The sequence below is a fragment of the Argentina silus genome (assembly GCF_951799395.1).
Source record: "Argentina silus genome assembly, chromosome: 20".
NCBI lineage: Eukaryota > Metazoa > Chordata > Actinopteri > Argentiniformes > Argentinidae > Argentina > Argentina silus.
In genome coordinates, this window is record NC_139674.1 from 7,208,395 (window position 1) to 7,347,242 (window position 138,848).

General features: G+C 46.6%; 12 protein-coding genes across 33 annotated transcripts; 5 read left to right on the forward strand and 7 right to left on the reverse strand.

Moving 5' to 3' along the window:
* Positions 1-4,554: 4,554 nt before the first annotated feature.
* Positions 4,555-7,936, reverse strand: usp18 (ubiquitin specific peptidase 18). 2 transcript variants are annotated; one of them, XM_083692458.1, is made up of 11 exons: positions 7,872-7,936; positions 7,492-7,616; positions 7,165-7,261; positions 6,875-7,017; positions 6,540-6,619; positions 6,272-6,406; positions 5,935-6,030; positions 5,380-5,553; positions 5,114-5,245; positions 4,970-5,013; positions 4,555-4,697 (listed from the first exon to the last, which is right to left on the reverse strand). In XM_083692458.1, exons 2-11 carry the CDS (start codon positions 7,547-7,549, stop codon positions 4,628-4,630), a joined length of 1,029 nt encoding a protein of 342 aa, XP_083548584.1. In that variant the 5' UTR covers positions 7,550-7,616; positions 7,872-7,936; the 3' UTR covers positions 4,555-4,627. The 2 variants fall into 2 exon arrangements, with proteins under 2 accessions (XP_083548584.1, XP_083548583.1); XM_083692457.1 differs by having other exon boundaries at positions 6,540-6,622.
* Positions 7,937-8,013: 77 nt separating this feature from the next.
* On the reverse strand, positions 8,014-10,372 carry pex26 (peroxisomal biogenesis factor 26). The gene is made up of 5 exons (XM_083692459.1): positions 9,986-10,372; positions 9,686-9,826; positions 9,235-9,551; positions 8,755-8,895; positions 8,014-8,569 (listed from the first exon to the last, which is right to left on the reverse strand). The coding sequence occupies exons 1-5, from the start codon at positions 10,198-10,200 to the stop codon at positions 8,457-8,459; spliced, it is 927 nt and encodes a 308-aa protein (XP_083548585.1). The 5' UTR covers positions 10,201-10,372; the 3' UTR covers positions 8,014-8,456.
* A 105-nt stretch (positions 10,373-10,477) lies between these two features.
* On the forward strand, positions 10,478-12,208 carry llph (LLP homolog, long-term synaptic facilitation factor). Its single transcript, XM_083692502.1, has 3 exons — positions 10,478-10,545; positions 11,069-11,287; positions 11,505-12,208. The coding sequence occupies exons 2-3, from the start codon at positions 11,080-11,082 to the stop codon at positions 11,669-11,671; spliced, it is 375 nt and encodes a 124-aa protein (XP_083548628.1). The 5' UTR covers positions 10,478-10,545; positions 11,069-11,079; the 3' UTR covers positions 11,672-12,208.
* A 236-nt stretch (positions 12,209-12,444) lies between these two features.
* Positions 12,445-18,220, reverse strand: hcls1 (hematopoietic cell-specific Lyn substrate 1). Of its 3 annotated transcripts, XM_083692501.1 has the most exons (16): positions 18,093-18,220; positions 17,111-17,194; positions 16,791-16,864; positions 16,309-16,438; positions 15,861-15,971; positions 15,687-15,741; positions 15,318-15,428; positions 15,069-15,179; positions 14,820-14,930; positions 14,692-14,747; positions 14,278-14,347; positions 14,021-14,169; positions 13,751-13,942; positions 13,447-13,609; positions 13,282-13,350; positions 12,445-12,871 (listed from the first exon to the last, which is right to left on the reverse strand). In XM_083692501.1, the coding sequence occupies exons 2-16, from the start codon at positions 17,192-17,194 to the stop codon at positions 12,738-12,740; spliced, it is 1,620 nt and encodes a 539-aa protein (XP_083548627.1). In that variant the 5' UTR covers positions 18,093-18,220; the 3' UTR covers positions 12,445-12,737. The 3 variants fall into 3 exon arrangements, with proteins under 3 accessions (XP_083548627.1, XP_083548626.1, XP_083548625.1); XM_083692500.1 differs by having other exon boundaries at positions 14,820-15,179; XM_083692499.1 differs by having other exon boundaries at positions 15,069-15,428.
* A 669-nt stretch (positions 18,221-18,889) lies between these two features.
* Positions 18,890-35,559, reverse strand: golgb1 (golgin B1). 2 transcript variants are annotated; one of them, XM_083692485.1, is made up of 22 exons: positions 35,252-35,559; positions 33,982-34,069; positions 33,600-33,770; positions 33,263-33,385; positions 32,864-33,028; positions 32,614-32,736; positions 32,392-32,505; positions 31,498-32,206; positions 31,285-31,361; positions 30,099-30,168; positions 24,555-29,733; positions 24,055-24,478; positions 23,596-23,829; positions 22,637-23,461; positions 22,314-22,486; positions 21,969-22,128; positions 21,609-21,731; positions 21,178-21,312; positions 20,873-20,973; positions 20,684-20,755; positions 20,396-20,486; positions 18,890-20,232 (listed from the first exon to the last, which is right to left on the reverse strand). In XM_083692485.1, exons 2-22 carry the CDS (start codon positions 34,057-34,059, stop codon positions 20,095-20,097), a joined length of 9,285 nt encoding a protein of 3,094 aa, XP_083548611.1. In that variant the 5' UTR covers positions 34,060-34,069; positions 35,252-35,559; the 3' UTR covers positions 18,890-20,094. The 2 variants fall into 2 exon arrangements, with proteins under 2 accessions (XP_083548611.1, XP_083548610.1); XM_083692484.1 differs by having other exon boundaries at positions 21,178-21,348.
* Positions 35,560-38,147: 2,588 nt separating this feature from the next.
* Positions 38,148-40,743, forward strand: guca1aa (guanylate cyclase activator 1Aa; the record flags this gene model as incomplete). The annotated part of the gene is made up of 4 exons (XM_083692486.1): positions 38,148-38,345; positions 39,839-39,988; positions 40,089-40,182; positions 40,565-40,743. 4 exons carry the CDS (start codon positions 38,148-38,150, stop codon positions 40,690-40,692), a joined length of 570 nt encoding a protein of 189 aa, XP_083548612.1. The 3' UTR covers positions 40,693-40,743.
* A 2,182-nt stretch (positions 40,744-42,925) lies between these two features.
* Positions 42,926-49,835, reverse strand: orc5 (origin recognition complex, subunit 5). The gene is made up of 15 exons (XM_083692180.1): positions 49,750-49,835; positions 49,344-49,502; positions 48,929-49,021; positions 48,567-48,752; positions 48,331-48,405; positions 46,948-47,059; positions 45,978-46,108; positions 45,774-45,822; positions 45,468-45,558; positions 45,181-45,242; positions 44,605-44,717; positions 44,389-44,436; positions 44,173-44,283; positions 43,719-43,831; positions 42,926-43,573 (listed from the first exon to the last, which is right to left on the reverse strand). The coding sequence occupies exons 2-15, from the start codon at positions 49,455-49,457 to the stop codon at positions 43,528-43,530; spliced, it is 1,344 nt and encodes a 447-aa protein (XP_083548306.1). The 5' UTR covers positions 49,458-49,502; positions 49,750-49,835; the 3' UTR covers positions 42,926-43,527.
* A 1,695-nt stretch (positions 49,836-51,530) lies between these two features.
* Positions 51,531-70,988, forward strand: lhfpl3 (LHFPL tetraspan subfamily member 3; the record flags this gene model as incomplete). Its single annotated transcript, XM_083691871.1, has 2 exons — positions 51,531-51,960; positions 70,708-70,988. The coding sequence occupies 2 exons, from the start codon at positions 51,531-51,533 to the stop codon at positions 70,986-70,988; spliced, it is 711 nt and encodes a 236-aa protein (XP_083547997.1).
* A 4,279-nt stretch (positions 70,989-75,267) lies between these two features.
* On the reverse strand, positions 75,268-104,612 carry kmt2e (lysine (K)-specific methyltransferase 2E). Of its 16 annotated transcripts, none has more exons than XM_083691777.1 (25): positions 104,144-104,610; positions 94,105-94,289; positions 89,695-89,806; positions 89,039-89,265; positions 88,684-88,823; positions 88,031-88,212; positions 87,790-87,828; positions 87,447-87,647; positions 87,167-87,297; positions 86,792-86,909; positions 86,523-86,632; positions 86,099-86,348; positions 84,710-84,808; positions 82,609-82,680; positions 81,733-81,915; positions 81,217-81,561; positions 80,716-81,015; positions 80,418-80,568; positions 80,064-80,290; positions 79,847-79,903; positions 79,222-79,752; positions 78,816-79,078; positions 78,437-78,525; positions 77,990-78,069; positions 75,268-77,574 (listed from the first exon to the last, which is right to left on the reverse strand). In XM_083691777.1, exons 2-25 carry the CDS (start codon positions 94,173-94,175, stop codon positions 76,564-76,566), a joined length of 4,989 nt encoding a protein of 1,662 aa, XP_083547903.1. In that variant the 5' UTR covers positions 94,176-94,289; positions 104,144-104,610; the 3' UTR covers positions 75,268-76,563. The 16 variants fall into 16 exon arrangements, with proteins under 16 accessions (XP_083547903.1, XP_083547911.1, XP_083547906.1 ...); XM_083691785.1 differs by having other exon boundaries at positions 80,406-80,568; XM_083691780.1 differs by having other exon boundaries at positions 80,406-80,568; positions 88,031-88,230; positions 88,675-88,823.
* Positions 104,613-107,522: 2,910 nt separating this feature from the next.
* Positions 107,523-110,351, forward strand: ndufb2 (NADH:ubiquinone oxidoreductase subunit B2). The gene is made up of 4 exons (XM_083691688.1): positions 107,523-107,875; positions 108,287-108,431; positions 109,339-109,448; positions 110,213-110,351. Exons 1-3 carry the CDS (start codon positions 107,790-107,792, stop codon positions 109,408-109,410), a joined length of 303 nt encoding a protein of 100 aa, XP_083547814.1. The 5' UTR covers positions 107,523-107,789; the 3' UTR covers positions 109,411-109,448; positions 110,213-110,351.
* Positions 110,352-110,361: 10 nt separating this feature from the next.
* Positions 110,362-129,114, reverse strand: kdm7aa (lysine (K)-specific demethylase 7Aa). Of its 2 annotated transcripts, none has more exons than XM_083691686.1 (18): positions 128,978-129,114; positions 122,289-122,374; positions 121,568-121,685; positions 121,296-121,456; positions 119,728-119,869; positions 119,371-119,557; positions 118,801-118,963; positions 117,397-117,484; positions 117,177-117,283; positions 116,937-117,028; positions 116,608-116,694; positions 116,078-116,302; positions 115,540-115,676; positions 115,065-115,237; positions 114,620-114,714; positions 114,252-114,391; positions 113,592-113,959; positions 110,362-113,443 (listed from the first exon to the last, which is right to left on the reverse strand). In XM_083691686.1, exons 1-18 carry the CDS (start codon positions 129,073-129,075, stop codon positions 113,355-113,357), a joined length of 2,556 nt encoding a protein of 851 aa, XP_083547812.1. In that variant the 5' UTR covers positions 129,076-129,114; the 3' UTR covers positions 110,362-113,354. The 2 variants fall into 2 exon arrangements, with proteins under 2 accessions (XP_083547812.1, XP_083547811.1); XM_083691685.1 differs by lacking the exon at positions 128,978-129,114 and adding an exon at positions 128,840-128,875.
* A 1,919-nt stretch (positions 129,115-131,033) lies between these two features.
* Positions 131,034-136,844, forward strand: LOC310820572 (endoplasmic reticulum-Golgi intermediate compartment protein 2-like). 2 transcript variants are annotated; one of them, XM_083692275.1, is made up of 14 exons: positions 131,034-131,175; positions 131,610-131,799; positions 131,885-131,993; positions 132,105-132,151; positions 132,286-132,353; positions 132,466-132,506; positions 132,809-132,910; positions 133,141-133,236; positions 133,651-133,706; positions 133,918-134,016; positions 134,697-134,794; positions 135,306-135,468; positions 135,794-135,873; positions 135,996-136,844. In XM_083692275.1, exons 2-14 carry the CDS (start codon positions 131,694-131,696, stop codon positions 136,062-136,064), a joined length of 1,134 nt encoding a protein of 377 aa, XP_083548401.1. In that variant the 5' UTR covers positions 131,034-131,175; positions 131,610-131,693; the 3' UTR covers positions 136,065-136,844. The 2 variants fall into 2 exon arrangements, with proteins under 2 accessions (XP_083548401.1, XP_083548400.1); XM_083692274.1 differs by having other exon boundaries at positions 131,654-131,799.
* The last annotated feature ends 2,004 nt before the right edge of the window (positions 136,845-138,848 follow it).

The following is a 138,848-nucleotide window of genomic DNA, read 5'->3' on the forward strand; positions in this document are numbered from 1 at the left end:
AACCACATTCTATAAACATCGGCACACAAATGAGTCATTCCTTTGACAACAAACAAGGAATCTGAAAGCATACAAAAGAGGAACCTAAAACTTTCCTTCGTCTAACGTGAGACCAAAAGAATCTACTATAAGCGTAGGAGCCAGCCGTTCTACATGTTAGAGCAAGAGCATACAGAGGCTTTGCAATAGCATGCACAGGCAAAGCCGGCTAGCAAGGCCGTCAGTAAAGCCATTTGAGATGGCCTATTTATGGGACTGGGGCTGGTCTATCCTGGTCTGAATCCCTTGACTGATAAGGACCTGAGATATGGTGCTCACTCCCAAACGTTTTTGTCTTACGACCCCAAATGGCATCAATCATTTCCTGTGACCCCCAACAACTTGATTGCGGGTTATGCCAACAAAAAAATGACATCCAAGTGTATTCTAATCGCCTAAATTTTAAGCGCAAAACACTGACATTCAACACTTCATACAAAATAAAAATGCTATGAACTGTTATGCTAACTGATGACAGAGCTAGCAGGGCGAGCTAAAATACAGGAGGGACGTCAGATCATGTATCTTAGATGACGACGATGCTGATGGGATCCGAGCTTATGTCCTTGGAGTTCAGGAACCCGCCTTTGCCAGCGCTCCAACACACAAAGCGAATCAAATCTAAACCATACTTTTCCTCCAGTCTTTAGTTATGGTGGTCAGATGTACTGTACAGCATCCGTTTTCCTAGAAAACACAGCAGATGTGCGCTTTATCACCCTCAAGCTGACAAGATTCCTAGGGAGTAAAACTGACCGAGTGGAGAGGTAAACTTCCTGAAGTCCAGACTGCCTCTCTCTCTCAAGGGAAGATATTTCATGAACTCAGTAGGGAGAGCTGAAGTATCTCTCCCTACAACAGAACAGCCCATGAGACCAAAGTACAGATTCCACTGAATTTTCAGTCAGTTAAGCACGTACTGTATCTTAGACAAGTGTACTTGTTATGGACTGAAAGTATAATTTACCCTGAGTTTCATAGGAATACAAGCCAGCATTCACAATCAGTGCTGGCATGAATATGAGTCAAGTGTCACCATCTTGGGAGCAAAGGTGAAATGTCACAGGCCACCTATCAAAGTACATCAAAGGGCGCCTTAACTATATACCACCAGATGGCTGTTACATCTGACTACACAGCAATTTGAAGGGAATCACAGAGGAATTAGGTCAAAGCCCTATAAATTGAATGGCTACATAGGCGAACACCCACCACTAGACCACATACAGTTCAGGCTTTTGATCAGTGGAGGCTGGTGGAGGTTGAAATCGGAAGACGGGCTCATTGTAATCCATGGAATGGCATTCCTCATTCCGTTCCATGCATTACAATGAGGCCGTCCTCGGATTTCTACCTCCACCAGTCTCCCCTGCTGTAAATACATTTGTTTTGGCATATCAAAACCTTTTTTTTTTTTTAAGAGAAAACAAGTGGATGGTTTTCAGTGCTGCATTCCATTACATGATTTTCCAATAAGATCAATGGAAAAATGCAAGTCATGCAACAGACATTTGCCTTCAGTTCTTGTTTGCTATTTACAAACCAGACTTCACCATGGTCACCGGCTTGCACACTCAACATGGAGAGTGAAACACAATCATTTCCTTTTCGAAAAACCATGACGTAACCACAGGGCAGGCATATGAGCTCGCTTGCCACCCCAGAAGGGGTCCAGAGATTTCATGCTGCAGGTTGACTAGCATTAAAGTAGATTAAGAGCAGTCGTGACAGGCCCTGTGGGTGTGAGATCCCAGAGGTGAAGTGGTTTCCACTGGGTATTGAGGAACATGGACTCGTCTTCACTGATTTCATAAGTGTGTGGGTGAGCTGAGCATTCAGCTGTGTATACAATGCAGTGGAGGCTGGTGGAGGCAGAAATCGGAGGACGGGCTCATTGTAATGCATGCAATGGAATGAGGAATGGTATCAAACCTCCACTGAACTCCAAAGACAACATCGTTAAATTTGAACACAAGTCATTGTCCTCTGAGAAATAGCTGCAAGAGACTACCGCAGAAAAATCTAAATCTTTCACTGTTACTTTGTGGATGGATATGGAGAGCGATGTCGGTAGCCATTTTATTCTGATACTGCCATCATTGGCAAGGGAACTGGAATACGGATTGGGTGGGGATATGTCACAAAGATTCACTCGTATACTCAGACAGAGCACTGATCTGAGCTCCTGAGCTTCTGAAACCCACCACACTGAAGTGGGAAAATTTAAGAGAGTGGTTCTTAAATAGGCCAAATCCCATTTCATCCAAGAAGCATCATCGCCATATATACCCACCTAGTAACTTGCAAACACACATAAACAAAGCCCTAAAAGAATTAGTGAACCCCAAACCTTCTCCAAACAAAACATGAGGATCACTAGGATGGTGCCACACTGAAAAGTCTGTAGAATATCATCAACTAGTTGCTGCTACTATGGTCAGTCAACTCTACTAGAACTGCACAGACTTTCTCTCCGCCAGCTCGCTCTTGGCATGCCAATCACTGTCACTATTTGAGCAAGGCCATAAATCCCAACCAAGTCCATGTGGTATAGATCATTAACTCACTGAAAGGTAACTAAATACCCTCAAGATGCTATGTAAAGCTGTCAAATACAATAACGCTCCATTCTGGGTTGCCTTTTAACTAACCCCCCCCCACACACACACACACAATTGTTTTCTTCCATAAGGTGTCCTGAGATAATCACAGTACCAGACAACAGGCTGGACGCCTCAACAATAGAGGTGCAGACACTAAGCGTGTGCCATGCATACATGAAAAGAAACTAATATGCACTGTTAGTGTGCTTGAAGCGTCACCTGAAGCCATTTATCATCTTGTTTTTGTGCCGTGTGTGTTTGTAACTGGGGAAATGTGTGGTGTGCCCAGGCAGGTGTTCTTCAGAATGAATGGTGGCATACGCCAGCCATCCCTTGGTCAGAGGATATTCACGCAACATCTGGTTGATGTTTGTCTCATTGTAACAGGACATGAATAATTAATTTATAATCTACAATGGGAGAAACAGGTCTTTTCAAAAGAGGGGCACTATCGTGTTACGGATAGACATGTGTCTATGCATACACACCAGACACACCAGACACACACACATGCATACACACCAGACATGTCCAACGCACAAACGAATGGGCATAATCTGGAAGTTGATGGCAAATTATATTATACAATGATTTAATAACTACTGTTGCGTAGACTCTCAAATGTCACCTACACACCAGCTTCACTGTCACATGCATTAACACTGTACATCAGGGGAGGCTGGTGGAGGTAGAAATCGGAGGACAGGCTCATTGTAATGCATGGAATGGAATGAAGAACAGTAACCAACACACATGATTCTGACTGCAGGTGGGAGATGCATGCCGCTATACTGAAGGCTGTGCTTGTGCTAAATGGTACAAGGATGACTAAGCATGTGGCACTGTGCAGACATGTTCCATTCTGTCAGTGCAAGCCCACAGGCACCATTTCAAAAGGTCCTCAGTCTCCTGGCTAGGCCAGTGGGAACAGTCTGGATTAACTGTGTGTGACATTCACCAGATGACCTTTCCAACATCTAGTTGTACCTGTATGTGGAGTAGAAATTAGATAGATAATAGATTCTCTGTGTCCCTTATTCTCCCACAGGTAGACTTGAATCAAAGGTCATTGGAAAACACATTTGAGAAGTAGGATTTAAGAGTGTTGAGAAAGACAGTATAGCATAAAGTGGGTGTGGCCTTGGCTTGCAGAGATCACATTGCTATTATCATCAGGTTCTATAAAATGCAGTGTCAGGTCATAGCTCGGAAAAGTACTTTTATTATTCATTTGACAGCACAACACCAGTTGTGAAACTAAAACAGAACAAACCACATTGAATAATAGTCCTGAAACAATGTGAGTCACGCATTTCCTGTCAATGTCAGGCAAATATTATTGCCATTGAGTCAATGGCCTTTCGCAGGTTTTTCCCCCCCAAGACACTGAATCTCTCAACTCAGCAGTCTCTTCAAACCAACATTGTCTTATTGAGCGGTTTCAGAGTGTGTGGTCTCAAAGTATGACTGTAGGTATCACAGTGTGATGAGTATTTGCTTCCACCTAGTGGTAATCAATAGTGTAAAATTTAATAATCCCCAAATCACTGGGAATTAAAAAAACATGTAAATTATTTGACTGAAAGTTAATTACAACATACTACTGTCAAACGAAAGCTACTTGATTACTTAGACAGTATACCACAAATGAACTAAAATAAATTAATACATTTAATTGCATATAAGGAACAACATATTATCAAAATGGCCATCACCAAGATACTACCAGCACCAGATTAAGTCTTTAAACCCCCATTAAATAAAGGTACAATACAGGGACGTGCACAACAATCTTGCTCCTTTGACCTGCCACTGACAAAGTGACCTCCTGGATGGTGTTTTTCTGCATCGCTCCCTTTGCTCGCACCCCCCCCCCAACCCCCCCCAACCCCCCCCAACCCCCGCCGCCCAATAGGTCACCCTGCAGAGCATCTTCTGTTGAGTCCCTGTCTTCTATGCTCTCCAGGTCTCCACCAGGCCTCTCGTCATCCTGAGCACTCCTGGAGCTTCTCTTCTGTATTTCTTCTATACAGTAGCATGTATGCAGTGCCATCTCTGTTAGCATAGGATGATACACAGAAGGTCAACTGGGCCCAGTATTTCAAAACTTTTAATCTAGATCAGAATGATCCCGATTCTTTTTTGCAATCTAGGATCTGATCTATCTGGCTCAATCTGATCCTGTATCGCAAAAAATTATCTGGATCATTCTGATATAGATTAAAAGTTTTGAACTGGGCCCTGATGTGATTCTTTAAATTCATGCTGCATATTACTGGGAACAATCGCCATTCAAAAGAGACTATTATTTTGTGTTGAATCCTTACCTTTGATATCCTCCATACGTGCGCTGAATGTCTTTCCAGCTAACCTGTGTGTGACAATAACACAGTGTGAAGTAAATAACAAGACAAGTAAATAAAAGTACAAATTTGCTGACTCGTAACATTCGAGTACTCATCTGGACTCACCCGCTGAACATAACTATCATCTGCATGGAACCAGCTCTGGTCCCCCTTGTGGCGAACAAAGGCAGTGTAGTGTCCAAACATGGCGTCGCCAATGTGCACTATAACTGCACACAAACTGTACCTGCAGTCATTCTGGAGAATTAAATCAGCCAAAAAAGCTACAAAAAATCAGTTTCATGCAACTATTAACTTTTCAGGTGTCATTATTCATCGTGTTTTTCTTTAGTATCTCAACATGCAAATATCAAAAATCATCCTTGACGTACCTTTACATAACTTTCTGAGAAACTCTCTGCTGTAAGGATCTGTGAAAAGTCAAGGGTTTCGGGGAAGGTGACTTTGCAGTTCAGCTTTCTGGTGTAACCACGGGAACTACGGGAACTACGAAACCTCTTCAGGTGCAGACACACAACAGGAGGCAGGCTGATGAGCTTGAAGCCCTACATAAGAGAGACAGAGGAATTAACTACACAGGCCACTCACAGCAGAGGAGGCATAATGGCAGGGTTGCTACGCATTTTCCTTTTCAAATTTCCTGAAATTTCCTGAAATCTGGCTCTGAAGAAATATTGAATTAAATTCTGAACTCTTCTGGTATGAATATGGCATAGGTCTGAAATCACAGATATTTGTCCAGACTATGTCAACAGATTTTTTGTTTTTATGTTTTCCATAATTTTCCAGGTCTGGAAATGGTCAATATTGTATTCCATACTTTTCCAGACTTTCCAGACCTGAGGAACCCTGCAATAATAATAATTGGAAGAAAAAAAAACTAAAAAAAAAAAACGATGTTGTTTTGTTATTCGTAAGGCAAGTACCTGTTTCGTTGGCTTCTTCTGTCCACACCGTTCACAGTAGCACATCTCACTGCCCCTTAGCTCCTGAATCTCAAAGAAAGACCTGATACAGTCTTCCTGGACAAAAGAAAAGAAAGGCACAAAGACTGAAATATCATAAAATCATTGGCTTGTTTTGTTCAAAATAGCCCACATTCACCTTTGAATCACGTATTTGATACCATCCCTCATTCCATTTCATGCATTTACAATGAGCCCGTCCTCTGATTTCGACCTCCACCAGCCTCCCCTGGTTCTGGTCCATCAACTTTGAACATAATCCATATGAGTGGACAATACATGTACAAGTAACCCTCACCAAAGAGTTGTTGTCCTCATTTATGGGCAGGGGTAGGCTGAGCAGGAAAGTGGTCCCAGAGTCGATGTATGTGCATTCTATACACTGAAGGTGTGTTTCCATTGTCATCTTATATAGACACTGGATCTCCTGAGCCTGGGGGATGAACAAACAGAGAAACTACCCATCTCTTCTAATCCTAAAAACATAATGAGCAAAAGCATAATGCTGCTGTTATTTGCAACAAACATATTATGTATTTGTATGTATTTGACGACAGAGCACCTACCAAAGCATCGTTGTTCATCTGCTTTTGGATGAGGTTCAGAATGGAGAGGAACACCTCATCTGCATCCTGCTGTACACCAACTGCTGTACACATGTTTGTCAATGCTTAGTTTGGACAGAAATGCATTTCATGATCTAAGATCGGTGCCATTGAACCATGACATCTCTCTCTTCAGTAATGATGACATCCAAGTCATCCATAGTACACCAGTGGAGGTAGTAAGCGGGGGGCAGGCCCATTGTAATGCATGAAATGGAATGAGGACCATTCTATGTATTAGAATAAGCACGTCCTCTGCTTTCTACTTCCACCAGCCTCCTCTGTGGCACACATACGGCGGATGTAGTTTCTGTCCAGGCAGTGCAGGAAGTCATGATGAGGTGCAGGCTGGGACTGGTCACTCTGCATGGCTTTTAGCACGCCCCTCAGCTGCAGAGGGACATTGCTGTTCTTTCTTTCCACATCAACCGGTCTCCACCTAACAACAAAACATTCTCAGAACTCAATGTATTTTCATTTAATTAATTAGATGGCTAATACGCTCAACCTTCAATTTTCTACAATCCACCTGTTTAAGTGTTAAATGCTTCAGTGTTACATGTTGGTTTTAATAACTCAGGCTTACTTGTCAAGCACGTCCATCAGTTCCCAGGTAGCAGAGAAGGACTGCAGCAGAGCATTCACACAGCAGGACAGGCCGTAGTTCATGAGGCCTCTCATGCCTATAGCCAGACATCAACACGTTCAGATCAACAGATAGCTGTATAACAGTAGCTTCATGCTTGAACTTTATTTAGGGTCGAGGAGGTAGTGTCCTTGTCATTTCATGTCTTTTTCATGTCATTTCATGCCTTTAATATCAATAAATGGATAGTACAGTAAATAGCTTCATGTAGAAACAAAAAACGATATACTTTCCACCATTTGCATCATATCGTACTCCAAGTCCTACCTGGTGCCCAATTGGCATATGAGGAATAGCTGAGTCTGGAGAAACTGCTTCCTGCCATTATACTCTGAAAGAGTTCCGTTCTGGACTGCTGCTGTTCAATTGGGCAATCCAGGGGGTTTCTGTTCCTTGTGTTGTAGTGTAGAAATTAAGTTGATCATTATAATAGTCAAGAAATGTATATCCAAACTTTTCCCTTAGCATCCTATTCGAGAGATTCTATTGTTCACTTCAACACCCGCGTTCAAACATAAAACGCAATTGTAAACAAATGATTTGTCTTACCAACACTGTTTGGAATATACGTTGCAAACTACTACATTAAATTAACCGATCACTAGGATCGCATACTAACCGATCACTAGGATCGGATTGATACTCACCGAGCAATCCCTTCCACAGCCTTGAGATGCAATGTTATACCTGGATGCGATAACGAGTGCTTACAGTAGCGAGCAGCATCACTTTCACTTTCGATACGCCACAGCTTCAGCGAAAAACGAAACTTAGGACGCACCTTGAACGGATTTTATTTTTCTACATGAAAACATGTTTCAAGCAAACGTGAACGTGTTTTATTATTATCCTTGTAATTAAATAATAACTCGCTAATAAAGCTCATCTTGGAACATTTTTCATAAAAGGCTAATCATATCAACCATTTCTCTCTAAGTTCTTAATCATCTGACATCACTCTCTCACTCTCTCTCTCTCTGTCACACACACACACACACACACACACACACACACACACACACACACACGATTTTGAAACAGCGTAAACATTTCTGATTAATTTTCATCTTCACATTCTGCCTTGATAGTTATTCAAGTAGCCTATTGCTGGCAACATACATTTTCAACAACTTGTATGTTTTCTCAATGATTACAGGGTCAATGATGAGTAATGTACTTCAAGTGTCAGCCAGTTCATACTATAATGCCCCCAGCACCAGGGGAATATGGTTTTACAGTCCTCTGCTCTGAGTGCTGGTCCGATAGTAAGGTGCAAACATGGCATCCCACATCTGCCTCAGCATTTGCAGCAGTGTTGATATCCAGGGGAAAGAAGAAGGCAGAGCTGTGGAGATATCACATCGAAGAGCTACACATCATAACATTTCAGTTCTTAAATACCAATCTTTAGTTAGTTTTCACTAAGTTGGTTGTCACGCAAACAGGAATATTCTCTTGATATATAGGGTACTTGAAAATTGATGTATAGTGATCCACCCACATTGTCTGAGTAATACAACCACTGTTTACCTGGATCCATCCGTACAAAAAGCATGTAGAGAAGGAGCACAGCCAGAAAGATTTTTCGAAGGGGGAATGCCCCTGCGCTGGCCACTGAGAGTCCTCTGTAGAAAAGCCTTAGCATGGCCTCAAGCTTCTGAATCAGCGTAGCTTCAAGACACAAAACACAAACATAAACACAAAGTCAGTCCATCTATCAGTCCAAACCTAAAAAATTAGGGTCCAGAGCTTTTCATGGCGACGCCATGAAATTACAGTTTAAAATGAGATCATAAATCATTTATAATGTGAGAATTTTTATCATAACAACCTAACTTGTTTTTCTTCTTTCTCTAGCACTGTGACTGTCGATGGCACTTATCAAAGGTTTTACTTACGATGACTGATGTATAGTTGACTCACTTACTGAGACAAATATACTTATGGTAAGTCGCTTTGGATAAAAGCATCTGCTAAATGACTTAAATGTGAGTGTTCATTTAATTGCACCTCGAGGTGTAGCAAGTCCAGTGGTCACCACAGGGCTGGGGCTTGGAGGTTGTCCTTGACTGAGCAGGCTTTCGTTATTCTCCACAATATCCAGTGCTGCTTGTCTCTGGTCCTCAGTGAATGCAACACTTCCCACCTCACCAAAAACCAACTCCCGTGCCTCTACCATTTGACCTAGAGGCACAAGGATATGTAACAGGTACAGCTCTGCTACCGTCCTATACCCAGCCAACCTCCCATTCGATTGGCTGTGTAGCCAAATACTGCCTGCCTCCTGCATCATTGCTTGCTGGCCCACTTTGGTGTAGAGGAGTATGCTGCCAAAAAGAGAATGACATTACTTATTTCATGTCAAGAATATTAAACAACAATCGCTATCTGCAGTATGTGGCATATCACTGTTGGGTCAGAGCAATGAGAACCTGATAATATTTGTGAACCAAGCACTCACCACATCTGCATTATTTTGGCAGGCATTTTCTCAGGGCACACATAATGCTGGAGAATCCATGCCAAAACGCCACGCCACTGGTTGAGTTCTGCCAATGCTTGAATCCCCAAAACGCATAGTGCTGCCTTAAACTCTCCATACCTGCAATATAAAAGGAAAACGGTTTAGTAGAATGGGCTAGTCAGTTGTACGGCAATGAATACAATTCAATGAGAAGTTAACATGGCATGTCACATCACTGCACAACAATCAATTAGCTGTGCCTAGAGCCATACACTGATAGCCTCTCTATCCACCAACCTGATGTCCTCTTGTTCCACGTTGTTGCAAAGACTCTCCAAACCTTTCTCACATGTGTCGAAAGCTGCTCGGAAATCTTTCTGAACCATTAATTGTTCAGCAGATGAGTCCAACAAGCTAAGTGTCACTGCTAAATTTGAACTCAGCGGGGGGCTCTGACGGACCGACCCAAAGCTGCGAGCGTGGGCCAGAGAGGCTGATGAGTTACTCCTCATTACTTCTTTCTTTGGTTGCTTGGATTAACAATTTCCAAGCTACACCACCGACTGTTAACCCGGATTTAGTAATTTCCTTACCAATTTGCAATTAAATGTGTCGTCAAGCGCTCAAGCAAGTGAAAAACGGGTGCAAATGGAGAAAAAACTGTAGCCATGTTTACATTTTCAGTGTTCGATGCATTTCCTGTCATCTGCAATGGGAACCAATCATATGCAACGTTTCTAAGGAACTTCCAAGGCAGCCAATCACCTGCGTTCTTATTCACATGTGAATAGTTTAGGTCCAGTTCACAACACGTGTGTACACGAAACTAGGTGCTCGAACGGAAGATTTACATTTATGTAAGTTGACAGCTTCATATTTCATTAAATTAAGTATTGACTTTAATTTAAAGTGTTTATTACAGTTAATCAAGTAAACAAGAGTTTGTGACGCATTTAGATGTTATGTCAGATAGTTAGTTGATGATTAGCTTACTAGTTGTAGTTGGCTAGCTATAGCCACGTCAAAGCTAGTGCTAGCGAGCTAAACTAAACTAAACTAAAATCACAGGATTTGGTGAACCTCAGTTAACCTCTGCTTGTACTGTACTATGAACTGATAAAACAATGTATATGATTCTATGTATGAATAATAGCTAAGGACATAATCGTTATGATTATCGATTAGTAAGGCTACCGCGTTTGAACATCTAGACATTGCATTGGGGTTGGTGTAGTTGTTGGGCTCCGTAACCTAACGCTATCTATAGCGATTGTTTACAATACAGGTCGATGACCAAGAGCTAAATTTCATCTGGTAAACATTATTCAAGCAACAGATCTGTATTAAATCATAATCCTTACACTTGTTTATGTTTTTCAGAAATACTCAAAATGGCAAAAAGTCTGCGAAGTAAATGGAAGAGGAAGATGCGCGCAGAGAAAAGAAAGAAGAATGCCCCCAAGGAACTTGCTCGGCTGAAGAAAGCTTTGGGACATGATGGCAAAGGAGAGATCAACATGACTGACATGCAGGAGATCGCCACGGTGGTGCCAGTTGAAAAGATGAAGGAGAAGCAAGTGGATATGGATGGAGCTGATGGTGAGAGCAGTATACACATGCACAACGTTACATAACATTAAGCGGTAGTGCTTGTCTTTCACATTGTGGTTTTTGATGTATATAGATGCAGTAACTCCTTACGGTAGATCCAGTGTTTTTGATGTATATACATGCAGTCACTCCTTCCGGTAGAAACAGTGTTTTATTGTTTCATGTCTTTCTTTTATTCTGACATCCTTTTGTTTTTGTTCCTCAGATGGGAAGATGGAAATGGACAGCAAGCGATGTAAGAAAACTCAATTGGACGAACATGGACAATATCCAACATGGATGAGCCAACGGCAAGCCAAGAAACTGAAAGGCAAACGCCTGACAAAGACAAAGGGAGGAGGAGGAAAGACCAAGAAGGGCCTGGCCTGGTAAGGGGAGACAATGGATGTCTGCTTGGACTTTAGAACCCCGTGAAACACAGGAGCCTGGAATCATGCACATGAACATGATAATTGTGGACTCCTTTTCATATGCCTTGTGTTGGAGTTGAATGGTAAAAATGTTGAAATAACGGCAAAGAGTAATTTATAATTCTACAGTACCAATTGCCTAAACAGTCATTCATTGCATGAGAAGATGCATGAAAGGGAGATAGCGGTGTTGTTTTTTCCAGGTTTATATGTTGATTATCATCCTCATCATTGATGCCAGGTGTACCATTCAGATGTTTAAGATTATTAACTTACGGGAAGTCTTATGAAGCAATATGACTTCAAAGATGACAGCACAGCATCACTAAACATAATTCACTGATGGCGCAGGTGTATACAGAAAATAAGATTCATGTTTAAGTGTTGTTACCTATCAGTCGCTCCATACCGGTATGATTTGCTATCCTTTTTTTCTCTATGGTCTTACCTAGCCACCACTAAAACGACAAATAAATAATTGGTACATGTTATAACTGTCTGTAATCTCCAAGCTGTCACACTTTCTTTTATTTTTGTTACACCTTTTTCTTTTAAACGTGGTGTGTTAAAGTGTTTTTATTGATTACATACAGTTGATTCAAGAAATAACCTGCTATTTTTAAACTGCAATACACTTGCACCAACATTTGAAAAAGTCAATTATGGTATACAATTGTAATATTCAGAATACTTCTGTGTATTTTATTTTTGTGACAATTAATAGCATATTACATGTCAATTACTTGCATAATCCATTGAGATGCAAGTGAATCAAGAAATATCACTGGACCAGTCAGCAATCATGTTTTGTAAAGGAAGCACAGCTTCTCTCCCTGACGTATGCATACCCATAACTGCACTGACTGGATTTTAATCAAATTATCAGAAAACCATTGCTGCAAATCAAACTATATCTGTTAGATTTTATCAATGTGCTTTTGTTCCTAACCCATGTAAAGACAAGGCTCAAGGGACCTAGATATGTATTGTGGGTGTGTTACAGACAGCATATTCATGTTCAACAGTGCTCACTCTATCTGCACAAAGGAAGAGGGGAAAAGACCGTAGCGTCCGTGACACTGTCCCTTCCACCAACCCTCATCCACCATTTCAATGTTTGTGATGACATCATTGGGATTGAAGGAGATCTCATCATCTGCCTCTACATGTGTAAAAAAAATAAGATCAATCATTTTCTCTCCAGAAGTTGTTGAGTTATTGACGGCCATATTGTGTTACAGTGGAGGATACTGCAGTACGTCAAAATAATCAATGTTTTACCCTAAATTGTGAGTGAAGTGAAAGAAATAGACGAGAACTGCGATATTAACCTTTTCTCAATTATTAAGGAACACGACTCCTTGAGTCCTCTCCTCTGTCCTCTCCTCTGTCCTCTACTCGCTTCCACCTCAAAATGCATTGGAGGAGGATATGTAAGGGGAGGAACCTAGCTCTTCTCCTCCAATGTGTTTTCAGTAGGAGGCGAGTGGAGAACGAGGGAGAGCACGTGAGGAGTCGTGTTCCTGACAATTAATAATTAGCCATTGTAATACAACACACAGTGCTACATACCTCCCTGGTAGTCATAAATGGCGACTGCAGTCTGACCATGCGTCAGGTCTTCATAGTCACTATCCACAGCTGTACAGAGGGGAACACAGGTACTGTATGTCAGTCTGGTATGAGACAATTATGCATTACACAACTCCTCTATCCCACAGCATGTGGTACACAGACCTGGGTATGGGTCTGGTACTTGTAGGCTTGCAATGTCTTCATAATCCCCTTCATCCTCCTGCTTCAACTCTGGTTCTGGGTCGTGGGGAGACACCACCAATAAATCCTCTGCACGCGGGGGCAGAGACGGGGGCTCGTCATAAACTGGCTCCATCTCTTCCTCCTGAGACCATGGTAAAAAAAATAAAAATAGGCTGTGAATTTCATGACTGGACCATAGTGGTGAAGGAGGAATGACCGTTATTAACACAAAGATTTATAAAGTCATCAGTGATTCATGTTGAACTTTATTGGTGGAATTTACCTGCATTTCTGGCTCAGGTTCATCTCTTGGTATCTCAGGCAATGCCCTGTGTGTTTCAGGCAACTCCCTGGGTGTCTCAGGCATTGCCCTTGGCAGCTGTGGTAGGGTCCTCTTGGTCTCTGGGACAGGTGGAGGGCCTTGCTCTTCCTCCCCCCTGCTATTCTGTTCTTGTTCCTCCCTGTTATTTTGTTCCTGTTCGCAAAGAGGGATATAAACCACTGTGTTCAGTGTGTGTGTGTATGTGTGATATTAGTGTTTATGTGTGATTACCTGCTGTCTGCGTCGGGCCTCCTCCTGCTCCCTTTTCTCCCTGGCCTGTCTCCTGGCCCTCTCCTCCTCAGCTCGCTTCTTGTTCTCCTCATCTGACTCTCGGGCCAAGTTCTCAAAGCGTGCCTTCAGGTTCCCTGCACCTGCACTTGCTGCACAGACAAGCAGGTTAAACAAGAACAGTACTGCAATTCCCTATTTCAACTTTGGCTAAAGGTTTGGCAAGCAAACTTTTAAGAGGAAATATAAGGGGAACTTACAGGCCTCCAATGGCTGTGTCTTCTCATAGGCTGAGGTAGGGGATTCCATGTCTGTGAAGTCCATTGCACTCTATCCATTTGCAAAGGCAATGAATGTATATTATGGTAAACATTATAGCCTAAGAGTGTTTATAGAGATCAGTATCATAATAGGTCAGGGACAGTGGAGGCTAGTGGAGGCAGAAATCGTGTTTGTTACCATTCCTCATTCCATTCCATGCATTACAATGAGCCCGTCCTCCGATTTCTGCCTCCACCAGCCTCCCCCGTCCATACTTATTTGATACCATTCCTCATTCCATTCCATGCATTACAATGAGCCTGTCCTCTGATTTCTATCTCCATCAGCCTCCCCAGGTCAGGGAATATAATACTGTTACCATGTATTTATAAATATTATTTGTAGGAACTCACCTTATCCCTGCGGTCAGCCTGGACTCCATACTGCCCCCCAAAGCCCTTGGCATAATCTGAGCGTAAAGGCCAAAGGGTCATTTTCATTGTTTAAGAGGTTAACTGGGATTACAATTTGAGTAACTCACCTTTCTGAGACTGGTGCTTCTCTGTCTCTCCCTTATAGTCATAGCCCAAGGCAGCCTTGTCTACTTTCTCCTTCTCCACCCCAAACTTCCCCCCGAATCCCTTTGAATAGTCTGGTAAGGGAGGGATGAAACATGACAAAGAGATTGATGTCTTCCATGCTAAGTACAGTAACACTTCAAAACAAGTCTGCACCACAGCAGTTAATTCAAAAAGGGAAAATACACACAACGAAAATGAACTTGTCTCACCTTTCTGAGACTGGTGCTTCTCTGTCTCTCCCTTATAGTCATAACCCAAGGCAGCCTTGTCTACTTTCTCCTTCTCCACCCCGTACTTCCCCCCGAATCCCTTTGAATAGTCTGGTAAGGGAGGGATGAAACATGACAAAGAGATTGATGTCTTCCATGCTAAGTACAGTAACACTTCAAAACAAGTCTGCACCACAGCAGTTAATTCAAAAAGGGAAAATACACACAAGGAAAATGAACTAGTCTCACCTTTCTGAGACTGGTGCTTCTCTGTCTCTCCCTTATAGTCATAACCCAAGGCAACCTTGTCTACTTTCTCCTTCTCCACCCCGTACTTCCCACCAAATCCCTTGGAGTAATCTGAAAGACATGAGCAGGGTGTAACAGATGTCTGGAGTAGAGCAGGGGAGGCCGGCGGAGGTAGAAGTCGGGGGACAGGCTCATTGTATTTCATGGTTTTGGAGGTTTTAGAAAGGAATGTGTTTGATACCATTCCTCATTCCATTCCATGCATTACAATGAGCCTATCCTCCGATTTCTACCTCCACCAGCCTGGAGTAGAGGTATAGGAGAGGATGTGCAGAAAGTGGATGGGGCTTCCCTGTCTGAGAGCAATACCTTTCTGAGATGTATGTTGTTCCACCTGCCCTTTGTATTCAAAGCCCATGGCAGACTGCAGGAAGAAATAGGGAATACATCATCTCAGGACTACAAACTCACCCTTTTCATGATGCATCATTTTCCTTTGTATTTGTTTTTCCGTAACTTGACAGAAAAATGTTCGAGTCTCACCTTATCCACACGGTCTTTCTGTACGCCAAATTTCCCCCCGAACCCCTGTGCTCCATCTTTCTGAGAGGAGTGCTGCTCCACCTGCGCCACATAGCCATGCCCCACTGCCCCCTGGGGAATAACAGATACAAACACAGTACATGAACACTCGAAATAATGAAACACCAACCCTGGTCTATGAGAGCTGCAGGGTGTACAGACTTTTCTTACAGGCTTTTGTTCCCGCCAAGCCCTAACACACCTGATTAAACTTATCAAGGTCCCGATGAACAGGGAATAAGAATCAGGTGTTTAAGTGATAGACTTGAACTAATGCCTGCACATACTGTGATTTTGGTTTGGCAACTGCTATGAATGATAAGCTTTGTTGAAGTGTTACAGTAGGTGAAAGAGGAACATCGCATTATCACCAGTAATAAAGTTTACTTGATTTGTGTTGGAACCCAACCTTGTCCATTCTGTCTTTCTCAACCCCAAACTTCCCTCCATAACCATAGGAGGCCTTGGGCGCCTGCTCCAGCTCCTTCTTCTTGATCCCCGCATGCTCCTGAGACACCTTCTGTCTGAGCTCTGCTACACTGGAGAGGGGATGCAAGGATCACACACACACACACACACACACACACACACACACACACACACACACACACACACACACACACACACAAACACACACACACACACACACACACACACACACACACACACACACATACACACACACGCACACATTTATTCACAGTCACCAGCCCATATTAGGTAAGACTCACAGCATGACAGCCTGTACTCTGTTTTCACTTCCTTTTCCTGTTTCTACAGAGCTCCAGCCCCATACTCTGCATTTTCATTACCGGTTGGGCTGCCTAAATGTTTCCTGGTTCTCAGACAAGTCACACACAGAGTACACATTGTTTCTCATTGATTGGTTACCTGATGTGTTCTTTACGACCTGAGCCCTCAATGGTCTTGGAACCCCATCTCTGTTCCTCCTCTGACACATCGTTCTGAAACAAAGAGCCAGGTCCCTCTCATCCCTCAATACACACTTTAAAGACCAATGTGTCATTGGAAACAAAGAAAAGCAGGAATGCTGCCTACTGTAGTTATGGCAAGCATACAGTAAACAAAACATTCAATCCACAGGGAGGAAATATTGATTCGAACAGTGATTTAGTCAACAGGAAAGTGTTCCTCAATGGATAGCTCCATAAGGTGCCCCTCCCTCGCTTCCTCTGTCCCCAGCAGCTCACCTCGAAGTCAGGGTCAGTCTCCCAGTCATCACCCTCCACAGCCACCTTCATGTTCACATTGTGTCCCACAACTGACTTCCACATCTGGCAGAAGGGAGAGAAACAAATGCAGTATCAATCTAGACAGAGTTGGCCAAAGCCTAATGGGCTGCCAATTCTACTTTGACATTCATATGCATCTCATCTACAAGTGTATATCACACCTCTTTACCTGAAAATATAAATATGTGCTTTACAGTATTATTATTTTCCTTTTCTACTTTTTTTGTCACAGTGGAAAACCTGACTTCTGACTTCCACAAGTCTAATTTTACTGCTGTCACAAAAGAAGGAAGTCGAAATTTAGCAAAATGTAGCAATGACATATTGTCTTCTCATCATACTAGGCCTACACAATAATTATAAATGAACAGTTTAAACACAGAGTATCCTCAGGGAGTTGATGGCATACTGTACAGCTGACATGGGCAGAAACATTTCCTTTCCTTACAGTGTACAGTAATTGATCTTTAAAACCCTCTTGAGAATATCACTGCATTTTAATGTCTGACTTTCTTTTCTGTGCAATATATAGGCCTTAGCTAATACAAGGAAGAGGAATAATACGATTATTAGTAGTAATTACATTAGCATGGAAGTAGGCTACTGGAAGATAACGGTAATGGATTGTGGTGTGCCTGTGTTGTTCATTTGATTCACTTTATGTTACTCTACTGTTTCTGGGCACAGTAAGTCACCCATAATCATTTGACTTATACAGGTTCCGTTAAAAAAAAGCAATATATTTCCCCGTTATAAAATGTAACATGCCAGGTAGCTAATCATGGCACATAATAAAAGAGTAAGTAAACCACCAAGTTGCAAGCAAGTCAGCGACTTCCTGAGTCGCAGAGGATAAGTTCTGATGTTCCTCCTTCCCCATACTAAGTTACTACTGTAAAAAATAAATAAGCACGCATCGTTTAGCGGTGATTACACTTACCCTTTAGTTGTCAAACTATTTGTCCGTACTTTAGTTAGTATGTTACAAATGTAATGTGTCCTTTCGGTGAGACTCTGTAGCAGCTCGAGGATGGAGACGCGCAAGTTATGATTGAGGAAATACTGCGCGTGTCCTGAAACAGGCATCTCCGCGAAGTACATACTCTGTATCAAACCTCCAAATGATGCATCAAAACTTTTAAAATTAATTTTTCATTCACTTTAATAATCAAACACCGACGGCTATTAATTTTCGGATAAATATATTTTATTTAAAAAATAGCCCAAGAGAACAACCAACTGCAGTGTATTCTGTGCATTTCACACGTATTATCATTACGAGATTCAACACCTGCTCGGCGTTTGCACTTGTTATTATAAGGGAATTCATTACAAAACAAGGCTAAACAAGGATACTGTGCTCAATTACATTTAATATTAATTTCTCATTTAATCAATTCACATTTATTCACCTTTTTTTTTTTTTTTTTTTTTTACTTCTTTGACTTCATTCTGAAACAGGCAGGTGCAAACTGTCTGTTCCTAGTCCCTCAAGTGGGCTGTGCTTAAAAATGCCCATCACCAGAATCATCCTCAATCATCACAATTCATACCACACAGCCCTTATACAAGGTAATTTACAGTAACGTCAATAACAGTGGAGGAAAACTTAGTAACAAGATGTGAAGTGAGACAATAATATAAAAAGGACAAGTTCTAGAGTAGTCAATAGTTTTACCAGCAGTAAGTGATGTTTTTACCATACAGTGTAGATAGAGATGGATCTGTAACTGCATATAAGGAAAAGTTTACCGCTTTAATGCATAATCAATAATCAATAAATAATGCTATATAGTACAGGAATAAAGATCTGATGGACATGATGCATAGTGTTACACTCAAACATATTTTCAGCTGGAATGGACCTTCTCATGGATAACACTGCACCTGAATGGCAAATTAGTCTGCCATAAAACCAATCGAAAAAACCCACACATCTGTGCAACAATGGGAAACTCAATTGGATACACAAGAGAAACTCTGATCCATTACACACACACACACACATAAAACATACACGCCTACATACAGTACAGTCATACATGAGTAAAATATGCCAATGCCAATGCATCTCTTTAATGAAGGTATAAAGAGGGAAATAAGAGAAATATGGTCATGGTCAGCCGGAATGTATTGGATCATAGCGAGTTGCACACAGTTCAGTTTGTGTCCATCAGGGGAGGCTGGTGATGCCAGAAATTGTTGAAATGCATGGAATGGAATGTGAAATGGTATCAAACTGCCCTCGTTCCGTTCCATGCATCACAATGAGGCCATACTTCGATTTCCGCCTGCACCAGCCTCCCCTGTTGTCCATGTGAACACAGAGTGAGAGAGGAAGAGATTAGGAACATTTCCACAAGACCTGAACCGCACACCATCCAGCTATAAAGTGATCCTTTTTAATCAAATCTAAATGTACCTAAAACACCACTAATGCTATTTGCTTGAAACACTAAACTGTGAGAATCTATGTCATATGTGTGTATATTATAGGCTTTATGGGTTCTAACCCAAATACATTAAAATCTGCATACCCATATCCCTCTATAGCAATCAAATAAATTATGCTTTTGAGGTAGGGCAGTACTGCTTCTCTTTTCCTCTGGCATAAAATCTGACCAGCTGGCCTGCGGTTTTGAACAACAAACATAAATTGTATATCCTTAACATAACATATTATATGTTCAACTTGAATAAAATCAATCATGGCATTGGGTGTTTTTGACAACAGGTTTATAGAACTATTCACTTTGGGCTAAAAGGCTAAGACACATTTATGTTGTGGTTTTGTATCAAAAGTGCATGTGTATGTGTGTTGAGTGATGAGTTGTCCTCTATAACAAAGGTATTGAATGTAACATTATATTATAAGCATCTTGGAGGCGTGGGTCAGTCTGTGTCACATGTCCTTTGTCTCTCCTTCTCTCAGGGAGGGGCTCTCAGAGGTAGCCCCCCAGGCAGAGCAGCAGGAGGACGTGCACAGCGAGCAGGTAGAGGGAGACCAGTAGGGGGGTACGCTGGCGAGAGCAGAAGGCCCCACGCAACATCCGCATCACACCTCGGCCACTGCTCCGGGTCTGGAACAGAGAGAGGAAGGGGGGAGAAGTGTGGAGTGAGTTACAGGAGTCAATACAAGACCTAAATCTAAATCATTATAATACAACACTGGCATAGTGAGGTTGAGGCTTTATGAATGTACACTATTCTGTCAGTCAATACAAGAGGTCAGCTGGTGCTTACTCGAGTGATGCCACTCCCTGGTGGCTCAATGAGAACAGCGGTCTCGGAGAATTGCCCTTCGTTTGGGGAATGCCATTCACCCTGTGTGTACCTAGATGAGTGAGATGAGAGATGCTGAATATACTACCAAGACGTACAGGACAGCACTCTGAGAAATACACAGCAATGCAATAACAAACGTTCCCTGATACTATTCCCTGAAACAAACAAATTTGAATGATATTTCTATGCTCTGCCCTGACAGGTTTCTGATATTATAAACTGAAGCGGTGATAATGAGACACATACTGTTTGAGTCGATCGTGGGCGCTCATCAACTGCTCCTCGAGATGCACCCTCTGCTCCTGCTCCTCATCAAGTCTAATAGAATTAGAAAGCACACTGAAAAGTTTGCTTGTGTTTGTTGTTGGGTGTGAGAATACAGTATGTGTATGTTTCTGAGGGTGGTATGGTGGTGACAGTAGTAGGTGCTGATACCTGCGCTGCAACTCTTTGCACTCAGCCCTGAAGCCCTCGCTCTGAGAGGGACCACTGCGCTCCTGGGGAGCCCCGGGGGCACTGTCCACTTCCCCAGTACCCTGGAGGTCCCAAGCAGAGTCTTAGAAACATTTGCATCAAATCTAACATCTGGGAATTCTTGAACCCCTTCAATACAAGAGTAAATGTAGTTCCTCTTTACCATTTAGACCACAAACTACTTTTTAAAATATATTTTCAGCGTATATATAAAGGAGAGAAAGTGAAAGAAGCCAAGCACAGCAGCAATCCAATTGCATCCTGACCTTGCTCTTGTCTTCATGCAGTTCCTGGAGCTGCCTCTGGAGGTCAGTGCAGCGGCTCTCTGCCTCATCCAGCCTTTGGGAGCTGCCTCTGAGCTGGAACGATAGAGAGCTCTTCTCCTCGGATACCTGGGAGAGCTGAGAGGAGGGAGGGAGAGGCAGGGGCTGAGCAGACTGTTCACACACATGGATATGCCCACACACACACACGCATGCATGCATGCACGCACGCACGCACACATGAACAGATGAAAACAAAAGAGGAGAAAAAGAGAGTACATGCAAAAAAGCACAGGGAGAAACAGATGAAGTACGTTCCATGCAATTTAGTATTAAAAGTTAGAATGTTGTGATAATTGAGATAGTATGGTAGTGTGGATACCATAGGGTTGTAACACAATGGGGGGGGAACAGGGGAACATTCTGGTCTCTACCTTGTTACTGAGCTCTGTAATCTTCTCCTCTCGCAGGTCAAGATCTGTCTGTGGGTCATGCAGCGGACCACTCTCTGATTGAGGGACCTCAACGTCAGTGGACATGTCTGTTCCGAGAAGTGGCTGAGGACAAACAAGAAATAAATATCCAAAGAGAAGAGATGACAGAGGTAGCCCTGGAGAGGAGGACCTTCGGAAAAACTCATTGCTGAGGTAAGGGACATGACCCACTGCTAGCATGGTGGCAGAAAGCTTAAAGGGAACGAGAATATGGACGCTAAACCTGCAGGATTTTTATGTTTCATCTATTCAGGCTCACCACAGTAAACCATAAGATCATAAGGTGGTGGCAATCCTGACCTCTCTCTGGTAGTGCTCCTCCAGTAGGTTGGTCCTGGGCATGCGAGCCTCCTCCAGCATGGCACTGAGCTGGCGTACCTGCTGGTCTCGGTCCGAGAGCGTGGCGAGGGTCTGCTGCTTCAGGAGCTCTGCCTGGGCCTGCCAGTCTACACTCTCCAGCCTAGAGAGAGCATGCGCACATGTGCACAGACACACAGACACACACATAGAGTAAGCCACAGACTGAAAGAAATAAGGTTCGAAGCCAAGACACAGACGCATGTAAACCTGCTCCTGCACAAGTTTGAAGATAACCCTAACTGGACATGACGGTATGTAGCTCTTTGTGTGACTGGAATGACTCACCGGAGTATTTCAAGTTCCTGCTTCTCCCTCTGCCTCTGTTCATCTTCTTCCCTCATCCTAGCCAGCATCTCCTCAGCCCTCCTCCTCTCCTCTTCCAGCTCCTGAATGACTTTAGCCAGATCGCCTGCTCCCAGTCGAATGAGCTGTGAATGCTGAAATTGCAGCTGTTCCAACTAAAAGAGAGGGAAAAAACCCCCCCAACATGTTTTAGATATATTGGTAAATAAAAAAAGAAGCTATGGTGCCAATGTGGTTGTGTTAGTAGTGCTTTTGTGGCATTTGGCGATATTTCTACAATAACTCAAACATAACTGGGTGTTTACCAGTCTCTCCCTATCGTTCTGCAGGGCTGACAGTGCATTCTTCAGTCCCCACACTTCCCCTGTGGAGCCTCCAGGGCCTGCGGGCGGTTGTTGGCCCCCTGCCCTGCTCATCTCCTCCACTCGGAGGCTCAGCTGGTCTCTGCTGTTCTGCAGGGACGCCATAGCCTGCCCAAAAGACTGGTTCTGGGCCCGGAGCTGGGCAGACGCCTCCCTCTCCTCCAGCAGTATCTGCTCCAGTGTCAATATGTCCCGTGCCAGCTCGGCCACCCTCTCCTGGGCCGTCTCCGACTCTGTGCGCATCACCCCTCCCTCCCAGCGGAGCTCCGCCAGCTCCTTGCCGTGGGTCGTCTGTTCCTCCTTCTCCAGGCGCAGGCTCTCTTCCAGGTCCTCCACCTGCCCCCTGGACGCCTGCAGCTGCTCCCTCAGCTTCTCTACCTCTGCCCCGGGAGCGTCTCTGCCCCCCTGCCTGCCTCTACTGCTGTCCCCAGCCTGGCTCAGGGTCTCCCTCTCCACCCTGTCTGCCAAAACTTCTCCCTCCACCTCTCTGCCTCTCTCCAGGATCCTCAGCTTGGCATCCAGCTCCTCTCGGTCCCTCTCCAGGGATGCAATGCGCTCCAGCTGGCCAGCCAGGAGCTGCTTGTGTTGGGAGTCCTTCATGCTGAGGACCTGGTTCAGGTCGTCCCTGTAGCCATGTAGTTGGGCTGACAGCTTGGCCTTCTCTGCATGGAGGTCGTCCCTCTGGACCAGCAGGGAGCGCAGCTCCTCCTTCAGGCTGTTGTTCTCCCCAGCGGCCTCCTGGATCAGCCCATCCTTCTCCATCATGACCTAAGTCACACACACCTGTTACCTCCCCATCTATATTTGAATTTTACATACACCTTTATACTCTTTGAGAATTTGCTGTCGAAATAAAAACTGCTGTAAACACTGCTGTAAATAACATGTTATCATGATTTTACCTTCAGATGTTTCTCCTCCAGCTGCTTGTACATGCTGAGGACACGGTCTCTGTCATCCTGCAGAGAGCCCATGGCTTTGGTGAAAGCGTCCAGCCTGGCTTTGCTGTGGCTGCTCTCCTCCTCTGCCTTCCGCAGCCTGTCCTCCAGACCCCGCACTTCCTCTCTCCTATCCTCCAGCTCCTTCTCTGCCTCAAGGGCTCTGCTGTCAGCCTCCTTCCTGGCTTCCTCAGCAGCCTGGGGGGGGGGGGAGCATTTGAAGAGAAACAATGAAGAGGATGTAAGACGAGGTTTGAACTTTCAAGTTGGTAATACAACTCTAAATACTACCACCAAACACCACAAATATTAAGTAAATCATTTTTAGCACCCTACTTTGATTATAGAGTAACAACTAACAGCTTTTCATGACAAACATAACACATAACATAGTGCAGAAAGATAAGAACAATTAATGCATACCTGTGTTACAGCTTGCTCCTTCTCCCCCAACAGTTCCACCTCTCTCTTTTCCTTCTCACTCAGCTCTGTCTGCAAGATCTCTGTCAGGGTCTTGGAGGAGTGCAGGTCTGTCTCCAGCTGCTCGACACTCAGGCCCAGCCTCCTCTCCTCGGTCTCCCTCTCCCTCAGCTCTGCCCTGGCCTTATTGACATCACCCTGCAACTTCCCCACAGCTTCATCCAAGGCCTGAGCCCTGTGACGGAGCCCCTCAGCCTCATTCTCCAAGGAGGCAAGCTGGGCACGAGCCTCAGCCAGGGAGCTCTCTGCCTGGGCCAGTGCCCGCTGCAGCTCCCCCCTCTCCTGTTCTAGGGCAGCCTGGCTCTCCCGGAGTCTCTTCTCCTCCTCCTCCCACTTCAGTTGCAACTGCTCATCAGCTTTCTGTAGTCTGGAAGAAAGACCATACAGTCTATAAATAATGCAAAAACAACAACATCAATGCAATCAGAAAAGGCTATGCTTACCTGTCCACTGCAAGCTGTAGCTCTTCTCTCAGAGTGGTCTCTCTCTGCAGCTGTTCAGCCAGATTGCGGGCCCTTGTCTCTGCCTCCCTCACCTCGGCTTCCTTGCCCTGGAGGGTGCCATTGAAGCGGCTCTCCCACTGCCGGGCCTCATCCAGCACGCGGTCCCGGTCATTCTGCAGGGAGGACATGCAGCCCGACAAGGCAGCCAGGCGTGCCAGATTCTCATCTGAGCGGGCCTGCACCTCCTGGGCCCGTCTCTCAGCGCCCTCAGCCAGCTGCCTGATCTCCCGGGTGGCCTCCTCCTGTCTCTCATTCTCCCTGTAGGCATCCTCCAGCCTAAGCTCAGTTTGCTTAAGCTCGGCTCCCAGCCTGAACCTCACAGAGTCCAAAGTCTGCTCTGCCTCTGCTTTCATCTCAGCCTCCCTCTGCAGAGCTGTTTGCTCACAGGCTGTCTTCTCAGCCATGGCCTGGCTGGCCTCTCTCTGTGCTTCACCTAGCTGGGCTTTGCAGCTACTCAGCTCGGCCTCTGTCTCCTTCATTTTCTCCACTGCCTTGGCGGTCTCCAGACGGGCTTTCTCCAGTTCACTGTGGAGCTCATCGTAACCAAGCTGCATAGCCTTGGCATCCCTGCCTAGCTCGCTGATCCTCTCCTGGTACTCGATGCAGTCCTTCTGCATCTGACGCACCTCCAGCTGCTTCTCCCTCAGTAGCTCTTCCAGCTGGCGAACCCGGCTCTGGCTGCCCTCTTTGATCCTCTGGGCAGATTTCAGCTTCTGCTCAAGCTCCCTCTGCTTCCCTGCCTCAGCTTCGGCTTCCCCCCTCTCTCTCTGGGCCTGCCGCTTGTCCTCCTCCAGCCTGGCTGCCCGGTCACTCTCACTGTCAGCCAGAGCCTCTAGCTCTGCCCGCTCCCTCTCCAGCATCTCCACTTCCCGTTGCAGCTCTGCCAGACGCTCCCGGCTGTCTGACGCTTCCTGCTGGTAGCCAGCGATGCTGCCGTTAAGCTGGGCCAGCTGGTTCATCAGACGCTCCTCCAGGTCGTCTTTCTCAGCCTCAAGACTGCTGAGGAGCTCTTTAAGCTGGGCTTCCCTTTTAGAACTCTCCTTACTCATACTCAGTTCCCTCTCTTCACTCTCCTGAAGGCGCTGCTCTAGAGAGGCCAGTTCTGCATTAAGTTCAGCCTCTCGCTCTTGCCTGAGTTCCTTCTCTGTCTGTAGGGTTGTCTCCATTTCCCTCAAATTTTCCTCTAACAGAGCATGTGCACTTTCAGACATTTCCATCTTCACTGTCTCCTCAATGGAGTGCGTTTCTGGTGCAGCGACCTCTGACTCGATGGCCTGACTCTGTTGCTCGATGTCCTGTGGCTGACTCTCAACAGGTTCTTGGGTAACTTCAGCCATAACTGCAATTGACTGCTGGGCAACAATAGCCTCCTCCACCACAGCATCAGAGCCTGGAGTTGTAACAAGAGTTACATTGGTCTCTTTCTCTAGCTCTTGGGCCAGCTGTTCCCTTAACTCAACAGCCTGCTGTTCTAAGGTGTCTCTCTGTGCGGTAGTGGCAACTAAATCAGCTTTCAGAGCCTCCAACTCCTCTTTTAGTCTTTCAATCTCCATCTTGAGCCCCTTGTCCTCTCTTGTTATTCCTTTCTTCTCATCCAACTCCCTAAGCCTCTCATTCTCCTCCTCTAAGTCCATTATTTTCTGTTGCTTGGTCTTGGCAAACTTCCTCATCTTATCTTTGTAAGAGTCTACCTCTTTCTGGGCCTCCTCTTTTAGCCTCTCTGCCTCTAGCCTGGCTGCGTCATGGGTCCTGACCCTGGCTGCTAGTTCCTGCCTCTCCTGCCTGGCAGCTTCCAGCACACGTCTCACACGCTCTGCCTCATCACTCACATTCTCATAAGACTTAAGCAGAGTTTCATACTCATCCTTCATCCCCTCCACCTTCTCCTCCCATTCCTTGCATGCTCGGGTAGCTTCCTCTTTGGCAGACTCAGCTTCTTTTTTACAGGCGTCTTTCTCTGTGAGCATACCCTCCATGGCCAGCTTAAGGCTCTCGCAGGATGCCTCTAGACTCTGGTTCTCCACCAGGGTCCTGTCCACCTCTTCTATCAGCTTCTCTTTCTCTGCTCTCAGCTTCTCCAGCTCAGATCCCTTAGCCTCTATCTTCTGCTGCAGCTCTGCTATGACTCTTTCAGTAGAGGCCAGCTCCTCTTTCTTGTTCTTGTTCTCTTTGAGAGCATCTTTGCGGGAGATGAGGGCAGCCTGGAGCTTCCGCTGAAGCTGCTGAATCTTGGCTCCGCTGTCCTTCTCCTCCTCCTGTCTCTGGGGGACCTCAGCCTCCAGCCTCTGGCTCTTCTCCTGCTCGGCTCTCAGGCTCTCCTGCAGGGAGGATATCAGCTGGTCCTTCTCAGACACAGTCTCCTGCATGGATCGGAGGAAGGAGTTCTGCTCGCCCAGCTGCTGGCTCAGCTCCATAATCTCCTCATTCTTGCTGTTCAGGAACTGTTTGAGCTTCTCCACCTCAGTCTGCACAATGGAGATGGGGGACTGAAAGTCTGTGGCATAGCCCTGGGTCGCAGCCTTCACCTCTGTTCTCAGGGTTTCTGCATGGTCCTCAGCCTGAAGACACTTCTCCCTGAGTGTATCCATCTCATCAGACACAGAGAGACTCATCTCTCTCAGAGCCTCTAGCTCTTTACCCAGCTGGAGGAGCTCACTCTCCTTGAGTAACAGGCTGGTCTGGGTCTCCTGCAGCTGCCCCTCCAACCCTGTACGGGCAATCTGCTCAGTCTGAACCTCCTCTCTCAGAGCTTGCAAAGTGGCCTCTTTCTCTGCTAAGTGTAGCTGAGAGTGATATTCATCACTGGTACTTGGCTGATCCCATTGTTGTTGTGCTTCAGTCTCAGGTGCAGCAAAGTCCACCCAGTCTTCCTGGACCCAGTCTCCTGGCACTGGCTTCTTCAACTTCTCTGCTTCCGCCTTTGTCTTCTGCTCTGCATGGACCTCCTCCTCTGTGTTTTCCTCCCTCTGTGGCTGCTGTTCCTCAATCTCTCCTAGTCTAGTCAGCAGCCTCTCTCCCTGCTCCTCAAAACGCTCTAAAAGCTCATTGTAGTCATCTTTCTGCTGCTTTAGCTGCTCACGGTGGTGTCTATCCTTTTCTTTAGCCTTGCGAATGGTGTCCTTGCGAGCGTCCTGGGCCTCCTGGAGTTTCTTCTGAAGTGATTCACACTCTGACTCCAGGGATGTCACCTGGGATTGCAGCCCAATCATTACAGCTCCAGTGTCGGCAAGCCGAGTCTGCTCAGCTTCCTCACTCAACTTGCGGTTGAGAGCAATGGTCTCTGCCAAAACTTGGTCCTGCTGGCTGATTCTCCGTTCCAGAGTCTCAACTTCCTCTTCTTTGGATCTCAAGGCTTGTCGGACCTCGCCAAATACATCTATATCTTTCTCTATATCTGGTTCACTTGCAGGAGCCTCCTTTGTTGCTTTCGCTTCTTGCTCTTTCCTTTTTTCTGCTTCCTTCTCATACTCCCCAACTCTTCTCATCAACTCTTTACGCTGCACCAGAGCTGCCTGAAATTTCTTTTTAAGAGTGGCCATTTGGGTTGTCAGCTCTATATTATGCTTTTGTAAACAAGCAAATTCATCATCTACCTTAACAGTGCTCTCCCCTCTCACTTCCTGCTGCTCATTTCCAGCTCTCTCCAGCTGGAGTATCTGCTCCTTCAGCTTCTTGATTTCACTGCTAGTCAGGAACTTCTCCTCTCCTGCCTGGAGCAGTTTGGCAGACATATTATCACTCAGCTCCATCATTTCCTGTTCTTTCTGACTGAGGCACATCTGCAGTTCGCTTATCTCAGTGTCCTTCTCAGATAATGAAGCATTGGCCATGTCCTTTGTCTGGCAGAACTCCAGCAGGCTGGCCTCCATGTCTTGGAGCTTCTGCTCCAGCTCAGATGAGGTGAGCTCCCTGTCGTCCAGGTGGGCATTCAGTGCCATCATTTCTTGTTCTTTCTGAGTAAGGCGCAGCTGCAGTTCACTTATCTCAGTGTCCTTCTCAGATAATGACGCATTGGCCATGTCCTTTGTCTGAGAGAACTCCAGCAGGCTGGCCTCCATGTCTTGGAGCTTCTGCTCCAGCTCAGATGAGATGAGCTCCCTGTCCTCCAGCTGGGCACTCAGCATCCTGGCCTGGCCCTCTTGCTCAGAGAGAAAGTGCTGAGCTTTGTCCAGGTCTGCCTGCAAGGCCTGGATCTTCTGCTCATTGGAGCATGCTTCAGTCTTTAGGCTGGCCAGCTTCTCTTCCAAGAGTTGCATCTCAGTACTCTCCCTTTCCACCTCAGAACCATTGTGCTGGGTCAGTTTGTCTATCTCTGTCCTTGCTGACTTCAGCTCTTCCTCATAACTTTGGGCTCGCGACTCAACCTCATCCTTGGCAGATGCTAGTGACTTAATCTCATCCTCCAGAGCCTGGTTTCTCTCCTGTGAGGCTGTATCTGCCTCTCTCAGTCTCTGGAGCTCAGCCAGGAGCTCACTGTATCTCTTCTGGAGCTCCACTGCTAGGGTCTGGGCAAACACCTGGCCAGGGTTCGAGTCGGAATCAAAAAGAGATGCCCCTTGCTGGCTGAGATTTACCTGGACTGTCTCACGGATGACAATTGATGAGGACTTCACCTGAACTGTGGAGGGTTCCTGCTCAGTGCTGGTCTCCTCCCAGGACTGCAACTGAAGCTGCCCAAAGTCCTGCAGTATGGAGGGCCACTCCTGGCCTCCATCTTGGTTCACAGCTTCCAGGAGGGTCCAGCTGCTATGGGCCACCTCTGAGTCACTACTGGTGACCATTTCATCCGAGGAGGCCCCCTTAGATTCTCCCGGGGACTCGGACTGCGGTCCAATGAGCTCAGGGCTGCTCTCAGTATCAGCAGAGACTGAGAGGACTGAGCTATCCTCCGCCACCAGTGTGGTCTCGTCCTCTGGGGTGTCCTCCAGGAGGTCTGGTAGCATTGTAGGGCTGTCATCAAAGGCCCTGAAAGTATCATGGTTCTGGTCTGGAATCTGTTCAGTGCTACCTTCTGACGCATCCCTGGAGTTCTGCTCTTCAGCCTGCGCAAGACGGTCTCGCAGGGCAGCCAACTCATTGCCTTTTTCCAGAAGCTGCCGCTCCAAAGTCAAGATTTGAGCTGAGGTGTCAAAAGAGAAGAAAAATAATAATGGTCAGTCAGGTCAATGGTCTTAGAATACATGATTAAATCATTAATGATTAATCTCCAAATACAATATTTTTCATGTTGTCAGAGTGAAAACTTTACTGACGCTAATGTCTATTGAAACACACCACACAGTCTTTCAGGATTAACCACAGCCTGTGTGAGATGGTTTACGGATACGCCTAACCTAGCTGTCAGCGAGGCCTTTGACAAGTACACTGTGTCTAGGTCAGAGCAAATACATCAATAGAGGGTGTGTGCTAACAGGATGCCTAACTGATCAAAGTCCTTTTTCACTGTCAATGAATAAAACAAACACTAGACAAAAAAAACCTCACCCTTTTCAGCATTAGACAGATCCTGCACAGATGGGTCAATCACATGCTGGACCAATGATTCAGCAGAAACCTGGGAGGGAAAGACAAAGGCCTCAGTTATTTCCGAGCACATAAACAGGAGGTTAACTTTATGACATTATAATACATTAATCCCAAATCGAAGTCTGACTGTTCTGCAAATAGAAGCGAGTCAACAACTTTGTACGGTTGCATTGTTGTTACACTGTAGTTACACAGCATGTCAGCCAGCCCAGGTGTGAAGGTCAGCTGAGGCTGCAGTCATAATAGAGGATCAGTGGAGAAGGGATTAACATTTCCCTGACCCAAATGGCGGGAGGACATTCTCCGTCAGCATTGACCCCAACCATTGTATCTGTCCGTGTCTGCCCACTCTGAGACAGATAGGCAGAGGAAGGCCTGACCCTGGCCCACGTGTTAGGGGAGTTGCCAGTTGGGCTGGCCCTCAAGAGAAAGCATGGCTGACACTCTTGACTGTGCAATCCTCAGAGTAAAGGAAAATGAGAGTTCAGATAACATTGTGTACACATAGGACCCAGGCAAAATGAGGAGAGTTTATATCTATTCAGCACAGTCAACAACTCTATTTAGAAATGAAAATTGTTCTTGTGCAAACACTCTGGCAGAAAAGGGTGTTATTTCAACAGCATTCTCGGTTCACTTGAGGCTTGGCTGACTGCAGCAAAAATAAAACTCTCTTACGAGTTGTTTCATCATTGCAAATATTGTGGGACCTTGTAAGACCCATCTCCCGTTTACACTGACTACACTGAGGCTAGGGCACTGCAGGTTAATCTGATGATTTAAAAACCCTGTCACTGTGAATAAATCCTCTATTTGGTAAAATCCCACGAATAGAAGTGCCTAATCTGAAATTTGTGTTTGAAGTAAAGGTGTCTTATATCAATATAGTTAGTATGATAGTAGCCTAATGGTGCCCAAATAATGTTTCTCTTTAGTCAGAGAAGGTGATTCTGTGCGCAACAGGGACACAGTGCTGTAAAACAGAGACAACCAGAGTGTCATAGTAAAAAGTTTATGAATAAACATCTTGCTTCATTTGCAGGCTTTTACATTACTCTCCTTTTATAGAGGGGCGCTGCATCATTCGTGGGGGACAACATGTTTACAATACACTTGTTTTTGAGTTTGATTGATCACGACTCACCACTCCAATTTGCTGCTCCAGCTGTTGTATCCTGGCAAATCCCTCTTTCCCTTCGGCAGTGCTCCTATCGAGTTGTTCTGAAGGAGAAAAAAACAACTTATTAATACTTGATGTTAATGCTGCACGCAAACAAGCTGCAGGGTGTCATGAATGCTTTAGATACTCCAACCAACATTTTGGTTTAAATAACAATTCAAAACCCTGTTCCCTTACCACGCAGGTTCTCCATAGTTTCGGTGACCTGCGCACAGAGCTCATTGCTCTCCCTCTGCTCTTCCCCCAGCCTCCAGAGTCGGGCCTCCACGGCCTGTAGTGTACCCAGGAACAGGGCTGGGTCCGTAGGGACTGGGCTCTCCTCCTCTGCCCCCTCCACATCTCCTCCAGACAGGGAGCTTAGGCCCCTCCACAGCTCAGCCAGGACCTCTCCAGCCCTCTGGCCCCCTTCCAGCTCCTCTCTGAGGGCAGCCAGCTCCCTCTCTAGCCGGGCCAGTTCTCCTCCCTCTCTGGTTGCCCCCTCCTCCGACTCTCTCTCAACCAACTCCAGTTTCCCCCTTAGCTCCTCGAGTTGCGCAGCACTGCTCTCTGCTTCCAACTTCACTTTATTCACCGCCTCCTCTCTCTCCTGGTCTGAGTTCTCCAGTCTCTCTCTCAAGGCAGCAAGTTCACTCTCCACAAGGACCATGGCCTCCTTGCCTTTGCCCATTTCTTCATGGCTGGCCCTCTGTGAGGATTCCAGTTTTGCAATCAGTTCTTCCAGCTGGGCTGCTCGGTCTCTCTCTGACGCCTCTAGGGTAGCCCTGAGGACTCCCAACTCTGCCTCAGCCCTGCTGGTCTGCTGGGCCCAATGCTGCCTCTCCTCCTCCCTCTGCCTGTCAGCTTCAGCCAGCTCCTGCTCCATCTCACGGAACTGAGCAGTGAGAATCTGCAGAGAGAGAGAGAGAGAGAGATAAGAGACAGAGATAAGAGAGAGAGATGTGAGAGAGAGAGTTCTCAAAAACTTAGCAAGGTGGTGGTAAAACAATTATAATAAAAATAAGTTTCAGGGTCACTCTCCTAAAACATGCTGATTTGGCCAAAGTGTCAGGCAGCGAGACAGCATCTCTGTACCCGTTTCTGCTGATCAGCATTGTTGAGCTCCTGCTGCAGCATCTCCAGGACCTGGGAGCGTGAGCGCATGGCCTCCTCCTGTTCCTCGCAGCGGCGCTGGGCTGCACGCAGAGCCTAGAGAGGTAAAGACACGCACGTAAAGGGGTTTAGATCTTGACTAAAAGGAGTGTATAGGACCAGGCTGACGTGAGAGAGCGTACTACAAAGAGTCAAAGGAGGTACCTGCTGTAGCTCAGTGGCATCCTGACTCTTCCTTGTGACCGTCAGCAGCTCTTCCTCATGTTTCTGGATCTGCTCCTGGAAGCGAACGTCCTTCTCGCAGACTACAGTCTGCAGCACTCGCAGCTACAGGAATGACACAGAACTCAGTAAGCACCTCAGCAGACACTTTTTTAAAAACAGAACTTTTTCAATGATTAAAACGTTTTGTTTTCAGTGATTTCAATGTTACAACAACACTAAGTAAGTGCACCTGTTCAGTGTGGGCTTCCTCTTTCTCACGACAGAGCTGCTCGGATGTCTCGAGCCGCTCCAGCAGGGCCCTAAATGAAGACTGTTCCTCAGACAGCTTCAGCCTCAGCTCTTGAAGCTCTTCCTCTACTGCAGTTGGAATGGTGGTGAAGGAGCTGTCAGGACTCTGTTGTAAACAGAGGGAAGGATCACACACAAAAAATCATGTGAAATGTTTTGGATTTGAGACTGTGAGATCATCCCTACGCTGTAAACCAGAGGGGATGTCAGATGTAGTATGTATTGACTGTTGTGTGTTACACAAATAAATGTTATAAATATTTTACTGTATATTTTTCTACAAGCCCATTATAGGCTACATCACAATATACATTCTGGCAATGAACTCTGCATCACCTACCTGAGTAATATTTGATCCTTCCTGCCCCTTCAGCTCAGCAATCTGTTTGCTAAGGGAGGCCATCTTGGCTTTAGCCTGCAACTTCAGTTTGGTGAAGCGGGCGTCTGCTGTCTCTCTTTCACTCTGTAAACACACACCAACAAACACAGCATTCAAACTCATATTACAGAAACATCATCATATAAGTGTATTTACTTACCACACTAATTATGTCATATGAAACAATGCATTTTTTATGAAGCCATAAGGGCCAAAAATAGGCTATACATAATGCACATGATCCATATGTTATAACAGTACACACATACACACACACACGCACACGCACAGCCCTCACCTTCAGCTGTGAGTCAGTGGTGGCCAGCTGGCTGTCCTTCTCCCTAATCAGGTCTTTCAACTGGACAACAAGCTGCTCCAGTTGGGCCAGTCTCTCCAGGGTCTCCTCTGATTCCAGAGGCTCCTCTGAGCCTGAAGCCTCAACAGGCATGGTCTGGGGGACCAACACATCCTGCACCACAGGGCCACAGGGAGAGACGAGTGAATAAGACGTTGGGTGGCCAAAGAGTTTATCCACAATTCCCAGTCCCAGTCCCACAATAACCCTAACCCTACTTACAGTGCATACATTTTTTGTATATATGGTCCCACGGGAATCAAACCCACAACCTTAGTATTGCTAGCACCAATGCTCCACCAATAGTTAAGTGACATCCTCTCACCTGGGGGTCCCCATCTGGGCTCTCTTCTCCAGAGAACTCCAACAGGGAGTTCACTCCCTTGGCCAGCCGGTTGAACATGTGGCCTATACTGTTGGTACACAAGCAAAAATGTTAGGCTTGGGCTGAAGGTCCATCCCTCCCATACATGATGCACTATTAGAGGTATTTCTAGAGCATATTTCAACTGACTGTATTGGTTGACATGTGCTGTATGCAATATCATATTCAAAAAGGTTTACCAAAGGTTTCTAAATGGCTCCATGCCCTAGTGTCATATAGGATCCATAATCAAATCAAACTGACAGCACAAAATTGCTGCTTCACATGAGTACGAGTCTGCAGAATGAGACATAATTTTGAAAGCTCCCAAGATTCTAGAATTAGTTTGACTACATCACAATAGCTGTGGCAAAGGCCTGCAATTGTTGCCTCACAATGCTTGATGGTGATTACATTTTGAAAGCTCCCAAGATTCTAGAATTAGTTTGACTACATCACAATAGCTGTGGCAAAGGCCTGAAATTGTTGCCTCACAATGCTTGATGGTGATTACATTTCAGTGTATAGACTGGATTCTTATAAGTGAGGTGAGACATATATTTCCATTGGTTAATAATTTAGGGGTGATGACGATCAGAAGAACAAGAACAATACATGTTAATCCAACTGGTTAATCCAAGTTTCACCCACTCAAAGTCAATAATTGCATGCATGAGCAGTTTTATAATGACTAATGATAGATCTTCTGTTGCCCAAGGTCCCAAAAAGTGTGAGACTTGGGTTCGAGTGCGATGAGTTGCTCGAGTGCTACCGGACAGAACCGAGTGCTACCGGACAGAACCGAATACTACTGAACAATACGGACATTCGACTGCGGCTGCGTCACTTCGTTTTGTTCACTAAAGCTCTGTAGAGCAAATACTGTTGGAGAGATGGATGGATTACTTTCAGGACATTTGACAGTGATGTCTCTAATCATCATTCATAGTAAGAGTATCTAAAGATGCTTCATGATCGTGTTACGATTAATTACGGTAATATTGCTTGGGCTTTCGTAAAGATGTAACATCTGACAAACTGATAGAGCAAGCTAACAACCACATAGCTTTTCAGTGCACGTACTGTATTGTCTCGTAAACAAGCAGCTAACATTCCAAGGAGAGCAATCAAAAACATCGCCCTGCCTTGAATTTTTTCCAGCTCATGGCAGCTTCTCTGAAGTGCAATTTTGGAAATGGTTGGCTGTTTGTTGAAAGAGCAAGGGACTAACCTGTATGAGTGCTTCTCAGATACGTGTTTCTGCCTTTATTTGATATATTTCCTCCGTTGGTTTTCTGAGCATAGCCACATCATCAAACATCCCGGAAACAAAACTTACCCTGCCCAGCACTGATTGGGTAGTCGGATCTGCGCAACAGCAAGGGGGTGTCTACAAATTCTTCAACTGTTTACAACTGTGTTTTTCGGAGTCTGTTTTAGGGACATGGACATTTACAAAACGCAAAATGTGCACATGAACCAAAACATGTAGATTTTTGTCAGATTGTGCTTGCTTTGTTCTATTCATACTCCGCTTTACCTGATCCATCCTAATTTATAATAGGATGTCTGGTGGACATGACCTAAGGGTCAATCTGAACCATGGCAGACAACTGGGAAGGAGCCTCCTCTTGCTTGCTCACTACATCACAGTGTTTGTGGTCTTTGTTGCTCGATCTGTGAGCTGGGTGATTGCAGTGATAGAGTGGACCACAATGTTTGCAAGACACACTGCATCTGTGTTTGACTCCATCTACAGACACCTGCACTGGTGGCGTAAAAGTGGCAATGGGATTACCAAAGAGATCTGCCCTGGCCCAGACACAGAATCAAAGTGACCAGAATGTATTTAGTCTCTAACCCAAGGAAAGGAATAAATAGTACTTAAATAGTACTTACTGGAACGCCTGGGCAACAGCCAAGACAGTGTCCTGTAAATGGGTCCCAAAAGGAACTGAAGAAGCAAGTTCACACTGATCTATTGAGAACATTCACTATATGGGAGAGAGAGTGGGCAGAGTTTGAGGATGGGAGGTGCACACTGACATCATTTATTTTATTTTTTTAACTATTGTCTTTTTAAAGGGAAATAGGCCTATGTATTCTATGGCCATGTAAATACCTGTATGCAAGTTACATGTTTGAAAATCTTTGCTAAATACATATCATATGTTGCTAGAATGACAAGGTGTACATTCAGTTACAGGAAAGCTTTTCTAAAAACACTAACTGAAGGAAATAATGAAAGAAAGGCTCAGTCATAAGATACACATCTCTGGTATTTAGGTGAAGCATCCCTGAGGTGAAGCATGCACTACCTGCAATATCTGTCGATATAAATCAGGGGAGGCTGGTGGAAGCAGAAATCGAAGGATGGGCTCATTGTAATGCATGGAATGGAACCACTCCTTGTCCCGTCCTTCGATTTCTACCTCCACCAGCCTCCGCTGATATAGATAGTGCAGGGAATGTGAAGTATAAAGTATGTATGGGTCTTTTCTCATATTTGAATTACACTGTGTATCAGTCATTTGAACCAACATTCTGGTAACATAATTTGTAACAAAGTTGCTCATATAACATTTGTAGAAAACATATTTTTTTATATAAACATCTTTAATTTAGAAATGTGTTGAAACTGAAAGGCATTCAACATTGTCAATAATAATCACTTAAGGATCTCTAACCACTCATATATACAAAAAGCACTTAAGAACCACTAACCATTGTTCCTCTACATTTCTGTGAGTTTCAGTACTACAGACATACTGTACTACTGTAGTATATTACTTACTTACTTAGTATATAAGTAAGAACCTATAATTATAGCTGACAAGTTGAATGATGTGCCAATGTTTTACTTAGGACCACAGTTGAATGATTGCTGTATTGTGCATTGTGCTAAACCTGCTACATTGTGCTAAACCTGCTACTGAGATTTATAAAAAATAAAAATGTTTGGCATTGTGATGCAAATACTGTATGTTCTTGCAGAAAGCAATCACTGTATTGGTCATGATATACTAATTAATAACTCAGGCCTACTTGGTGTATGAATTTAAAGGTACACTCACCGAGCCCTTTATTAAGAACACCTGTACACCTTCTCATGGTGGAGGTGGTGTAATGGTGTGGGGAACGTTTTCTTGGCACACTTTGGGCCCGTTAATACCCATCAATCATCGATTGAATGCCACAGCCTATTTGAGTATTGTTACTGACCATGTGCATCCCTTCATGGCCACAATGTACCCATCTTCTAATGGCTACTTCCAGCATGATAATGCACCATGTCACAAAGCAAAAGTCATCTCAAACTAATGGGTTCAGTGTTCTTCAGTGGCCTTCCCAGTCACCGGATCTGAATCCAATAGAACACCTTTGGGATGTGGCAGAACGGGAGATTCACAGCTTGAAAGTGCACCTGAAAAATCTGCAGGAATTGCGTGATGCAATCATGTCATGATGAAATCTCAAAGGAATGAAACATTCCTTTGAGATTCTGGTCCATGATAACATTACATTTACATTCATGGCATTTAGCAGACGCTTTGGATAAAGGCGTCTGCTAAATACCGTAAATGTAAATGTAATGTCATCATGGACCAGAATCTTAAAGGAATGTTTCCAACATCTTGTGGAATCAATGCCACGATGAATTGAGGCTGTTTTGAGAGCAAATTAGTATAGTGTATCTCAATAAACATATTCACTTGTGCTCTGTGAAATCATTTGTATTGAACATTTCAGGGTTGTCCCCAATACAAACATTAGGGAGATGTATATAATAACGTTATGTATAATGCCCCTGTTCCATGGCCATCAGTAGACAGTCTTCCTTTCAGCCAATGGAGAACCTTAAGCCCTTTATCTGCTGCTGCACCTGGATTATAGCCAGTGATTAGAGACAGGAACACTGAGGGCGTGGCCCATCCTAGCCTGGTACAATAGCCCCTGTCTAGCACCCACGTCCTCCCAAAGTCCCACTATTGTGTGACTGTGAAGGGCGATACACTCCGCTTCACAGTAGACCAATCGGGCTCCAAGGGCGAGTGTACAGTAACTACCTCAGGTCAAGACTCCTTCTGGCTCCAGCTGTCTCACATACACAACATCAACCTATTGACATGGGAAACTCTACTGGGTCCACCGTGGACGACCTGCAGGCTGTGGAGATGCACCTCTGGTATAAGAAGTTCATGACCGAGTGCCCCTCAGGTCAGCTCACTCTGCACGAGTTCAAGCAGTTCTTTGGGCTCCGAGGGCTTGACCCTGAGGCCAATGCCTACATCGAGCAGATGTTCAGAACGTTTGACATGAACAAGGTAAGCAGATGCTACATTAAAACTATTAAGGTTGGGTTGCTGCATGATGAAACTATGCATGAAAGTTAACTAATAGAAGTTAGGTACAGTGGGAGGGTTTATTTAAAAAAAGGGGGGGGGGGGGGTACGTCTTGTTAACAGAGGTGTGTAAGAAAATGATTGTCTGAGTTGTAAATGCAGTAAATGCACAGACTAGGGTGTGCGTGTACCTCCATATTACCGACAATGCTGACAGCAAAACAACAAAGCTACTGAGGGGGTAAGGGGGTCCACTATTTTTCTCTATTTCTAAAGACACAGGTTTCCACAAAACCAAACCAAACTTAGCATATCATAAGTTGTGTGCCGGGGAAACATATATTAACAATGTCAAAAGTACAGAATCCCTTCAATCCAAAGGGTTTATAATGGTTAGAACGAGACAGAGTTGTCAAGCTGCTGTCTGGCTCAATATTTACACTGCTATAATTAGTTACCCTGTCAGCTTCAATCATAAAACCCAGTGATTTGATTTAGCGTTGGGATTATCCCTCAGAGAGAATACCTTGTGGTGTGATTGCTATTCTGTCACTCCAGCAGGCAGCACCAAGAGGGCCAACTGGTACCTCAATTATTTAATTTAATCTTTATATTATTAGAGGCCGAAGCGTGTCCATAGTGGATAATTATGCATTAAACCTTCATTTATTTTTCTACTTTGTGCCAGAAACAGCAGCTATAAGCATTTAAGTTTTTCCATTTGTATCAACAGCACTGAGCAGTTTTATAGGTGCACCTGTATTAGAGGTTGCCAATCAGAATGTCCACTGGGTGACTCCTCGCTAGGGACAGCACTGGGTGACTCCTCGCTAGGGACAGCGCTGGGTGACTCCTCCCTAGGGACAGCGCTGGGTGACTCCTCCCTAGGGACAGCGCTGGGTGACTCCTCCCTAGGGACAGCGCTGGGTGACTCCTCGCTAGGGACAGCGCTGGGTGACTGGCTGCTATTAAACTTTAAGATATTGTGGACGGTGAAGTGTACAACACTGCCTGGTCATTCTAGCATAATTACAGACAGAGTAAAAAAATCAAATCAAACCGTATTGGTCATGTACATTGCATAAGTGAAATGACATCAGTGACATAGTGAAATGCTTTTATGAATCTAGCTCTAAGTCAATGAATCAACAATACAATATAATAAGGTAGTGATGAAGCAATAAGTAATAATAAAGCAATGACAGTGGTAGTGCAAAAGTAGTGCAAAAGGGCGCGGGGTGTAGTAGCACTGACTGAGTATGATCTAATGTAGTGTACATGGTGATACCGTATGACACTCTTAAATTAGGGACCTGGATTGTGGAGTCTGTGGAGAAAGGGTATCAAGGTAAAGCTGAGGGGGGCATGCCTAACCAATTCAGGTGTTTTAACTAATGCTTTCAGTCCTCTTGATTTTAGCATGACATTACAGATTCACCTACCTCTAGCTGACAGACTTTTACTGGCTTCTACAGGACGGCTACATCGACTTCATGGAGTATGTGGCTGCTCTGAGTCTGGTGATGCGGGGTAAACTGGAGCACAAGCTACGCTGGTACTTCAAGCTGTACGATGTGGACGGCAATGGCTGCATTGATCGACATGAGCTGCTCAACATCATAAAGGTATATACTGTAATCAGATAGCCAGTGCTGTGCAACGTAGGCTATTTTATGTTGACCAAACAAAGGCAGGCTAACTTTCTGGCTTTTTTCCCCTCTTCAGGCCATACGTGCAATCAATGGGAGCGAATCCCAGGATGTAAGTGCAGAGGACTTCACCAACCGCGTGTTTGACAAGATTGACGTCAACGGAGATGGTGAGTGTCTTTTAGAGCTGCATGTTTTGGTTCATTTCAGCTCAGCTGAATTTCAGGTCAAACATTCCTTGATCTACCAACAGCCTACATCTTAATTAAAACAACACCTTGCTGAGATCAGCTGTAATAAATCAGCTAATAAGCCTGGCACTCAAAGTGCTGTTGCATTCATCAGGTCTGTTACTTTTTAAAATCAGTAAATCCATTTACCTAGAAGCAAGAAATCAACACTCTAACCATGTCATAACCAGAATGACCAATGATCCTAATCCTATCCTCACTCTGAGAACTCTGATACTATAGAATGGCTGGTGGCAGAACCCATTATTTACTGTGCTACAACGCTGATTTTGCTCATCTAATTGTGGCCTTACGTTTGCAGGGGAGCTCTCCTTGGAGGAGTTTGTGGGTGGGGCTCGCACTGACGAAGACTTCATGGAGGTGATGATGAAGAGCTTGGACCTCACCCACATAGTGGCCATGATCCACAACCGAAGGCACAGTGTTTAGGGTCTCCGCTCAGACTCCCCCATCTCCACCCCTGAGCTAAACTTGAACTCACACTTGCAATGGGTCACCTATGAACTGAGCTATGGAGCCCTCTGAGCGGGCTGAACAGTTTGTTCCGGCTATCAGCAATCCCCTACGTCGGTTGGTAATGCTACAGGGGCCATGCTTTGAATGCATCACGTGTCACTTGAATCCACAAGGGTTTACATGAGGATGAGGTGATAATGCACTAAACTTGCATAGATGACTTGTCCTTGTACATGATCCCACATGATGAGGGATGATCTCTCAGACTATCAACTGACCCTGAGACAAGTAGGTCATAACTAAATAAGCTAGGGGATAACAGAGATGGTGGTGGTGACTACCTGTACATTCCTAAAATATTTTTACTTGATTAAATCCCCCAGTCACAAATTCAGAGAGGACTATACTCATATCTATATCATTTGAACACGAGACATGTCTCATTGGCATCCATCCATCTACAATTGTGCTCACTTAAAGTAGGTTCCACCCAGACACACAGTCACAGAGCTGTATCCAGAGCTGACTGAGTTGTCACAGCTCAAATGAGTAGAGATCCTGTCCATTCTGTGCCATGGCTGAAAAGACAGTTCCTCATAAGAGGACAAGTACTTCTTATGAACGTCTTCTCGGTAGGGATGTCCTTACCTTTATTATACAAGATGCACTTTTGGCCAAAAAACAAGACATCAGATCAGCCCCAGTTGCTATAGGAGATTAAAGTAGCAGTTATAAGCGCTTTCTAGGACCCAGATCAAGCCTACTGTACCCCTGGGTTAAAACACCATGTTCAATGGAGAATCTCCACCATAGACGCTTTTTAGTTCAGGGGAAGGCTTCATCTGAGTCCACAAAAACAGCTTAAAGAAAAAAAGAAGAAATTAATATTAATTAATATAAATATTAACTCTTGAGGTAGTAAATCATTGATTAGAAAGTATATTTTAATATGTTCTGCTAACTTCAAATATGCTGCCTGTAAATCTGCAAGTCTTTGAGAAAACATGTGTGCCTGTGAAAGTGTGTGTTAGATGCTATGCTTAAAAGGTGCTCTCAATGGATATTGATCTTTAGGATGATCTTTATACAAAACCGTAGCCTGCTAAACTTGTGCCTTCTGTAGGAAGACAGCAGCAATTGTTTAAGAAAACAGCTCTTGCTTACATTTGTACAATAAAGATTTAAAAGATGTTGAAATCTGAGGTTATTTTGTGTCATCTAAACAGCTTTGAAGGAAAACTAATTGCCTGTTATTGGTTTTGCAATAAAACACATTACAGTCTCTGAGGCGAGGGAGACAGGATGATGAGTCATACTGTGCCTCCTGGTTGCCATGACAATCATCATTTCCATGGTAACACCCAAATCTGAAAAAGGCACTACAAAAGGTTACACTGAAATGCATCTGAATGATTTGGGAGAGACCGGGACCAGGACAAATAGTCTCAAAAACAGCAAAAAAACACATGAAGATGTAAACATGAATACATGTTTGTCTGAAGAAGGAGGGGAATAGAGGTCAGTCAAAGTTAAGACCTAAACCACCAAAAAGCCATTTGATTACCTATAGCTCTGCAGACAGCCTACACTGGGCTGCCCTGCACGGCTGACAGCGTGAAACTGATTACAGTCAGGTTTTAATCCATCTTAATCACCTCAAACACAGCCGCAGACAGATCCTGAAGCTAAAGAGGGCATTGTCATCAGTAAGGGGATTCACTGGAACACAAGGTGCTGGATATTGACAGGTAAACTGCAACCCAGCCAACACAATAATCCCTGCTACTCGAGGTCTTGAGATCTGTCATACACTACAATGTACTGTTTCCACTGATATGGATAACAATACACTATTATTTAAATCTCTCAGCCAAATTCTGCAGCTGCACCTCATGCCTACAACCACATCACAGCCGGTATGATATTCACGATATTGCACACCCTCTCATGTGTTCTTGCTTAAGGATACCAGAGACAACAGAGGCTATTTCCCTTACATGGTCACATCCAGTTTCCATGGCACCGTTGCTATGAGAGAGGGCAGTCAAATGTCATGAAGAGGTGTTCAATGAGCCAGTTATCTGATCCCACTCACATTAGTCTTTATGTGAATCTGAGAGACCGCCCCCAAAAAAGCAGTTGGGGAAATGATTAATCTTATATTATGCATTATGAAATCATGTACATTAAAAGGGGCAATCTGGGATATTACATATTCTTCAAGAATCAAATGGCCATATATCATAAATAAAAATAAAATTGATGGGCAATCTGGGATTGGTACCTTTAAAAGCTGGGCTTCGGTAAATCCTCAATTCTACCACGTTCTCTTTGTGTGTTGTGCTGTAGATGTCTGACTATAAAACAAACACAATTCTGTCAAAATTCTGAAACTAAGAGTTGGTGGTGTATCTACAATGAAGTATTTTATTATTGAAATAAAACTATTGAAAGATAATATTTAAGTTGAAACAAGGTAATCTGAGGTCTCCCATGATTGAGGTACAGTCCAGTAGGTCCATATTTGGCTGTGCTTGAAGATGGTTAATAGCACAAGACTCCAGCAGGTTGTGAGATTCAATAGGGATATACAGAAGAATCATCCAGAAAGACAGTGCTTCCGGACAGACACCAGGGGGCAGTAAAGCATAAATCACTCCATAATTCTCTGACGTTGCACACAGAGTGAGAGGAGTTCACACAGCTCCTGGCATCTCCCACCACTATGTCAATGCTTGTCCATCAGTGTGTTCCTGCCAAAGTCATCCCTCTCTCAGAATGGAATCTCTCTCTCTTGTAGAAGTCAGCTCACAGGAAGTCATAAAGGTACTTTACAATGTCGAAGCTCACTGTCCTGTAGAGAAAAGAAGAGGGCAAAACAGTCAGCACATAAATGCTGGAAGTGGACCAATATACCAGTGCAGCAATGAAGATCTATGGCGAACAGGCACACACACACACACACACACACACACACACACACACAGACACTAACACACCTGGATATGGCACGGATGAAGTCCAGAGACACAGCACATTTGTACTTAGGGGCATCCAGCTGGTCATCGTGGCCCACCTGACTCAACAGCTGCAGGGTCACCAGAGAGGAGATCTGGGGGCGGGGGCAAAGTAGAGCTATTCATTACTTTACACAACTAAACAATCAAGTGACATACATATGTAAAGTCAGTAAAATTACATAATCCCTCCATATATCTAAACTACCATTCCATGTAAAATCTGGAGACTTGCGAGTAATCACCTCACCCTATTCAATCATCTTCATAACCTATCACACGTCATAAAATACCTAAAATCACTCACTACTAAAACCAAACGACATGGCTACTGTACATACTGGTCTCCCAGGATCTCACTCGATTCAGATTCCTGTGTGAGTGCGGCCTTTCATTTGAAAGTCATTGCAGCCAGCCTAAGAGTGTCCCAGCTCACCTGGGAGAAGATGCTAGCGGTCGGGGCCACTCTGCTGTCCACCACACTGTAGAAGATGGCCAGCAGGCGGTCCAGAGGGAAGGGCTTGGGCCCCAGCAGGTGGTTACTGGTCTGGATGGAAGACAGAAAGAGAGAGGTGGATTCACACACAGCAATATGATCAACTCATGGACTGAACCAAAAGGAAAACAATATGAAACCTTTACTTATAGATACCTTTTCGTGTTTCTTCAAGAAGTTAGTCTTCTTTATTTTACCATGGTGCTGTTGGGGCGAGGAAAGACCTCACATAATCACACGCTGGCAACAAGATTATCATGAGATGATAAATGTGACAACTGATTGCATTCACAGTAATGAGCAGTTAATTGGTCTGGCTACTGAGACTGTCAGTGTGATAAATGGGGCAGGGTCTGAAGTGAGAATGGAAACCTTGAGGAAGAAGCGTTTGTCCGTGCGGGAGGGGTTGTAGGATGCCAGGTATGCAGCAATCAACAGGAACTTGGAGTAGTAGGGGAGCTCCACATGGGCGTGAGCAGACAACCCTGGGAGAGGGACAGAAACTTACTGGAAATAGTTGTCAATCATTGTTTATACACCTGGTTTACAGGTGCTGCAGTAACCTTGTTGTGAGGGACAAGGTCAACCAACCTTAGATCGGCGATTTGGATCTCCATTTAATAAAACCTGTACACATTCAATAATGTACATTACAGCGCCATCTAAAGGGCAAATGATGGCACGTGGGAAGGAAGTGAGGTATCTACAAATTAGCCATGATCCTCCCATGAAGGTAGAAACAGAGAGGATTCTGATCTCTCGTTTCCCTGATCCAGACTCAGATTGGGGCCTGGCAGCACCACACACAGGAGCAGATGGCAGGGGGACTCTTTGAACAGGTCCTGGACACTAGGGTATAACTGGGTTAATCAGCCCAGTCTTGTTCCAATTGTGTGTGTGTGTGTGTGTGTGTGTGTGTGATACCTCTGTATGTCTCTCTTTGAATACCTCTCACAGCTTCTGCCTCCTTCTCTTCCTCCATCTGCCGTTGTTGCTTCTCCCACTGAACACTGAGGGGACAATAGAGAGTAAACAGTGTCGGTGGAAATCAGTCCAATAACACAGCCAACAGCACTGTGAGCAGAGTGTCTAGTCGAGAGTCTGGCCAATGAAATCAAAGGCTGTCATCAAAGAGAGAATGAGGCTGGTCGCTAGAGCAAAACCCTGTTGTGACTTGTTGTTGTTGTCATTTTTGCCTGAAGAAGATGTGTGCGCGCGTGCACACACACACAGACCTGGACACTTCCCGGAGGTACACTGTCTGCATGGCTCTTTTAAGGTGAGGCTCGATGTTTCTCCACAGCTTGTGATAGTCGCTCTCTTTGACTGAGGACAAAGACATGTAGCAGTGGAATGAGGGGAGAGAGAGAGAGAGAGAGAGAGAGAGAGACGGTTGATCTGGGCTGACAATCTGGGACATGTACTGTACAGTCTAGACAGCAACTCAAAGTCAGCGACATGAAAGGGATCCCTCTTCAGATGAAAATACAGAGACGACAGCAAAGCAATTGAAATATTGATATAGTATACCAGTGTCTTACCACTGCCTTGCTCCAAAGGCTCACAGAACTTGGAGAAATTGAGGGCAGCCTGTTTGAAAAGAAAATGAATGTGTATGAGGAGGTAAACAACACTTAAACAAGGTGGAGACGAAGACATCAGACCTGTCTGTCTGTCTGTGTGCGTGTGATGACTGCGTTAGCAGCTGTGTGAGTGTGTTAGAGTTGTGTGCAAGTCATCCTGACCAGGTGGCGGAGCTCCCGCAGGTCTCTGCAGACAGAGTAGAAGACCCCCAGCAGGATGTTGATGAAGGCAGAGTAGAGTTCCGGGGAGTAGGAAGGATGGCTGTCCTGGGCCAGGATCAGCTGGAGCTCCGCTGGACAGAGGCACAGAGGCAACAAACACACAGTCAACCGCTGTGTGGGGTCATGACACACACAAGCCTTTTTCTCAACTGTTAAGAACACGACTCCTCGCGTCCTCTCCTCCGTCCTCTCCACTCACTTCGTGCTCAAAAAGCATTGGAGGAGGATATGTAAGGGGAGGAACCTAGATCTTCTCCTCCAATGCATTGTCAGTAGGATAGGGAGTTGTGTTCCTAACAACTGAGAAATGGACACACAGTCCTGTGATTGTCCTTCACATATTGAAAATGTTGATTCTAATTAAATCATAATCCCATTGGAAACTCAAGTGAGAGTTCACTCTGTTTCATGTATACGCTCTGCCTCAGCCACAGCCACCCGCAAGTGTTAGGAGAAAATCACAGGTACAATGAGAGTTCTCACATGAACACAAGAGTTTCTAATCCTTATTCAGTGCTGATGGGGGGGCATATACGTGAGATTTAACTCACTAACTGCCAACTCACTACCTAGAGTGGCAAGTGTTTTATGTGGTATTGACCTAGCAACAATACTTTGATCAGCTACAAAATTAAGCATCATAATTGAAGTATTTTTGGTGAATAAAGTCACCTTTGGCACTCTAGAATGTTGACAATTTGGGCGACCTTATTCACCCTCCGCACTAAATTAGTTTAAGGAGAAGTCTCATGCCGACCTGTGATGACGAATCTCGTCAAAAGATATATTTTGAATAAAGACTGTTTAGGTGGAATGTTACCACTCTCCGCTGCTCAATTTGTGTAGATATATATATATATCATGCAATCTACTCTATAATTAAGTGGCAACCGTCTATCGACAGCCCTACCTTTACTGTAGTCAGGGAAGTGGAGCAGGAGCGGTTCAAAGCAGCCAGTGTTGGGACGGAACTTGTCCCATACAATCTCACTGAGCAGGACCACTGTCACATTGTCCTCAACCTGCCAGAGAAGCAGTGGGTCAGTGACAAAGTACAGGTGTGAGACATATGATCTACCGATCAGGTCAGTTAGTTGGTCTAAAACCATGTGTCCAAAACCAAGTTATCATTTCCCCATTTTAAAGATCACCTAAAAAAAACAACGCAATACCAATTGATTTATGTCAAATATAAATTCACAAATAACCTCAATCATCCTAAAACTAAGTAGAAAATGCACAAATCACACTGCACACATTGAAATGTTCAGTGTCTCATTTTAGGATTGTACTAAAAAAAAGAAAAACAGTGTTGACGCAATGGTTGATGTCATGCAGGCTACTTCAAATAATTTAAATTGCAGATGAGTTGTTGAGATTTCAAGAACATAGCCTCCTGTTATGAAGTGTAGCTGAAATCATTTTCAGATAGCTTCTCTTTATGAGATATCGCCTATTTTGTCATCAGATCAACGTTTGTGGCAGCGCATCTCGTCTCGCTCTTGGTGTAGCACCCTGAAAGCTGTGTTAACGGAGCTATGACAGTACGCTCTTGGTGTAGCACCCTGAAAGCTGTGTTAACGGAGCTATGACAGTACGCTCTTGGTGTAGCACCCTGAAAGCTGTGTTAACGCAGCTATGACAGTACGCTCTTGGTGTAGCACCCTGAAAGCTGTTTTAACGGAGCTATGACAGTACGCCCTCGTCTCAGTGTTGGTGTAGTTTCGCCGTACCGCACATGAAAACTTTCTAGAAGCCATAAGAAAAACTAGTCCTCACAACCCCCCCCCCCCCCCATCCCCCCCCACCCACACACACACTAACAAGACAGGCAGGCTGTTAGTATTCAGCTTCAAAACAAATACATAAATAAAACATTCTGCCAGCCTCCACACTACCTCTGATGTTCATAATTAATATGCAAAAAATGATTGCACTTACGCAAGTACCTCCTCAACACACTCAACTCAAGGTCAGGTATCATAAAGGGACCTCTCCTAGTTCTATTTCATCATCTACTCATCACTCACTGCAAAATAATGAAGTAGCATACTCTACAGGAGAGACATCAGCCTTTTCTCAACCGTTCGGAGCACGACTCCTCGCGTCCTCTCCTCTGTCCTCTATTCGTGTCCTACAGAAAACGCATTGGAGGAGAAGATCTACAAACATATTCTCCTCCGATGCTTTGTTTTTGAGGATGAAGCCAGTGGAGGACAGAGGAGAGGACGTGAGGAGTTGTGTACCTAACAACTGAGAAGAAGCCATTTTTTCGGGCACAGCAGATTCTTACCAATTCCTGAAGACGCAAGAATGCAGGGAGGAGATTGGCCTCCATGTCTCTCAGGAGTTCTGCTCGGTCCAGAACCTGTTAGTAGACAGCACAGCTCACTCTAACCACATTTCTTTCCTCTGTAACATATAACAATGCAATACTTTAAAAGTATAACTAACTAACTGAGGAACTAAGCGAGGATAAAACAGCAACTCAAATGCAGGAATACGACGGTGGGAGTCCTCTGTACTTACAATGTATCGTGTCTGCTTGGCTGGGGCCTGGGCACATAGTTGCCTGTAGATGCGCACAAAGTCAGACATGGAGGGACTGCGGGGTAGTAAGGGAGTGGAGTCTGAGCCGAACAGAGAGAGCAGCACCTGCTCAAACATCAGTCCCAGAGAGACACATTCCACACAGCTCACTGTGGCATGAGGAAGCTGGAGAGAGAGAATTATCAGTCAATGAAAAACAAAAGTGACTTGAGTGTTTGAGTGGTCTCAAAGTAATTAATTATACCCCTGTATTTATATGAAGCAATAGAGATGGTTGTTGTTATAACAGTAAGTCTTTATGATGCTTAAGACCGGGAGCCAAGTGCTTGTGCCACACTCACCTCCAGTTCCTTCAGCAAAGTGAGGGTCACATGACTTTTCCCTGAGGCTCGATGACCATAGATGAAGATGGCAGGGTAGCTGTATTGGTCTGGCTGTGGGCAGAACATGTATCCAATTAATAAAATGCTCCAAAAACATACTCTGGAAAACAATAGATTAATATTAACAAGTGAAATCTTCATCTATACCTAGACCTGATATGGCCTGTCTCCCACTGCAATGGGTTTGTACACTGTTAGTGTGTCACTTGCAACATTGTTGTTGCAAGTGACAATTATGATTATTATTACCACTTATGGTATTATTACCACTTGTAACAACTATCGAGTAAATCAATAATGATTACTTTGAACAATTATCTTGAGGCAACTATTTTGATGTGCCAAAGTAACAAATGAAGTGAAAGACGACAACCTCTCCCATCAGCGCAAGCAGCATGCCTGCCTGAACATCTCTGCACGGCAGCCTCTCGGAAACCCGCAGCAGCTTGTCATCAGCATACCCTGGATGTTGAAGTTGCGCTGGCATTCTGTGGCAACTTGTCGACACACCGTATACTGGTTTAAAATTGGTCTATGGCATATAAAACACAAAAATACATCTGAAAAGATGCTATTATGATTTTGACAACTAAACAGTGCACGCGCTGGCTGGTTTGACAACCAATGTCTTCGCTAGCAGCTTGAATGACACTGAAAGCGAGCTAGCTTGCTGCACAAAATATGACAGGGTAGTACTAGAGTATTGTTAAATGTAGCTAGCTATAGTCTAATTGATGCAAGCCCATATCTCGCTGCTGTAGAGTTGTATAACGCGTTACCTGGAGCAATTCAGGCAGTTAAAATAGCCACAGCACGTCCAACATGCTTTTACTAGCACAGAAGTTTCGCGCGCCGCCGAGCAGAGGGGCCACGTCACAAGTTTGTCTCACTATACGAGCCAATCACCGCTAAGTCAAGCCATTTGTCAGGCTCTGGGAGATGTAGTCTAAATCAATTGTAAGCCCAAATGTCTGCACAAATTATCCATCACATGCAAGTTTGCTACATAGTTTTATTTGGAGTTGTAGAGTGTATTGAAGACATTTCGTATATATATATTTTTTCAAAGATAAGATATTGTCCGATAAAATATGCTATAGTATTTCGTTTAGGTTGTCATATGGGTTTAGGCAGAGCATCCTCTTGTACACTTATAGCTACCTACCATGCCTGCAGCCTCTGTGTCAGAAGTTGTGCTGGTTTCAAAATAGTTATAACCTCCATTTCTAAACAATTTACATACAATTATTTAATGTCCGAGAGATAACATGGCTTTTCTTGACGATGATATAGCCTGTGCCAAAGGCAGAATGGATTGGACCACATGCTGTTTTGAGTAGGCTAATCCTTATCGACACTCTTAATGAGAATAGCCTTTACACACTGAGGACGGACAGCGTACGAAGATCAGAACAATTGCGTCCCCCAGCCATAATTGCGCACGGTGCGTTTTCCGCAACCAGAGGTGATCTACACATCTTTTTTAAAAGAGTTGACAGACTTTTGACTGACAAAATGCAACTAGTGCTGAGATGAAAACCTGTTGATGCGATATGGTGTAATAATTGGCTAAAACTAAGATTTAAAATAATAATCTAGGCCTATAGAATAAACGCTATTCGTCAATACATTGGCATTCACAAGCGCTGTGCGTTGAATATTCTGAGCAGCGCGTGCCGCGCGTTGTATTGTGCACCTGGAGCGACCCCATTCTGGTGGTGGATGTGGACACACGCTCTGAACAGTGAGCAATGGGACTATACATCAAATCAACGTGTTGCCTTTTGGATTTACGCAGTAGCCTAAATGACAACAGTATAGCCTATTCCAGGTTGCCTAATTTCTCGCATTGACACAGTCGAATATTTTGTCATTCGGCACGCGAGAGAGTGGGATTAGAGGATGTCTGTTGTTGCTGTGTTAGTACAATGATGTAGTGCTGCCCGCCAGTAGCCGTCATATCCAGTGGCTTTCATACATGCTGTTTCTCTATTGTAGTAGCCTAGGCAACTGAGAGAACGCATAGCACAGAGCAGGTAGGCTATCAACACTCGCGACTTCAGACTCTCTCTTCTGCAGCTCCATCTCTGGATAATCTCTCAGTGGAAACGGTTGCAGCCTATCATCTCTATAATGCATATGCATGGCCATGTAAAATGCATACCCCGTGATTGCATGTCGTGATTACCGTGATCATTCACAAGAACCCCCTTCAATGACATTCTTGTGAGGTCTCTGAGGGAACCAGTGAAGACGATATCGGCGGTAGAGTGTGGTGATGCTGCAAGGCAGATATCTCAGACGGGAGAAGGAAATCAACCACACGATTTGTACGCTGCACCGCTCTCATAGTCAACACAGCCGCTCAGACAGGAGCTGTTTCCCGGGGTGACACAGGCAGCCGCGCACCTAATAGGCTATCGGAGGTGCGGTTCTTCAGAGAAATCACAGTGGATGCACTAAATGAATGTGCACTGAGGAGATTCAGTGAGTAGACATTGATTTAATAGTTGTAGGCTAATATTGTCACGGCTCAATATTTGGGCAACAATCTGTAGAGATGATGGTGCCTGGGACCCCTACGGCGATGCTCCCCGCCTCCGAGGCTGCTAAAATCTACCAGACCAACTACGTGAGGAACTCCCGCGCCATCGGAGTTCTTTGGGCAATCTTCACCATCCTCTTCGCTATTGTCAACGTGGTGTGCTTCATCCAGCCCTACTGGATAGGAGACGGCGTGGACACGCCGCAGGCCGGCTACTTCGGGCTCTTCCACTACTGCATCGGGAACGGACTGTCCCGAGACCTGACATGTCAGGGCAGCTTCACTGAGTTCAGCACCATCCCCTCGGGCGCGTTCAAGGCCGCGTCTTTCTTCATCGGGATGTCCATGGTGCTGGTCATCACATGCATTGGCTGCTTCTCACTCTTCTTCTTCTGCAGCACCGGCACGGTCTACAAAATCTGCGGCTGGATGCAGCTGGCGGCTGGTGAGTGCTCCAGTTGTTTACGTTGTTGTTGCTTGCAGGTTGAAGGAGTAGTTCATACTTCAGCAGTCTGCTCCGGTGATCAAAAGCATTTTCTGAACCAGGTAGGGAATCCTATAGGCTATTTAGTGTGCATGATTAGTCAGCGCTTTTACAACAATTGTTTTAATCCATTTCAGGGACTTTGAATAACAAATGGCCTACATTTGGCATCTAATGATCAAAAGCTCCCCTGATCATGGTTATTTATTCTGTTAAACTCACCAAGCACTGTCACACTATCTAAACACACACCAACAAATATTAGGTGTAGGAGATCAAAGATATCCACACAGGCAGCACTGTCTAAATTGTATAAAAGTCTTATACATTTTAATGATATTCAGCTGAAGGTTTCTGCTGGTAAGTAAGCATAATGGTGAAAGACATTTTTGCAGACGGATTGTCCTCGGAAAGCAATATTGTCCAAAATATAGACAATGCCTAAGTCACCTGCTATTAATGCCCCATAGGCCTATGTCAGATTGTGAAACCTATAAGCTATTACAGCAGGGTACTGTAATAGCAGACTTTAAATGCTCACATATCTAACTATATTTATGTCTGGAGTACTGTATCTGGTTGATTGGACACACAGTATCAATTCCAACCTGAACTTAAATACTTAACTACACAAGTAACCTTTTGCCCTTTCACTCACTGTTCCCTTTCATTGTCGCTCAACAACACAACGGTCAAGGATGACAGACCTCGTCTGTAAAGCTGCACTTTAACTGGCCATCAATTACTGTATGCCATAATGTACAACCAGTGATCCATCAAACAATCTGGTCAGTTTAATTCTATGTAAACTTATTATCCCTTAACTTGCAGGGACTAAAAGTAAAATTGCACAGCGGCCCCACCTTCACAGGTTATGGTTATGCCAGGTTATGGTTATGCTGTTTGCCAGATATTGGTCTATTTTGAATTTAACTGCAAGCTGTGAACTCATGCTTAACATAAACACCAGCAGTAGCCTACTGAGATGATCCGGAGGAGATACACAGCACCAATGCGTCATCTCGGGTTGAAATAAAGCATAAGCTTGTCTAATGAGCACAGCTTGGGTGTCTGTGTCTTTGCATTTTTTTTCTCCTGATGAAAGCCACTTTCTAGCCCTGTGAGTCACTGTAGCGCGTTTCCTTCTCTGAAGGGGAACAGATCTAATAATTTGCGAAATATGCAGGTGAAAATATGATTAATGCATACAACAGTTCATACAGTCCATGTTCTCTATGAAGAAACATCGTATGTCAGCGCTCAGAACTCTGTGTAATGGCTGCTCTGAGAGCTGGGCTTTATAGAGTCCTGTGATGGGAGTCAATATTGGTGTTGACAGTGGGGGCTCTGGGTCTGTTGGCCGCTCATTGTTTTTTGTCTTTGATTGATCTATCACAGGGCTTGGCTCCCGGGCATTACACAGTCAGCATGCACCACGCAACCTCTCCCTCATTCAACTTACTCACTGTAGACTATCTGTCTCCCTCCATCACTCCCTCTTTCCCTCTCATTCTTTCAAAAACATGTCATGTGGCTATTGTGGAATTGGCTATTAGGAGGTTTCAGGGGGACTATAATTGGCAATATGGAGGATTTTCTCTTTTCTGTGCATCCAGAAATCCCTGTGTGATTGGCAAAATCTCTCCGGGGCTTTGTGTAGTCTTACGTTGTTTCAGAGGGAACTGACCGATATGATAGTCTGTCAGAGACTGCATATAGCTCAGAGGCACCTCTCCTTAGAAGTACAGCGGAGGCTGAATGTTTGATGAGACAAAACCGCCAGCTGGCGGATCTGTTTCTGTGCAGGTGGGCATCAGGGAAGGCTGGTGGAGGTAGAAATCGGAGGACGGGCTTATTGTAATGCTGGAATGGACTGAGGAATTCCATGCCATGCATTACAATGAGCTCATCCTCTGGTTACTACCTCCACCAGGCTCCCCTGGTGCACTTAGATGGCCACTTCACTCACAGTGCACATAACTGTCCAGCCCAGCCCAGTCGCTGCCTGCAAACTGGAGCAACTGGACTGTCTTTCCTTCACCTCCCTCTCTCCCTGGCACTGCCTCGACCACCCCTCTCTGTGCATCCATTAACTCCCAAACCTAGGCGGATAGGCAGCCCACCTCATTGGCAACAAGATTGCAAGGTCAATGATAACCCTCCCAAATGGTGAAGCTCTTCTCTGTCGTGTGTCCGGGTGAGGTGAGGTGAGCTTGGTGCTCCACAATCTGGTTTTAATTCAGAACTCTGATGGCCGGCCGCAACACAGACAAAAAAGATGATGATCATCATTCATGTGTTCAGCAAGGGCACCTTGCCTTCCCCAGCAAACAAAGAGACCAGGCAGGCGCTTGATTGTGTTGTGGAGATATTTCAACGATTCATTTCCCCGGTCATATTTGAGCACCAGGCTGCTCATGCGGGTAAGTGGCCTGCACAGTGCTGCACTCAGTACTGGCTCAATGGGTCTCCTGAGACGAAAACTGGCATTGGTAGCTAACAATAAAGGGCCCATTTTGTTTGCTATTGGATTATCGATCCAGGAGTTTCTCTCCTGAACACCACAGATCTCAACTAATGGGAGACACAATGGGAGACCGCTGTCACCACCTGGCTTCTCTACAGGCAGTGCTGTTTGTTTATTCCTGTGTGTGTGTGTGTGTGTGTGTGTGTGTGTGTGTGTGTGTGTGTGTGTGTGTGCATGTGCATGTGTGCTGCTCAACAATGTATGTCTGTCTCCATGTATAATGATTGGTTCTGCATCAATCACTCCCTTGAAGGTAGACTCTGGGATATGGCGCCATAGCAAAACGAGTGGGGTGACGCTGCCAGAGAGTTGAATGCAATTGGCACATACACTCTGCTATCTTATGTCGCCGGGCAGTGAAACGAGAGGACGCTCTCGTTCACAACAATATCTTTGATATCTTTCTGTTTTCACGGGCGCAACGTCATATCCTGGAGTCGACCGTTAAATCTGCTAACTTGTGCCCATGCGCATAAACGTGTGATATGTAATTGGTTGATGCGGCATATAAACACAACGTTATGTTCAGTACTCACATAATGTGTGTGCTTGTTGTGACTAGGTAATTGTATGTGAGTGCACAGTGTGGCTTTTCATTTCACACGTCTTCAAAATGGAGGCAGGTGGCACTGGGAGACATGGTGTAATTACACTGTGTATTGTTGGAACGAAAGAGAAGAGGGGGAGGACAAGAGAATGATGAAAAGTGAGGGAGGGGATGAAGACGAACAAAAATATGGCAGCAGAAAATTAGGGCCTTAAGGAAGTACAAAGCAAAGGGCTGTCGGGGAGAAGTTAAAATATTGATGCTGAAAAGTATCGGGACATTGGAGATGAAGAAAGCAGTAAGGTCGTTAGGACTCTGGTGTGGATATTTCCCCTACGCCTTTTTGAGCTGATTATGCGTACGACATAGTTAGAGCATAGTTAACCTCACTGTCCATTCACAACCTAATGGGGCTTTGCACCAAGCCAGAGTCGGCCGGTGGTTGTGTGTCATTCAGACACGGCTCCCACTAAAGCCAGTAGCTAATGACAACCCGCTCTTATCCTGTCAGACAGGCGGAGTCTGAGAGGATTAGGGAGATGTAACATGGCTAAACAGGAGCCCCAGTTAGACACACACACACACACACACACACACACACACACACACATACACACATACACAGTTCAGTCAGGACGTCACTTTAATAATTTATTGCATAAAAATGGTAATACATTTAGAGCTCTTTAGAGGGAGCCCATAACTTAACAGACCTCCTGTAGGTAGGCCACATAAAGAGCGGCCTATCATGTGGAGGCTGGGGTGGAACGATGAAACTAGCTCTCATAGTCAGTACAGTACCACGTCACAACTGTTGAATGCTATGGAGAAACTATGGAGAAACTTTAACTTGGATGCTTTTAAGCCTCTGTCCCTTGAACATGTGACTGTGTTTGTGCATCTGTGTGAGCCAGCTGTTCCGTCACCTGATTGACCTAATGCCCTGCCTGAACTAACGTTAGCTTCATACACACACACACACACACAGACACAATAAGGCAATTAGCCGGAGACATGAAGGACAGCAGAAATAGCGAGGCAGCCATCAGGAGGAGTGTGAATGGGCTAGATGAAAAGCCAGATCACTCCCCAGCATTCTGTCTCCTACTGACCTTCTACTGACCTCAGAGAGAGAGAGAGAGAGAGAGAGAGAAAATGCCCCCAGCTCTGTTCCTCCTCTCTCTCTCTCTCTCTCTCTCTCTCTCTCATATCTCTGCCTCTCCATTCAACAAAGCATCCTGTGATGTACAACTGCCCCCAGGGTCACAGCAACATCGCTGGCTGCCTGCCCTACAGGTGAGGAAAGGAGAGAGGAAAACACAGAATAGGAATGACTGAGAGGTTCTGAGACTAGGTTTTAGTTGATGGCAGTGTGGTTTTACATGGAGTAAAACCCCAGTGGAGTTAAACACAGGATCGGAAACCACTGTTCAGAAGCATTATCAGAAGACTGCAGGCCAGAGGCGAGGACATTCAGCGGGTCTCGTTAAGTGAAAGTCACATGAAAGCCGAATCAAATTCCATGGAGGCTCATTCAGATGCCTCTGTTAGTTTATGCCCCTTCCCATGACTAAGCAAAGAGCTGTGTGTATCACAGTCACAGACATGACAACACCAGATAGAGATGTCATTATGTCCCAAAGAACAGCAATTATAGGATTTTCCAACCATAACCGCGATGCACAGAGAATAGACTCCAAAGCCATACCGTGTACCAGCCAGGCATGAAATGTATACTCCCACATGATCAACATGCCACTTAATAGAGCTGTCACCCTGTGAATATATCAGGAACAGCACACATACTGTACGCGCATGTCAGGGGGTGTAAATGTGTCAGAAAGTGAGGTGTTTTATGTGTGCGTTCCTGTGGAATAGAGGTGGGAGATGGTGGCAGATTCATCAGCACCAGGTTCAGGATGTCATGGTCACACCAGTGAGATGAGGAGAGATGAGGTGGTGTTCTGTACCTGCTGATGGACCACGTGCAGGGGATTGGCTGAGAGAGGTGTTCCATGGGAATGCATGGAAAACACGGTTAAAGCCATTACTGCCAGATCTGCTTCTGTAACGAGTGAAATTGACGTTGTTAGACCTTGTGGGATGGACGTTCTTGTTGTTTCGTGTTTATAAATTGTGTTTGAGGAGCTTTGACCTTTGCCTATCGGTGTGCCCAGGTACATATGTATCATCTGATTAATCTGTTTCCTGGTGTCTTTAGTTGATTAATGGCTAGTTAGCCATGAGGGTTGTCCATTTTTCATGAGCTCATATGGGCCTTTTAAATAAAGCATGATTGACAGCTGTGATGGAGAACTGGCTATGCCTGTCTGGACTAAAGTGAGAGTGGCATATCTGATTGAAGAGTCGTGAGGTCTCTTTGGACCTAATGGTGACTGACAGTTATGATTGGTGAGTGGTTAAGAGGGTGAGTGAAGAGAGAGATGGAAGAGCGGAAGAGACGTGAGTGAAAGAGATGCTCAACAGAACCCCCAATCATATCTGGCAATGACAAAAAAAAAACACATTACAGAAGAACAATTCTCCTATCAGTCCTCTCTGAGAGTAGGAACACCTAACTCATAATGTATTAATGCAATAATCTACCATTTACCATAAGGTAAATTGCTTTCCAATCAAACGATCTAATCTAATATGGGAACATTCTGAGGAAGGCCTACGTTTCAAGATGCACTCTTCAGGAATGAGGTCAAACCCAAGCTTCTCTGACTCTGACTCTACCCCATCAATAAACCAATGCACAATAAATAGGCTCATTTAAATGCTGTGTAGGAGTTATTAAAATCAGTTCCTGAGAGTCAGCGGATTTCCATTGAAGACTTTAGTTTCATACATGTTTCATGAGGTGGATGAGCTTGGCTTACTTGTATAGGGTGGGGGTGGGGGTGGGGGTGGGGGTACCTGTGCCGTGGCCCTCGGCTAGCGTTTTCCTTGCTGTTGGTCTTAAAATTGGGGAGAAATTATGGGATTGGGCCTGGTCGACTGACTGAGTCCCACAGAGCAGCTGACAGAAGGGATAACAAGGTCCTTCCTGGAGTCCCTACAGGATGCAAATGTGCTGTACATTAGGGGAGGCTGGTGCTGGAGGCAGAAATCTGAGGATGGGCTCATTGTAATGCATTGCGTGGAATGAGGAATGGTATCAAGCATGTGTGTCTGATACCTTTCCTCATTCCATTCCATGCATTACAATGAGCCCATCCTCCGATTTCTACCTCCACCAGCCTCCCCTGCGGTACATGTATGTGATGTTCATAGAGCATAGAGTGTGGGACTCAACACATGGAGGGAGGTGATGATGAGCAAGGGACAACGTCTGGGAATAAACTGAGAAGATTGACTCCTAGTTAGACACTGACAGCATGGGGTAAAACTGAGGTGACCATAGGGCTTTGCGTGTGTGTGTGTGTGTGTGTGTGTGTGTGTGTGTGTGTGTGTGTGTGTGTGTCTGTGTATGAAATCCTGGGTAGAATTAGCACCATCAAACCACACTGTCTTTTGAGGTGATGTTATCCTCAGCAATAGGAATCTTGCTCAGTCTACTGCCTGGTATTATCCATCCCTTAGGGAGCATCACTAAATAGCTTGGCTGCTCCCCACTGCACAAGGGATCAGTGACAAATCCCCCAGCAGGGGAAAGTGTTAATCTCAAGAAGCATAAGCTTGTCCCAAAAGAGAACCAACTACCGTCTCTCTCTCTGTCTCTGACTTCTCTTCTCCCCATGGACTCTTAAATACAACTCTAACTCTACTATCCCTGATCATAGTAAAAGAAACAGACTAAATTCAAATCAGGTGGGTTGAGTTTCACTGAGTGAAACTCTTCTTGTTAAATGTCAATTGTTGATCGTCATCTTGTTGTATTAACCTTGAGTTAACCTTATTTGACTCATTATCTGTAGTGTAATGAGTAGCCTGACCTTAACGTCCCTCCATCTACAGCATTAGCATGTTCCCAAACGATAGAGAATTGGAATACCTAACGTAAAATATATTCTAATCATTTTGTTTATATTGTATTTATTGTTAGTGTTCCTATTGTGAAGCACTTAGAGACACTCGTCAATGTAAAAAGCGCTAAACAAATCAATTTGATTGATTTATTGACTGATTGATTGGTGGCTCGCCACCGTCGGTGGGTGTTTGAATGAATTTTGAAGTGGTGCTCGTTCAGTTCATGCCAGGCGGTCCGGCTGACGGTTTCCATGGCTCATTAAGCATTGATTACCATGTCTCTCCGGAGGTAATGTCATTAGCGCTGCCACGGCAGAGGAGCAGGTTGTGATTGCAGCTCTGCCCCTGCGTAGTCCGAGCCGTAGCGTCAGCTCATCCCCGGCGCTTAGAGACCTAAATATTAACAACTTAATCCTCTGCAGGAAACTCCCTGTCGTCAGCCAACAACCCTGTCGCTCGTTGTGAGGTTGTGTGTGTGTGTGTGTGGGGGAGGTTCATGCATCACAATGTGTGGGGTTCCATGCATTACAATGAGCCTGTCCTCTTTCTGCATCCACTAGCCTCCACTGAACACACACACACACACACACACACACACACACACACACACACACACACACACACACACACACACACAACCTCAAACAACTAGCTATAGGAACACCTACAGCAGAAGATTAGACTGGATATCAGGGAATTGAGTTTCACAGTTGCTCAGCAGATATATAGATTCTTAAAGGATGTGTTTGTTGAATAGAAGGAACATGAGTCCATATCAGAACTTGGGGTCACAAATGACTGAGGAAAGTTTAATTCAGTGACTTTGTCCAAGCTTCATTTCCCTCAGGTCTTTGAGCCTGAGCCTTCACAGTGGAGACCCCACTTTTGTTGTTGTTTACTCTCATTTAGTTTACTCCCATTTTACTCCCATGTAATGAAAATGAATGTGACCTTGTAGATAAAAGCTTTTGTTGAAGTATCTTTGAGAATCCCTTGCAAACTTTTTGATATGCGTTATACATATCTCTATGACTGTGTAACGCTGGTTTTATGAATAATTGATTGCTCTCTCAAACATGAATGAATGTCTTTGAAGGTGTTTCAAGTCTCTCTCTGGGGGCCATTTTAGATTAAATGCAATCATACACCTTGCTTATAAAACAAATACCCTCATTTTGGCTCTTACCAGGGGATAGTTAGCACACTGCAAAATAACTGTGAACAATACCGTGACACTCCCTAACTGAAATGAACTCTGTTGCTCTTTAGAGTCACATGAAGTCAAGCACAATGCTGCAGACCGCAAGCCCATTCCAGCAAACCATAGCTATGTGCTCCACTGCAGTGAAGGTTGAGACAGTCCATAGAGACCCAACTCCCTCGCTCTACCTCTTTATCTCTCTCTTTCCCTCCCTCCCCCCCCCCCCCCTCTCTCTCTCTCTCTCTCTCTCAGCTTGTTTGTTTTAATCCCATTCCTGAACAAGCACGTTCACAAATTGAATGCAATTTAATTAGGACTAGAAGGCAAAAGGGTAGCATTCAAACACACACTTACTCTCGCAGCGATGAGAGGGTGTTGTTGAGATAATTATCAACAACTTAGACCGCACTTGTGCCAACAAACCAAACAGTGGCATACATCTGATACAAGATTATACATCCTAAAGTGGGGTGGGAGATCACCAAGGGTCTTCTCTCCATTGGGGTTGCATGGACCCCAACCCTAACCCTAACCCTTTATGGCCAAGGATGATAAGTACCTAGTCTGTTAAAAAACATAGTGTCCAGCTGGCATCAGATAGACCAGACCCCTATGTGATCCATCAGAACAAACATTGTTGATTTTGCCTCAAAGATTGTTGACTAGCTGTTGTCCCCACTCCTCCTCCAGCCTCCCCGCCTCCCAACCTCCCAGAGTCTGGCTTTATAGATTTCCCATCTGTGTTTATCTCCTGGATCATCAGGCCAAAGCGAAGGAGACAGACAGTTGATTTATCCCCTTCTCCCTCAGAGAAGGAGGAGGAGACAAGGGCACGGTGACCCATTAGAAAGCATTGAGGCTGCAGTGGGTGTGAGAGGAGGTTTGTGTGTGTGTGTGTGATTGTGTGTGTCAGTGTGACTGTGTGACTGTGTGTGTGTGTGTGTGTGTGTGTGATGTTGTTGTCTCTGTTTGTGTGAGTTAAGAGACTGACACACATTTCCTTGTTTTGCCATCTATCAGTCTCTCCAGCATGCCAGGTATGACACTTGGCTGTCAGTATTAAGGGATGATGAATAATGCTGTCTGCTTGTTGAGTGATTTATGGTGAATGGGCTTTACTATAGGTAGCACAGCCTGGCCCAATTTTCCAATGTTCAGAAAACAACCAATCTCAAAGACTTGAAAACTTCTGAAGTCCTAGTGACAACTGAGAGACACTTTTGAGACTTTTGACTGAGTGTCCACCCACCCTTCCACGACTGCAACAGACGCCATTACGCCCCCCCCCCCCTCCTTCAAGTTTCCACAGAAATCAAAGGAGAACATGGTGCAGTTGCTTTGATGTCTGCGACCCCGGCTGCCAACCGCTCTGAATGAGCGTGGAGATGAGACATGCATGCAAGCAAGAAGCTCAACCTGTGATCAAAGCTCTTTCTCTCTCTCTCTCTCATTCTCTCTCTTCTGATTTACAACTTATCAATGAGTCGCTGGTCTAAACCGCCACAGAGGGTCTGCTATTCCCACAACGCACCAGGGGTGAGGCGAACCAAGACCAAAGCCCAAAGACACTGTCATAGAGGACAAACTCCTTGTTCGTCCCGCATGGTCTCATGAGCGAGCTGACGCAACGCCCTTCATCTCAATCCTCTCGTCAATCAATATATAAAGAATGGTGTTGGATGGTCTGGCTGGCGGGCCATTAACATATCATATCGCTACGCCGCCAGAATATATTACCCCGGAGGCTGTCTCTCTGGCTTTGAAAAGAGCGTGTGAAGATATAAGTGCCTCGCTGACCCCAGAGCAAAGGGAAACATGACAGCCATAATTCAGAGAAAGGCCTCATAAATGGCCAACAGTGATGGTTTCCTGAAGACGGCTGTAAGGAAAGCATTGCTGGCCTCTTAGAATTGTCATCTAATATTGATGATAGTAAATCTGGTCCAGTGGAGGAATGTGAATGTGAGCTTGTCATGAAAATGTGAAGGGCTTTGGTACCTTCCAAGCCAAGATAAACAAGGTAATTGGTATTGAGCTACTTTTGAGAAACAGTGCACTGTGTGGCGTGGAAAACATAACTAATGATGTTGACAGAAGGCTTCTATCAAAGAAAGCTTTGCTAAGACTGTGGGCTGAAATAGCATACAAATGAGGTCTGAGCTGGGAGTTACATCAAACGGCTCTCCAAGCTGCTGCTCCCGTGGGGTCCGAGTACCATTGTCCCTTCATAGTGTTGAAGCCAATGTTGTTGTGGCTTAGCAGTCTGGTACTGTAGCACTGTGAGTGGTGTTGACATCTGTGGCCCCCCAAATTGTGTTTACATACACCTGTTTATGGGGGGCTACGCACCTCAGAGGACAGAGGTCCTGTTTCAATGTTGTTGTTTGCCACTGCCGCCACCAGCTCTGCAGTCAATATTCTTCACTCACTCACTCACTCACTCGCTCACTCCCTCCCTCACTGGGGGTTGCCATGGAGATGCCACCCCGCTCATGTCCTCCTAGCGTCTCGCTGCTGTTCGAACGGCAGGAGCTCTTGGACATGACATTTCGGCGCCGGGATCGGTTTGTGGCGCGGCAGAGAACTTCTGCTCGGAGGGAGTTGTTAAAAAAAAAAAGGTGCGTTACCATGGCAACCTGCCGGACACCAAGGGCCATTTTAGATATCCCTGGATGCCCTCATCCCATCTTAGCTGTCCCTCTAATACCGTGGCACCACGGCTGAATACTGAGTGGATCAGCTTGGACTTAAAGCAGAGCTAGCGAGAAACTATGCCACAGTCCCCTATGCCAAGACACGTTCTGGCCCTACACCCAACCGCTCTCATCCCTCACTCTGAAAGGCGTTGTAAGTAACCACTAATTGAAGTCGTTCACTATCAGTTCATTATCACCGTGTCACCTTATACACTGTATACCCATTTCGTGTCAGGCGTAGTTACTTTGTGTGATTCGTATAAAACAGTGATAGGTACCTGGCACTGCACCTAAAAAACTGATTTTAATCTATCCATATAGTCAGGGATTCAGTTTAAACCTCAAAATCAGTGGAGAGGGAGAGAGATCCAGCTGCCAGCCCAGATCAGAGGAATATATATTTTAAAAAATCCTGTCACCCAACTTCAAAGAAGAGCTGAAAAAAAGAAAAGATGACATCTGTAAAACATTGAGAGCAACTGGCGAAGTCGTCTGCCACTTCAAGAGCACTGTCACCACATCTGAGGAATCTGAGGAAGAAAAGAAGGAGAATTTCGATGAACCTCTAATTCAGCTGCAGAGTAGATAAGTACCGGGGCCTATGCAGTCTCTGTCGAACTGAAAACTCAGGAAATGGGTTTCTTTTGGCCATCAAACACCTACTGGGTTGATTGGTGCAATGAACAAAAAAAAAAACTAGCCCTAAACGTTTCATTATCTCTGAGGCTTCTTGGTATCCAGCAGAGAAGATGAAATAGCTACAGTATCTCTTTTCACACAGCACAGTCTCTCTAATGCCGTTTTCTAGGAGCCATCCAAATAGGCTGCCTATGACACCATTCAGCTAATCTCTCACGGAAGTCAATGAAAAACATGATTAGGGGGATTTTTCCGCTAAACTCACTGTGAGTACACAGAATTCAACACGTTCCTTTTCTCTGTGAGACTGCTTTGCCCGTCACAGTGGATCCTCCTTGGCAGAGACTTGTTACACTCCGCAGGTCTGCTTTCAGCAGCCAGTAATTAATAGGAACACCTGTTCTCAATCACCTCTTCTGTTCCTCCGCCCTAGAGGTTCATGGGAAATGGTGTCCTCGGTGTGCCGTGTGTGGGGGCCTGTGTAACTGTCTACAGCCTCTTGTGAGAATGATGAGAGGGTTGTATTCCTATCTAAAAGAGTGAGGCTGAGTGTGAGCGTCCTGCTGAGTGTCTTGGGGGTCGGGAGATATGGCAGGGGCTTGCTCATACAGTGCGATTGGGGAGAGTTAGAGAGAGAATTAGAGAGAGAAAGAGAGAGGGAGAGAGAGAGAGAGATGGAGAGAGAGAGAGAGATGGAGAGCATTAGAGATGGAGGGCATTAAAGAGAGAGAGAGAGAGAGAGATGGAGAGAGATGGAGAGCATTAGAGAGAGAGAGAGTGTTTTGTGACTCATGTCCGTTGAGCCAGAGTGTCAGGGAGGCTGGTGCGTGTCACACACTTGCCTGCCCATAGGTTGGAGATACCAGGCGCTGTGGTCACCCACATGAACATCACTCACGGCAACACATCACAGGACCAACAGCAGGCAGCCAGTCACCATGACAATGCTTCGTCTGCCTCCGCCACCAATGGGAGGAACTGCAACACCAAGATCCCAACATCGCAGGGACTGATTTGAGAATTGACTTGATTACTTACGGACTTGTGGAATGCTTTGAAATGCTCAAAGAAGAAGGTTGGTCCTCACCAGAGATCTAGGGTCAGATTACCCTACCACCAGCACTAACCTTCAACCATTAGAGGAATGAAAGCAGATCTGACCTTGAATCAGAGATTAGGGTCATCCTATCTCCCTTTCAACCCCTCTCTGTCCAACTAGTACACAGCAGGGGGTTATGTGCTTTCATAGAGGGATTTAAAGCAGGAAAACAATACGTCCTCTGTTTAGGATAATCGTAATTATTCATGCAGATCTACAGCAGTCTATGTGATGAAAGAGCCAAACAAAAAGCCTTTGGTTATCTGGCAATGGCTTGAATGGGTCATTGTTATCGTCTTAAAATAAGATATATTAGGTTGCACATGGTAATGTAGCTACAGTAGCTAAAAGTATGTGCTGAAACCAGGTCGTCAAACAATGTTCCTGTTTTACGTTTAAGTCACGAATGTAACTATAGAAATTAATATAATCTTACCCTTTATTTATGATGAACACACTTCTCGTACATTTCCTGGGAAAGAGTGATGACAACGTCTCTGCACATTTGGTTGGAATAAGCCGTGCATGACCTTGTGCTGAGGTCGGCTGTTTCCTCTTTTTCTCTACGGAGGTGATGAAGAGCTACGTTAATAACACTATCACTCCTCAGATCCCCCCCACCCTGAGCTCCATAGAGACCTAGGCTGCTTGTGCCTGCTTCGGCAGGGAATGATTGGGTTATAAATGCTTGGGTTATAATGATTGGGTTATAAATGCAAATACAAAGAACTGATATGCTCTGCCCGTATGAGTTACTGAATAATTAAAAGATATCCTTTGGGTTGTAAAACCACCACCTTTGCACAACTAAGAACAGGATTAACTAACCAAATCTCTATCTGAGTCCTGTGGTTTTTGAAGTGTAGCTGGAAAGTGTGCTGTGCTGTGATGCTACAGAGCCTTCTGTCTACAGTAGTGCTGCATATCTTAACAATTCCTTTCTTCTCCGTGCGAGTGTCAGTGTGAGGGTGAGGAGGATTGGAATTCTAACTTTGTAACCCTCCTTTCCTGCTGACATTCAACACCCCCTCGCTCTCCTCCTCCTCCTCCTCCTCCTCCTCCTCCTTCTCCTCCTCTCCATCCTTCCTTCCTTTATTACAATCCCCACCTTTCTCTCTCCTAGGAACGCGCCACACGCCTCATCTAATTGTGTCCTGACACTCATCTGGTGCGCTCATAATGCTTGTTCCTGACATAATGCTCTTTCCCGGCCAAAGACAGATTCCCTGGCGACTGTGCGGCTGTCTTCTTCCCAGCTCACATGAACAGCAGACAAACACAGGCTACAATTCATGTCATACTGAGCTTAATCCATAAAGACATAATGCTCTCCCCCTCTTCTTTTTCATTTTCTCTCTCTCTCTCTTTCTCTCTCCCCCTAGTCCTTCGCTTTATCTCTCCCCCTCTCCTTCCCTGTCTGCCTCCTTGTACAATCTCCTGTCAGCCACACTGACAAGTGAAACAAGGTAGATGTAGATGGAGGTAGAAGGAAAATTGAGTATGCAAGTGGCCTTTTGTGTGCCTGTATGTGTGTGATGGCTTGCATACAAGAGAGGATGGGGAGTAATGCACTCTAATCCTAACCACAGGAAGGGGAGACGGGGAGTTGTGTAAACCAGTTGAGTGAATGCAGCTGCAGGTCTCCTGTGGTGATTTCAGCACCACTTCTTTGGACAGCTCCTCGTGAACATCGCTAGGCTAAAACCACAGCATTGAATGTGATATGCTCTCATACACCAACTTAAAGATAGGAGGTTTAATGTCCCTGGCCGTAGGGCCAGAGGTGATGAGATGTCCTCAGATGAGTGTAGCGCAGTGGGTTTGGGAGGAGTGGTAGCGGTATTGGTGAAAGGTAGAGAGAAAGAGCTACTAACGTCATCAACCTTCATGAGGCGGCTGTCGCAGAGGCTGACACTCTTTTACTGTCGGGATAGAAGTGCAGATTCTGTAATTGCTGATGACTTAGCAGGGTTGCAGCCCCTCACACCTAACGATCAGTTAACGACCAGACAGGCTTCACCACTCAGTCAAAATGTATTTAGTTGTAGTCAAAGCTCAATAGGGACTTAAATGCTTTGCAGAGTAGTTTCAGCCCCTCCCACTGGAGATTGACAGCAATTGTTATTCCTGTTATTACTCTTAGCCCCAAACACACAACCTCTCTGACCAGCAGAACCAGGGCAGGAGGGGGAGAGAGGGGGGAGGGGAGACAAGGATAGGAGAGAATGAGGGAGAGGGAGCCAGAGGAAAGGACTTTGTCCTTGCACTCCCCTGCATCTGTTTTTGCCCAAATGAACACTCCTCTATATAATTTGCCATGGTTCACCTCTGCACTGATACCACACACACACACACACACACACACACACACGCACACACACACACACTCACACACACTCAATCATTGTGACGTTTGAGCAGCCTAGAGCGGAGAGAGTGCAGAGAGCTGGGCCTGTGTAATGCATTGTGATTGAGGAGCTATGTGTGTGTGTGTGTATGTGTGTACGTGCCTGTGTGTGTGAAGCACCAGCAGTTGGAGGGAGGATTGAGAGGAGAGAGGTCCAGGTTCTGACACCTCTCTCCCATGCCCATTCCCCCCAGGCCTCTGCCAACCAGCCCTGCCAACAGCTGTCAGCTGGGAAGCTAGGAGAGAGAGAGAGAGAGAGAGAGAGAGAGAGAGAGAGAGAGAGAGAGAGAGAGAGAGAGAGAGAGAGGGGCAGGTTTAACTCATTTAGTGCCATGGGTGAGTCCCAAATTGTCAACATTCTAGAGTGACATTATTCACCAAAAATGCAGAAATTATGATGCTTCATTTTGAAGCCAATCAAAGTATTGTTGCTAGGTAAATACCACATAAAACACTTTGCACTTTAGGTGTTCAGTGTTCTGGAATTCTTTGGCAGTTGAGTTAAGAAGGAGAAAGAGAGAGTGAGGGGGAGAGATCAAGGGCAGACAAACACAATGACAGAAGGTTAGAGAGACTTGGCAGAGGAATGTGCAGTATGTAGTATATTAATGACCAAAAACTATGTTTTAAGTGAGTAAGCTATGGTTTAAAGCCGCAAAAGACAGGAAATACAAAATGAGCACCACCGCCCATAACCGATGCACTAACATGCTTTTCCAGCTCACAGCATTGCTACCTGCTATAGTGCTGTATGTTGGTCGACTGTACTCACCAGTGGGCAGGTTGCTTAGGAGTCAAAGCTTCTCTAAAAACAGCCTACAGGGGGAGCAGAGGCAGGGCTATCATGTCTTCTCGATGGTGATCAGGTGAGCAGAGCAGAGGGAGGGAGGGAGGGAGGGAGGGAGGGGTGCCTCCATTGTCTTACGGCAGGTTTCGTCACTCTAGTAACGCTGCTTCACCTGAACTGTCAGTGTGTGGACGGAGTCCTGAGACTGTCCGAAGACAATGGGGGCACCTGGCGTAGAGAGAGCACCCAGGGGAGAGCTGTGTTCTGCAGCCCCATTTGATCCTCCTGCAGCCCACGTACAGCTCCCAATCCTCCAGACCTGACTGGCAGCACATGAGAGAGAGGGGGGGGGGGGGGGGAGAGAGAGAGAGAAAGAAGGGTGTGAGTGCAGCATGTGAATCAGTGGAGACTGGTGGAGGTAATTGGAGGACAGGCTCGTTGTAATGCATGGGATGGAATGGGGAATGGTATCAAACACGTGTTCCATACATGAACATCGTGAGGGAGCGGAAGAAGGGATGGTGGGTCTGTGTGTGTGTGTGTGTGTGTGTGTGTGTGTGTGTGTGAGAGAGAGAGAGAGAGAGAGAGAGAGAGAGAGAAATATACTGTCTCTCTGGCTGTGTTTAATACCATTCCCAATTCCATTCCATGTATTACAATGAGCCCGTCGTCCGATTTCTACCTCCACCAGCCTCCCCTGATGTGAATGTGAGTGCAGTCCATCTCCAATCTTCCCCCCCATCCTACCAGGCCAGAAAGCCAGTCTCATCACATGCATGACACAACCACTTGGCCCTCAGTAATGGGCAATCATAACTAATGCTTATATGGGCCTGATATAAATATGTATTAGGGAGTGGACATCAGAGCAAGGGAAAGCACTAATGTGTCCTTCAGACATGATAATGCTCTCTGGTGTGACCGCTTTTAGAGAGGCAGACCTTGTATATTTACACACTCACACTCACACACACACACACACACACACACACACACACACATTTCTGTACCCATCTCCTTCTTGTCCATTATACATACAGATCAATCCTCTATCCTGTCCCCCATGTCACCTTGGCTGTGATTGATATTAACAGGAATAATACTGTTGGCCCAGTTGGGATATAACTTTCTGACAACACTGCCTCCAACATAATAATATCTTTAAGTAAATATAGTCACGAGCAGCAAAGAAAACAGGACACCGTTGCTAATAGCTACCATGCAGTCCAACCAAGAGCCAGGGAAATAAGGAATCAGCTGGTTATACAAAAGATATTCAGCAACTCATGGAGAGAGAAGATGGAAGTTCAATAAAAAAAATGTTTCTCTATGCTCAGGTGAAGAGTGTTACAGGAGAAACCGTGCCCAGCAGGAGCAGAGAGGAGGTCCACTCTCTCAGCCTCATGCAAGGCCCAGAGTTAGTTGGAATCATTGACCTTTAAAGGTCCAGTGTGAGGATCTCTCTCTCTCTCTCTCATCTCTCTGCTTGGCACACTGTGACAGGGATATAACTGTGTTTTATTATTCATGATGAGTGCAGAGTCAGTGTGCAGTCAGCTGCTTTCTGTCCTCTGCTCTGCTCTGCTCTGCTCTGGGAGCACTTCATAGGAGAGGGCCCAGATGTGGAGATTGGTAGGTCCGTCTGGGGATGGTGAGTCCTCTACAGGAGAAGAAGCCCGGCTACTGGGTGTCAGTTTTGTATGGCAAGATAATGTTGAGCTGTAAGTGCGAATGGATGGTAACTGTGACGGAAAAGACCAGTTGGCTGATAAACGGATCCTCGTATATGTCAGAAACAATGATTAGCAGGAAATAGACGTAAAGCCTCTTAGGGGATGTGGGCGTGGGACATGGATTAGGGTTTGTCTACACCCCTGTGCGTTATAATAGCTTTCTATCATTATTACCACAATTACGTTATCTGTGTCGTGGCATTTTCCTGTTTTCCTGTTTAACTCGTGACGAAGAGGAAGTCATCGATTAAGAGTAAATGGGAGCGCGTAGGGAAACCTGAGTCACCAGAGCTTTTTCTGCGGCGAGAAGGAGAGAGAGAGAGAAAGAGAGAAGAGTCGGAGAGGGTGGGACAGCTCCGCTGTGTCATTTCCTGAGATTATCCGTCTTTAAAATCCCCTGGCAGCTCCTGTTTGTGGGTCACCCTATCTATGACTGCTGTCTCCTCCTGTACACTCACACCAGCCTCTTTAGCTTAGCCTCAGTGACAGCACTGTATCCACAGAGGAGCGCTAACACACACTTAGCCTCTCATACTCTGTGTGACTAGATATACCCCTGCCAGGACATCCTCCTTGCTCTGCTTTGCTCTCACTGCCTACACTAATGTCTCTGTTGTTATGTGGTAGCCACTCCACATAACTCAAGTGTGTGTCTGTGTGTGTGTGTGCGCGTCTGTGTGTGTGTGTGTTTGTGTCTGTGTGTGTGTGGGAGTGTGTGCGTGGCTGTTATTGTTGTTGTTGTTGTTTGTGACGTTGCTGTGGCCTTGAGAGAGCTGAAGTGGTCACCCTGAGACTTGTTCAGAAGAAAAAGTCAGTCAATCAATCCAGTGAATGAACAGTCTGGAGACTGCATGGGGAGAGGGATGAGGGGGATGAGGTCAGAGTGCTGCACTGATATGGTTTAACTGGGTAACTCTCTCTCTCTTGTGCTAATGCTCTTATCTCTCTCTCTTCCCCTCTCTCTCTCTCTCCCTCTCTTCTCCTCTCTGTATCCCCCCCTCTCTCTCTGTATCCCCCTCTCTTCTCCTCTCTGTATCCCCCTCTCTCTCCCTCTCTCCTCCTCTCTGTATCCCCCCCCCCCTCTCTCGCTCTCCCAGGTACATGTCTGATCCTGGGCTGTATGATCTACCCGGATGGCTGGGACTCTGACGAGGTGAAGCGGATGTGCGGGGAGGAGACGGACAAGTACACCCTGGGCGCCTGCTCCGTGCGCTGGGCTTACATCCTGGCCATCATGGGCATCATGGATGCCCTCATCCTCTCCTTCCTGGGCTTCGTGCTGGGGAACCGCCAGGACGGCCTGATGTCCGAGGAGCTGCTGGGAGACAGTAAGGACAACACATTCAACTTCTCCACGTCTGCATGCCTCAACATGTAAATCCCACAGCATGGGCCACAGTAAGTGTGTGTTGGGTGACGTCACACAGGGTGACAACTGTATCCCCCCCTCTCTGTCTCTCTCTGTCTCTCCTCCCACCCCCCCCTCCATCACCTCAAATGTCTTCCCTCCCAAAGCCCACAACAGCAGCAGCATCCCACTGTCAAGTCCCACACAGCAGCACGTTAACAAATTGATTTTTTTTTTTTTTTTTTCATGTATTTTAAGCATAATTTCACACAGCCGAGTCACCAATTTGCGTGTTTCAAATGCGTTACATAGCACCTGCGTGCTGCTATTACCTATGGAATTATTGATAGGCAAGTAGCAGAGAGTGAGAAAGAGAGTGAGAGAGGCAAAGACAACGAGAAAGAAGAGGCAGAGAGAGTCAAAGAGAATAGCTGAAACAACGAGAAGGGGAGAAGACGGGGAAGGAGCAGGAGAAGAAAGAATAGATGAAAGGAAATGGGGGGGAGGGGTCAGAAAAAAGTTAGATGGAAGACAGAGGGAGGAGGAGGGTTAATTGAAGCCTGGGGTTGCTGGCTGGAGTCATGAATTACTAATGGTTGTTGACACAGCTTGCTGTCAGCTTGTCTAGATTAATCACAGGAGCAGCATCAGCTGAAGCTGCCTGTTAGTGCATATAGGGAAACGCCTCGGACCAGTGGGACGAAGCCATTATCAGGGATAGGACAGGAGAGAGAGAGAGAGCGAGAGAGAGAGCGAGAGAGAGAGCGAGCGAGCGAGCGAAAGAGAGAAAGAGAGAGAGAGAGACCAAGCGAGAACAGACACAGTGAAAGAAGAGACTCAAAATTCTCCGGAAAAACAGGGTTAAAGATACATCTCTAATGTAGTCTATGTTGTGTAGGTGTAGGCCTACAGGTTGAATACGTTCTCCTGTTCTCGGCAGAGGAGAGAAAGTGACTCAGAGCTCATATCCCTATTCAGTCTCAGGCAGGGACTTGATTAGGGCAGTGTTTGAAGATGCCCGACTTCACACAGCATCCGGCTGTGGTGTCTCCCTGGTGGCCGCGTGACTCAGTGGGTTGTCGCACTGATATCTGAGCCAGTCAACTGATTAACTATGTTTGTAAACGAGGCCTCTGAGCCACTCTGATAACACAATGTTGGTGTATCACCCAACCTACTGAATGATGATGACTTCTCCTCAGTTGTGCTCATTTTACTGTCATGCCACCTGCTGGTCGTTACTGTCACTGCAACTACATGAGCTATAATCTGAGTGTAACAAACAGGCTTAGTACTACTACTACCACCAACCTCTTGTTTCTTTCTCCCTACAGAGAATGGTAACGCCTAACACAGTCACATTCACAGCCTAGGTGAGTGCCCTTAAAGTGAAATGTGTGGTGTACTGTCGTTGCATGTGATCCCCAACACAGCTTCACCTGGGGGTGATTTAAGTGCAGTTCCTCTTCACGTCTTATCTGAGCATACTAGGAGCCTCGAGAGGTGCTGAGAGAAAGTAGCAGAGAGGAACAGTGACATTGTGGATTAATTCAACTCCTAGTTAAATGTATATACTTATGAAGGGAGGCTTATTGTATCATGAATATGTGATGTTAAGTGACGTGGTGTGATTTGTTCAGTTCAAATATTGGGTATTGTTCTCTCTCCACAGCTGTTGGTGCCTATTGATAATGAACATGCAGCGTCACGTTCCAGCTTTACACCCAACACCAGCCTCGGGAGGACGGAGGGAAGCTGCTGTGGAAAAGAACAGTGAGAAAGGGAGGAATAAAAGAGGGAGAGAAACGCAAACTGTGATGTCAAGGAGCCAGTTATAATCCAGCTCCACAAACACCCAACTTTGTTTGCAAACCCTGTCCCTGGCTCTTGTGTCACACAGACATAAACCTTGAAACTGACCACACAATCTCATGACCAATGCAGACAGAACCTTGACAAATGGACGGTGGACCTTATAATGTTGTGTACAATACAGTAATGTTGTCTACAATGAAATCTGGCATTGAGTGAACCCTTTCTGGTACAGCACTGCATATTCCATATCATCTGAGTTCCGTTTTAATCCGTGAAAGATCACCATTTCTGTAAACACAGGCCTTAGTTCACTGGTAGAGCCTGTCCCACCATTCTAGGCTCAACTGCAGACAAACACTAGACTTTGACCTCTACAGACATTGGACTGCAAAGACTCCAGGTCATATACAACGCTCCTTACTGTGTCAAATGCTCCTTTGTACCACACATTTACTGAAAGGTGGATTCTTAGGTCCAGACACCGAGGATTCTCTCTTCACTTGAAGACATCTCAATGGCCTTGACTGGGCCAATCATCCTGACTGATCTCAGCACAGGCGTGATGGGGAAATTAAGACTCTGAAAACACTGTTTGGCCTTCTGAGCCACCATACTATTTTAGAACTGCAAGAAAGCAGCAGTGCGATGGAGAACGGCACGTCACTACTACAAATGGGACTAAATTGAAGTGAAAAGAAAAAGTCTAATGTAGCTGTAATCGATGATTTATGTGATAGAATCAGATACCAGCTTGTAGAGATTAGCTTTTGCTGATGTGAACTCAGCAACACTTGAAAAAAAATACCATGCAGAAGTACAATGTATTAAGTAGGAGAATATATAAAATGTATCAAATATATATATATTCTGTGTATTCATGTTGAATATGTTTCCGTATTTTGTCTCCACTTTGATATTTACAATTGCAGTATTTTAAATATATTGGTCTACTTTAGTGTGTGCCATAATGTATCTACCACTAATGTATCAGCCACTGGTATTTCTAGAATGTAAAGGGTATTTTAAATTATTGTGTAAAAGCAATTGTACTGTTGGGAGAAGGGTGTGTTTCCCTTGTCATAACATGCTGTACATGCTGCTCAGTGTGGGTTTAGGCAGTTCTCGTGCCTGACTGTCTGTTAACCAGCTATTGTCAATGAATAAAAGGAGACCATGTCCTCCAGGTCTCCACATGTAGATGTAATGGCTGTATAAAAGGACACATCTGTGAAAGGACCAGCAGTAGGCGTAGCCTGTACAGCTGGAACACAGCTTTATGCGACAAGCACATCCTAGTAAATGGGCTGACGTGTGAGAGCAAGTCCAGACACTTCCCTTGTGCTTTGTCAACATATACACATACACTCACCAAACACTTCATTAGGAACACCTGTACACCTTCCCACGGTGGAGGTGGTGTAATGGTGTGGGGAATGTTTTCTTGGCACACGTTGGGCCCGTTAATACCAATCAATCATCGCTTGAATGCCACAGCCTATTTGAGTGTTGTTGCTGACCATGTGCATCCCTTCATGGCCACAATTCACCCATCTTCTAATGGCTACTGCACTGTGTCACAAAGCAAAAGTCGCCTCAAAATGGTTTCATGAACATGACAATCAGTCCAGTGTTCTTCAGTGGCCTTCCCAGTCACCGGATCTGAATCCAATATAACACCTTTGGGATGTGGTAGAACAGGAGATTCACAGCTTGAAAGTACACCGGAAAAATCTGCAGGAATTGCTCATGCAATCATGTCATCATGGACCAGAATCTCAAAGAAATGCTTCCAACATCTTCGAGGCTGTTTTGAAGGGAAGCCCAGTATTAGTATAGTGTTCCTAATAAAGTGTTTGGTTAGTGTATGTAGGTATTTGTCTTCAAAGCTGTGTCATCCAGGTGTTTGTTGTATAACAGCATTTTCACCAACCTGAAAAAGAAGGGAGGACAGAGGACAAACCTAAGAGGGGGAAGGATACTCCAAAAATCAATTAGTGTTGGAAGCCTTATTTGTCCCATTAAGTGACGCACAATAACAAGAGTACACTGATAACCATGAAGAGTCCTTCTAAATCATTGATGTGGTTCAACATGAGTGTCTGCTTTGATATGCACACAGCGTCTAAGATCAAAGACGGGGTGTAAGAAACCATCTGTTCACCTGGGTATTGAGCTAGCCTGTACTAGGCATCCCTATTAGGATGAAAGGCACTTCTTACATGCAGCAAATCACGCTCTCCAAGCATCTTGGTCTTTGGAGCTCCTCACACCTGGAAGGTAACTGACACTGTTTGAAGATTCTCATCAAACATGCAGAAACATGAGGACGGTTCAAGTTGACAGAGTGCCTCTCAGCAAAGGTTTTCACAGGGGGTTCGATCTGGAGGGAGCAGCTTCTTGGTGGCCTTTAAAGGTGAGAGTGATCGTTCAACGCCTCCGACAGAGACGGCAGCGTCACGGCCTTCTCCCAGACAGAGACACACAACACAACAAGTGGTATAAAACTGTCATTACAGTGATTTATTATAATGAACCATGAAAATAGCCAACCAGTGCAGTGTCTGTGAGTCTCTCTCCTCCACACAAACATACACTCACACACAAATAATAAAAAAAGACAAAGTTGAATAGTCCAGAGAGGAAAAAAAAATAAAAAATAGTGCTACTGTCACAGAAACATTCAGCTTTGCCAAGGGAGCGCTCGTATATACAACCATATTCCAAAATGGGATGGGAGCGAATTGTACAAGCATAGAAAAGAAAAGAAGCACATATTTACAACCTGTTTCTGGAGAAAGCTGGAGTAACCACCTATACATTAAATTACACTTTCTACAAATAACCATTGATATTCAAAAATAAACCGCTAGCGTTCTACCTACAGGTGAGACCTCACTCAGACGACCTCAGAAGACCACAGCACTCACGCACAATCACTCTCCTTTCTCTCACCTTCCTTCTCCAACTCACTCATGGGACAAACACTTCATAACACACACTGACATACAACACCTCATATTTGTGCACGCGCGTGCGCACACAGACGCACACGCGCGCACACACACACACAAACACACGTATGAGTGCGGACTCCTGGGGGCACTGATGAAGGCTCCCAGAAAGGTCTTTTCTGAATCTCTGCAGCGGTGCTCAGATATTTGTTACACAGAGGAATAAAAAAAATAATAATTCTGTATTTTTTCTCTATACAAAAGCTTTCTTTTCACTATAATGAGCCACTAGATAAAACAAATAAAAATGGTGAAGAGCAGACAAATGGACAAGAGAGAGGAGGTGAAAGGACTAACTGACAAGGGGGGGTTGGGGGGTGGAGGCTGGAATGTCCATTGATACAGAAAGTGTGGGGGGGCCTTACAATAGGAGTCCAAACAAGACAGACAGACAGAGAGCACTCTCTGCCGGAGGAGGGAAATCAAAAGCAAAAACAAAGGGAGGAGAGACGCCTCCGTGTGAGGGACGTCAAAGAAAGAGAGAGGGCGATGAGCACCTGGGGGGATCGTCCATCTTCATTTTACACAAAGTTTATTTCTTTTTTTAATAAGAGTGTTTCTCTGTCCTTTTTTTTTTTTTCCTTTTTTTTTTTTTCAGTTTGTCCTCTTAAAAAGTACCCTTTTATCCCACGTTCTCCTGTTTTTCCATTGGCCATGTGTTCAGGTACATAGAAAATATTTACAGCCTATGTTACACGTGTGTCCTCGTTGTTGTTGGTGCCCCTCTCAGAGTGAGTTCATAGGGGCGGGCGGGGGGGGGGGGGCCTGCTGAGGGGTGGTCAATGCCACCCCGTGCCCAGGTACCCAGTGCTGTGGAAGGGGGCAGAGGAGGCAGGGGCCCCGCGAGTCCCACTAGGCATCTGGGTGGCCGAGGCCTGGGCCTGCGCCGGCTGTGTCTGCTGTGGAGGAGGAGGGGGTGGGGGAGGCAGTCCTGTCTGCTGGTGAGGTGGGGGGTAGGTAGAGGGGGGCACAGAGGGGTTGGCGGGGGCACCCGGGTGCAGCAGGGGAGTCTGAAAAGCCCCTATGTTCTGAAAGTGGTGGGCAGCCTGCATGGGGGTGCTGGTGGAGGGAGCAGGAGGCGGAGGTGGGGGAGGAGGGGGAGGCGGGCCCTGTGTGAGTGACAGGAGGGTGCTGCCACTAGGCTGCTGCAGGGTTTGGCCCTGTGGAGGAGGGGGCGGAGGTGGGAGGACGTGGGCAGTCTGGGGGGCGACGGTCAGGAGGAGCTGGTGTTGTTGGATTGGAGTAGGCTGCAGGTTGACATGCAGCAGGGTGGGGCCGGGTTGGGGGTGAGGGGGCGGAGGTGGAGGAGGAGGAGGGGCAGCAGAGCTCTGGTAGTGCAGGGTGTGGGGTAGAGTCTGCAGGAGGGGCTGGGATCCAGGGGGGAAGGGGGATGTCACGGCAGGCTTGAACCCAGGAAAGGGCCCCGTAGTTGGGGGAGCCTGGCCAGGGAAGTAGGCTGTAGTGGTTTGGGGTGCGGGGGGAGGAGGAGGAGGCGGCGGTGGAGCGCTCTGCGGACTGTACTGGGAGAAGGGGGCTGGGCCCGGCTGAGCCTGGGGCTGGGGTTGGGTCTGAGGCTGGGCAGAGAGAAAGGCCCTCTGGCTGCGGTAAGGGGAGCCCTGGGTCTGGGGCTTGGGGGAGTGGAGGAGCGAGGGGCCGGGGTAGTGGGTCAGAGAGGCTGTCTTGGGGCCTGCAGGCTTGCTGGGCTGCTGGGCGTCACCCTCCTCCTCCTTCACCGGGCGACTGGCAGGCTGGGGGGCGGCGCTGGGGCCGCTGGGGCCAGGAGAACACGGCTGGAGGGGAGAGAAGGAAGACGCGGGTGAGTCAGAACACCTCAAAAATACGGAAAATGCCGTGGCCAACTCTAAATACCATTCAGTTATGATGAAAGTGTCTTTGGATGCTGTATAGCCCAGGGTTGATCCAATAAGTAAATAAAACTGCCAGCGCGCTCAAACCGTAAAAATAAACTGTTTGTTTATTTTCAACATCAAGCCTTCTTCATCAGCCACGGTGACTAAGCCAATTATGCATATCATTTATTTGTACTATTTTGAGAGTCCTGGCCGTATCGTTTACTACTTGAGTCACCATACACATCTCGACTCATCATAAGTAGACTGGGAATGAGTGCTGCCACAGTGAAGCGCGCTCCCTACTGTGAGAGGGCAGAGTGTGTGTGTGTGTGTGTGTGTGTGTGTGTCATACCGCGTGTGTTGGGGTCTTCTGAGGACTAGGAGATGAGCAATCTCTCACTGCAGGGGTGTCACTGCCCTCTGCCTCTCCATCTGTAACAACAACGCACACACAGAACACATGACTTCATTATTGAGCGGAAGAGTCAAGTTTTTGGAAAACGATTGATTGATTGATGGTTGCCCACAGGGCTGCAACATAATGTCAATCTGGAACGTTTTTAAAAAATGCTAACAAATCCCGCCCACAATCTCACAGACAAGTGACTTGCTTTAGTTGTGCCACAGAAAGTGAGGGGGAAAAGCTCGAAAAGCTCGAAGCTTGTTCGATTCATCGATTAGTTATTTTTTTTTAAATCGATTCGGATGCCAGCGATTGACTAATCGGTTAATCGAATAATCAAAGCCATCCCTACGTTTGAGTGGAGTGTGTTTGGGTCAGTCAGATCGCTGGTCCCACCTGTGTCTTTGTCCTTGCGGTGGTCGCTCATGAGAAGAGCTCTGTGGTAGCCGCGCTCCCTGGCCTGCTCCACAGAGGTGGACGAAGTCCTGAAACGGAACCAGAGAACCTTGAGACATGCCACCATCTTGACCATCTCTGTCAACCAAATCACGACACTGTGACTTTAAGCCATCAGTTGATTGGGTGATTAACTCATTTAGTGCTGAGGGTGAATAAAGTCGCCCAAATTGTCAACATTCTGGAGTGCCAAGGCCGACTTTATTCACCAATAATGCATCAATTATGATGCTTCATTTTGTAGCCAATCAAAGTATTGTTGCTAGGTAAATGGCAGTTTGTGAGTTAAACAAGCAGGACAGAAAGGCAGAGTTCATACCAGTTTCCCTCGCCCTCATTCTCCCCCTGGCCGGGGGTCTCGGGGTCCTCGCTAGGCTGGGGGGTCTTGGGGGCGGGGCCCGGGGCGCAGACAACAACCGGGACCACTGGAGCTGGGGGCGGTGGCTCAGGGGTGGTCTCCATGGCGACAGGGAACACCTCCACGGTCAAAGGCGGCAGCGCGGAGATGGGAGAGTCGCATTCCACCTTGGAGCCGCTGCGTCTGGCCTCGCGCTGACGCTTCCTGTACTCCAGAAGAGACACCTGGGAAAATGCATGACATCATACTAACACTTTAGACAACAGACATTACTACTACTTCACCAGTAGGGGGCAGACTTCCCACAATACTGTTTGTATGAGTCAACACTGAACACAGAACTGGTCTCGAGTTGCAAAAAGCTTACCTTTTTCTTCTGTGGGGGGTTCTGTGACGACCCCCCTCCCTCTCCGGTGCTGTCTCCGCTCAGCGAGCGAGAGAAGCCCAGGGCGCCCCCTTCCTCGGTGCAGGGGTAGAAGAGCTGCGCCCCCTCGCTGAAGGGGGCCGCCACCACCACTGCCCCGGCCACGGCCTCGGGCCTGAAGGCCAGGATGGGCTCTAGGTGGGCAGCCTGCATGGGCTCTAGGGTGTGTGAGGGGGTGAGGTCCCTCAGGTTGGAGTTGATGGGGGAGAAGGACAGGCCCCCTGGACCCACTGTCTCGGGGCTCTTCATCCAGGGGGTGTAGGAGGAGGTGGAGGCTGGGTCTGTGGAGGAGGAGGCCTCGCTGCTGCCCTCGGCCCCCGCCACATCTGCCCCTTCCTCTCCCCCACAGTCCTGGGACTCGGCAGTGGGGGGTTGGGGGCTCAGGGGGCACACGATCTTCGCCTCCTGGGGTGGCAGGTCTAAACTGGGAGCCCTGACACAGGGGGAGGAGAGCAGCGAAGGGGGCCGCTCAGCCTGGTGATGGTGAAAGGAGAGGAGACCATTAGATAAGGCTGTGCGTTTTTACATGAACATGTGTTAACCAGGCCTGCCCATCTCCTCCACTCACCTCTTGGGTACTGGGCCTGCGACTGCTCTCTGGGGAGCTGTCAATTGAAGAATCGCTCTGTGGAGACACACACACACACACACACATTAACTCTTCTCCGTGTGTGTGTGCCTATATAGACAGATAGATAGATCGATAGATAGATAGATAGAGTGTGTGTGTGTGTGTGTGTGTGTGTGACAATATACAATGCGACAGGAGAGCCGGCGGTCCTTACCTCCTGCGGGACGCTGGGTGTGTGTGTTGGGGTGCTGGGTTGGGGCTCAGCGGTCGGCTCCTCCGAGCGGAGGCGCGGCGGGGTGGCCAACAGGAGGGGCGTTCCCGGCGTCTCCGGTTGGTCAGCCCTGGTGGGCGTGGCACAGGGAGAGCCGTAAGGGGTGGAGCTCTCTGACATGCAGGCGTCCAGAGGACACAGGCGCCGCTTCTTCAGAGGGGTGGGCAACTCTGTGGGAGGCCGGGACGCAACGGTTACTCACATGCACAAGGGTCAAACACAGACAGACATCGCTGCATACATTATTTGCACACACACACACACACACACGCGCGCAAATCTTACCTATGCTCTCACCTGGTAAAGAGCAGCTGCCATTGAAGGGGAGGGGGCTGTCAGAGTCTCCGTTGATAGAGGGGCTGAGAGGCCCCTCGGTAGGCATGAGGAGGGTGGGGCGGCTGGCTGGGCTGGTGGAGCCCTCTTCCTCCAGAGCCTGCTTCAACCAGCGCTGTGGGGACAGGACGGGACGGGACGGGACAGGAGGGGTTAGCCTGGTCAGCCAGAGACACACTTCAGTGCAGCTAAATCATACCGTCTGACCTGCAATCAAAGCGGCAATCGTCTCTCCCTCCCTCCGCGCTGCAGGCCTACATACCTTCTTGCAGGAGCCCGTGGTGGGCGGCGTCTCGGGCAGCTCGCGGGAGCGTCGGCGGCCGGTGGCACCGGGGACCCCCGGGGTGGTGGGGCTGCGGTTGGCCAGGAAGGGCGAGGAGAAGCGGACGTAGTGTTTGGGCGTGCTGTAGACGTGTGGGCTGCAGGCCATGCCCGGCAGGGCGTTGAGCTGGGTGGCCAGCACCTCCGGGTCGCTGCTGATGCGTAGGGGCCTCTCCGGGATCGGCTCCGGGGTCAGCGCCGCCCGCTCCTGCTTGTCCCCTACCCACTCACTCACTAAGTGCTACACAGAGAGAGAGAGAGGGAGGGGGAGACATGGAGACAGAGGGAGAGAGAGAGAAAGGAAGAGGGAGAGTGTTTCGATTATAGACATCTAGCTGAAGTGATAAACACAGCATTTGTAATGTCACCAAGGTATTTCATGAACCATTTCCCGGTAGTCTGAAGAGCAGAACAGCCAGCCGGTGTTGAGGTGTCGGCGTACCTTTTTAGTCTTGAACTTCTGACTGGGGCGGTTCCGGTCCGGGGCGGGGGAGCCGCTGTATGGGGGGCTGGCATCAGGGGCGTGGGAGGAGTCTGCCTCGGGCTCGGGGGCGCAGGGGGTCTCTCCGTCGGGAGGCCCCTCGTTGGCGAGGGGCTCCAGGCACTCGCCGGGGGAGCCGGGCGGCAGGTCGGAGCAGGTGCTGACGGTGCGCGCCCGCCGCCGCTGCTGCCCGATGTGGGTGCGGCTCCGGGAGAAGCTCTTCCTCTGCTTGGAGCCTCGGAGCTTGGCGGGCTTCAGCCCAGGCTCCTCCTTCACCGCCTCCAGCAGCGGCTGACAGGGAGAATACTGGGTTCAGACAGAAGAAAAGGGGGTTAAAAAAGGTTCATGACAACAACGACATGGCATGTTAAAGAGTGAGCAGGACTGCATGCATGCGTATGTGGGCATTTAAAGTACATATTTAAGGCAACCACGAGTAGTGCGTTTGTGTATCTGTGGGTGGGAGGTTGCTCTTACCTGCATGGGGGCAGGAAACTCTGCCTCGGGGGTGGCAGGGGGCTCTTCTTTAATGTCGCTGCGCCCCCCCACCTCCCCCGGCTTGGTGCCTATCCTCTCCAGGGCCTGCTCCCTGCGCTTCTCCCTCTTCTCCATGCGGGCAAAGGCTTGGAGGATGGCCTCCATCTTCCTCTCCTCACGTGTCTGCAGAGAAGGGTGGTGGGGAGGGGGAAGGGAGGGGAGGGCAGGGGAGGGGAAGGAGACAGACAGAGTGGGAATGTTAGGTGGGCCATGTAGAGCTCCTACCCCGCTGGGCCCAGAGGCAGGGACACAGCTAGCTGCACAGTGTATACACACACACACACACACAGCACAGGCAAGAGGCAGTACTAGCTGGCAGAGAAAACAGCGGCGCAGAGACAGAGGAAAGGACTTCCCTTCCGGTGGAAAAAATATCAATTAAAAAAAGCCAATGGAGGGAAAAAATAAATAAAACCCTGTTGTGAGAGACATGTTTTAACAGTGCTAAAAATGGAAATATTAAAACCCTTTACAAACCTTTAGGGGATGTGTGTGTATGTGTGTGAGAGCCGAGGACATTTTGTTTTAACGTGTTCAAACCCTTCTATAGGGCCACCACTGCTGCCACCACCAAACAGGGCACCACGTCTAGACTCTGGACACCCCCCCCCCCCCCCCTCTGCGCTTGGGTCTGCCACGGCATAGGTCGGTGTCGACAGAGGGGGGCTATAAGGGGAGCTGTTAGTATATTTCTAAGTCAGTGGGGGCCCCTATGAGGTGGTGGCCAGGCAGGCAGGGGTCATTGAGAGGGGGGGGGGGGTGGGGTGGGGTGGGGTACAGTAGGTGTGGGGGGCGTGGGCAGTGGGTCAAGTTTACCTCCTTGTTTCTGAGTCCCATCCAGCTGGAGGCCCCCCCGCCGGGCAGATGGGACTCCTCCGCTGGGCTGGCCTGAATGGTTTCAAGAGAGACAGCCGGTTTAGAAGACAGGAGGTCCCCCCCAGCATACACACACATACACACACCAGTGGGGGGGGGGGAGGCCTCCTTCTGGGGGGACTTCAGAACGGGCCTGTGCATCACGTGGCGTGATGAGGGACTGGTTGAGGAGGTGACCCTGCTTGGGGACAGCCATAGACACTGGAGAGAAGACCTGGACCCTAAAGGGTCTGACTGGAGTGAAGAAGGACTCACGTGGGGGGTCCAGGGCAGCGGCGTACTACTTCTGGCAGTAGACCCCCCCCCCCGCTCTCTTACGTTCTGAATAAAAGAAGAGCATTTAAAGCTGCCTCGGTGTACAGGCTAAAGTTGTGCTCTACGGAGGCGTGGGCCGGATCGTACAAGCTGTTGTTTGGCGAGGGCTTCTCTCTACTTCTGTCATTCTGGGCTCTTTCACTTCACAGCTATTTCAACACGTCAGTCAGTCATTCACTGGAACCCTGTCATGTCTGTCAACATTAGAAACATCGCCTTCATCAAGACAAACCACATACCCTGCATCCACAATACATTGCACAAGAAAACCCAAAATCAAGACAATTTGGAACCTCCCCCAATCACCAACTTTCACCAAGGGTTTTAAAAAAAAAAAAAAAGTAAAACAAGCAACAAACCGTCGGCAACCTGGTTTAAACCTACACCAAACCTGAGTGCAACCTTGATGGACATGAACAGACAATTCAGGTATGTAGTAACGTATTCGTGTCATGCTGTGTCAGTATCCCTCGCACCAAACGGGAGCTTTAGTTCTAGTGGGTAACATAGCACACACACAGACACACACACACGTACGTACACACACACACACACACACACACACACACACACGTTAAGAGCCCATCTGGGTGTTGTGGATGCATGGTTAGGATTCAGAAACAACACCATACATACACCAGGGACATGACTGTCAGGAGGGGAGAATCACAGGGAATAGAGAGGGCTTGCTTCCACATTTGGGCGAGGGTTCCTCCTGGGTCAGATTCCCTGGGAGGCAAGCTATTGGATCTCCCAGAGTCAATATGGCCCTGGTAACAGAGAGCCCCCCCCCCCCCCCCCCGCGCGCCGCCACCGCCGACCCCCCCTGCCCTGCCACCGTTCTCTCTCTCTGGCCCGTTAGCAGCCAGAGCCGGTCCACTGGCCAGAGATGAGTCAGCACTTTACACCTTGGCCTCGTCGCGTCAAAGGGAGCTGACGGCAGGGTAATTTCCAGAGTGTGTGTGTGTGTTTGTGAGCGAGAGGGGAGCATGCCAGCGTGTGTCAGTGTGTGTGTGTGTGTGTGTGTGTGTGACCCCATCTCTCCGGGACACTGGGCTCTTTGGCAGGGAGTGGGTTGAAACAGTAATTGACCATTTCTAATTCGTGACCAAACTGCTACGTGAGGGTCATACTCATACAGACACACGGGGACAGTTCCAGTACGTGGAAGGCCCATGATCCTCTTTGTTTGTTCCGCTAACGAGAGAGAGAGGGGGGGGGGGGTGCCTGTGGCTCTGGTGCAATGTGTCATGTGGTAGTTAGGAAAAATGAAAATCTTAACGAATGAGAGGAAATTTACCCATAATGAGACACAAGCGGAGCATGAACACTGAGGGGCCCTACCAGAGGAATGAGTAGCCTCCAGGAGAGAGGGAGGGAGAGAGAGAGTGTATAAGAGAGAGGGGGGGAGAGAGAGAGAGAGAGAGCAGGGAGCCAGGGCACCCAAGGGCTAGGCTACACAGCAACAGGAGCAGAGACGAAGGCAGCAGCAGCGTTAGCAGGGATGGACGGATGGAGGGAGGATTTGTGATTGGAAAGGGAGAGGGAGAGGGAGGGGGACACAGGGGTCCGCCCGCCCCCACCCCCCCCCGCCTGCCCCCCAATCAGCACCACCACCACCACCACACAAACAGGGGCCCACACCCACACCAGCAGGGAAAAGCTTTTGTTTTCCGATGGGCGGCTGCACAGGTGGGGGGGGGGCGCTACAGCCCGGCACACTTACCATCTTCCTCCTCCTCTCTGCAACCTGCTCCTCTGACTCCATCTCTACTTCATTGCTAACGGAGGTTTTGTCTTCTAGATCCTCAATTAACTCAGGATCCTGTAAGAGGGGCAGAGGGGGGGGGGTGGCGCTTTATCACGGCACTGCTGTTAGTCTGGCTACAGACCAGAGGGAGGTGGGGAGGGAGGGGGGGGGAGAGGGTGGGGGGGTGGGGAGTAGGGAGGGATAGAGGACAGGGGGGACCGGGGGGGGGGAGCAGTGACTGAGCTGGACTGGCTAGGGGATGTGGTTAGCATCTGTGCACTCTCTTGTCTAGTCAGTGCAACAATCGGACCCTTTTCAAAGAAGGAGAGAGAGATGGTCCTGGCGGTGTGTGTGTCGGCGCTCACGGGTTCACTAAGCAAAATGACAACGTATCCTGTGGGGTGGGGGCAACGACTCTGCTGGCACACAACCACAGACGTCTGTCTGTGTGATGATGACGACGATGACGATGACGATGACTGAGCTCTATTCTCACTGTTCCTCATGCAACCCAGACACCACTCTAACCAGTCTCTAACCAGTCTCCATAATGAACCAGTGTAGTGGAGCGTCCAGTGGAGCGTCCAGTGGAGCGTCCATCAGATTCTCACTCTCACTCTCTCACACACTCACACACTCTCTAAAAACAACTACACTCTGCTGTAAGTCACTCCTTGTTTGCTCCGACTGAAGCTGGTAGCAGCGTCCCCTGCCCATCTGACACCAGGCGGGACAGAGCCCCTCACACCGCAGCACACAGAGGGGGTCTTCCTGGGTTGGGGTGGTAGCGTGGCAGAGAGAAACGCAGAGCATGACGTTCCTGTTATCAACTGCCAGGGCGGAGCGGCTCACCGCCTCGAGACAAGTCTGAGCTGTTATCGGATGAGCTGGGGGTGGGGGGGGGATGTGGTGGGACTGGGGAGGGAGGGATGGTTTGGTGCAGGAATGGGAGGAGGAGGAGGAGGAGGGGGGGGGGGGGTTGCGTTGAGAGTTTGGCCAGGGAGAGGGGTTATAATAGATGGGGACAGGTGTGTCTAACAACTGTGACCATATGCAGCGCGTACAGGAGAGAGAGAAGACACAGGGACATGCATGGACATGGGTGGGTGGTGGGGGGGTAACAGAACTCAATGGGATAATCGGGGAGATGGGGTGAATAATAGAAAATACTAGAAGGAGGCGTTTGAGGTGAGAGCCAGCCTATGGGGCTGCTTCGCTGGTCTGAGAGTGAGGGAGGGAGGTGAAGGTAGAGTTGTAGGTGAAGGAATGGTAGAGGAGGGTAGGGGTGGGGTGGGATTGTGATGAAGACGGTGTGTGTGTGTGTGTGTGTGTGTGTGTGGGGGGGGGGGGGGGTGGTGGACCTACCTGGTTGTTGGAGATGGAGAGGCGGAGGGGGGAGAGCTTCCTCTGCTTGCCGTCGACCATGCCCTTGGGCTTGCCGTCGCAGTCCAGGGTCATGTTCTGGTTCTGCCCCCCGTCGTCCCTCACGGGCTCCTTGTCCTTGCGGCCCCGGCGGCGGCTGCTGGCGCCCAGGTTTTCCGTGGGCTCCAGGTTGTGCTTGAGCACCGGGCACTCCATGTTCCCCTTCAGACAGGCACAGTCCACCTTGTATTTACTACAGAGAGGGAGGGAGGGGAGAGAGAGAGAGAGGGGGGGAGAGAGAGAGAGAGAGGAGACAACCTGGTTGATGGGTGACCATTCTTGTCTTGTTCGTTTGTGTGTGTGTGTGTGTGTGTGTGTGTGTGTGTGTGTGTGTGTGTGTGTCTGCTGTCGATTCCACCATGCTTACCAGCTGCCATAGTCGTAGTCGAAACCTATGGTGATCTCTGTGCCCTTGACAACGGGCCTCAACGAGTAGATGTACAAGTGTAGCATTCCATCCTCGATCACATGACGCACCTGAGAGAGAAAGAGAGAGAGAGAGAGAGAGAGAGAGAGAGAGAGGAAGAAAAGGTCACCCAGCAAATCTTTGAGAATACTGTTGGAGGTAAAAGTGACTGTGGGGGAGGGGGGGGCGGTGTGGTCCGGGCTTGGAGCCGTCTGGGATTGGCTGCTGACCTCCGAGTTGGGCGTGCAGGAGCGTCGGATGAAGCGGGCCTCGTTGCCAAAGCTGCGGGCGTCCACACACATCTCCAGCCCGTCAAACTTGGAGTAGAACAACACAAAGGGGTACGGCCTGGAGAGAAAGACCAAGGAATGAATGAATGAAAGCCAGTGGGGAGTGACAGACTGAGGGTGTCCATAGGGAGCACAGCTCCACAGTCAGGGCCTCAACAGGAGCTGACAGACAGCATAGGGGTTTAGCACTACCAAGGAAGACCACTCAATCACACATGCCTTTCCCTGTATCTAACACGAAAATATGCTTCGGCACACACAAAATGACTGTTGGGAGCTCAGGCTTCCTAGAGCGTATATCCATAGTGTCTTCACCTCTTGAAGAAGTAGCCGTTGGCTTCAAACTGTTGCCTCAGCATGAATTTGCCGCGGTACTCGATGATGAGGGAGTCTGGAGCCAGGTCACGGACCACCTTCAGGATCTTCTTATTCTTATGGACCTGACTCTGGACACAGAGAAGGGAAGGCAATGGGCCATGAGGAAACCCTGCGTGTGCATGCGTGTGTCGCCAATACCGGAACAGGCAATGAAGACGAGTTATAAGTCAGTGTGTGTGTGTGTGTGTGTGTGTGTGTGTGTGTGTGTGTGTGTTACCTCCACAGGCGGTTTGAAGCTGGCCGTGTGCGTGTTGTAGGCCAGGGTCTTGCCGTCGCCGGCCTCTTTGACCCGGAGCAGGATCTGGACGTCCTCGCTGTACTGGTTGCTGCTGGCCTCCTCATAGGCCTCCATCCACGCCTTCATCTTGTTCTCCCACAGGGACGGGTGCTCCGACGGCTCCAGGTCCGGGGCAGAGCCCTGGGGAGGGAGGGAGGGAGGGAGGGGAAGAGGGGGAGGTTAAAAATCACCTGTGTCATGGAGGAAGGCCGTGCAAGATGAGAATGCGGTAGACGTTTTGTGGTTGAAGAGCGGTCGCAGGTCGTGGTCGCAGGGTGCCTACCTTTACTCTGGAGGACTTCCTGGAGCCCTCACGGAATGCCTGCAAGAGAACGTAGGAGAGATGAACGGACGGCTTACGGCAACAGGGTTTCCAGTTCCAACTTCACACTGCCAAACTCACTGACTGCCAAAGGAATTCTGGAAGTGTTTTATGTGGTATTTAGCTGGCAACAATACTTTTGATTGGCTACAAAATGAGGCTTATGGAGGGAGGAAGCACACACACACACACACACACACACCTTCTTGGCCCGGGCGGAGGCCGCGGCGGGCTCCTTGTCTCCGCTCCTCTTGCGTTTCTTCTCAGCCTGCTTGTGGCCCAGGCGGCCGGTCGTCAGGGTGATGCTGGTGGGTGTGTGTTGGCAGGCTGTGTACAGCTCCAACGGCACCTCGTCCCCACTCTCCGTGGCGCTGGTGTCCCCGTCTGCAGATGCATACACACCTTGGTTACCAAGCAAATTAAAAAAAAAAAAAAAAGAGTTAAAAAACAAAAATCAACACGACCAAACAATTACCATTCTTCACCTCCGGCGATCAAGTAGTGTTCAGTAAAATAAGGTACTGTACTCGTTAATGTTTTTCTTTTCTTTTTTAAAATGTATTTATTTATTTACTTGTTTAGATTTCTCATTTACCGGTCGTCAAACAGAAATAATCGTAAAATATCATTTTAGTTTTTGAATTGTTGCATTTCCCTGCATGACCAGCAGGGGTCAGAGTGGTCCTGAATCTGGCCTAAATAAAGCCCGTGAGCTGTGGCCTGAGGCTCCTGTCAGACCTGCAGGGGGAGGAGGCTCTAAACGGATACAGCCTTTCTCCTGCTATCCGAGAGCCTTTTACTGCAGTGACAGACACAGTGTGTGTAGTAGTAGTAATAGTATCTCACCCCACTCACCGGACATGTTCTCTCTCTTCCTGGTCTGCAGTACGATGGCCCTCTCCCTGTCCAGGCTACGCGGCTGGCAGCGTTCGCACAGGTAGGTCTCAGGGATGTGCTGCCTGTCGATCCCCATGCAGTCTATGTGCTGCCACACGCTGCACACAGGCACACGGCCAGGGAAGAGGGAGGAGAGGGTCAGACAGAGGCCGCAACAACAGTGGAACCTACAGCTCTAACAGGGTCGATCGCTGCTCAAATGAACACGGGACTGTTTTGCTCCAGGTGAGAACTACACGGACAAAGTCGGTATTCGACAACGGGCGGTCTTGTTGTACCACCGAGGGCGGGTGAGAGAGGCCTTCCCCCCTACCTGCACTTGTCGCAGCAGATCATGTAGCCGTCGTCGTGGGTGAAGCCGCAGATGCAGCGGGTGATGTCGGCCCCGTAGCTGCCGTCCTCCGAGGTGCTGAGCGTGGTGCCCCTGGACGCTTCGTCCTGGCCCCCCGGCGCAAACAGCCCCTCGCCCGGCCTAATCAGCATGGAGGGGGGGGGAGAGGCCGGGGGCGTGGGCGGGGGGCGCGCCCCATAGTTGTGGTCCTGTGAGCAGAGGGAACGGGGAGGAAGGGAGAGACAGGTGGTGAGGGTCATAAATACCAGTATGTACACACACACACACACACACACAGACCACTATTAGAGTCAGTTCCATTTGACAGTAAATTCAGGCCATGAACTGAATGACATTCCAATTTAAGAATGTGAAAAATCCTCATTGAACATGAATGCTTCAACTTGAGGTGGTATTTCAATTATCTTTCTACATTGACTCCAAACCCTATACACACACACGCAAACTACTCCCTACATACCGGTTGCGCTTTATTAGCCCGGAGGTAGCTAGCCAGCTTCACTGATGATTAACCTAGAGGGAGGGCTCAGGTATGTAGGTCAGGCCGACGATGTGTGTGTGTGAGTGAGAGCGAGAGAGAGATTTGTGAGTGTGTGTCTACAGGGCTGTATACTCACGGCGTAAGGCAGGCCAATGTAACTGTGGGCGTGGTGAGAGCTACTGCTGTAGATCTGATGCGGGTAGCTGGACTTCTCTACCACCACAGGGCTTGCCTCCACCGATTCTGGTCTGCTGGACAGAGAGAGAGAGAGAGAGAGAGAGAGAGAGAGAGGGAGAGAGAGAGGGAGAGAGAGAGAGAGAGAGGGAGGGAGAGAGAAACACACAAGAGTCAAAAGAGGGACTAAAAAACAGCAAGATAAAAGACACAAAGCCAGGGTTGAGAGAAAACAAAAAGGACGGCAGATGAGAACTCGTGTCGGGAGAATGTGTCGTGCTTCTCCCCTTCCACTAGTACGGCTGGATATTTAGGAGGGCGGCTTGAGGGGCTGACACTGGTGGTGGCGGTGGCGGCGGCGGCGGTGACGGCGACAGAGTGTGGCAGCGCGAGGCTGAGAGAGCTGGGCTGTGACAGGCCAGAGGCAGTCAGAGGGCTCCACACAGCCCGGCCCGCTCCCCTCACATCACATCACCTCACCTCCTCGAACGGCGCCGAGCTGATAGCCAGGCAAATAGCAGAGCAGGGGGCCTAATCTCCCCCACAGCCGTTTAGACCTGAGACCTGCATCTGGAAGACGGGCACAGACACACACACACACACACACACGCTTCGACTAACACTACTGGAGGAATGTGTGTAGACACATACACAGTAACAATAACAAACTGGCATTCAGTTCCGTGAGCTTATTTATACTAAACCGGTAAATCCACTTTGCTTTAGCGTGTGCAGTGGTGGAGAAAAGGCCTTTTTTTTGGCCGTTTAAAAGCAAACCGACCGCATTTGGGGCACGATCACACTATTGTTTCGCGGTAACTAGGGGGGGGGGTTCAAGGAAAAAGGGAAGTAGCCAGAAGGATTGACAGAGAGGAGAGAGGGATGTTGGGGACACGGGACTGAAGTGCATTTAGAGAGAGAGAGACAGACTAGGAGGGACGAGTGAGAAAATACATACAGGTAATAACCAGTGGTTATTAATGTGCTGTGCTGCGCTGCCGCCCCCCCACCCCACACACACACACACACACAACCCCCCCCCCCCCCCCCCCCCAATCCTTCCCTGCTCATCTAGTCCAGACAACTGCTTCAAGGTCAAAGACAAAGAAGCCCCCAGGGTTTGTGTGGGGCTGACTGTGTGCAATCACAGACTGGTTTCAGGAGGCAGCAGCTAACTGAAACCTTGACAAGAGGCCAACAGCTCTGCCTTACGAGTTTTGTGAACACGGCAGACGACAAGAGAATAGCTCACTAAACAAACAGGACTGCTTCCCAAGTACAGAGTCTCAGTATAGCACAGCGTGCACATGAAGTAGCCCACTAAGACTGTAAGACTGTGGGGAAAGCGAGGCTGAGAGAGGGTGTGCAGTACTGCTGAGAACATCACTCCAGAACCAAAGGAAAGGGGGAAAAGACCGTATATACACACATCCCAACACGACTTAGCAGACGCAGTGAACGGGATTCACTTCAGACAAGTCAAAGTAGCTGGAATACGTGGCAAGCCAAGAAAGTAGCACAGTAGCAGGAGTAGCAAAACTCTTAATGGATGTGCCACGTGTGTCTGCTTGTTAAGTACACACACACACACACATACATACATACACACTTCTCTAAAGTTCCAACCCTCTCTCTTTAACTCTGGTCACTCGCAGGGTAAAGCAGTACAGTACCTGAGCGTGTTCTCCCTCTCCCTCGTGCTGCCTGCCCTCCAACCGCTCACTGTCTAACACTTCCTGAATGAATTGGCGCTCAAGTCCTGTGTGTCAAAGTGAAAATGTAAGTGCATGCAAAAGGCCTGGGGGGGGCGGGCCTGAAGGAAGGTGCGGGCACTGCACATACTCGCAGGAACGCACACACACACACACACACACACACACACACACGCACACACAGAGAGAGAGAGCTGTGAAGAACCCAACCCAATTCCAAAGAACAAGAGCATTTTCTAAAGTAGGCTACTTCAGACACACAGGACGTGTCTTTATGATAAATGATTCCCTAGAGTGAAATCCGTCCTTCATAATAAGGGAGTCTGTAGCTGTGAGCGGCATGCATCATTCAGTGCACCGAGACGTGCTTTTCTAATCATTTATGTTCGACAGCAACAGAGGAAAAATGTGAGAATCAACTGAGCTGCGTTGAGGCTCTCTCAGCATGGTCCTCCTGGTGAGCGGGGAGAGCAGACAACTGATGAGTGAGTATATTTGACGGGTGGTAAGGGGCCACGCTGGGCTAACGGGACCGCAACATTCATGTCTGTTACTCTCTACGGTAGGGGACAGAGCCCAGAGTTCATGTAGCAAGGCAGGGGAGGAGAGAGGAGAGGGGAGGGGAGGGTTGATGTGGATGCTCGAGTCAATCGCAATCTCACACACAGACATCAGAAGCAGCTCTAACGGGCTGTTCGTGGTACAAGTGACAAGAGATGAGACACCGGAGAGAGTGAGAGCTGACAGACAGAAAGCAGAGGGAGGGACAGAGCACGAGATAACACAGAGCTGGAACGGAGGTTTCAATTAAACTGACAGCGAGCTCGGCATGTGCTAATCGCAGGCTCACAGCTCAAGAGAGTGCTTAATATGGAACTGAGATCATTCACACGCACGGAGTACCCACACATACGCGCCTGCGCCTGCGCGCGCACACACACACACACACACCTGCAGAGAAGCTGAGAGGTGGCAGAGGGATGAGTGTGGAGGAGAGAGAGAGAGAGAGAGAGAGAAAGAGGAAACAGAGGAAGAAAGCAATGCTGCACAGCCAGAGGCAACGCCTTCACTCCAAAAGTGCTCCCACTCACTGCCATGGCAACGCACCATAGCCGTGCGCACGCACACACGCCGTGTCACCGTGTAGCGAGAACCACACACACACACACCGCCGCCGCACGCAGCATGTATGTACACACAAACACACACACAGTTCCTAGGGTTAGGACTCTCTGCTAGTACGCTCATGCTAACCGTAACCCTATTCAGTCCACAGGAGGTACTCTGACTGGGGCTGAGGGCGAGTGTATCTGTGGACCTGGACCACTCCAACAGTGGTAAGGTAGGTAGGTGTGTGTGTGTGTGTTATAAAGCCAGCTCTACCTCTCTGTACTGTGGAGTGATGAAACCTGCACAGCAGCAGGTGGAGGACCCATTTCAAGCTTGTTAAATGCTTTTGACTAAATCTGCAGCGGGCAAGCGAGCAGACGCAGGGCGGAGAGAAAGAGAGCGGGAGGGAGGGAGAGCAGAGAGCTTTAACCCGCCCCTGTGAGCAGAAGGGCCCTGGGCTGAGACGCAAACCTAAAAAAGAGCTCACTGGAGGGAGGTGGAGGGACCATTTAAGACGCCTTAACTGCGTGAGGGCCACCTGTCACTCAGCCCTGTGGCCATGGAAACGGCCCCTGCGCAGTGCGGAAGGGAGGGACATTAGTGGAGGCTACCATGGCAACACAAGCTGTCGTTGCCACAGCTCCAAAGGCAGGGGAGGACGCTGGCCCATTTAAAGGGACAGGAGCCCTCTAAAAGGCAAATGTGTCTGTTATTCTCTAGAAAAGAGGAGCAGAGGGGACCTCTTTCTTATTTGTCTATAACACCGTGCCAATGACCTTGTCGTTATTTCGAGGGAAATTCTCCTTCAACCCAGAGAGACCGGGTGACACTGTATCTGACACGTTTCAACCGACTTTTTATTGATGTTTTGCTTCACGCAATTTCATGCATAGACTATGCAAAGCTACACTCACAGGTAGCATAATACATGTTTTTATTCCAATGACAGATCCTCCTGTTGTTTACAGAAAAGCATCTCGACAAAGCTTGTTGTCCCATATGGATGTTCCTCAGATTGATGCCAGTCGTACTGTGTGGGCAGATGTAGTTAACAGCTGAACATTGAGAATGTCTATGTTAGGAGTGATGGCTGTACTCTGTGTGTGTGTGTGTGTGTGATCAATGGCAGCAAACAGGGATCGAGCAGCACTGTCCATTACAGGAGACACCAGTGTTCACCCTGTCCCCACACATCGACCCCTGTCTGCCCTCCCATTAACGGTTATCATCTATAAGTGGAAGAGGAGATCAATGCACAGGGTGGGAGAGAGAGAGAGAAGGAGAGAGGGGGGGGGGGGGGAGTGAGAGAGAAAAGTGAGGTGCTTTTGCCAGTAAAGAGGAAATAGGGTGACAGACACAGGATGACAGGACCGAATCACAGCGAATGAGAACCGCAGGGGAGTGAAAATGAAATACTACTGACAGAGAGACAAAGTGAGAGGATGACAACAGATAGAGGGGGAGAAGGAGAGAATGAGTGTAAATGAGAAGAGGGAGAGAGAGGGGGAGGGGGGTGAGGGTAAGGGGAGAGGGGTGTGCCTAGTACTTACTCTGAGCCTGCAGCCATGTCCAGGTATGAGGTGTCTGCTGTGTCCACCCCTACTGGGATGACTATGCTCATGACGTTCTCTGCTGGTCAATTCTTGTTCTACTGAGTCCAGAGCGTGGGAGTCCAAAACACTGAGGCATGCCAGCCACAGCACTCATTGCAGACATCTAAGTGCATCCACGAGGCCTGCCAACAGAGAGAGAGAGGGGAACAGAGAGAGGGGGAGAGAGAGAGGGGGAGAGAGAGAGAGGAGACAAGGGGGTTAGCATGGTGCAAAATCAGCAGGAGCAGATGATCAGTTAACTGTGTGTCAGCCCTTCATTCAAACTGGGGGGGAAAAAAAACAGACCTCATTAAAGGGACAGTCACCAAACCTGAAACTAGATCACTCAAACTGAAAATGGGGTATTTCCGGAAGACAACATGATTCCGATTTTCAGACGTGTAAAAGTGTCGTTCGAGGCACAGACAAATGTAGTAGTGAGATAGGGAGATTCCCTGAGGGAGCCCTCTTCAACCGTGGCTACCTGAGACATTGATTGATTCAAATGGGGAACCGGAGAGATTGTAAGGTGAAGCCCGGCTTTCGTAAACTGCGCAAACGCGACCTCTACACTGACAGCCGGGAATGCAGGATGTGGCAGTGACGCTGTTCCGCCACAGGGGGGTGCGAGAGCTCGCAAAGCCGGGGGCAGCCATGAATGGAGGAAAAAACGCAACAACACAGTGAGGCCATCTTTTCATAGAGGAGCTCTCTCTCTCACACACAAAATCCTTTTACGCCGTAATTAGAGGCGTCACAAGAGGCCCCTCACTGTTTCTGGATGTGAGAGTCAGAGTGTTACACAGATAGCCATCCTCTCTCCCTCTCCCTCTCCCTCTCTTACACACACAGTCTGCCCAGCGTTGCGGGTTGAAAGATGAACTGCATTGAAAAGGTGTCAGACGGCGAACGCGGCCCGTCTCTGTGAAGAGAGACGTAGGCGGCGGCGGCGCTGGGATGAGAGGTGGCTTTGACAGCGGTGGAGGCTGGCCAGTGGCCACCGCTGCTCCCTACCAATAACACCACCACAGAGGATTAGGGAGGACTGGGGGCACGACGCCACACAACACACTCACGCTATGGTTGTGCTGAGTATATTAGAGCATGTATAAATGTCTAGAATACGTGTGTGTGTGTGCGTCTGTGTGTGGTGGCCCTGATACGGGGAGAGAGAGAGAGAGAGAGAGAGAGCTCTGCTGATAAGTGGGATTAGTGGGAGGGACAGATGCCTAGACAAAATAGGCTTGAGGTCACACCTCCGTGTGTGCGAGCACAGAGGGCCAAACAAAGGCTCTTCTCTGAGCCTGGGACTGGAAGACAACAGCAAGGAGGGAGGGAGGAAGGGCACATCAGTCACGCACAGCTACGGTCGCATTCATTTCACACCTGACACGATCCATACACACAATCACGCAGGCCGGTCTACACATGCCTACGAAGTACCAATCCTCTCTAGCCTGAGCATGTCTCTCTAGTCTCACTCTCACACACACACACACACACACACACACACACACACACACACACACACACAGTCTGTATTTCTAGGAACGCTATATTTCATCGGATGGCAAGCTGTTATACCTTTACACTCTACCTCCCCCTCTACCTATCGGGGAAACCCCTGGGAAGACGTCAGCACAGACAGACATACCCCACTCTACAGACAGACATACCCCACTCTACAGATTCAGAGAAAAATCTGAGGCACACCAATTCACCAAGAGACGATGGGCAAGAGGGCAAACAGACACACACATCCACAAATGATTGCCAGTGTGTGGATTGTGAATGAGACCTGGAGCCTGGACCAGTCTATGGAGTGCAGAGAGCCAGCAGCACCGGCCAGAGGCTCACAGAGACGACAGCTGTCAACTTCAGGGCTAATTAATAAGAGTGTGAGGACCCCAGTGTGTGTGTGTGTGTGTGTGTGTGTCATCTCAGGCAATTTGTCTGTTGTGCACATCTCCTCAATTGAGCAGCAATCAAGACATTTACTTTACTAGACCACTGAAACATCTTTACACCCCCTTTAAAACAGCAGGATTATATCACAGCAAAGCTGTGTATGCTCCATTAACAATGGAATCCAATTGTTGGTGGAACATTACCCTGAACAACGGGGTAGTTAGCCAGAACACCGAAAGGACATGAAACCCTTCTGTATTATTATCTCAAAAGGCGCAGTATGTTTGAGTGCAATAAAATCGCTTCCTTCGGAAACAGTCGGCCTGTTTCCAGTATTCAGTGTTCTTCTCTGCCACAGCCAGGGAATCCTGCTGTCACTGCTCAGGAATGCACGCACACACAGACAGATAACCCCCCCCCCACACCCCGCGCTCTCTCTCTCTTCCCGACCCTTACACAAATTCTTTAACTGGGAGGCACACACAGCCGTGCGCACAGGCACTGCACCGCAGCCAGACACATTCAAGACTGACAAAGGGGGGTGGTGGGGTGGAGGGGGGTGGGTGGAAAAAGAAAAACAAGTACAGTAGAACATTCCTCACTCAATCTGAGCACTGTGACTGCCTCCGCCGCCCCTCCCACTTCCTTTAGCAGGGCTGTCCGTCACAGCGGAGAAACGCTGCCAAAAAAAAGGAAAACCGAGAAGAAAAAAGAAAAAAAAAAGGAAAACCTTTCCCTCTCTCTCTCCCCCCGCCTCCCTCAACCCCCACTCCTCCCCTCCCCCTCTTCTGCGCCCAGTCACCCCGCCCAGCCGGATTTCTCTCCCTCCTCTCTGCACTTCCTAAATAAACCTCAGAGCATGGAGGGGAAGGGTAGTGCCGCAGACACGGCTCCTAATTACAAGGAGGTTGGGAGAGGCCATTTAAAGCCACCTTCAACCAGATCTTCTGCCGTTATGGAAACGGAGTGAGAGAGGTGGGGAGTGGGGGGGGGGTTGATCTGTGAGGGGAGGGTTAGTACAGGAGGGGGAGAGAGAGAGAGAGAGAAAGAGACGCAGCAAAAAAAAAGAAAAGAAAAAAAGAGGCAAAATACTAGTCACAAGGGGGCAGCTGTAGCACTCTTGTTCCCCTCTCTTTTCCTCTCTCTCTCTTTCTCATGTTTTCCCCTCAGAGTAGAGTAGAGCGGGGCACAGAGCAAAGCCCAGTCGCCCCCACCTCCTTGGTGAGGACACAGTCACGTCATTGTGTGGGGAATAACTCTTTTGAAGACAGGCCCTCACTGAAGTCAACAGGGAAAACCCACACACACACAAACGGACACACACATGGCACGCACACACGCTCCCTCTCACTTCTGTTCCTTGACGACGGCGCTACGTCAGAGCTTTGTTTTCATTCTCGTTTTTCCGTGGCCAAGTCTCGTCTCTTTGAGTTTCTGCTGGGAGAGATGGAAGGAGAGCGGGATTCCAGCTGAAGCTCAGCAGCCTCCCTCCCAGCAGAAAACACAGCGCTGACGTGACTTCGCACCATCTTCATAGGCTGAGTCATCGCAGCAGCCAGCCATATAAACACACACACAAATAAAAGACATGAGTTCATATGTACACAGGAAGAGCCACAGATGGAACGTAACCCTCCTATTCACAGGGCCCACAGTGGGACACACTGCATCTGCCCTGTCCTTCATAAATCACTGTGCCCAAGCTGCCAGCTCTCCCTCTGTGCTTTATCTCTGAAGGTGAAGCCATACATCACTACAACAGGAGGAAGTAGGGATGTGTGTGTGTGTGTGTGTGTGTGACAGCTTGTGCAGCACTATTTTGCCATTAAAAAGAAAAGGAGCGCACAGAGTCCTCCGTTGTTAATGTGAAGTTACCATTGATAACCAATAGCACGGCAAACTACAGAGGCCAGTTCCCAGGTCCACTAAAAGGCATGAGGAGAGGCCGATATTGCTGTGTCCACAGCCACGCTCTGCCGAGCACACTAACCAGCACCAGCAGACAATAATGGCCCCAGGCCAGCACGGCCGGGCAGCTGACAGGGGAAGGAGGGGGGGGGCAGAGGAACGACAACCTACCCTCAAGGCTAGTCTGCGCATCCCCTTCACACAGTGGGCATGTACCCTGTCCCTCAAACACACCCACACACAGTTAAGGATCTCCAAAACAGGCTTGTTGCATCTCCCATGATCTCAGGTCTGGGCAGGCAGCATCCAGGGCTTCAGGGAGCTGTGACAGCTGGGCTGGGGCAGCCCTGCTCTGAGTAATGCCTGCTCAGAGAAACCCCCAAGAGCACCACTCTCCCAGCGCAGTATGCACTCTCCTCCGCCTCTCTGAGCAGCAGTCTGGCCAGGGCACAGGCTCCACTTGACATTCTTAAATTAGATAGGGATGACTGACGACAAACAAACTCATTGATTCACTTCTAGATAACCATATCTGTGCGTGTGTGTGTGTGTGTGTGCATATGTAAAAGACTGAGCCTTGTGTATGTGATGGTCTCTGTAGCTTGAATACTACTCCAGTCGTCTGAGTGTGAGGGACAGGCGCAAATGCTGCTTTTCCATGCTTGGTGTTAATCGCAGTATTCGGAGACCCATCGTACACCACTGTGTTTGTGTGTCTGTCTATACGCGTGTGTGTGCGCATTTGTCTGTGTTTCCATAGGGAAGGGGGAGGGGCCAGTTATTATCTGCCCCAGGCCAACAAAACAGGGAGAGCCACTCAACCCCCATTATAGGACTGTTCCATGATCGATTTCACGCCTGACTCACATCAGGCTTTACATCATCAGCACCACATCCCCACTCCTCTGGGTTAGCCCGGGCCTGCTGGGTGCTAGCGTTAGCGTGTAGCAGAGCAACAGGAAGTGGGCTAGTGGAGCAGGTCTGCTGCAGCTGCAGCACCTAGCTCCAGGCCACCTGTCGGGGAGGGAACTCGCTAAAAGGCCCCACTAAAAGGGATCGGTTACAGCGTAGCACCACAGAAATGGGTTACCTGAGCCCTGGCTACTCTCCCTCCTTGTACTTGACCCACGTGACTGAGCCAGCCTCCTCTGTGTGTTCCTCGGCGCCTGGCTCGACACAGGCAGGGCACTTGAGGCAAGGCTAGAGCTACAGAGAGAGAGAGAGAGAGAGAGTCCCACAGGATAGAGCCCCAGGCTGCTGCTGCTAGGTAGGTAGGTAGATGTGTCTATAATGATGATACATTTTCAGGATGGAGTCTGCTATTGTCTGGGGACAGGAGGAACAACACAAAAATAATGGCTTCTCTTTAAGTGGAGGAGCAGAAAGGAAGTCAATAGATTCTTACTAGCTCTGTCGAGCTGTGGCCTTTGGGTGTCCTATCTATGATGTCGATACAGCAATAAACATCCTGTGCACTCCTAGACATCCTTATGGTGGCCCACTGCCGACTGACAATTTTGAAAATACCATTTTTTAGCTTTTGGTGTGTGTGTGTGTGTACACCTGGGGTCGAGGTGAAAGGAAAGGTGCTTCACCAGAGACAGTAAGCAGGGCTCCCTGCCACACACTCCTTTGTCCCCCCGGGAGAAGAGGCAGCTCACCTCTCTCCTGTCTCTGTCAACACAGTCAGCAAACACACTGTCTCCACAAACGACACACTGCTCACCAGTGCTTCCAGGCACACACACAGCCCATCAGGTATTTACAGCTGTGAGACCATGCAGAGGGGGGAGCCACCCACCAGGGGGAGAGAGGAGAGAGCGTCGGCCCACAACCAGACATGTGTGGGTGTACGTGTGTGAGAGAAAAGGCAGTTTAATTGTATTGTGGTGCAGTAAGGGGAACACAATACTACCAGATACATCGTGCAGGGTTCCCCCCCAAAGAATGTAAGAGTGGCGCTGTGCCACCTTGAACAACCAACATTGCAAAGAGGCCACTGTCCCTTTAAGAGGAAGAGGTAGGTGGCTGGGGATTTTGTGTATTATGTATCAGCCTCTGATTAGGCACAGCAGGCCCTCTTTCATCCAGTATTCATAACCCGTCCACACAAAATGGAGACCTTTTTTTGCCGTATTCAGTTTTTTTTTTTTTTTTTACTGCATTAGCCATGTCAATACACACAGGCCTTATCTGTTGTCACATAGCCGCCTGCTGTTGTTCTGACAAAGGAACAATTCTAAACCTTGCTAACATTACTTCCTGAATCAAACCATGCCCCACAGGGACTCCATCTAGGGCTCTACTGCCTGAGTAATGTCAAGGATGTTGGGAAAATCACAAATTAATCATGAAACCATCCATTTGGTGGTTGATGACGACTCCTACTGACTATACAACGCAAGGCTGGAGGAGACGGACCGATATGCACAGCAGTCTGGATCATATTGCCATTCTGTTGACAGATGCATTTGTGAAACTTGCACCTGTTTTGTGTGTGTGTTTGTGCGCAACATTAATGACATATACAAAGACAGGGACACACAAGAATGAGTGCCTGTATCTGAGTGTCAGTCAGCTGTGGCAGTGATGATACAATTTCCTCACCTGCTCTAGAGAGGGAAGCTGCAGCAGCCTCACTGTGGTGAAAACATCTATTTGCTTCAGATAGTTGGTCCCCGACTGGCAGAGGGGAACTGAACAAACATGGCGTTCTAGCCTCCGTCAGAGCTGGTCACAAATCTGGAGATTCCTTCAAGCAAGGATTCTCTTCTTACTCAAAGCAATGGAAACATTGTGTCATGAGGGAAAGGGAAATGGAGAGAAGAAAATGACACCTTGAACCACCTTGAAACCTGCATTTCAGAAGAGACTACCAAAGTTTGTGCCACTGAGCAGCCTCCAGGTTCAGCTAGATTATACTGGCAGTGTGTGTATGTGTGTGAGGGGTGCGCTAATTTACATGGCCTTGTGGCTCTGCTAACCTTTGGCAAGTTGTGGATGTGCCAGCAGTATAACACCTTGCACATCCACAACGTTCACCAATACAGCAGACAACACCAACAGGACTAGTTATTTTGTGGAGTGATTTGATGACAGGCATCTGCTCTGAGTCTGTGAGTTGCTGGGGGGAGGGGCAAGAAGATGGCAGGGGGTCTTTGTCAATGTCAAAGGGGAATAACTGAGTCACAGTTGTTGCATCACAAAACTGACCATACCGACCTACCCCCACAATATTTGACCCTAGGCTAGGGCCACCACCCAGGCTTTTGGAGGCCTCATCCTAGTTCATCAATTAGGCCTAAAGAATTGGACGTGATGAATACATGTTCTGCTTTCACTGGAAGAGGAAGTATTTGGGTATTTCTCCAGTTAAGTCATAACCACAGTGAAATCACTCACATGTAGCACAATGAAACAATCAGTACAAATCACAGACCTAAAACTTAAAATCCTTATGATTATTGTGACCTGCCTGCTCCACTCACATCCACTAGAAGCCCCAAGCTCTCTCCTCCTCAGTCAAGCTGACCTTTCAAGTGAATCACTCTCTACTTATTAACCGTCATGCATACCCTACAAAACCTCTTTGCGGTTTCATGAACCTATGCAGTGACATTATACCACAGGGAGGGACTGGGTAGGGCCCAGTAGTGTTTGAATAAATGCAGTGAACAATCCATAGGACAAACTGTCCAAAATGGGAATGTTTTGTTGGTTCTGGACAAGAGTTGGGATTTTAATGAGACACAAAGCGTGAGTGATGTAAAAGAAGAGTGGGGGTTGCAATAAATCCCCTATTGTTCTTTTTACAAAGTGCTGCATTTTTTATCCTTTTATGTAACTCCTCAATATGACAGAATGCCAATAACAGAGTCAAATGCAGCTAACTAAAATAAACCTAACCTGTTGTAAAACGTGCTGAGTGCACCTGTATACATTCTCCATGTTCTTCGACCTCAATGCCACAAAGAGAGAATCATGATTGAAAAGCGTGTGGCATCTAATGTGATGCATGTTAGAGGGCTGATGGACACTATGTTGATACACATAGGTGATAGGAAGGCCTACGATTCTCAAACGTATAAAAAAAGCAGACATGAAAATAACGTTTTGCATCAAACATCTCACCGCCTTTATTCTTTAAAAGGCATGAAAAGCAGTCCTATTAATCTTTAGCTAGTATTGTGCAGTTGCTTGCCCGTGAGTATGTCGGCGCTGCAGTCAGCTCGACCGATAGGGGTGTGGAGGGTTGAACATAGCTATTAAATTACCACAACATCCAAACCAAGCGGCCATTTTCATAGCGCTTTTCTAAGGACAGCGAGAAAATCGTGTAACGGGGGGACCCTCGCCATGAGAAGAAAATCCCCAAGAAAGCAATCAGTCGCCTGTTTCACACATTCTAACTTAAGTATCAGTCTGTCGATACCGTCTCTGTGTTGTTATTATAAGAAAACTGGATAAACTCGTCGACCGTTTTGCCAGCAAGCTATCGCTAGCAGTTATAGAATAGCTAGGTGCAATGGCTTCGAAGAAAGCTAGCTAGCTTCAAAAGGCTAACGACGGAGCCCATTTCTCGCAAATACTAAACAAGGAGATATCTAGCTAGCTATTGTTAAATAAAAATGTTAAAAAGAGCAGAAGAGTGCTTGCTCATATCTAATTAAATAAGGTTATCAATATATTATAGTTACGCCTGGTCGCTAGAATGCGTTGCTACTCGATAAAAAACGAGCATATTACAGCTAGCTAACGCACCACCAGGTTGAACGTGTCGTGGAAAAGTTAGCTAGCTAACCTGCTAGCTGCTTAGCTAGACCACTTGACTCACATTACACTTATCTGTGGTGTGGGAAAGGCGTTTTTGAAGAAAAATAAACGATTTACTTATTTCGTTTGGTGTGTATTGTACAAGTTACCAGACGCGGGGTCTATTCTGCCATTTGAAGCTAGCTACATTGTGTCAGTCGAAGCGAGACACTATTCCCGGTTTTAGCCTGTCCCCTCCCCCCACGGTTGCAGCAGTTGAACCACATACCCTCTGAATCTAAATTAAGGGATGAAATGCATTTTGTCAGCTAGCTAGTAACAAAATAGAAAATGGGAGTTCCTCGTCCCTAACAAACGGTTCATGCACTTGAGTAATGGTAAAGGCCTGTAGTAGTTTACAAACACATTTACACAAAAGTAGCCGTGCGATTAAACTAATGTATACGTTGTCCTCCATGTGAATATTGAGCTATCAACTGGTATGATTGTTTTCTTATGAGTGACATACACCTGCGTACTTCCAAATAGATAACCTGGATACAAAAAATCGTGTAAACAAAAGCCGTGTTGTTGCAAGTCGCTTTCTGCGCAACACCACATTTTAGTGGACTTATCTGGCAATTCTTTTGAACCGAAATAAAACACATTCTGCTCCTCTCTAGTGAGTAAGAGCGCACTTCCATTCGAGATATGAAATGCGTAACAAAAGCTCAACTGAACTTAGCGGGTAACATGGCTGTATATTTCAGTACTTGGTTTTAATTGATTGACCATTGTATTACTAAAATGCAGCTTTAGACATGGTAGTGAACTAGGTAGCAGGCTGACTAGCCGTTTGGAGAAAAATATAGCGGATAGCTCGACTTAGCTAGCCAACTCCAACACACAACATACATTATGACAACTGACGTTAGCTACTGTCTCAGAACGTTAGCTGTATAGATATAGGAAAGAAAGAGGGCGAATAATTGCTCCCCCTTCCTTCATTACCAACCAATTCCGATCGCTAACTGCATTAGCAAACCTGGGACAACGTTTTAGGAGCAGTCAGCTGAATCTAAAATTCAAATACGCTAACCTTTATGACTAGCTAGCTGCTGCTAACTATCTGATTGACGTGCTAGCTGGCTAGCGGTTTTGCTACACCTTCATGGTGACGTTAATGAGATCCATTACTAGATAGCAACGTTACAGTGGCAAGCTAATATATATAACTGTTTAATGTATCGCTAATATTACTACTATATTTTATCCTCAGCATCCACGTAGCAGGTAGCAAGCTAACATTACTAGCCAGCAGCACAGCTAGCCATGAGACCAACCAAGTCAGTAATCTGATGAGATCTTCTGTTAAAACGTTGAGATCCACTTAAATGTATTCAGGGTAGTTTTAAGGCGTTTTACTTACCGTTAATGTCCACTGTAGATGCCCTGAATATAGAAACAGGGGACCTGGGTGAGACCCCCGTCGCTAGAGCCTCTACACACACAACCAAAACAATACTTCAGTCCACACTGCGGATCTATAACAAAGGTTTTAAAATGTTTACATTGATAGCAATCTTCTTGAGAGCCCTCTCCTATCTAACTTCCTTTCCTTTGGTGTTTCTTGGAACCTATTAATGACTTTTAGTCAGTTCCGAACCGTTAAAATTGTGCCCTACCTACGCCGACTGTTGGAAATTAGATCCACTCTACCCTGTCTCTTTTCCCTTTGCAAAAATGGCGGCCCTGGCAGGACTGCCGTGACTCCGCCTCCTCCACGAGCCCCCCTGCCCCTAACCCGAGCCCCGCCCCTACACCCTGCGGGGTCTACTTGCCCACGATTACAGGGGCACCGTGAGAGGAGAGTTCATTAGCGACATGCGCGTTCACGCGTTTTTAACCCTGTTCTGTAGTTTTCAGTATGTAGTTCAAGTCTCTTGTCACTGATTGTACAAGTATGCGGAATTTATGAGGGGGCAACACGTTTGTTCTTGGTAATAACTTTAATAAATAAACTCAATTGAATAATCAATCTTGTTTAATACCCAGCCGTACAGATAAATTCATAATTCCAGAATAAGGGATGCAGGGGCCATAGACCTTTACTGAGAGTGAAATACAAACTAACATCAATATGTAATGCAAGTTGAATGCAAGGCAGCTGCAAAATAGATAGGTATGGACATTCCTGTATGTGGTTTGTATTTACAACTTCTGAGCCCATATTTGTGGTTTCGTCAGATATGAGGCTGTGGAATAGTTTAGTGAACTGAATTGCAAGTGAAATGCTATTTCTTTGCAGCCAAGGACAAAGTCCTCTTGTATGTATAACTTCCTGTGGAGGAAGTTGTTGAATTGTCTGCCCTTTCCCTTCTGTTTCCCATTTTTCAGTCCTCTTTTTTTCTTTTGAAGGCAAATCTGAAGGCAAAGCTTTTTTTTATGACAATGATAACTGGCAACTCGCTACAGCTCATGGCCCATTGATTCTTGGTGGTCTTTTTTTTACCGTGTCATTTCATGAAAATTATTTGACACTGCATTGTGTCTTGTCACTTCGAGTGTCATATAACTGCTACATAGTAAAACATTGTGTTTTATGTGATCCTACATAATTCTTTTTTTTGGTTAAATTTACTCAAGATGGGACAGGCCTTGAAGTAGTACCCGAACTGAAAATGAGCACCTAAATCTGCTACCCAACTCAGGAGGCGGCAACAAATCCTTGTTATGTAACCCCCTTATACAAGATCAGTGTTTTCTTACTGAATAGAAGGTAAGGAATGCCAAATACTACTGACCAACTACAGTCAACACAAACATGTAAAACACACCACCTAAAAAATCCCTTGAGTCACAGTATTCCAGTCATGGGAATACAAGGGAATATTTGTAATCGGTCAAGACTGCAATGCGTTATACGAAAAGAGAGCTCTCTGATCGTTGCGTTCGGTTCATGCTGTGTAAAATATTTCCATGTTGTCCATTTTTCTGAATAAATGTTCATCCACACTGAAGATTTAAAAATATATTTTGTCTTCAAGATGAAACTGCAACTGTGTCCACAATAACGGCTTTACAGGGTGTCTAAAATCCGTATGACGTTATTGTACAGGGCGAAGATACAGCGAGCGGCTCCAGCAAATATTCCAGTCCTATTCACTTTACAGTTCGACCTACCCTCCCCCACTCAGACATTGATCTGACCAGACCGCATCCCCCCGCGCACGCGCATTACAAAATAACCCTAGGCTTTTGGCTTTCCCAACTGATGTCTCGTCGTCTACCAAGAGCGCAGATACAATTGACGTACACTGCTACAGTAACATTTTCGGATATCTTGTTGCGGACGTAGGTGATTAACGGCGGTAGCTGATGGGGTTATCACGAGTCTTTGTGTTTCTAATCCAATAAGAGTGTCAGTGTTTTACATTTACAGTATTCTTAGTTATTGCTAACATTATTCGAAACAGCTGTTATTTAGAAATGGTTCGTCTCGTGACTGGTTGAGTAGGATGAGGAGCAGATGGTAAAATGTTAGGGTAGTCTTTGAGTAAAATGGCGAAGTCTCGTTTGGCGTTCTTATCTGAGAGATTGACATTGCCCTCAACCAATGATGCATGAATTGGCCTGTTTTTGCAGAAATGGTTGGCTTCTGATGACATCATTCGGACATAGATTGTAGGCGGGTTCTGAGCTGCGAGGGGAGAGTGGCGCAACCGGAGAACTTGCGGAGCTAGACGCCATTAGAGAGATGGGTCAAAGTAAACTTTAACATTGAAAGAGTAATCTTTTAACAGGAGACGATCGTATACCGGTCGTTCGACAATCGGAAATACAGAAACGGATTCACTTGTGTTCATTTTACTTAATGCCAACGCAATAGAATTCTTAGTTCTGAGAAATTGCTGCAACGTATCTACTGGCAAACAAGATGGCGCTTGTGCTCATGCACAAAGCGCGCTGTCAAGGGCGGCGGCACTGCGCGCACTCCCGAGAGGAACAAGGCGAAAAGTGTTGTCTGAAAGCGCACTTCCGGTTTGGTATTTATTTAGACATTTAATCGACGCAAGTTTACAACAATAAAAGTGGGATCGTAGTTGGATTAAACTTGAAGGACAACGTACACCTGAAAGTGTTTAGTGCTGAACTAGGCACTGGCAATGGGAGAAATCACCTCTACGTGACGACAAACTCCAAGTTGGATATAGCAATGCTTACAGCTAGTTACAGCGTCTGCACATTATCAATTTGTAAACTGCATAATTATAGAAGCTTTTGCCCCTGAGCAGAAAACACGGTCAATCCGCTTAGTTGTTGTTGGTAGGGAGCTTAGGTTTGGCCGCCATGTTGTCTCCATCTAGTTGTGTTCTCTTGTTCATTAATCAGTAAATGGCGCACAGACGCTTTGAAATGAAGAGCGCGTGTCGTGGACCAAAAAACAACCAGTCGTAGATGTGACCTTGTCACTTCATTCATGCATTGTAGTTGATATTGCAAACATTTCAAAGGACGAATCAAGAAGTCACATGAACAGCACCAAAGGGGAAGGGAAGATCTGTTTTGAGAAATGATCTACCCAGATTCCTCTGGGCGAACTTCCAGTACCATAAGCACTAACTTAATCTGACTCGGTTGTGATTTTACACTGTACAAGTGGGCCTAGAAGACAAACATGAGAAACATTTATTTGAATGTCACAGCAGTTCCAGGCCAGAATGGCATTACATATGATATCCATAAAACATAAAAGCCACTGCATAAAAAATATGGTTAGTGACACAATCGGCAGTGAGAAAACCTCCCTGCTGTCAGTGGGTCTCTTTTTGATCTAAATGGGTCTTGTTTTTGATCTAAATAGGTCTTTGACCCCATCTAGTGGACAAAGGCCAAACAACTCACACGAGACTGTGACTTTCTATCTTGGCCAATCATAATGCTCGTTGTTGAAAGGTTGCGGTTTGACAGTGGGGAAGGTGACATTTTGCCCAGGCACTGCCGCTAGCTGGCTTTCACAGGATAGCATTGAGCAAACTTCACAGCGTGGGGGAATTGGACGATACGTCGATAAAATGTCTTCTTTAGGAAGGGCTTTTGGAGTCCTTCGTGCAGGCACGCAGCTTCTAAGACGTGGACCTCAGAAAATGGTAACCCGAAAGTAGGTATCAATTTGTATTACATACATAACGTTAGCTGTAGTAGGCTAGCGAGTTAACAATAACAACGCGGAAAATAGCAATTCACACAGCAATCATAAAACCAGCACACATTCTTCGGTGCATATTGTCAACATGAATGGTTTATTATAATATGATCTGTCACATACTGGATGTTAGGCGCTAAGTAGCAACGTAACATTGTACGGTTAGCTAATTTAGCTAGCAAGCCAGCAGGTTGCCTCTCGTCCGGATCGTCAACCTTGACGATAATAAAGAATTATTGTAGAATCTAATTCTTAACAGTAGAACGCCAGTATGGATACTAACATAGTCGCCGAGAGGAATACACCAAATGCGGTGTTAACACTGCAGTCCTTGTTCTGATGCTTTGATTTTGTATGTGGTTTCAGAGCTGGTGGTGGACCACACATAGAGGCCCAGTACAGGCAATACCCCCAGACCACGAAGAGTCAGAAGTTCCAAGCAGAACTTATCAGTAGTTTTATGTGGTTTTGGATTCTGTGGCACGTCTGGCATGACCCTGATGCAATACTGGTGAGTTAAATGCCTGATATGTCATTTGCCTGCCCTCTTTTGCTCCCAGTACTAGACTTCAAGTCTAGCCCTGATATGCCCTAGAGAAAATTACATATACTCTAATCTAGGCATAGTAAATCAAAACAAGTGATATACATGAATGATACGAAGGGAACCATTGGAGCAAGTCTAGGCCATGCAAAGAGCTATCAGTTGAGCTGCAAAGAAATCACAAAGTGCTCTCTGTCTAATATTTTCCAGTTCTCATCAATCTAGAGATTCTCAATCTAGCATTCTCAACTCTGTATCCTGAGATGTGTTATTATCCAAACCCCCCCCTGCTGCCCCGCTGGTGGAATGAGCTTCCCACTGCTGTCATGACTGCTGAGTCACTACCTATCTTCCGCCGTAGATTGAAGTCCCATCTTTTCAGGCTACATCTTAATGGTCCCCCCAAAAGACCTCTTCACCCCCACTACAAGTTTCTCTCCTGTTAATAAAAAATAATAATTCCTTCTTCTAGCATTGTGACTGCCTATGGCCCCTGGTCTGAGCATTGGTTACTTTATGATGACTGACTGGATAGATGATTCACTTACTTAAACAAATGTATTTGTTGTAAGTCGCTTTCGATAAAGGCGCCTGCTAAATGCCATAAATGTAATGTAATAGGGTCCAGGGCATATCTTCCAGTCTAGATGTCAACATATCGCTTCAGGACAATGCATGCCTATACTGTGCTGTTGCATCTTTGTAAAAAAAACGTAACTTTAAGTGAGCAAGACTCTACTCACCACTTTTATGTAAACATTCACTCCCTGTCACTTTTTTTTTTTAGATAATGACACCGAAGCTAAGTTTGCGCATAAACTCACCATTTCAAGTGATTGGAAAATCCCCCCCCCCCCTTCTCTCTCTCTCTCAGGGTCATTTCCCATGGCCTGATGCCTCTGAATGGACAGATGAGGAGCTGGGTATCCCAGCAGATGACGAATAAGGTGCCCTCTACATCATGGTCCACTCAAGTGACCCCAGGTGCAGGCTTTCCCCTCCACTGACATCCCATGTTGGCCCCAGTCCCTATCGTCTATGCAGCTGTGGAGATCTGAAAGGACTGGAATGGTATCGATAATATGGCAACAACTTTACTGACCCAATAGATGGCACAGTCGAGCTATGGTCATATTACTTTTACCTGTATAGTCCTGTGTCAGATCGCTAGAGCTGTATTGGGTGGAAAGGGACAGGTGTCGGTTTTGTATTGCCGTGCATCACTCTCCACAGCAGGATCTGAGACATCCTTAAAGGTTCATGTTGTAAAGGGGAAATTATGTCCTTTTTGTTTCCTTATGATAGCTTATATGGCTGCAAGTTTCATTTCAATTTCTACCACAACTAAACAGACAACCACCTACTGTTAGATTGTCCATTCATTTAAAGTAATACCCCAAGTACCCCTTGATTCTGATCAGTCCATTGATTATGTTGTCATAGGAGATTTTGCTTTTGCTACTACGTTGCTTGTCATCTGAACTAGACCAGTGCGTAGGGGCTGGGGTTAAGTCATACAGTCAGAGATTCATGTGCTGGATCTGAAGTTTTGCTTTTATTCCTGGCATCCTCTCTCCTTACCACCTCCTCGAAATGCAATAGAGCAGAGGTTCCAAGGGGACTACAGACCCTTTGGTGATGAGTATAGAGGACACAAGGAATCAAAGACAGAATTCCTAAGACTTGGCCTTGGTGTGTCTTGTGAGGTGACATGTATTTGTGACTCCCATTTCCTTTTATCTTTATAGACCACCCTGTTGTCTGTGTGCCAGGCTGCTGCCCAAGTCTCCCTGGGGGTCATCAGGATGTGCTGAGAGTCATTGTTGTACATAGAACAATAAAACAATCTAAATTTATTCTAAAAAAGTCCTTTTGTTGTGTTGTGACACACCAATGTGAAATTGTTATGGCACACAATGGTGGTGTTTAGTGTGAGACTCAGGCAGTTGATAATTGAGGGGAAAAAAAACACCAGCAGAAAAAAAAGATTTTTCTTCAGTTTCTATATTTACAGGCAATTTGAAATGCAGAAACAAATATACAATGTAAGTAACAGTGTCACAGTAAGCCAGTGTTTGCATGGTTTAAATCAAATATCTAAATCAAACCATCTGAAGAATTAATGCACAGGGGAACACAAGGATCTGTATGTAAAAGCTACGGTAAATAAATACTGTACAAGGGTTACCAACGGCTTCAAACAAACCCTGCCTGCAGGCTAGCTCTCGTGGTTACACAGACGAGTGGTGGTGCATGCAAAGAGTTCAGAGATGAAAGTGTAGTGTTAGTCAAGGAAGAAATCAGTCTGGCAATGCGATTAACACTTGTTTGTATTCTACGGAGGGGAACCCATTAAAGTTCTTTGTGCCAGGATTATGTGAAATACCTCATTAGGGCCGAGTGAAAGACCACACACTCACTCACAGGTCATGTGTACCACAAGTCAAACGGTGGTTTTTGAAGCTACTTGGCAAGAGTAAGCTTGAGTGCCATTTACTCTGGTAACATGTTCAGAGGGTGTTTGAGGATCAGGCCGAGCGTTTAGCACAGAATAAAGTGGGGGCAAGCTAGATCTGCTCCGTTTGAAAGGGTAAATGCTGTGTGATGATAAATTCCTAGTCACCGAATTCAAATTGATAAAGTAAAACTTGTTCAAGAGCTAGGCAGAATTTGTCATTAGTTGTATTGTCTTCACAGAGATGACCGCAAAATAATAATTTCTTTATCTTGGTCATTTCCAATAACTGCTTACCGATATGGAGAAAATGGATCAGTGGCAGGGGACCGTCTGGAAGAACATACTGTGTGGCTGGTGACTCAATCAGAGGTCATATCTGTGGCTTCATTCCCTGAGAGTGAACAACTACAAACCCCAATCAAAACACACTCCTCACTTCAGCACCATACATCATTAGTATCACTTACAAAAAAATCTCTCACCTCACTGAAATTCTCCAAGCGTACATTTAATCGAAATAAGAATAATTTAAAAAAAAGACTTTGGGTAGACCACTGTGGCTCAGAAGAAGAAAATTGTGATAAAAAGTATTGGCCCTAGTAAAGGTGCATGTGGTAACACTCTCTCAAAAGTCTCTTACAAATATAACCCATTCTTTTTTTTTCTATTTTCCAACAAATAAACCTAACAACCCATGGGAACAATTTGAGCGGAAACCACGACAGGAAGTTGAAATAAAGTTTCAAGATCCCATGTGGGTGGGTGTTACTATTCTCAGAGAGAATCGACGATGAGAAAAGCGCTGTCAGGGAGGCTAATTTCTACACAATAGATCATGATCACAAGGAGGTCTAGAATGTATCCACATTTACAAGAAGTGTCAGAGTAAGAGAGAAGAAAAAAATAACCTTTAGAAGAAAATGCCCAGAATAGCAGAGGTTTAAAATATCATAAAATCATTATTCACCTCGTTCAATTAATAAATACATCATTCAGATTCCATCCAAAATAAAACATCAAATACAAACATCTCACAAAACAAGAAATAAATTAAGCAGGATATTATGAGTCTTTTCTCACTATCAATATTTATATCAAGTAAGCAACTCGTGTTCTAGTCCTATTCGAAACACATTTCTTATTGAGAGGCAGCATTCTCAGCATTTTCTCCCTTCGACCAACAGGCGGCAGTAGTGGGGCCAAAAGCACATGGTTCACTAAGTCCGGTCCAAGAGTTAGAAGTAACCTCTATTATGCGGGTGGGCAGAGTGGTATATTAAGAGCCCAAAACTGTGCCGATCGGCTCAGAACTGCGGGAGATTACTCGTTGCCCTATTCTCTTTACTTAAAGCATTAGCCTACTGATATGAAAGCCATACCTCGTCCTCTGAGTGGTATATTAGAAGAGTGGCGCCAATGAAGGGGTGACGTTATGAGATGTAGTTGTTACAGACCTGATGATGTAAAGGTGTTGTACTTTCTTTTTTTGCCACCATAATGTTCAAACACTGACGGCATATTGTCTCTAAATAGATAAGTGTCACCAATGTGGCAGGGAGAGACTGTAGCTGCAAGAGAGTGCTGCCTCCATCAAATCTCCTCACTCCTCAAAAGTCATTATTGCTGGTGTGATTGAGAATAAGGGGAATTGGGGGAGCATGGAGGACGTACAAACATTAAGCACCATTTTGAAATTTTCAGTTAATCTCCTTTGCACCTTTCTTTTCCCAGGGCCAAGGAGGGCCCTGCTAGAGAGAGAGAGAGAGAGAGAGCCCAGACACAGAGTCAGGTGCATCAATACCAGTCTCAGCCTATGGGAAGTCCCCCCCCCCTGCCCCCCTCACCCAGCTCATTATGCTGCAGATCGTCACGAAAGGCTTGGCAAGAAGAAAAGCTTCAAACGAATCACGTTAATTATGAACAAGATGCAGATGTTCATGGCATCAAAGCAGGTCTTCTGATGTTATGGCTGAGTGTCCGACGTTGCGATGTAGCCGGCTGCTACAGAGAAAAAAAAAAAGGTTCTCTGAAATGTCCCAAAGCATTTCCTTGGCTCTTTTGAATGCCCTCTGGAATCCTCTCTCTAAGTTTCCCTGCAGTTGAAGAGTAATCCACATGCTCTTTAGTTTCCCTTTTGGATTAGTGTGCTTGCAGTGAAGCCGTGCGCGCTTGCTTGTGTAAATCCAATACCCTGTCTCCTAAGCATGCTGTGTGTGTGTGTGTGTGTGTGTGTGTGTGTTTGGGGTAGGGGGTCCAAGTCTCTCAGGTGGGCCGTTAAACAGGCAGTGATTTCTTAAGCACAAAGGTGTCTCAACAAAATGTAGAGACAGGATCCCAATGTGAGGGGCATCACACAGGGGCCTTCTCTCCCTCTCTCCTCCCGCCCCCCCCCCCCCCCATATCCTGTTCTGCCTGGGACCTTCAGAGGAGCTCTACACAAAGACATGATTGTTTCTGTTCAGCTTCAGGATCTTCCCCAGCCTCTGCTTGGCAGTGGCCATCCCCTTCTTGGGCCGCTTGCCTGAAAAGCAACCAAACAGATCCAATATGAATGGCTGGCAGGTGATCAATACAGAGAGCAACATCGAACCAAGAGAGTGTGAAAATCCCAGAGAACAACAACAAGAAAACAAATGTCCCAAAGTGAATAATAAAAGTTGGCCTCAAACCTTTAGTGGCCTGGTTGCTGATGGGAGAGGGGTTGGAGGCGTGCCTCTTGGATGGGTGCAGGGGGGGGGACATGGAGGGTTCACAGTACTGGTAGTCTGTCCCTGGGTTGGCGTGGCTCAGGGGGATGTGGGGCCCCAGGGAGAGCCCCTGATTGTCCCAGGCCTCGCTGCTGCTGTTGCCCTGGCTGTCCATGGGGCTCTTGTCCCCCTGGACCCGACGCTGGTGCTGGTGCTGCCCGTGGCTTGGGCTGGACCACCACGGCTCCTGGGCGTTGGCGCCTTCGTCTGTCTTGGAGGGGCAGAGTAGGCCAGCCATGGACAGCATCCCCTGAATGGCCTCTTCTGTGCTCGGTGAGGTAGGACGTTCTCTACAAGGACACACAGAGACACACTTATTCAATTACGGCCGGCTGTAGCACTTCACAAAAGCCATCTGTGCAGAACTTCTCAGTCAAATTAAATTTCATCCTGATCGTTATCATCCATTATTATGAAATTGCAAAACTGAACAGCATTATCAGTGGTGGATTTCTAGACACATATGCAAACCCCCCCCCCCCCCCAAAAAACCACATAATTAAATTTTGTAATAGCTAAAACCAAGATCATTCAGTGGAATACAGCTGCCACTTTCATCTGCACAGATCATCACAAACATACCTTTTGAGTGGTTTGTGTTTGTGCCTGAGTGTCTGGTCTGCCTGGTCCAGCTCTATGGTGTGCCCTGAGGCTCTCTGGGGAGAGCCCGACTCCTCCTCTTCCTCTGAGCTCCCTGAATCGTCCTCCGAAGAGGCTTTTTGCTACATTGAGGAGGAGAAGAGGGTTAGGGTTAGAGAAGAGAAGGGGACGTCAGACACCACAATATACATCGGCATTCAAAGAAAGTGTTTTCTCAGACAGGAGAAAGAAAGTAGAGGCAGACAGACACGGTCATGGTAAACATGGTAAATATAAAAGAAAGTGTTTTGTCAGACAGGGTAGAGGCAGACAGACACGGTCATGGTAAACATGGTAAATATAAAAGGTACCTCTGTGGCGGAGTCACTGTCCGACTCCATGTCTGACGCGTCCGAATGCCCTAAGGCTTCTTCCCTGAGTTCCGTTTTCACCCTGTCAAGACCCCCTGGGAACAACAACACCACAAACATGTGAACCATCGAGTAGAGAGAGTGACAGCCAACAAACAACTTCCTCTCTGCATACAGTAAGAGAATGTTCAAACCAACAGGCTACTTGAACTTGACCTGTAGACATATGATGTCATCCAGTTTGCTTTTTGAAGTTTTAAGATTTTTTAGAATGTATGTATGGCCTTGTTTTTTATATTCTATGTATCTATTATACAGATTGCAAATAAAATCAAGAAATGTCAACAAAATGCAATAGCAGTCATAGACCCCCAGACCTTGCAGATATTCAAGTCATCATTTCAGCCTACATCAGGACTCCACCCATGGACAGTGGGGGACTTACTGAGGTGGGTGGGTTTCTCCTCTCCTCCCAGAATGCCGTGCTGCTCCAGGTTCATCCCCGTCCTCTCGGTCTTGATGTCGTGGTCGTGGTTGTCTCGTCTCCTCAGCTGACTCACAGACACTCTCTCGCTCTCCGCCTTCACCGGACTCCCCATGCCCGGCCTCCTCACGTCTCTGCACACAGTGACGTCGTCGGTTATTATTACATACAATGTGTCCTCAGCTTGTTACCGTTGGAAACAAACAGTCATTCCTTCGCGTGTATGTGAATGTTGACGTGACCTGACCCATCGAAAAACCTTCAGCCATTTTCTTTTCAACTTCAACATGAACATGTGTGTGTTTTAATGCCACAGCCAAGTGTAACGCCACCTGAAAGACCGTGCGAGTCGGAGTTCTTAACCACCGTTTCAGAGAAACGTAGAAACAACTGTGAAACTTTTTTTTTGGGGGGGGGGGGGGGGGGGGTTTCTCACCGGATGATTCTGCCGTTGACCATGGTCATGGGCAGGTGGTTGTTGTCCAGACTCTCCGCAGCGGCGGCGGACGCAGCAGCAGATGCCGTGCACACCTTGTTGAACTTGCCGTACTCCTTGGTACAGAAGGTGAGGTCCTGCGTGGTACACGGAGACGGTGACAGAGTTACGGCCACACCCTTCTCAATCACCTCCCTTTATTGGTCCTGACACCATCAATATTCACAACCGAACCCAGGCAGATACAAATGTAGCTAATGAAATGTGTGATATACAGTGCGTAATTAATGGGACAGCGAAGCATTTTTTTTCTTCTTCATTTGGCATAAAAAAAGTGTTGTAATTTCTGAATGGTGAAACCAATATGTACACAAATACCATCAAATAAAAGCGGAGAATCCCTACTTTAATCTCACACTCATTGTTTGATTTCAAATCCGAAACTTTTGGATGTGTAGAGCCAAAAGAAGAAAAAATGCTTCACTGTCCTATGACTTGCGCAGGGCGCTGTATGTCATCAGTGACATGCGGTCCTCACCTCCTCCAAAGGTCCCACCTCCAGCCTCTTGAGGACCTCGCGTGTGTGCCGCTCCAGGATGTCCAGGTTGGAGGGTAGCTTGGGGGCCTGGCACTGCTGCTCTCGGAGCCTCCTGGCTGCCCGCCGAGCCTGGCACACCCTCTCCTGCGTGGAGCGTGTGGCAGGGCACCCCCCGGCCCCGCCTCCCTGAGATTTCACTGGCCTGCCGCCACTGGCCTGGTCCTCCTTTACACGCACAGACACACACACACACACACACACACACAGACACAGACACAGACACAGACACAGACACAGACACAGACACAGACAGGTTTGAACACAATCTTGACATCAACTCCACGTCGATGTGAGGAGCAAGCTAAGAGACAAGTTGTCAAACACAGACCAGGGGCAACACTGAACTTGTTCTGCTATAGCGGGTGACAGACTTAAGCCTCCTTATACAACCCTCCCCATAGTAAGTGGTCCTCCACCTGCAGAAAGGTGACCCCAAAGCCCCCCCCCAAGTGACCCTAGGCTGGCCTTACCTCTAGGTAACGGATTTCCTTAGTGAGCTCTTTAATGAGATGGTTGGGCCTGATATGATCCGGGACCTCACTGCTGGGCTCCGTGAACTGCACAGACAGAACGTTCCACAGACAATTAGAGGAGGGGTGGGGGGGGGGTTTGAACAGAGAACCTCTGTTTCCAGAAAAGGCACCATGCCATCAGATACGGGACAAACCAATGTGACCTCCCCTATCAGACCTCAGCTGGGAGACACCATTCAGAACATTCAGATGTGCATCAGGCCATTTTGGAGACAGAGTGTAGTGAAGTAAAGTGAACTGGATCTGTGTCCAGCTGGTGCCCTCACCTCTCTCTTCAGCCAGGTCTTTAGGGCAGTGATCAGAGCCTTCACTCCCTCTACTAGGTAGGTCTGGGGAGCGCAGTTGTCTTCTCGTAACTCTGGGAGACAATGGAGAAGAGTGGAGGAATTAGTGTGTGTGTGTGTGTGTGTGTGTGTGTGTGGTGGTAGTGGGGGGGGGGGTTAAACCACATGACCCTGAAGAAAGGAGGGTTTTGTGTGCCTCACGGGGTCTTCTGCTTCACTCACCTTTGAGGGTTTCCAGCAAGTTCTTGGCCACGTACCAACAGATGGCCTCGAAGTAGGGGAATTTGAAGAGGTCTGGGGTCTTCAGGCGACGCTCCATTTCATAACACCTGGATGGGGGGGGGGTCGTACAGGGAAAGGGTCATCTCACAGTCATACAGTCGATGGAGCAGGTGTGCTTTACTAGGGTATTGTAGACAGATAATTTCTTCAAGAAGCCTACCTGAGCTGCATTCCAATGTTGAGGTTGTGCAGGAAGTTTCCTCCAAACGCCATGCAATCCTGAGAGGTGAGGACGGCATGGATCCATCCTGCAGGGGGCAGCAGAGTACACACATTCACTCAATGGCTGACCCAATGACTCACTGAATAAACAAGGTCAATAGGCACGCACACAGACGTGAACACACACACACACACATACACCGGCCAGTCTGATAACACCTACGCAGGCTTATCTCTGTTCAGTGTGATCTGGCTAAGATAAGGTTGTCCGACATAATAGCCCTGCCCTGGATAAGCATAGTCTCTGCCCTCTCAGATAAAGCAGTGCTCTTTACACTGCTGAAACTGAGAGAAAGCAGGGACAAGCGGTGAAGCAGGCCTGATACTGCAGGCACCGAGAGGCTGATGTGGTTGAGTGACCTCCGTTCTTCTCTCACCCCCCCCCCCCCCCAAATCCCACCTCTCCACACCCCTCAACCTCCCAGATAAGAGACCCAGCTGGACACAGAGAGTCATGACTAGCTTTCCATATGAAACCTGCATCTTGGATGTTCTCTCTGGGCAGTTGAAGAGAGAACTTTTGAGTGTTTCACAAAGGCCAATGACATCCTCATTGGGGGAAGATTGAAGGGACCCGTAAGATGATTAGTGCATTAAGTACGTGACTGAAGTCAACTAGTGATGAGGCTCACTCTGAAAGTCACCTGTTTTTCAATTGCATACATGAGAGCAAACCTGTTTTTAACCAGCTTAGCTTACTGTGGTCGATACCAAACAAGTCTTACAGGGTTCGATATGTCACCAAGACGAGAGAAGGAATGCGAGAGGTGAATTAGAAATCACATGCTGAAGCAGGAGGTTTGGGTAAGGAACGTGAGCACTAAGCTCTTCTAATACGGTTGGTTTCACCTCATTTACCTCTACTTGTATTTCCTTGTATTATTTCCATTGTATTGTGAACATCTAGAATGTTGTGTTGTGCCTGTTGCCGTGGCAAAGATTCCCTTTTCCATGTTCCCATGGCAATGAGTGGTCCTCAATGTAAAACAAATAAAATCTGTATTTTCCTGGCAGGCACCCTGGGAAACTTATTTTAGCTTTTGTCTATTTTGATGATGTTAAAACTTTCTAGAAGAGGGACAACTAGGCTACTGTACTATGGTACTCAGCTGGGCTAGTCTTGAACAGCCAAGCATCAATTGCTCTAATGTAACTGGATATAAAATAAGTGTGTGTGTGTTTGTGTACACTTGGGAACTGCCTGGTGGGCCCCGTTCCAAGAATTTGATGACTCTGTGCCAAAGGTTTTTTAGGGACGATATCTAAATGCGGATATCTAAAAACACACACACACACACACACACACACACACACACACACACACACACACACACACACACACCTGTAGGGACGAGGAGAGTGGTTCCTTGCGGCACGACACACTTATAGCACTTGTCCACCTTCTCCCCAAAGAACACCTCACTTTGGTTGGGGGAGGAGCTCCACGCTTCATATAGTGCAAGGTTGGCCGGGGTTGGCTTTATCAAGTAAAAAATCTTCTCGCCCTAGAAAGAGAAGGACAGAGAGTAGGGAGTTAACCGGAGCTCGAGCCAACCTGGGGATATCATGTTATGCACACGCACAGATTCTGATTAGCAGCAGCTAGTTTGTGGCCATTTGAGGGAGAATTTATGACTGAGGGGGCTATGCTGCCCCTGGAGATCGTCGACACAGAAATTGACTGGGGAGGTGACCTTCCACCAGTGTAACCAATCAGCCTAGATTGCTCTAAATAGCCCTGCATGTACAAACACACTTGATTAAAATGTCAGTGACCATTAAAAGTGATGAGGGCTTTGATTTATCATCAATGTGTTGCTGGGAGGGGAGGGGAGAGGGCGTTTATTGACTTACTTAACATGGACCAAACTATGATGAACTACCCTAACAATAGGACAAGGCACACACTCACCCAGAGAACGTGGTACCACACAGAGGTGCCGCCAAAATCTATGTGGAAGTCTGTGTAGCTGTCCTTCACCCCCATCAGACAGTACTTCTGGACGAAGGGCTTGGGGAAGAAGGAGTCGTCAGGCCAGTAGTTCTCCACCCACGACATGTTCTGAGCCACGTCAGGCACCACCACCAGCTCAGACATCCTGAAAAGGAGAGGGGGGCAACACTGGTTTAGGCAGGGTCACTAATACCTTGTTATTACAAGAGGAGGGACTGAATTTGACAGCCTTTCCGTGGTGGCTGTTGTACTTCAGCTAAATATCCGTTTGATAGCAGTGGATTGTTTTCAGAGTAGGCGCATAGCACAACTTACTTGGTATCAGAGAACTCCAGGCTAATGAGGTTGAGGACCTTGGGCTTCTGGGACTTGTAGTAATACTTGACAAACTCTCTGAGTTTCATCTTGCTGTCTGCCTGCCTGGCAACGTCAATGACGTCAATGACTTTGTCACCGCCTGAAAAGGAGGACAAGAGAACAGCGACGATGTCATTACTGGCAAAGTCATATTGTTCAGCAGTAACCACCACAGGAAATGAAAACCCATCTGCTCATTCATTGGTCTTTCGATTCATGTTACAAATGCAGTGTCTTAACAGTTGCAACACCTCGTTTAGCTACAACACATTGGGCAAAGACAAAAGACTGCAATAGCAATTAAAGAGACACTGATTCTTTTGAACTCTTTTTAATTGAAGTCAGTGGGCTCACTGGCATGTCCTTGTCTCTGGAGGGCCAGAGAGGGGGGCCGGAAACTGTGCCTGTCGGCAGTGTGGGGTGGGTGTGGGACAGCTGCGCCCCCAACCCCACCATCACCCCTGACCAACCTCCCACACACACCTCCCTTATAAAGCCCAACCCCCAACCTCCCCCCCGCCCCCGGGCCCAGCTGGCTAGCGTTTGATGACAGGGAACAGCTGGAGTTAAGGGAGCCTTCTAGAGGGGGCAGTATGGAGCATGCTCACACTGACAGCCTCACACACCACACAGCCCCAGAATGGACAGTAGTAGTAGGTGCCTCTTAACAGTGGATTCAATTCATAGATATAGAACTAAATAGATATAGAACTATCTGTGTTACAAGCAATGTGCCTAGATCAGGCCTCACATTCCACCAAGACACTAGAAGAAGGAGGTTCTTGAAGGCATCTTTCATGACATTTCAATGACAACTCGAAATGCGAAAATCAACCGTTGAGCACTAAGGGGGGAGACAAAATGGCAGACGGTTGACCCCGCACCTTGGTGGTCTGGGCTTGCGCACCAGCAGACAGCAGCTCCCAGTCCCACCTCCCATTGTCTCCCCAACTGTAAGAACGGGAACGTGATCCTCCAGGAGATCCACTCCCACTCACAACACCTGTGCCTTGTCAAACGAGAGCAGCTTAATGCTGAATAGCGCATAGGAGAAGGGGCTGTAATCTGAACTTAATGATAAAAACAAAAGTGAACTCTGGGTTGGGACTCCAGATCGCTGCGGTTGGTAATGGCCTTGTAACAGGAGCCCAGGGAGAACCAGACCTTGAATGGAGAACCGTGGTGGTCATATGGGGGGCAGTGAAAGCCTAGCCTCCCCTCATTTAGGGCTCATTCAGCCATAGGTTGATGGCTGATAAGTGGGTAGAACACTATGAACCTGGCAACCTGTTTGTTTGACACACAGATGGTGCCCGCAGAGTAATATGCACTTGTTAGCCAAGAAGGCGTTCATTAGCTTTTGATGGTTCATTTCAAAGCAGTACATTGAGTCTGTATATAAAACATTCAGTGGACAGATGATGGGTTGGTCATCAACATCATCAAGGCTGCCCTACTACCCTCATTTATTTTGACTCAGTGGGAGTTTTGCAAATGGGACACACACACACACACAATATCCTTACCCACATACTGCTCCACATCTTTGACAGAAAAGGAGGGGGGAGGAAGCTTGAGGCCCAGTCCTTCCAGGTTGGGCACCTGTATGGGGTAGCAGAAGCCGTGCTTCTCCAGGTACCTCTGGGTCACCTGCTCTCCCTGCATCTTCATCATGATCTCCTCCCCGCTGCAACCCAAGTCAGAAAACACATGCTCAATCAATGGCAAATTGTATGTATGCATGTTGATATGTATGTTGTGTTTACTTTTTGTAAATCCATTACTTGGGAGAACCTACCTGGCGAACGTCTTGTTCTGTAGCTGCTGGACAAACACAGAGGTGCCTGCCTGCACCGGCTTGGTGCCATTGTCCAGCTCTGTGTAGTCGTGACGGTGCCAGTTGTTACGCTTTTTCACTGCAAGAGGAGGGAGGAACCAGAACGTCAGCAGGGAGAGAAAACAATCACCAGGGCCAGTGAATGACCTGATATCAAAGTCCTAATAATAATAATAATATTTGGTTCTTTTTCAATTATCCAATAAATCATCTTGAGACTTGTGAATTATGGATGCCCCCCACGGTCGTCAATATCTATTCCCCCTTCAACCCCGAGCACAGGGGCTGAGACGAGGGCCATGTTTGATCGAAGTCTAAGGAACGCAGCACCATTCAATTAGCCTGTTAATGGCTGCCTGCGCCCCCCTCCCTGGGCTCTCAGGGATTAACCCCCCCTCTAAATCAGACAACAGAGAGTATAGGCCCTAGTCCCCTGGGGTTGGTCCATCATCCTTCCACAAGTCAGAAAGAGCACAAAGAAAAAGAGAGAGAAAGAGAGAGAGACAGACACAGAGAGGGAAGAATGATTAGAGAGGGAGAGAAAGAGAGAGACACTGAGGGATATATATATATAGAGAGAGAGAGGGGGAACATGTTAAGAAAGACAGAGGAGAGAGAATTTACAGACACAAACACACACACACACAGACACACACACACACACACACAGGCAGTTACTCACTCAGGGAGGGTCCGTGTAGGACATCACAGTTGGGACAGTGGTAAACATCGATATCCATGGCATGGTGCTCCTCCACATGGACACAGCTGGAGGAAGGGAGGAGACGCCAGGTTACTCAGGGTACACAACTGTTGAAGAGACATTAACGTGGTGTTGTGTGTGACACACAGTCATACATCAAGGGACGGGGTATGAGAGCCTTTTCCTCAAGGATCATAACACCAGCGAAGCTGTTATGGAAACAGGCTTTGCACTGATATTCTGTGTACGATATAGCTAGTTCCAGGGTCCATGCCCTGTACAGTACATTTACAAGGGACGCCAATGCAGTGAGACGTTAGCTTATATTTCGTCTGGAGAGATTTTGCTTACGTGATTGAAAGCATTGAGGAAAAGAAGATAGTGTACTAGTTTCTCTCTCACTGGGTCATTCCTAAAGATATCACAACCCTGATAAACTGTCCGCGTGGCAGCTTGTGTGTGTGTGTGTGTGTGTGTTGAAGAGGGGCAGTAAGGGGTGAGAGAGAGGTAAGTAGGGAGCAAGAAACACTAGAGAGCAGTGTTTACAAGATGACCTATCATGACCTTTTACTCCTGACTCATTCTTTCACCGAAGTGTGAAAAGTCAAGCAACCTTGATGACGACAAGAGAACAGTTCTGTTTTGTTCTGGTTTCCTGGTGTGGGCTGTGCCTCTGTACTTTGGTACTTCTCACAAGGACACCAGCACTAACCATGCAACTCCAGGCATTTGCGGGCCGGGGGTAGACCTTTGGCTATTTACAGAGTGGAGTCACAGCAGTGCGTTTTCCTCCCACAGAACTGCGACAGTGTCAGCGTCACACCAACCTTCCCACCGACCGCTCCACAACAGCCAAAACCACAGGCAGCAACAACACACACACACACACACACACATTCCTCTGTTGCATACCAGGGCTCCCTTCCAAAACAGCCTGGATTGAACAGGCATAGAGTGTTAACTACCAGTACGTGTGGATGACCACTGAAGCATGTAGGGGAGAGAAAAACTGCAGGCTGCATTTTTGTGTCAATGGGTTATGTGAGGAATCTAGCCAGAACCTTAGCAAGTCAACAAAGACAAATAACTTTGAGGACGACTTTTGAACTTTTGTTTCAGCTGACGGGAACAGAGACCAATGTGAGCTTATATACACTCACTGACCACTTTATTAGGAACATGTACACCTTCTCATGGTGGAGGTGGTGTGGGGAATGTTTTCTTGGGTCACTTTGGGCCGTTAATACCAATCAATCATCGCTTGAATGCCACAGCCTATTTGAGTATTTTTGCTGACCATGTGCATCCCTTCATGGCCACAATATACCCCTCTTCTAATGGCTACTTCCAGCATGATAATGCACCATGTCACAAAGCAAAAGTCATCTCAAACTGGTTTCATGAACATGACAATGAGTTCAGTGTTCTTCAGTGGCCTTCCCAGTCACCGGATCTGAATCCAATAGAACACCTTTGGGATGTGGTAGAACGGGAGATTCACAGCTTGAAAGTGCACCTGAAAAATCTGCAGGAATTGCGTGATGCAATCATGTCATCATGGACCAGAATCTCAAAGGAATGTTTCCAACATCTTGTGGAATCAATGCCACGAAGAATTTAAGCTGTTTTTGAGAGCAAAGGGAGGCCCTACCAAGTATTAGTATAGTGTTCCTAATAAAGTGTTCAGTGAGTGTATCTGCAACTCAAATACTGGAAATTATGCAATAAAACACAAGCCCATTTCATCATCACCACCACATAGTCCGACTCCCACATAACCTCTAACGATCCAGACTGATGTGTTGGCCTAGCTCATGAAGAGGCTAATTCGTTGGGGAAACCAACTCTTCAAGTCTCCAGGAATTCCTCCATCTTTCATTTCAAACCAACTCTTCCTCTTCCCGAGTCTCAATTATGAATTCCTACTCTGTAACTTATGTTCAGTGAGCCTGAAAGAAGAACCATTAAATGATCAATTTGAGGTCCAACTCTTGGAAGTTGGGAGTGAAACAAATTCCTCCACAGAGTGTGAAAACATTGGGACTTGCTCCAACACAACACACAGAAAACACCCTTATTTGACGATCAAGAAAGATAGCTTCATGAAAGCTCCAACTCCCTCCCTCAGGGTCTGGTAGGTAGCCTGAAAGGTTGGCTAGGTGCTGGATGGGGGTGTAAAGATTTAAACAGATAATCTTTTCAAGAAGGCCTGGAAGGAAGGATACAGAGTTCCACTAGCCACTATCAGCATTGATCTGTGGGGAATTGCAGGAAATTGTAAAGGAAACAAAGCAGTGCCAGAAGGAGTTTCTAACAGGAGCAACTGAAAAGTGGACTGCTCTCTGGGATATCTAGTGTCATAAACTAGAGTATCCAACCTTCTACAAAGTGGCGTCCCCACACACAACACTGCCCACCTCCACCCCCCCACCCACATCCTACGTGAACTTGGATGGCAACGATAACACTGTACACCACTGTGCTGGAATCCTAGCCACAGTGCGGTAGAAATGGGAGGGGAGGGGGGGGGGGGGGGGGCATGAGTCACCCAGGCTATTATGTTAGCCTGCCTGAGCTCCTGAGTGTTGGATGGGACGTGCAAGAGCTTGTGCTGAGGTGAGCTTGTGCTGAGAAGTTGACCGTATCATCATCATCCTCCTCCTCCTCCTCCTCCTCCTGGTCACACAGCAGGAAGCAGGGCACTGTGCCACATACGCGGGACTGAGTCAGCAAATGTGTCACCTGCGTCAGTGATTAACCACTGAACAGGGTGCGGAGTGCAGAGGAAGAAAGAGAAAAAGAAAGGATGAAAGAAAGAACGACATGGGGAACAGCTTAAATGTCTTCCCGTGAGCAGGAATGACTTTGAAACTGGGGGATTGAAGAGAAAGCAGGCTGTGTGCAAGGACTTTTCTCCACTTCTTCCTTCCTTCCTCCCTTGCCTCTGAATTCAAGCCTTCTGGAGCTGTAAACAGATGATCTAAAATCCCTGCAAAAAGATTTAAAGTTGGGGCAGGCTAAGCTAGGGATATGTGACAGCAGCACTGAAGGAAAATAAAGCCTAATTTGGGGAAAAGTCACTCCTATTCAGAGACAATGATAACCCCCTGCGATGGGGGCAGGACACAAGCAGAGCATGAAGCTAAACATCCACTCCTGAATCTGGAGAGACCGTCTCGTCTCCCACCAACACCATCAACTCCTCTCCTTCCACTTCCTCTATTCAAGAGCTGCCTTCGTGTGTGAGTGGGGTTATTCATTAGTCTACAGCGCTGTGAGGGGTTCATTGTTCTCAATGATCAGCAGAGACACACAAAGGCTAGAGGCGGGCTCAGCCATTATTATAAGCTCTAAATAACCCCCCCCCCACATGGGATTCGGACACGCCTACATTAGGAAGCTGACAGATTCTAACCCTAACGGATAATAGGAAGATGGGTTGGCAGTTGGGCACCTGACTCAAGCCATACCAAATGCACAGCAGTCACAGAGTTAAATTTGACCCTCTTACCAAAAGATTGGACTACCTGACTAAGTGGACACTGGACAGTGGCCAAGCCAGAGCAATTGAACTCAGAGGCATGGAGGGGGCCCGTGTCGGGACGTATTTCATTGACAGACCGGATAAGTCAACAACAACAACCCTAAGCCTCTAGAATGGACACAGCTTAGTTAGTAGGGTAGAGAGGACTCTTTAGTAAGCATGGAAACAACAAAAGAGGATTGCTTTGTTGTTTATGGAGCATTGCGGTGCCCCAGGGAGCTGCACAACCAAATTGTTTATGGTCAGTTTGCTTGCCTTGCTTGGGGGCAGCCATGTTGAGTTTCTGTAAAGGAGGGGAGGCCCTCTCGACTTCACACATGCCCTCAACGTACCCCTTTCAGCCAACCTAGGCCGCAGTAAAACACACTCAATTAGTCTGCACACACACACACACACACCTGGTCTCTGATCATGACATTAGCAGAAGAAAGACAGACAGGATGGTGCCTTGTAGTGCATGAGAGCTTACTTATCTGAACTTGATGTGGTCAGCCTTTATGAAATCGTCCTTTCAGTTCCTCATTTTACCCGTCAGTGTGGAAAACCACTTTTTCACCCCCATCTCCCATTAAGACTAATTCTCCTTTTTGTTAACACTTATTAGATGACGTGCTAATGCCATTTATACATGTCCCCTAATCATACCATGACTCTAGCTGACTGGAAATCAATACATGATGCTGTTGACCTCCTAATCAGCATTGACTAATCTGAGAGTAATGTCATTTTCCCACAATAAAGTGACACATAGGCTAGGTTATAAATGTAAACACACAATACTACCAGCTTAATCACTTGAGGTTTCCTGAGTGTAGGGCCCATGGGGGAATTGCTGACATATCACACACACAGACACACACAGATCAATACAATAGACGACCCTCCTTTTCCAAAATAAACAGTGGCATGGAAGGGTCTTATCCACCAGTCAAGTTCCTTTAAACACTAAAGGGAGTACAGCAGAGGCCATCAATCTCTCTTTAGTGTTTTCTCCCTCCGTGGGACATTGACGGATGGTGCATTGAACTTGCCTCAGAACAGAGCTCCCATCAATCATCCCCTCTGTGTCCCATCCAGTCTCCAGTCTCTCACCACCCCCACCCTCTCCCTAGCAGAGCCAGACATGAGCTGGGCTAGGAGTCCCACTCCCAAAGGAGAGGGAGAGAGAGAGAGAGAGAGAGAGAGAGAGAGAGAGAGGCTCTCTGAGGAGAGAGCCACTGACAGTACAGGGTTCATTACAGTTCGTAGCCTAAAAAAACAACACGTGACACAAGATGCAGTGTTCTCTCCTGCTAAAGCATGGGTCCTCAGCTCAGGCCTGTTGGGTGACTGTGAGGGGGAGAAAGGCTCTCACAAAGCACAGGTATGGGCTCTGTATGCCTGGACAGTGTCAGTGTCGTCATCATTCTCTCTCTCTCTCTCCCCCCCCACCACCACCACCACCAGCCCTGAGCCCTTCCTGACTGCTATGCAATCTTTACCTGATTGCGTGCTGAGTGAGTGGCACAGCATATTGTATACAACCTTAAGTATCCAGACACTGGTGAGAAAAAACAAGTTCACACACACACACACACACCTCTGCGTTCCACCCCACTGGTGTCGGCCTACTATCCACACAGCCATGGAGGCTTTCCCCTTCCATCTGGCATGCCTCGTGGGAAACAGTGGAGGTGGTGCACCCCCTGTTTTTGGAGAGGAGCAGCAAGCGTGTGTGTGTGTGTGTGAGAGAGAGAGAGAGACACTGCTTATTAGTCATCAATGGAGGAAGCGCCAACGTTTGTTAGCCTTCTTTTGGCACATGACGCAGGCAGTCTTTCCTGGCTTGGACACCCCACATTTCTGGGCGTAGAGTTCTTGGCAATCTAGTAAGTGTAGAGTTACGTAACAACTTCCATCATTTCAACACAAGCGAAACTGCGTTTGTATTCCGAAACTGCCATTGTATTCTTAAGCGGTTGCACTCAAGATAACCCCCATACCAGTTTCATAGAGGTTCTCTTATTAGGCAGCTCAGGTCTCTAGCTGAGATTATCCTCGATGATTAAGCACCAACCTGTTCGTCTGCCACTTAACTAATAATGCCATTTTCTGTGAAATAATTCAATCCTCATAAAATAATCACACACAGGTATGTCAAAAGCTTAAGCGGTAGAGCCAATGAGAGGTATTTGGGTCTAAAGATAATTAGACAGTCTGGGTGCATTTGTTTGAACTCCTTTCACAGTGGGGAAAATGAGGACAAAAACCCCATGAACTTTCCAGGGACACGTGCCTCCTCTCATACCTTTAAATGTTAGTTCTTCGGTCTTCCACTAGGTGTCTCTTACCATGTGCCTATCTTGGTTGAAAGGGGGATTTAAATACCCTACCTCAACCTGTCAATCAAAAGCTCAACAAAAACAACCATCTTGTTTTCTGCTGCGTATTCTAAAAGATATACCACATTTAGACCACATCTTAGGCAAGGACAACTCTCCTCAATTGTAGGCTTTTTATAGTACATTTCCTAAAATGTTAATCCATTGAAGAACTCGGTCTAAGTAGTCTAATCTAGGCAAACATTTCATAACGTTTCATAACATTTCACAAACGAGCGTGGCCTGTAGTAACCTATATTTGGCAGGGTCTTAGGCTGTCAAACAGACAACAAAATCAGCTACGCTAAACTAAAAAGCAAAGATGATGACAAACTGGATTAAAACCCACAACCCATGCGGTCAATCGATACTCAGGTCCAAGTTTAGTCTCATATTGATCAAGCTCCTCTTTTTGGCCAAACAAACAGTGCAAGCTTGAAGCTCTGATCACTGAGACTGACACGGCTCGTTACAATCCGGCCAACTAATTTCTTTAGACAACTTGATGTCGGATTAAATTCAAACTAAAAAGACCTAACAGCAAGACAGCCACAATACACATTTCGACATTGTAAATTGTTGATAAGTAAATGAAACACACACTATTTGGTAAGCTAGATACTTACTTGGTGTCAATAGAAGACCCCATTTGCCCACCAAAGCAGTCATCACCGCTTTACAATCCTCGCTTATTTCCGAACAACTGAAGTGAGTTTAGCCGTTAAAATCAATGGCATGTACGAAGGAAGATGTAGTCTACATACCTGCCATGAAACCAGTCTTTACAGATGTCGCATTCGATCATAAACCGGCTAACATCGTACGGCTGCCGGCAGACACAGTACAGCAGGGCCGCCGCCATCTTCCTCCTGTCCCCTAACAACACAGGAACGAAGTGGGGCGGGGATTTGATTTACCATACACGGAATCAGCCGAAGGAAAACCCGATTCAATGCGAAAGAAAAGCTTAAGACTGGGCAAGCCTCTGACGTCAATTTCCAAATGATTTATTTCCATTTGATTAGGATCGAATAAAGACCCAACTTTTAGCGTTGAGGGGATAACATGATTGGCTTGTTTTGGGTGATCATAGCCTGATTCTTATTATGATGTTATCAATTCAATTAAACAAACCAGCTCAGATTTGACAGAACAGAGCAATTATTATATTGATTGACCATGAGAGCTTAGTCAGAGTAAAAATGTGAATGCAGAGCCTTATATTACATCTTTTGTTGTTGTTTTTAATCATAAAATAATGAAAATATGTGTAGGCGTATGTGTACACAGACCATTTCATAACTGTGATACAGTAAGGCAGACTTTTTGTCTTTCCTTTAGTTAATATCATGATGATATCATTTAATTTCATGATGGATCATTACAGTATAACTTCAGAGATAGTCCACAACGACTGAACCATAAACAAAGATCATATGATGCAAACTGACATATCGTGGTCATGGTGCCCGAGGCTGCACTCTCAGCAGAAGAGCATTGTGGTTATTTTTCAATGACTTCAATGTTAACCAGTATTTGTCCATAATGTGTTTGAAAAAACTGCTCATTTTTAGGTCACATGACAAGGACTTCTATTGAGAACAGAAGGCCTGCAACACAACACAATTCTCCCCGACATTCTCTCCCTGGTATTTCACATAGAGGATGTCTGACATGCCCTACGTGCTTGTGTGCACAGCGAATAGCAATGGGACTACCAACCCACAGCTTGATCTGTGAGCTGACAGCGCCCATCCCCCATACGCCCATCTGTGCTGCTCTGCATAGCAAAGTAGGCCTAATGCATGCAGGGCATTCAGCACTGCACAAATGGTAAGATGTAGTTATTTGCTGGTTTTGGCTTCGTTTTGGTCTCATAATTCTACATGGTGAAAACCATGATCTCTTTTTTATGGGAGATAATCGTGCTATTCGGCTATTTGTGATGTGATATAAACATCAAAATAAAGGCCTCTTTGCAGCTGTTTGATGTGTAGCTGACGTTGGATGTTTCAACTTGTGTAAATAACCTGCTGTTTGAGCTCAGGTCTTTGGGTCAAATTCTATCAGTAGTAAAGTCTGTATGGCCTGAGGCTTTCCCTGAGGTTTCATGACAGCTCCCTGCGGAGACCCATGCTGCTTATAATGAGTTGCTGTCAACATGGATGGTGTGTCTGAATAAGCAGCACTCAGGCAGGAGAAGATCTCACCTGCATGTCCTATTTTAAGGTGTGCATGAGTCGACAATATCCGTGAGTTAATTATGAATTGTAAACAGATGGGGTTACTTCAGATAAAGAAACAGAGCATTGCCAAATGCCAACATGCAGACAGTTCTGTTATTCTGAGGAAACAAACATGTTTTTTGATGAGAAAAAAAAGATGTAATTAGCTCCGTTTTTTTGTCATTTGTTTTAACCTTGTTATTACACTGATAATTGCTCTTCAATAATAAAGTTCAATAGAAAGAGTCCTATAGAATTCTATGCATATGTTATATTCATAACCTTCTCATTGAATGTCTCTCTAAAAAAAGTGAGCAAATGCCTGCTGACGTCCAAGCAGTTGAATAACACTCGAGAGAGGGTAGAAACCATATAAATAGATTTTGTGTATGGTAGAAAGTAGAAATCTGGTTGAATGAGACCATGGCCACTGGTTTAAGAAAAGAAACCACTGTCTGCGAAGAAGACAAAAAGGACAATGTTTTCATGGAGTCGAGCGCCACCTGGTGGAAATGTGCTTCATGGCAGGATGGCAACATTGCTGGCGCTAAGGACGGTACGTAAATCCGGCTGTCGTCATTCAAAACAAGGAAGAAGGAGAGTGACAGTGACAGATAGCTCACTTTACAGATGGTAGTTGTGCTGTTGCATGTATGAAAGCATATCTTTTTTGTTTAAATGTCATAAATTACTCTCAACATTGAAGTTGAACTGGATTTTAGCCGTATGAAATCAAGGTAAGAGACGATACATTATGCTTGATCAGCAAATCGCAATGAATGTAATGTAATCTCTGTAATGTTAAGATGCAGCTGGCTGTTGATACTCTACCTGTATGAACGGGTACTGCTACTGGACATTGTGGGCCACCATTTACCTTCATGGTGGTTTATTTCTGTTGTTTTTCATATATTGCTATTATTTGTTAGCTAGCTAGCTTGCTAGAGCTAACATGCAACTGCTCTAAATCTCATGTTGAGCACTTCCGCATTCCATGCATACAGTGCAGTCCATCATCATCACCAACACTATCAGTGATATTGCCAGTTAATAATGACTCGCCCTGCAGAGTGTAATCTCTTTCACAGCGTAACATCTATGGGACTGTTCCACATATTTAAGACTAATTTCATTGAATCTTATTCATTGTTCCCAATAATTAAATGTGTAGTTACAGACCGAAGAAACCACTAACTGATGCTTAAAACGTCCCAGGATACACGTATGAGGGAGGAAGAGGAGCGTTTCTCTGAAGATGAGGAGGCTGTACAGAAAGAGAGCCCTGAGCCTGGTGAAGGAGCTGGATGCTTTTCCCAAGGTCCCAGAGAGCTATGTGGAGACCTCTGCCACGGGAGGAACAGGTGAGTTTGCACCCTGATCTTGTTTCCATGTCCATTTGCCTGAATGACAGAATGACCTCCCCGCTCCCTCCTCTCTCATCTGCAGTGTCGTTGATAGCATTTACTGCCATGGCACTGCTGGCCTTCTTTGAGTTTTTTGTGTATCGTGACACATGGATGAAGTATGAATATGAGGTGGATAAGGACTTTTCTAGGTATGTGCAAACTTCAAAGGCTAATGTCTGAATGGGGTGAATATTGTAGTGGTTATACTTTGTTTGTGTGTGAATCAGAATCCGACACGTCTTTGTCTCCTTAATTTTCAGCAAAATGAGAATAAATATTGACATAACTGTTGCCATGAGATGCCAAAGTAAGTGTCCAACCTTTTGAATGATTGTCAACCTTTATTTATCATATCTTTGAAACAACACAGTCATATTGTTGTCATGACCGAATGATACCAAAGTTGTGGTAATGATCTCAATTGACTATGTGGCATTTCAGATGTGGGTGCAGACATCTTGGACCTGGCAGAGACCATGATTACATCAAATGGCATTTTGTATGAGCCTGTGAGTGGATCAGACCTGTAGACACTGACACCTGTATGTTACTCTGACTGCAAATGGACTTCATAAAGTAGCTAGCCTAGCCAAGTCTGATCTACTATGTGTGATTCCTTAGGTGATCTTTGATCTGTCTCCGCAACAAAGACTGTGGCAAAGGTAAGCAGTTCTCAGTTAAGCAATATGCACTTTTCACCATAATTCAAATGTGTTCTTTTAAAAGTTGTCAGATAAGAAAATCAGCATAGTTAGGGTGACTTGAGAACTGGAATAGTGAAACACTGATGTCAAGATTGCTGCTACAAAGAAGTGAGTAACAAGTAAGCACTACAGCTTTTACAATACTAGTTAGTTTGAGAATCTTACTTAACTGTATACCAAATGCAGTTCCGGTGTCTGACTTGTTCTGTCTCTGGCAGTGTTGTATGTGCTGCTAACCTGTCTCTCCCTCTTGGCCCCAGGACTCTACAGCTCATCCAGAACAGGTTGAGGGAGGAGCATGCTCTCCAGGAGGTCCTGTACAAGAGTGTTCTAAAGGGTACCCCCACTGCCTTGCCCCCTCGGTTAGTCTATTCTCGTTTAGAAATGGTGTTCTAATGGAGTTTTGTAGGTGTATTAAGGAAAGACATCTGTGCAGCTACTGCACTAGAACACTTGCCACCTGGTAAATCAAATAAAGAGGTGTGTGTGTGTGTGTGTGTGTGTGTGTGTGTGTGTGTGTGTGTGTGTGTGTGTGTGTGTGTGTGTGTGTGTGTGTGTGTGTGTGTGTGTGTGTGTGTGTGTGTACGTACAGGGAGGATGCCCCATCGGAGCCCCTCAGTGCCTGTAGGATACATGGTCATGCCTATGTAAACAAAGTAGCGGGGAACTTCCACATCACAGTTGGAAAGTAAGTACATAATAATAATAATATAATACATGCCATTTAGCTGACGCTTTTATCTAAAGCGACTTACATTGCAGTGAGTGCATACATTTCAGTATATATGGTCCCAGCAGGATTCAAACCCACAACCTAAGCGTTGTTAGCGTCATGCTCTACCTACTGAGCCACAGAGGACCATTCCTTTGTACATCCCTTTGTGTGAGAATGGTACAGTGGATGTAAGGATACCCTCCTAGGGGTTCATCAGACTAGTGTCATATACAGCAGCTGACACCTAACCTCTACAATTGTATGGGAATGCCATGAATTATTATGGTTAGGATAATCTGTGTCTATGGTATGGACAAACACACAAGAGTTCTGTGGTTGCTAAAGGTAAACATGCTCCTCAGACTACTAATCTTCTGTCTCTTTCAGGCCCATCCATCATCCCCGTGGACACGCTCACATCGCAGCTTTCGTAAGCCATGACAGTAAGTTTCCTTACCAGAAAAAGGCTGACATTAATTGTATGCAGAAGAGTATTTGGCTGTTTAGCGCGTCACTTTTTCCGATTGAGTATCATTGCATGTTGCTGTGGCGAATGATAACCAAGTTCTCAGAATGATTCTCACTGAAATAGAAGAGTTCAATGTCCCCCACCGCTTGATTGACTCAGAGCTGGGTTTCATCGTTGCTTTGCAGCGTACAACTTCTCCCATCGGATAGACCATTTCTCTTTTGGAGAGGAGATCCCAGGCATCATCAATCCTCTAGATGGGACAGAGAAAATCACCACAAACAGTAAGTTACTGCTGAGGTCAGGAATACAGTGTTTCCTTATCAAACAACACCAGCAGTAGCTCATACTCAAAGGTCGTGCCACGCCAATACAGCAGCATAGCAGAGCAGTAAGCCTTTTAAGCTAAAGTAAGCTACTTTTAGGCATGTTACTGCAAGGATATTGTGTTTTTGTGCAGAAACAGCGTTGCCAAAACCCAGAGTAATGATGGTCGATTGAGCCCTGATCGAAGATGTTCAGCACTCTCTAGACAGTGTGGTATCATGACTCACTTGTTTGCAGAGTGAGGAGAAAATTGTGCTATTTGTAGTAATTTAAAGTGATTTGCCTCAAGCTTGGTTTAGATAGCTTTATTTACCATGCAATTCAAAGCAAGTACATTTCTACTGGGGAAAGAAGCACTCTGTTTCACCTGCATATTGGAATAGAGATTACATATTATTATTATATTATTATAGGCCCACACTTATTGTGTGCAGTCTTGAGGCTTTAAAGATTAACAATATGTTATCCCTTTACAATGGAATCTTGCCACTCTCTATTTCAATGTGTTTTCTTACAGATACAAAATATGTTTTAAGGATAGGAATATTCTATTTGTTCAGTTCTTTGCTTTGTGGGTTTGTTCTCTGCCTTGCTTATTGTGTTGTTGTTGTTGTTGTTGTTGTTGTTATTATTTCAGATAATCAGATGTTCCAGTACTTCATCACGGTAGTGCCCACCAAACTGCACACGTACAAGGTCTCTGCAGACACACACCAGTTCTCAGTGACCGAGCGAGTAAGTCCTGCAGTGCTGACCTTTTGATCACTCTGGCACAAAGTTGCCCTCGGTACAGATTTACCATCAGATATTCCTCATTGACAATTCTGGAGATGTCGCAGTGTTTAAAGGTACATTGTGTCTGTGTACCAGTGGAGGCTGGTGGAGGAAGAAATCGGAGGATGGGCTCATTGTAATGCATGAAGTGGAATACGGAATAGCTCCTCCTGCTGACAATGTCTTGTTAGTGCTAGCTCTGCTGCATCAGCCCCACAGGAACCTGTCTGACAGACCAGTAGCCATATTCTCACACACACACACACACACACAAAGCTGGTTTGATAGATGTGTAGATGAGATACTTTATGCTCAGTTCTGAAACCACTGCAGAGGTCTGCTGAATAACACACACACACACACACACACACACACACACACATACACACACGCACACGCACACGCACACGCACACGCACACGCACACACACACACACACACTGACCACCACGCCGTCTCCTCTGTCCCTCAGGAGCGGGTGATAAACCATGCGAGCGGCAGCCACGGTGTGTCTGGCATCTTTATGAAGTATGACACCAGCTCTCTGATGGTGACGGTGAGCGAGCAGCACATGCCCCTGTGGCAGTTCCTGGTCCGGCTGTGTGGCATCATCGGAGGCATATTCTCCACCACAGGTACAGACCCCCATGGCTTTACCACACACACACACACACACACACACACACACACACACACACACACACACACACACACACACACACACACAATACAACTGAATGGGACAGACGTCACCCTATGGAACAAGTTAGACATGTAACATTGTGCCGTGTAAAACTTATGCAAAAATGCACTCAATCAATCAGTCACATTTATTTGTATAACAATACTAAACATTCTAAACATTAAATACAATACAAACAATATGAACTAACACCGAACCATAGACCCCCAAAAAGCAAGCCAAGCTAAAAACGTTTTTTTATTTTTCCTCTTCTACAGGCATGCTCCATGGCTTCGTTGGCTTCTGTTTTGACATAGTCTGCTGCCGCTTTAAACTGGGTGCATATAAGCCAAACGAGGTGAGTCTAGAACAATTCCTAAACAATTCCAAAGCTATAAAAACCCAGGAATGTGCTGGAGTATCTGTGTGTCTCTGATGGTAGCGTACTGTATTTACCCTGTTCTGTTCCTCTGTTTCCAGGTTATTCTCCCGGACAGTCGTACGAGTGACCACACCCCTCTCCTAACGGACAACCCCACACAGGAATAGCCCTCTGACCAGCATCCCTCTCATTGGCCACCGAGTCTGTCACTACTAGAATTGTAAAATTCACTCTGAGAAGTCTCAAGGCACAAGGACGTGGAAAACTGGGATTTTTTTTCATGGAAAGACGGAGTAAACTGCTTCCAGCTTTTTAAAGACTTCATAAACATTGTTGTTGTAGGCCTATTAAGTGTTTTTGGATCAGTGTTTCCAAAATTTTACTGTATATCCTGTACAGATGTATTTTACACTGGAAACAAGTGCATTTGCAGTGTATTCTGATATTCTGACATTGTCAGGAAAGATTATGATGATGGGAGACTATGTACTATATAATGTAATGTTTCAGGCAGCTGACTATGCTCATATTGAACCGTTATTCAAACTTGAATGGTGTAATTCATACGTCTAACACACATGGGTGCTGTAGAGGTAGAAATATGCATTATTGTCTGCTTCTTCATGATACTACTACTGTACACCTGTCTACCTGCACTGATATTGATCTTGCGGACATTGGCAAACTAGCTTTGTTGGAATACATTACACTTCACCATCATGAATGCCCTATGACTGTGTGATTTGTTTCATATGTGTAATCTGTGAATACAAGACTTTTTCACAAATATTCCTATTCAATTATGCTCATGTGCACTTTGTTTTGTGTTCACATTTTTTAAATCCACTTGATCAGGGGTCATAGGTTAGGTTCCTTTTTGCATTAGCAAGCGTTGCAGTTGAACATTCAGTTGATGTCAAGTTTGATATTAAAGTGATTTTGCCTCATGTTTGGCTTTATCCATTAACAACAGAAACCAGTCCACAGCAAATCTATGTTTTTATTTAGCCATAAACCTCTTTCAAGAGATGATACACTTATGATAACAGCACACACTCCTTATCAAACGATGGTATTGAATTATGAATCTCCACCTGAATAGAGAAGCATCTGATAACATTGAGAAAAGGGAAAGAGGAAGGTTTGATCAGATAAGGGATAATGCATTTGTATGCATAGAAATCAGCAGCTTCATTTCTGAACCAGATCTGCTCATTGAGGACAGCGTCACGTGCAATAGCCTGTTAATTAGTAATAAGGAAAGTGGTCATGAGAAAGGATGTCCTTTGGAAAAGTTATTTCAGGAAAGATGTATTAAGTGTTTGCACCTGTGTGTTCAATAGAGGATGAAACACCAAAAACAAAGCTAATTAGTTATTTATTTCAATGTCTTCCTTTGGAAAAAACAGGTGCAAAAAGCAAACACTTAGTAAATCTGTCCCTGCATGCATGAGTGCCTTCTGAAACAAAAAAGGCTAGATGACACCACTTTTGCTACTCTATGGATGGATGTCTCAATGGCTCTTAATTTGCCATCAAAGGTCATTGGAAGTGTTCAAAAGCAAACACTCTTTTGCCATTGTTACAAACCAGCCCATCATTACCATTAACACGACTACAGCCTCACCTGCCTGGGGGATATAAAGGCTAACGATGGCTGTCTGTGTGTGTACGGTATGCTGTAAAACATTTTTGACAAAGACTATTGTCACACCTCAGCATGTGGATTCAACGCCTCTGTGTGGAACCTAGATTCTCCTCAGCAGGTCATATGGGAGTTCATGTGGGGTGCGTGTCTAAATAAACATGAGCCTTAGATTTGATTCATGGTCCATATTTTCCCCCTATTCGTAGCGATGGTACAGGCTCCTACAGGTAAAGCTATTGTATATGATGATAGCACAGAGATATACTTATTTTCTTTTAGTTTATTAAAGGTTTGACAAGGAGACTTAAATGACGTTTTTTTGTTTTCAGAGGATCAGAGGGTGGCTGGACATAAGCAAAATGAGGAGAAAAGAGAATGAAATGACATCATAGCACAACAAGTCACACGTTTTGCAGTTCAACACACAGCACTTAGGTAGAGCTTATCTTTACCCACAGTGCACTGCTTTCAGTATGTATCATACAGCAAAGACAGCACTTTGTTGTCAACAGGACAGACACGCAAGACCAAACTTCACAAGTAGGACGTTATGTTGGCCCTCACCCTGTGAAGACCACTGGCGATGTTACTTCATCATAATGGGTAAATAACATTTACTGTGTTGGATGTGTCACTGGTTCATGGTCCCTTTCTGAAGTAAGGAAAAAGGACAGTCACCATGGTTGCACACCAATACAAGCTTTTGCATACAAACATTTAGTATTTCCCTTGTTTTTCTCTCTCCCTTGAAGGCTTGCTCTTTTAGACATCCATGATTCTGTCAAGTATACTGTACATACAGTGCTGCTTGAAAAGTATGTGAACCCCTTGTGCAATTATAGATTTTTTTAGCACTTACCATGAAATCTTTTTATTTAATCAGAACCAGTCTTTTTTATCTGACATGACAGGTTTATATTTACCAATTCAATGTGTTGGTTTAGAGGAAATCATGCGTGTAGTAGAAAAACTAATTTATAAAGAAATTAGTGCAGGTGCAAAAATAAGTGAACCCCAAGTTGCATTGGTTAAATCAAGTAGAATCGAAATTGCATTCATGGGAGGGTTGCTAGGAAGAATACTCTGCTGTCAAAAAAATAACCAAACTGCCCGTCTTAACTTTGCCACCTGGACAAGCCTGAAGGTTTCTGGAAGTCCATTCTCTGGACAGATGAGTCCAAAACTGAACTTTTTGGTCACAATCAGTCAAGCATGGTGGTGGGAATGTCAAGATCTGGGGCTGCTTTTCCTCCTCTGGACCTGGAAGACTCCACTAATGTCAAGCCATCAGTCAAGGAGCTAA

Excerpts from the sequence above, each read along its gene's own strand:
- llph (XM_083692502.1), top strand. The coding sequence starts at position 11,080 with ATGGCAAAAAGTCTGCGAAGTAAATGGAAGAGGAAGATGCGCGCAGAG. Across the intron at positions 11,288-11,504 it reads GGATATGGATGGAGCTGATG|ATGGGAAGATGGAAATGGAC; the intron begins GTGAGAGCAGTA and ends TTTGTTCCTCAG.
- hcls1 (XM_083692500.1), bottom strand. The coding sequence starts at position 17,194 with ATGTGGAAGTCAGTTGTGGGACACAATGTGAACATGAAGGTGGCTGTG. Across the intron at positions 14,748-14,819 it reads GAAGCACCAGTCTCAGAAAG|ATTATGCCAAGGGCTTTGGG; the intron begins GTGAGTTACTCA and ends CTTTACGCTCAG. Across the intron at positions 13,943-14,020 it reads AGGCCCGACGCAGACAGCAG|GAACAAAATAACAGGGAGGA; the intron begins GTAATCACACAT and ends CTTTGCGAACAG.
- kdm7aa (XM_083691686.1), bottom strand. The coding sequence starts at position 129,075 with ATGGCGGCGGCCCTGCTGTACTGTGTCTGCCGGCAGCCGTACGATGTT. Across the intron at positions 119,558-119,727 it reads CTGGAGTTCTCTGATACCAA|GATGTCTGAGCTGGTGGTGG; the intron begins GTAAGTTGTGCT and ends TCTCCTTTTCAG. Across the intron at positions 117,485-118,800 it reads CACTCTCCTCGTCCCTACAG|GATGGATCCATGCCGTCCTC; the intron begins GTGTGTGTGTGT and ends TGCCCCCTGCAG.
- orc5 (XM_083692180.1), bottom strand. The coding sequence starts at position 49,457 with ATGCCAGCGCAACTTCAACATCCAGGGTATGCTGATGACAAGCTGCTG. Across the intron at positions 44,718-45,180 it reads GGAGGCAGAAGCTGTGAGAG|GGTTGTCTGCTCACGCCCAT; the intron begins GTATTCAAAGAG and ends TCCCTCTCCCAG. Across the intron at positions 44,284-44,388 it reads TCTTGAAGAAACACGAAAAG|ACCAGTAACCACCTGCTGGG; the intron begins GTATCTATAAGT and ends TCTTCCATCCAG.
- pex26 (XM_083692459.1), bottom strand. The coding sequence starts at position 10,200 with ATGAGGAGTAACTCATCAGCCTCTCTGGCCCACGCTCGCAGCTTTGGG. Across the intron at positions 9,827-9,985 it reads GTGGAACAAGAGGACATCAG|GTATGGAGAGTTTAAGGCAG; the intron begins GTTGGTGGATAG and ends TTTATATTGCAG. Across the intron at positions 8,570-8,754 it reads TTTTGTACGGATGGATCCAG|CTCTGCCTTCTTCTTTCCCC; the intron begins GTAAACAGTGGT and ends ATATCTCCACAG.
- golgb1 (XM_083692484.1), bottom strand. The coding sequence starts at position 34,059 with ATGTTCAACCGGCTGGCCAAGGGAGTGAACTCCCTGTTGGAGTTCTCT. Across the intron at positions 31,362-31,497 it reads AACTATGGAGAACCTGCGTG|AACAACTCGATAGGAGCACT; the intron begins GTAAGGGAACAG and ends TTTCTCCTTCAG. Across the intron at positions 24,479-24,554 it reads CTACAGCTTGCAGTGGACAG|ACTACAGAAAGCTGATGAGC; the intron begins GTAAGCATAGCC and ends TCTTTCTTCCAG.
- LOC310820572 (XM_083692275.1), top strand. The coding sequence starts at position 131,694 with ATGAGGAGGCTGTACAGAAAGAGAGCCCTGAGCCTGGTGAAGGAGCTG. Across the intron at positions 132,152-132,285 it reads TGTTGCCATGAGATGCCAAA|ATGTGGGTGCAGACATCTTG; the intron begins GTAAGTGTCCAA and ends GTGGCATTTCAG. Across the intron at positions 133,707-133,917 it reads AGCTTTCGTAAGCCATGACA|CGTACAACTTCTCCCATCGG; the intron begins GTAAGTTTCCTT and ends GTTGCTTTGCAG.
- kmt2e (XM_083691772.1), bottom strand. The coding sequence starts at position 94,175 with ATGAGCATAGTCATCCCAGTAGGGGTGGACACAGCAGACACCTCATAC. Across the intron at positions 88,231-88,674 it reads GAACATGTCCGGTGAGTGGG|GTGTGTATGCATCTGCAGAC; the intron begins GTGAGATACTAT and ends TTGGTAACCAAG. Across the intron at positions 81,016-81,216 it reads AGAAGTTCAAGACTAAAAAG|CACTTAGTGAGTGAGTGGGT; the intron begins GTACGCCGACAC and ends CTCTCTGTGTAG.
- ndufb2 (XM_083691688.1), top strand. The coding sequence starts at position 107,790 with ATGTCTTCTTTAGGAAGGGCTTTTGGAGTCCTTCGTGCAGGCACGCAG. Across the intron at positions 107,876-108,286 it reads CAGAAAATGGTAACCCGAAA|AGCTGGTGGTGGACCACACA; the intron begins GTAGGTATCAAT and ends ATGTGGTTTCAG. Across the intron at positions 108,432-109,338 it reads ATGACCCTGATGCAATACTG|GGTCATTTCCCATGGCCTGA; the intron begins GTGAGTTAAATG and ends TCTCTCTCTCAG.
- usp18 (XM_083692457.1), bottom strand. The coding sequence starts at position 7,549 with ATGGCAGGAAGCAGTTTCTCCAGACTCAGCTATTCCTCATATGCCAAT. Across the intron at positions 7,262-7,491 it reads ATATGCCAATTGGGCACCAG|GCATGAGAGGCCTCATGAAC; the intron begins GTAGGACTTGGA and ends GTCTGGCTATAG. Across the intron at positions 5,554-5,934 it reads AGAAGAAGCCAACGAAACAG|GGCTTCAAGCTCATCAGCCT; the intron begins GTACTTGCCTTA and ends TCTCTTATGTAG.